The sequence below is a fragment of the Schistocerca nitens genome, chromosome 2, assembly GCF_023898315.1.
Source record: "Schistocerca nitens isolate TAMUIC-IGC-003100 chromosome 2, iqSchNite1.1, whole genome shotgun sequence".
NCBI classification, from domain to species: Eukaryota; Metazoa; Arthropoda; class Insecta; order Orthoptera; family Acrididae; genus Schistocerca; species Schistocerca nitens.
Window position 1 is genome coordinate 1,144,723,486 of NC_064615.1, and position 144,179 is coordinate 1,144,867,664.

Here is a 144,179-nt window from a genome sequence, read left to right on the forward strand (position 1 = left end):
CCATATAAACTCCAATTGTTCCGTAGAAACGTATCTCGATTTAGGAGGACAATGCAGGGAATCCAGGGTATTTCAGATGGACGCAAATTGTGTGCTAATTCGGCAATGTGAGGGAGCGACGGATGCAGTAAAGAAGGAATAACGCATCGGAAAAGAGATACTCGGAACCCCAAAGAAAATCCTATTGTTTCCGTAGAAACATACCTCGATTTAGAAGGACAATGCAGGGAATCCAGAGTATTTCATATGGACGCAAATTGTTTGTTAATTCGTCAATGTGAGGGAGCGAGGGATGCAGTAAAGGAGGAATCATGCATCGGAAAAGAGATACTCGGAAACCCAATGAAAATCCTATCGTTTCCGTAGAAACGTATCTCGATTTAGAAGGACAATGCAGGGAATCCAGAGTATTTCATATGGACTAATATTGTGTGTTAATTCGTCAATGTGAGGGTGCGAGGGATGCAGTAAAGGAGGAATAATGCATCGGAAAAGAGATACTCGGAACACCAAAGAAAATCCTATCGTTTCCATAGAAACGTATCTCGATTTAGAGGGACAATGCAGGGAATCCTGAGTATTTCATATGGACGCAAATTGTGTGTTAATTCGTCAATGTGAGGGAGCGAGGTATGCAGTAAAGGAGGAATAATGCATCGGAAAAGAGATACTCGGAACCCCAAAGAAAATCCTATCGTTTCCATAGAAACGTATCTCGATTTAGAAGGACGATGCAGGGAATCCAGAGTATTTCATATGGACGCAAATTGTGTGTTAATTCGTCAATGTGAGGGAGCGAGGGATGCAGTAAAGGAGGAATAATGCATCGGAAAAGAGATACTCGGAACCCCAAAGAAAATCCTATCGTTTCTGTAGAAACGTATCTCGATTTAGAAGGACAATGCAGGGAATCCAGAGTATTTCGTATGGACGCAAATTGTGCGTTAATTCGTCAATTTGAGGGAGCGAGGGATGCAGTAAAGGAGGAATAATGCATCGGAAAAGATATACTCGGAACCCCAAAGAAAATCCTATCGTTTCCGTAGAAACGTGTCTCGATTTAGAAGAACAATGCAGGGAATCCAGAGTATTTCATATGGACGCAAATTGTGCGTTAATTCGTCAATGTGAGGGAGCGAGGGATGCAGTAAAGGAGGATTAATGCATCGGAAAAGAGATACTGGGAACCCCAAAGAAAATCCTATCGTTTCCGTAGAAACGTATCTCGATATAGAAGGACAATAAAGGGAACTCAGAGTATTTCATATGGACGCAAATTGTGTGTTAATTCGGCAATGTGAGGGAGCGAGGGATGCAGTAAAGGAGGAATAATGCATCGGAAAAATGATATTCGGAACCCCAAAGAAAATCCTATCGTTTCCGTAGAAACGTATCTCGATTTAGAAGGACAATTCAAGGAATCCAGAGTATTTCATATGGACGCAATTTGTGTGTTAATTCGTCAATGTGAGGGAGCGAGGAATGCAGTAAAGGAGGAATAATGCATCGGAAAAGAGATACTCGGAACCCCAAAGAAAATCCTATCGTTTCCGTAGAAACGTATCTCGAATTAGAAGGACAATGCAGGGAATCCAGGGTTTTTCATATGGACGCAAATTGTGTGTTAATTCGTCAATGTGAGGGAGCGAGGGATGCAGTAAAGGAGGAATAATGCATCGGAAAAGAGATACTCGGAACCCAAAAGAAAATCCTATCGTTTCCGTAGAAACGTATCTCGATTTAGAAGGACAATGCAGGGAATCCAGAGTATTTCATATGGACGCAAATTGTGTGTTAATTCGTCAATATGAGGGAGCGAGGTATGCAGTAAAGTAGGAATAATGCATCGGAATAGAGATACTCGGAACCCCAAAGAAAATCCTATCGTTTCCGTAGAAACGTATCTCGATTTAGAAGGACAATGCAGGGAATCCAGAGTATTTCATATGGACGCAAATTGTGTGTTAATTCGTCAATGTGAGGGAGCGAGGGATGCAGTAAAGGAGGAATAATGCATCGGAAAAGAGATACTCGGAACCCCAAAGAAAATCCTATCGTTTCTGTAGAAACGTACCTCGATTTAGAAGGACAATGCAGGGAATCCAGAGTATTTCATATGGACGCAAATTGTGTGTTAATTCGTCAATGTGAGGGAGCGAGGAATGCAGTAATGGAGGAATAATGCATCGGAAAAGAGATACTCGGAACCCCAAAGAAAATCCTATCGTTTCCGTAGAAACGTATCTCGATTTAGAAGGACGATGCAGGGAATCCAGAGTATTTCATATGGACGCAAATTGTGAGTTAATTCGTCAATATGAGGGAGCGAGGTATGCAGTAAAGGAGGAATAATGCATTGGAAAAGAGATACTCGGAACCCCAAAGAAAATCCTATTGTTTCCGTAGAAACGTATATCGATTTAGAAGGACAATGCAGGGAATCCAGAGTATTTCATATGTGTATTAATTCGTCAATTTGAGGGAGCGACGGATGTAGTAAAGGAGGAATAACGCATCGGAAAAGAGATACTCGGAACCCCAAAGAAAATCCTATCGTTTCCGTAGAAACGTATCTCGATTTAGAAAGACAATGAGGGAATCCAGAGTATTTCATATGGACGCAAATTGTGTGTTAATTCGTCAATGTGAGGGAGCGAGGGATGCAGTAAAGGAGGAATAATGCATCGGAAAAGAGATACTCGACTCCCAAAAGAAAATCCTATCGTTTCTGTAGAAACGTATCTAGATTTAGAAGGACAATGCAGGGAATCCAGAGTATTTCATATGGACGCAAATTGTGTGTTAATTCGTAAATGTGAGGGAGCGAGGGATGCAGTAATGGAGGAATAACGCATCGGAAACGAGATACTCGGTACCCCAAAGAAAATCCTATCGTTTCTGTAGAAACGTATCTCGATTTAGAAGGACAATGCAGGGAACTCAGAGTATTTCATATGGACGCAAATTGTGTGTTAATTCTCCAATGTTAGGGAGCGAGTGATGCAGTTATGGAAGAATAATGCATTGGAAAAGAGATACTCGGAACCCCAAAGAACATCCTATCGTTTCCGTATAAAACGTATCTCGATTTAGAAGGACAATGCAGGGAATCCAGAGTATTTCATATGGACGCAAATTACGTGTTAATTCGTCAATGTGAGGGAGCGACGGATGCAGTAAAAGAGGAAAAATGCATAGGAAGAGAGATACTCGGAACCCCATATAAACTCCAATTGTTCCGTAGAAACGTATCTCGATTTAGGAGGACAATGCAGGGAATCCAGGGTATATCAGATGGACGCAAATTGTGTGCTAATTCGGCAATGTGAGGGAGCGACGGATGCAGTAAAGAAGGAATAATGCATCGGAAAAGAGATACGCGGAACCCCAAAGAAAATCCTATTGTTTCCGTAGAAACATACCTCGATTTAGAAGGACAATGCAGGGAATCCAGAGTATTTCATATGGACGCAAATTGTGTGTTAATTCGTCAATGTGAGGGAGCGAGGGATGCAGTAAATGAGGAATAATGCATCGGAAAAGAGATACTCGGAAACCCAATGAAAATCCTATCGTTTCCGTAGAAACGTATCTCGATTTAGAAGGACAACGCAGGGAACTCAGAGTATTTCATATGGACGCAAATTGTGTGTTAATTCGTCAATGTGAGGGAGCGAGGGATGCAGTAAAGGAGGAATAATGCATCAGAAAAGAGATACTCGGAACCCCAAAGAAAATCCTATCGTTTCTGTAGAAACGTATCTCGATTTAGAAGGACAATGCAGGGAATCCAGAGTATTTCGTATGGACGCAAATTTTGCGTTAATTCGTCAATTTGAGGGAGCGAGGGATGCAGTAAAGGAGGAATAATGCATCGGAAAAGAGATACTCGGAACCCCAAAGAAAATCCTGTCGTTTCCGTTGAAACGTATCTCGATTTAGAATGACAATGCAAGGAATCCAGAGTATTTCATATGGACGCTAATTGTGTGTTAATTCGTCAGTGTGAGGTAGCGAGGGATGCAGTAAAGGAGGAATAATGCATCGGAAAAGAGATACTTGGAACCCCAAAGAAAATCCTATCGTTTCCATAGAAACGTATCTCGATTTAGAAGGACAAATCAGGGAATCCAGAGTATTTCATATGGACGCAAATTGTGTGTTAATTCGTCAATGTGAGGGAGCGAGGGATGCAGTAACGGAGGAGTAATGCATCGGAAAAGAGATACTCGGAACCCCAAAGAAAATCCTATCGTTTCCGTAGAAACGTGTCTCGATTTAGAAGAACAATGCAGGGAATCCAGAGTATTTCATATGGACGCAAATTGTGTGTTAATTCGTCAATGTGAGGGAGCGAGGGATGCAGTAAAGGAGGATTAATGCATCGGAAAAGAGATACTCGGAACCCCAAAGAAAATCCTATCGTTTCCGTAGAAACGTATCTCGATATAGAAGGACAATGCAGGGAACTCAGAGCATTTCATATGGACGCAAATTGTGTGTTAATTCGGCAATGTGAGGGAGCGAGGGATGCAGTAAAGGAGGAATAATGCATCGGAAAAATGATATTCGGAACCCCAAAGAAAATCCTATCGTTTCCGTAGAAACGTATCTCGATTTAGAAGGACAATTCAAGGAATCCAGAGTATTTCATATGGACGCAATTTGTGTGTTAATTCGTCAATGTGAGGGAGCGAGGGATGCAGTAAAGGAGGAATAATGCATCGGAAAAGAGATACTCGGAACCCCAAAGAAAATCCTATCGTTTCCGTAGAAACGTATCTCGAATTAGAAGGACAATGCAGGGAATCCAGAGTATTTCATATGGACGCAAATTGTGTGTTAATTCGTCAATGTGAGGGAGCGAGGGATGCAGTAAAGGAGGAATAATGCATCGGAAAAGAGATACTCGGAACCCCAAAGAAAATCCTATCGTTTCCGTAGAAACGTATCTCGATTTAGAAGGACAATGCAGGGAATCCAGAGTATTTCATATGGACGCAAATTGTGTGTTAATTCGTCAATATGAGGGAGCGAGGTATGCAGTAAAGTAGGAATAATGCATCGGAATAGAGATACTCGGAACCCCAAAGAAAATCCTATCGTTTACGTAGAAACGTATCTCGATTTAGAAGGACAATGCAGGGAATCCAGAGTATTTCATATGGACGCAAATTGTGTGTTAATTCGTCAATATGAGGGAGCGAGGGATGCAGTAAAGGGGGAATAATGCATCGGAAAAGAGATACTCGGAACCCCAAAGAAAATCCTCTCGTTTCCGTAGAAACGTACCTCGATTTAGAAGGACAATGCAGGGAATCCAGAGTATTTCATATGGATGCAAATTGTGTGTTAATTCGTCAATGTGAGGGAGCGAGGAATGCAGTAAAGGAGGAATAATGCATCGGAAAAGAGATACTCGGAACCCCAAAGAAAATCCTATCGTTTCCGTAGAAACGTATCTCGATTTAGAAGGACAATGCAGGGAATCCAGAGTATTTCATATGGACGCAAATTGTGAGTTAATTCGTCAATATGAGGGAGCGAGGTATGCAGTAAAGGAGGAATAATGCATTGGAAAAGAGATACTCGGAACCCCAAAGAAAATCCTATTGTTTCCGTAGAAACGTATATCGATTTAGAAGGACAATGCAGGGAATCCAGAGTATTTCATATGTGTGTTAATTCGTCAATTTGAGGGAGCGAGGGATGTAGTAAAGGAGGAATAACGCATCGGAAAAGAGATACTCGGAACCCCAAAGAAAATCCTATCGTTTCCGTAGAAACGTATCTCGATTTAGAAAGACAATGAGGGAATCCAGATTATTTCATATGGACGCAAATTGTGTGTTAAATCGTCAATGTGAGGGAGCGAGGGATGCAGTAAAGGAGGAATAATGCATCGGAAAAGAGATACTCGACTCCCAAAAGAAAATCCTATCGTTTCCGTAGAAACGTATCTTGATTTAGAAGGACAATGCAGGGAATCCAGAGTATTTCATATGGACGCAAATTGTGTGTTAATTCGTAAATGTGAGGGAGCGAGGGATGCAGTAAAGGAGGAATAACGCATCGGAAACGAGATACTCGGTACCCCAAAGGAAATCCTATCGTTTCCGTAGAAACGTATCTCGATTTAGAAGGACAATGCAGGGAACTCAGAGTATTTCATATGGACGCAAATTGTGTGTTAATTCTCCAATGTTAGGGAGCGAGTGATGCAGTTATGGAAGAATAATGCATTGGAAAAGAGATACTCGGAACCCCAAAGAACATCCTATCGTTTCCGTATAAAACGTATCTCGATTTAGAAGGACAATGCAGGGAATCCAGAGTATTTCATATGGACGCAAATTACGTGTTAATTCGTCAATGTGAGGGTGCGAGGGATGCAGTAAAGGAGGAATAATGCATCGGAAAAGAGATACTCGGAACCCCAAAGAAAATCCTATCGTTTCCATAGAAACGTATCTCGATTTAGAGGGACAATGCAGGGAATCCGGAGTATTTCATATGGACGCAAATTGTGTGTTAATTCGTCAATGTGAGGGAGTGAGGTATGCAGTAAAGGAGGAATAATGCATCGGAAAAGAGATACTCGGAACCCCAAAGAAAATCCTATCGTTTCCGTAGAAACATATCTCGATTTAGAAGGACAATGCAGGGAATCCAGAGAATTTCATATGGACGCAAATTACGTGTTAATTCGTCAATTGAGGGAGCGACTGATGCAGTAAAAGAGGAAAAATGCATCGGAAAAGAGATACTCGGAACCCCATATTAACTCCTATCGTTTCCGTAGAATCGTATCTCGATTTAGAAGGACAATGCAGGGAATCCAGAGTATTTCATATGGACGCAAATTGTGTGTTAATTCGGCAATGTGAGGGAGCGAGGGATGCAGTTATGGAGGAATAATGCATCGGAAAAGAGAAACGCGGAACCCCAAAGAAAATCCTATCGTTTCCGTATAAAACGTATCTCGATTTAGAAGGACAATGCAGGGAATCCAGAGTATTTCATATGGACGCAAATTACGTGTTAATACGTCAATGTGAGGGAGCGACGGATGCAGTAAAAGAGGAAAAATGCATCGGAAAAGAGATACTCGGAACCCCATATAAACTCCAATTGTTCCGTAGAAACGTATCTCGATTTAGGAGGACAATGCAGGGAATCCAGGGTATTTCCGATGGACGCAAATTGTGTGCTAATTCGGCAATGTGAGGGAGCGAGGGATGCAGTAAAGAAGGAATAATGCATCGGAAAAGAGATACTCGGAACCCCAAAGAAAATCCTATCGTTTCCGTAGAAACGTATCTCGATTTAGAAGGACAATGCAGGGAATCCAGAGTATTTCATATGGACGCAAATTGTGAGTTAATTCGTCAATATGAGGGAGCGAGGTATGCAGTAAAGGAGGAATAATGCATTGGAAAAGAGATACTCGGAACCCCAAAGAAAATCCTATTGTTTCCGTAGAAACGTATATCGATTTAGAAGGACAATGCAGGGAATCCAGAGTATTTCATATGTGTATTAATTCGTCAATTTGAGGGAGCGAGGGATGTAGTAAAGGAGGAATAACGCATCGGAAAAGAGATACTCGGAACCCCAAAGAAAATCCTATCGGTTCCGTAGAAACGTATCTCGATTTAGAAGGACAATGCAGGGAATCCAGAGTATTTCATATGGACGCAAATTGTGTGTTAATTCGTCAATGTGAGGGAGCGAGGGATGCAGTAAAGGAGGAATAATGCATCGGAAAAGAGATACTCGGAACCCCAAAGAAAATCCTATCGTTTCCGTAGAAACGTACCTCGATTTAGAAGGACAATGCAGGGAATCCAGAGTATTTCATATGGACGCAAATTGTGTGTTAATTCGTCAATGTGAGGGAGCGAGGAATGCAGTAAAGGAGGAATAATGCATCGGAAAAGAGATACTCGGAACCCCAAAGAAAATCCTATCGTTTCCGTAGAAACGTATCTCGATTTAGAAGGACAATGCAGGGAATCCAGAGTATTTCATATGGACGCAAATTGTGAGTTAATTCGTCAATATGAGGGAGCGAGGTATGCAGTAAAGGAGGAATAATGCATTGGAAAAGAGATACTCGGAACCCCAAAGAAAATCCTATTGTTTCCGTAGAAACGTATATCGATTTAGAAGGACAATGCAGGGAATCCAGAGTATTTCATATGTGTATTAATTCGTCAATTTGAGGGAGCGAGGGATGTAGTAAAGGAGGAATAACGCATCAGAAAAGAGATACTCGGAACCCCAAAGAAAATCCTATCGTTTCCGTAGAAACGTATCTCGATTTAGAAAGACAATGAGGGAATCCAGAGTATTTCATATGGACGCAAATTGTGTGTTAATTCGTCAATGTGAGGGAGCGAGGGATGCAGTAAAGGAGGAATAATGCATCGGAAAAGAGATACTCGACTCCCAAAAGAAAATCCTATCGTTTCCGTAGAAACGTATCTCGATTTAGAAGGACAATGCAGGGAATCCACAGTATTTCATATGGACGCAAATTGTGTGTTAATTCGTAAATGTGAGGGAGCGAGGGATGCAGTAAAGGAGGAATAACGCATCGGAAACGAGATACTCGGTACCCCAAAGAAAATCCTATCGTTTCCGTAGAAACGTATCTCGATTTAGAAGGACAATGCAGGGAACTCAGAGTATTTCATATGGACGCAAATTGTGTGTTAATTCTCCAATGTTAGGGAGCGAGTGTTGCAGTTATGGAAGAATAATGCATTGGAAAAGAGATACTCGGAACCCCAAAGAACATCCTATCGTTTCCGTATAAAACGTATCTCGATTTAGAAGGACAATGCAGGGAATCCAGAGTATTTCATATGGACGCAAATTACGTGTTAATTCGTCAATGTGAGGGAGCGACGGATGCAGTAAAAGAGGAAAAATGCATCGGAAGAGAGATACTCGGAACCCCATATAAACTCCAATTGTTCCGTAGAAACGTATCTCGATTTAGGAGGACAATGCAGGGAATCCAGGGTATTTCAGATGGACGCAAATTGTGTGCTAATTCGGCAATGTGAGGGAGCGACGGATGCAGTAAAGAAGGAATAATGCATCGGAAAAGAGATACGCGGAACCCCAAAGAAAATCCTATTGTTTCCGTAGAAACATACCTCGATTTAGAAGGACAATGCAGGGAATCCAGAGTATTTCATATGGACGCAAATTGTGTGTTAAATCGTCAATGTGAGGGAGCGAGGGATGCAGTAAAGGAGGAATAATGCATCGGAAAAGAGATACTCGGAAACCCAATGAAAATCCTATCGTTATCGTAGAAACGTATCTCGATTTAGAAGGACAACGCAGGGAACTCAGAGTATTTCATATGGACGCAAATTGTGTGTTAATTCGTCAATGTGAGGGAGCGAGGGATGCAGTAAAGGAGGAATAATGCATCAGAAAAGAGATACTCGGAACCCCAAAGAAAATCCTATCGTTTCTGTAGAAACGTATCTCGATTTAGAAGGACAATGCAGGGAATCCAGAGTATTTCGTATGGACCCAAATTTTGCGTTAATTCGTCAATTTGAGGGAGCGAGGGATGCAGAAAAGGAGGAATAATGCATCGGAAAAGAGATACTCGGAACCCCAAAGAAAATCCTGTCGTTTCCGTTGAAACGTATCTCGATTTAGAATGACAATGCAAGGAATCCAGAGTATTTCACATGGACGCAAATTGTGTGTTAATTCGTCAGTGTGAGGTAGCGAGGGATGCAGTAAAGGAGGAATAATGCATCGGAAAAGAGATACTTGGAACCCCAAAGAAAATCCTATCTACATCTACATCTATACTCCGCGAGCCACCTTACGGTATCTCGATTTAGAAGGACAAATCAGGGAATCCAGAGTATTTCATATGGACGCAAATTGTGTGTTAATTCGTCAATGTGAGGGAGCGAGGGATGCAGTAACGGAGGAGTAATGCATCGGAAAAGAGATACTCGGAACCCCAAAGAAAATCCTATCGTTTCCGTAGAAACGTGTCTCGATTTAGAACAACAATGCAGGGAATCCAGAGTATTTCATATGGACGCAAATTGTGTGTTAATTCGTCAATGTGAGGGAGCGAGGGATGCAGTAAAGGAGGATTAATGCATCGGAAAAGAGATACTCGGAACCCCAAAGAAAATCCTATCGTTTCCGTAGAAACGTATCTCGATATAGAAGGACAATGCAGGGAACTCAGAGCATTTCATATGGACGCAAATTGTGTGTTAATTCGGCAATGTGAGGGAGCGAGGGATGCAGTAAAGGAGGAATAATACATCGGAAAAATGATATTCGGAACCCCAAAGAAAATCCTATCGTTTCCGTAGAAACGTATCTCGATTTAGAAGGACAATTCAAGGAATCCAGAGTATTTCATATGGACGCAATTTGTGTGTTAATTCGTCAATGTGAGGGAGCGAGGGATGCAGTAAAGGAGGAATAATGCATCGGAAAAGAGATACTCGGAACCTCAAAGAAAATCCTATCGTTTCCGTAGAAACGTATCTCGAATTAGAAGGACAATGCAGGGAATCCAGAGTATTTCATATGGACGCAAATTGTGTGTTAATTCGTCAATGTGAGGGAGCGAGGGATGCAGTAAAGGAGGAATAATGCATCGGAAAAGAGATACTCGGAACCCCAAAGAAAATCCTATCGTTTCCGTAGAAACGTATCTCGATTTAGAAGGACAATGCAGGGAATCCAGAGTATTTCATATGGACGCAAATTGTGTGTTAATTCGTCAATATGAGGGAGCGAGGTATGCAGTAAAGTAGGAATAATGCATCGGAATAGAGATACTCGGAACCCCAAAGAAAATCCTATCGTTTCCATAGAAACGTATCTCGATTTAGAAGGACAATGCAGGGAATCCAGAGTATTTCATATGGACGCAAATTGTGTGTTAATTCGTCAATATGAGGGAGCGAGGGATGCAGTAAAGGAGGAATAATGCATCGGAAAAGAGATACTCGGCACCCCAAAGAAAATCCTATCGTTTCCGTAGAAACGTACCTCGATTTAGAAGGACAATGCAGGGAATCCAGAGTATTTCATATGGATGCAAATTGTGTGTTAATTCGTCAATGTGAGGGAGCGAGGAATGCAGTAAAGGAGGAATAATGCATCGGAAAAGAGATACTCGGAACCCCAAAGAAAATCCTATCGTTTCCGTAGAAACGTATCTCGATTTAGAAGGACAATGCAGGGAATCCAGAGTATTTCATATGGACGCAAATTGTGTGTTAATTCGTCAATATGAGGGAGCGTGGTATGCAGTAAAGGAGGAATAATGCATTGGAAAAGAGATACTCGGAACCCCAAAGAAAATCCTATTGTTTCCGTAGAAACGTATATCGATTTAGAAGGACAATGCAGGGAATCCAGAGTATTTCATATGTGTGTTAATTCGTCAATTTGAGGGAGCGAGGGATGTAGTAAAGGAGGAATAACGCATCGGAAAAGAGATACTCGGAACCCCAAAGAAAATCCTATCGTTTCCGTAGAAACGTATCTCGATTTAGAAAGACAATGAGGGAATCCAGATTATTTCATATGGACGCAAATTGTGTGTTAATTCGTCAATGTGAGGGAGCGAGGGATGCAGTAAAGGAGGAATAATGCATCGGAAAAGAGATACGCGGAACCCCAAAGAAAATCCTATCGTTTCCGTATAAAACGTATATCGATTTAGAAGGACAATGCAGGGAATCCAGAGTATTTCATATGGTGCAAATTACGTGTTAATACGTCAATGTGAGGGAGCGACGGATGCAGTAAAAGAGGAAAAATGCATCGGAAAAGAGATACTCGGAACCCCATATAAACTCCAATTGTTCCGTAGAAACGTATCTCGATTTAGGAGGACAATGCAGGGAATCCAGGGTATTTCAGATGGACGCAAATTGTGTGCTAATTCGGCAATGTGAGGGAGCGAGGGATGCAGTAAAGAAGGAATAATGCATCGGAAAAGAGATACTCGGAACCCCAAAGAAAATCCTATTGTTTCCGTAGAAACGTATCTCGATTTAGAAGGACAATGCAGGGAATCCAGAGTATTTCATATGGACGAATATTGTGTGTTAATTCGTCAATGTGAGGGTGCGAGGGATGCAGTAAAGGAGGAATAATGCATCGGAAAAGAGATACTCGGAACCCCAAAGAAAATCCAATCGTTTCCATAGAAACGTATCTCGATTTAGAGGGACAATGCAGGGAATCCTGAGTATTTCATATGGACGCAAATTGTGTGTTAATTCGTCAATGTGAGGGAGCGAGGGATGCAGTAAAGGAGGAATAATGCATCGGAAAATTTATACTCGGAACCCCAAAGAAAATCCTATCGTTTCCGTAGAAACGTATCTCGATTTAGAAGGACAATGCAGGGAATCCAGAGTAATTCATATGGACGCAAATTGTGTGTTAATTCGTCAATGTGAAGGAGCGAGCGATGCAGTAAAGGAGGAATAATGCATCGGAAAAGAGATACTCGGAACCCCAAAGAAAATCCAATCGTTACCGTAGAAACGTATCTCGATTTAGAAGGACAATGCAGGGAATCAAGAGTATTTCATATGGGCGCAAATTGTGTGTTATTTCGTCAATGTGAGGGAGCGAGGGATGCAGTAAAGGAGGAATAATGCATCGGAAAAGAGATACTCGGAACCCCAAAGAAAAACCTTTCGTTTCCGTAGAAACGTATCTCGATTTAGAAGGACAATGCAGGGATTCCAGAGTATTTCATATGGACGCATATTATGTGTTAATTCGTCAATGTGAGGGTGCGGGGAATGCAGTAAAGGAGGAATAATGCATCGGAAAAGAGATACTCGGAACCCCAAAGAAAATCCTATCGTTTCCGTGGAAACGTATCTAGATTTAGAAGGACAATGCAGGGAATCCAGAGTATTTCATATGTGTGTTAATTCGTCAATTTGAGGGAGCGAGGGATGCAGTAAAGGAGGAATAATGCATCGGAAAAGAGATACTCGACTCCCAAAAGAAAATCATATCGTTTCCGTAGAAATGTATTTCGTTTTAGAAAGATAATGCAGGGAACCCAGAGTATTTCATATGGACGCAAATTATGTGTTAATTCGTCAATGTGAGGGAGCGACGGATGCAGTAAAAGAGGAATAATGCATCGGAAAAGTGATACTCGGAACCCCAAATAAACTCCTATCGATTCCGTAGAAATGTACCTCGATTTAGAAGGACAATGCAGGGAAACCAGAGTATTTCATATAGACGAAAATTGTGTGTTAATTCGTCAATGCGAGGGAGTGAGGGATGCAGTAAAGGAGGAATAATGCATCGGAAAAGAGATACTCGGAACCCCAAAGTAAATCCTATCGATTCCATAGAAACGTATCTCGATTTAGAAGGACAATGCAGGGAATCCAGAGTATTTCATATGGACGCAAATTGTGTGTTAATTCGTCAATGTGAGGGAGCTAGGTATGCAGTAAAGGAAGAATAATGCATCGGAAAAGAGATACTCGGAACCCCAAAGAAAATCCTATTGTTTCCGTAGAAACGTATATCGATTTAGTAGGACAATGCAGGGAATCCAGAGTATTTCATATGTGTGTTAATTCGTCAATTTGAGGGAGCGAGGGATGTAGTAAAGGAGGAATAACGCATCAGAAAAGAGCTACTCGGTACCCCAAAGAAAATCCTATTGTTTCCGTAGAAACGTATCTCGATTTAGAAGGACAATGCAGGGAATCCAGAGTATTTCATATGGACGCAAATTGTGTGTTAATTCGTAAATGTGAGGGAGCGAGGGATGCAGTAAAGGAGGAATAACGCATCGGAAACGAGATACTCGGTACCCCAAAGAAAATCCTATCGTTTCCGTAGAAACGTATCTCAATTTAGAAGGACAATGCAGGGAATCCAGAGTATTTCATATGGACGCAAATCGTGTGTTAATTCTCCAATATAAGGGAGCGAGTGATGCAGTTATGGAAGAATAATGCATTGGAAAAGAGATACTCGGAACCCCAAAGAACATCCTATCGTTTCCGTATAAAACGTATCTCGATTTAGAAGGACAATGCAGGGAATCCAGAGTATTTCATATGGACGCAAATTACGTGTTAATTCGTCAATGTGAGGGAGCGACGGATGCAGTAAAAGAGGAAAAATGCATCGGAAAAGAGATACTCGGAACCCCATATAAACTCCAATTGTTCCGTAGAAACGTATCTCGATTTAGGAGGACAATGCAGGGAATCCAGGGTTTTTCAGATGGACGCAAATTGTGTGCTAATTCGGCAATGTGAGGGAGCGACGGATGCAGTAAAGAAGGAATAATGCATCGGAAAAGAGATACTCGGAACCCCAAAGAAAATCCTATTGTTTCCGTAGAAACATATCTCGATTTAGAAGGAGAATGCAGGGAATCCAGAGTATTTCATATGGACGCAAATTGTGTGTTAATTCGTCAATGTGAGGGAGCGAGGGATGCAGTAAAGGAGGAATAATGCATCGGAAAAGAGATACTCGGAACCCCAAAGAAAATCCTATCGTTTCCGTAGAAACGTATCTCGATTTAGAAGGACAATGCAGGGAATCCAGAGTATTTCATATGGACGCATATTGTGTGTTAATTCGTCAATGTGAGGGTGCAAGGGATGCAGTAAAGGAGGAATAATGCATCGGAAAAGAGATACTCGGAACCCCAAAGAAAATCCTATCGTTTCCATAGAAACGTATCTCGATTTAGAGGGACAATGCAGAGAATCCTGAGTATTTCATATGGACGCAAATTGTGTGTTAATTCGTCAATGTGAGGGAGCGAGGTATGCAGTAAAGGAGGAATAATGCATCGGAAAAGATATACTCGGAACCCCAAAGAAAATCCTATCGTTTCCGTAGAAACATATCTCGATTTAGAAGGACAATGCAGTGAATCCAGAGAATTTCATATGGACGCAAATTACGTGTTAATTCGTCAATGTGAGGGAGCGACTGATGCAGTAAAAGAGGAAAAATGCATCGGAAAAGAGATACTCGGAACCCCATATAAACTCCTATCGTTTCCGTATAAACGTATCTCGATTTAGAAGGACAATGCAGGGAATCCAGAGTATTTCATATGGACGCAAATTGTGTGTTAATTCGGCAATGTGAGGGAGCGAGGGATGCAGTTATGGAGGAATAATGCATCGGAAAAGAGATACGCGGAACCCCAAAGAAAATCCTATCGTTTCCGTATAAAACGTATCTCGATTTAGAAGGACAATGCAGGGAATCCAGAGTATTTCATATGGACGCAAATTACGTGTTAATTCGTCAATGTGAGGCAGCGACGGATGCAGTAAAAGAGGAAAAATGCATCGGAAGAGAGATACTCGGAACCCCATATAAACTCCAATTGTTCCGTAGAAACGTATCTCGATTTAGGAGGACAATGCAGGGAATCCAGGGTATTTCAGATGGACGCAAATTGTGTGCTAATTCGGCAATGTGAGGGAGCGACGGATGCAGTAAAGAAGGAATAATGCATCGGAAAAGAGATACGCGGAACCCCAAAGAAAATCCTATTGTTTCCGTAGAAACATACCTCGATTTAGAAGGACAATGCAGGGAATCCAGAGTATTTCATATGGACGCAAATTGTGTGTTAATTCGTCAATGTGAGGGAGCGAGGGATGCAGTAAAGGAGGAATAATGCATCGGAAAAGAGATACTCGGAAACCCAATGAAAATCCTATCGTTTCCGTAGAAACGTATATCGATTTAGAAGGACAACGCAGGGAACTCAGAGTATTTCATATGGACGCAAATTGTGTGTTAATTCGTCAATGTGAGGGAGCGAGGGATGCAGTAAAGGAGGAATAATGCATCAGAAAAGAGATACTCGGAACCCCAAAGAAAATCCTATCGTTTCTGTAGAAACGTATCTCGATTTAGAAGGACAATGCAGGGAATCCAGAGTATTTCGTATGGACGCAAATTTTGCGTTAATTCGTCAATTTGAGGGAGCGAGGGATGCAGTAAAGGAGGAATAATGCATCGGAAAAGAGATACTCGGAACCCCAAAGAAAATCCTGTCGTTTCCGTTGAAACGTATCTCGATTTAGAATGACAATGCAAGGAATCCAGAGTATTTCATATGGACGCAAATTGTGTGTTAATTCGTCAGTGTGAGGTGGCGAGGGATGCAGTAAAGGAGGAATAATGCATCGGAAAAGAGATACTTGGAACCCCAAAGAAAATCCTATCGTTTCCATAGAAACGTGTCTCGATTTAGAAGAACAATGCAGGGAATCCAGAGTATTTCATATGGACGCAAATTGTGTGTTAATTCGTCAATGTGAGGGAGCGAGGGATGCAGTAAAGGAGGAATAATGCATCGGAAAAGAGATACTCGACTCCCAAAAGAAAATCCTATCGTTTCCGTAGAAACGTATCTCGATTTAGAAGGACAATGCAGGGAATCCAGAGTATTTCATATGGACGCAAATTGTGTGTTAATTCGGCAATGTGAGGGAGCGAGGGATGCAGTTATGGAGGAATAATGCATCGGAAAACAGATACGCGGAACCCCAAAGAAAATCCTATCGTTTCCGTATAAAACGTATCTCGATTTAGAAGGACAAATCAGGGAATCCAGAGTATTTCATATGGACGCAAATTGTGTGTTAATTCGTCAACGTGAGGGAGCGAGGGATGCAGTAACGGAGGAGTAATGCATCGGAAAAGAGATACTCGGAACCCCAAAGAAAATCCTATCGTTTCCGTAGAAACGTGTCTCGATTTAGAAGAACAATGCAGGGAATCCAGAGTATTTCATATGGACGCAAATTGTGTGTTAATTCGTCAATGTGAGGGAGCGAGGGATGCAGTAAAGGAGGATTAATGCATCGGAAAAGAGATACTCGGAACCCCAAAGAAAATCCTATCGTTTCCGTAGAAACGTATCTCGATATAGAAGGACAATGCAGGGAACTCAGAGCATTTCATATGGACGCAAATTGTGTGTTAATTCGGCAATGTGAGGGAGCGAGGGATGCAGTAAAGGAGGAATAATGCATCGGAAAAATGATATTCGGAACCCCAAAGAAAATCCTATCGTTTCCGTAGAAACGTATCTCGATTTAGAAGGACAATTCAAGGAATCCAGAGTATTTCATATGGACGCAATTTGTGTGTTAATTCGTCAATGTGAGGGAGAGAGGGATGCAGTAAAGGAGGAATAATGCATCGGAAAAGAGATACTCGACTCCCAAAAGAAAATCCTATCGTTTCCGTAGAAACGTATCTCGATTTAGAAGGACAATGCAGGGAATCCAGAGTATTTCATATGGACGCAAATTGTGTGTTAATTCGGCAATGTGAGGGAGCGAGGGATGCAGTTATGGAGGAATAATGCATCGGAAAACAGATACGCGGAACCCCAAAGAAAATCCTATCGTTTCCGTATAAAACGTATCTCGACTTAGAAGGACAATGCAGGGAATCCAGAGTATTTCATATGGACGCAAATTACGTGTTAATTCGTCAATGTGAGGGAGCGACGGATGCAGTAAAAGAGGAAAAATGCATCGGAAGAGAGATACTCGGAACCCCATATAAACTCCAATTGTTCTGTAGAAACGTATCTCGATTTAGGAGGACAATGCAGGGAATCCAGGGTATTTCAGATGGACGCAATTTGTGTGTTAATTCGTCAATGTGAGGGAGCGACTGATGCAGTAAAAGAGGAAAAATGCATCGGAAAAGAGATACTCGGAACCCCATATAAACTCCTATCGTTTCCGTATAAACGTATCTCGATTTAGAAGAACAATGCAGGGAATCCAGAGTATTTCATATGGACGCAAATTGTGTGTTAATTCGGCAATGTGAGGGAGCGAGGGATGCAGTTATGGAGGAATAATGCATCGGAAAAGAGATACGCGGAACCCCAAAGAAAATCCTATCGTTTCCGTATAAAACGTATCTCGATTTAGAAGGACAATGCAGGGAATCCAGAGTATTTCATATGGACGCAAATTACGTGTTAATTCGTCAATGTGAGGGAGCGACGGATGCAGTAAAAGAGGAAAAATGCATGGGAAGAGAGATACTCGGAACCCCATATAAACTCCAATTGTTCCGTAGAAACGTATCTCGATTTAGGAGGACTATGCAGGGAATCCAGGGTATTTCAGATGGACGCAAATTGTGTGCTAATTCGGCAATGTGAGGGAGCGACGAATGCTGTAAAGAAGGAATAATGCATCGGAAAAGAGATACGCGGAACCCCAAAGAAAATCCTATCGTTTCCGTAGAAACGTATATCGATTTAGAAGGACAACGCAGGGAACTCAGAGTATTTCATATGGACGCAAATTGTGTGTTAATTCGTCAATGTGAGGGAGCGAGGGATGCAGTAAAGGAGGAATAATGCATCGGAAAAGAGATACTCGGAAACCCAATGAAAATCCTATCGTTTCCGTAGAAACGTATATCGATTTAGAAGGACAACGCAGGGAACTCAGAGTATTTCATATGGACGCAAATTGTGTGTTAATTCGTCAATGTGAGGGAGCGAGGGATGCAGTAAAGGAGGAATAATGCATCAGAAAAGAGATACTCGGAACCCCAAAGAAAATCCTATCGTTTCTGTAGAAACGTATCTCGATTTAGAAGGACAATGCAGGGAATCCAGAGTATTTCGTATGGACGCAAATTTTGCGTTAATTCGTCAATTTGAGGGAGCGAGGGATGCAGTAAAGGAGGAATAATGCATCGGAAAAGAGATACTCGGAACCCCAAAGAAAATCCTGTCGTTTCCGTTGAAACGTATCTCGATTTAGAATGACAATGCAAGGAATCCAGAGTATTTCATATGGACGCAAATTGTGTGTTAATTCGTCAGTGTGAGGTAGCGAGGGATGCAGTAAAGGAGGAATAATGCATCGGAAAAGAGATACTTGGAACCCCAAAGAAAATCCTATCGTTTCCATAGAAACGTATCTCGATTTAGAAGGACAAATCAGGGAATCCAGAGTATTTCATATGGACGCAAATTGTGTGTTAATTCGTCAACGTGAGGGAGCGAGGGATGCAGTAACGGAGGAGTAATGCATCGGAAAAGAGATACTCGGAACCCCAAAGAAAATCCTATCGTTTCCGTAGAAACGTGTCTCGATTTAGAAGAACAATGCAGGGAATCCAGAGTATTTCATATGGACGCAAATTGTGTGTTAATTCGTCAATGTGAGGGAGCGAGGGATGCAGTAAAGGAGGATTAATGCATCGGAAAAGAGATACTCGGAACCCCAAAGAAAATCCTGTCGTTTCCGTAGAAACGTATCTCGATATAGAAGGACAATGCAGGGAACTCAGAGCATTTCATATGGACGCAAATTGTGTGTTAATTCGGCAATGTGAGGGAGCGAGGGATGCAGTAAAGGAGGAATAATGCATCGGAAAAATGATATTCGGAACCCCAAAGAAAATCCTATCGTTTCCGTAGAAACGTATCTCGATTTAGAAGGACAATTCAAGGAATCCAGAGTATTTCATATGGACGCAATTTGTGTGTTAATTCGTCAATGTGAGGGAGCGAGGGATGCAGTAAAGGAGGAATAATGCATCGGAAAAGAGATACTCGACTCCCAAAAGAAAATCCTATCGTTTCCGTAGAAACGTATCTCGATTTAGAAGGACAATGCAGGGAATCCAGAGTATTTCATATGGACGCAAATTGTGTGTTAATTCGTAAATGTGAGGGAGCGAGGGATGCAGTAAAGGAGGAATAACGCATCGGAAACGAGATACTCGGTACCCCAAAGGAAATCCTATCGTTTCCGTAGAAACGTATCTCGATTTAGAAGGACAATGCAGGGAACTCAGAGTATTTCATATGGACGCAAATTGTGTGTTAATTCTCCAATGTTAGGGAGCGAGTGATGCAGTTATGGAAGAATAATGCATTGGAAAAGAGATACTCGGAACCCCAAAGAACATCCTATCGTTTCCGTATAAAACGTATCTCGATTTAGAAGGACAATGCAGGGAATCCAGATTATTTCATATGGACGCAAATTACGTGTTAATTCGTCAATGTGAGGGTGCGAGGGATGCAGTAAAGGAGGAATAATGCATCGGAAAAGAGATACTCGGAACCCCAAAGAAAATCCTATCGTTTCCATAGAAACGTATCTCGATTTAGAGGGACAATGCAGGGAATCTGGAGTATTTCATATGGACGCAAATTGTGTGTTAATTCGTCAATGTGAGGGAGCGAGGTATGCAGTAAAGGAGGAATAATGCATCGGAAAAGAGATACTCGGAACCCCAAAGAAAATCCTATCGTTTCCGTAGAAACATATCTCGATTTAGAAGGACAATGCAGGGAATCCAGAGAATTTCATATGGACGCAAATTACGTGCTAATTCGTCAATTGAGGGAGCGACTGATGCAGTAAAAGAGGAAAAATGCATCGGAAAAGAGATACTCGGAACCCCATATTAACTCCTATCGTTTCCGTAGAATCGTATCTCGATTTAGAAGGACAATGCAGGGAATCCAGAGTATTTCATATGGACGCAAATTGTGTGTTAATTCGGCAATGTGAGGGAGCGAGGGTTGCAGTTATGGAGGAATAATGCATCGGAAAAGAGATACGCGGAACCCCAAAGAAAATCCTATCGTTTCCGTATAAAACGTATCTCGATTTAGAAGGACAATGCAGGGAATCCAGAGTATTTCATATGGACGCAAATTACGTGTTAATACGTCAATGTGAGGGAGCGACGGATGCAGTAAAAGAGGAAAAATGCATCGGAAAAGAGATACTCGGTACCCCATATAAACTCCAATTGTTCCGTAGAAACGTATCTCGATTTAGGAGGACAATGCAGGGAATCCAGGGTATTTCAGATGGACGCAAATTGTGTGCTAATTCGGCAATGTGAGGGAGCGAGGAATGCAGTAAAGAAGGAATAATGCATCGGAAAAGAGATACTCGGAACCCCAAAGAAAATCCTATTGTTTTCGTAGAAACATACCTCGATTTAGAAGGACAATGCAGGGAATCCAGAGTATTTCATATGGACGCAAATTGTGTGTTAATTCGTCAATGTGAGGGAGCGAGGGATGCAGTAAAGGAGGAATAATGCATCGGAAAAGAGATACTCGGAAACCCAATGAAAATCCTATTGTTTCCGTAGAAACGTATCTCGATTTAGAAGGACAATGCAGGGAATCCAGAGTATTTCATATGGACGAATATTGTGTGTTAATTCGTCAATGTGAGGGTGCGAGGGATGCAGTAAAGGAGGAATAATGCATCGGAAAAGAGATACTCGGAACCCCAAAGAAAATCCTATCGTTTCCATAGAAACGTATCTCGATTTAGAGGGACAATGCAGGGAATCCTGAGTATTTCATATGGACGCAAATTGTGTGTTAATTCGTCAATGTGAGGGAGCGAGGTATGCAGTAAAGGAAGAATAATGCATCGGAAAAGAGATACTCGGAACCCCAAAGGAAATCCTATCGTTTCCATAGAAACGTATCTCGATTTAGAAGGACAATGCAGGGAATCCAGAGTATTTCATATGGACGCAAATTGTGTGTTACTTCGTCAATGTGAGGGAGCCAGGTATGCAGTAAAGGAGGAATAATGCATCGGAAAAGAGATACTCGGAACCCCAAAGAAAATCCATTCCTTTCCGTAGAAACATATCTCAATTTAGAAGGACAATGCAGGGAATCCAGAGTATTTCATATGGACGCAAATTGTGTGTTAATTCGTCAGTGTGAGGGAGCGAGGGATGCAGTAAAGGAGGAATAATGCATCGGAAAATTTATACTCGGAACCCCAAAGAAAATCCTATCGTTTCCGTAGAAACGTATCTCGATTTAGAAGGACAATGCAGGGAATCCAGAGTAATTCATATGGACGCAAATTGTGTGTTAATTCGTCAATGTGAAGGAGCGAGCGATGCAGTAAAGGAGGAATAATGCATCGGAAAAGAGATACTCGGAACCCCAAAGAAATTCCAATCGTTACCGTAGAAACGTATCTCGATTTAGAAGGACAATGCAGGGAATCAAGAGTATTTCATATGGGCGCAAATTGTGTGTTATTTCGTCAATGTGAGGGAGCGAGGGATGCAGTAAAGGAGGAATAATGCATCGGAAAAGAGATACTCGGAACCCCAAAGAAAAACCTTTCGTTTCCGTAGAAACGTATCTCGATTTAGAAGGACAATGCAGGGATTCCAGAGTATTTCATATGGACGCATATTATGTGTTAATTCGTCAATGTGAGGGTGTGGGGAATGCAGTAAAGGAGGAATAATGCATCGGAAAAGAGATACTCGGAACCCCAAACAAAATCCTATCGTTTCCGTCGAAACGTATCTAGATTTAGAAGGACAATGCAGGGAATCCAGAGTATTTCATATGTGTGTTAATTCGTCAATTTGAGGGAGCGAGGGATGCAGTAAAGGAGGAATAATGCATCGGAAAAGAGATACTCGACTCCCAAAAGAAAATCATATCGTTTCCGTAGAAATGTATTTCGTTTTAGAAAGATAATGCAGGGAACCCAGAGTATTTCATATGGACGCAAATTATGTGTTAATTCGTCAATGTGAGGGGATGACGGATGCAGTAAAAGAGGAATAATGCATCGGAAAAGTGATACTCGGAACCCCAAATAAACTCCTATCGATTCCATAGAAACGTATCTCGATTTAGAAGGACAATGCAGGGAATCCAGAGTATTTCATATGGACGCAAATTGTGTGTTAATTCGTCAATGTGAGGGAGCGAGGTATGCAGTAAAGGAAGAATAATGCATCGGAAAAGAGATACTCGGAACCCCAAAGAAAATCCTATTGTTTCCGTAGAAACGTATATCGATTTAGTAGGACAATGCAGGGAATCCAGAGTATTTCATATGTGTGTTAATTCGTCAATTTGAGGGAGCGAGGGATGTAGTAAAGGAGGAATAACGCATCGGAAAAGAGCTACTCGGTACCCCAAAGAAAATCCTATCGTTTCCGTAGAAACGTATCTCGATTTAGAAGGACAATGCAGGGAATCCAGAGTATTTCATATGGACGCAAATTACGTGTTAATTCGTCAATGTGAGGGAGCGACGGATGCAGTAAAAGAGGAAAAATGCATCGGAAAAGAGATACTCGGAACCCCATATAAACTCCAATTGTTCCGTAGAAACGTATCTCGATTTAGGAGGACAATGCAGGGAATCCAGGGTTTTTCAGATGGACGGAAATTGTGTGCTAATTCGGCAATGTGAGGGAGCGACGGATGCAGTAAAGAAGGAATAATGCATCGGAAAAGAGATACTCGGAACCCCAAAGAAAATCCTATTGTTTCCGTAGAAACATATCTCGATTTAGAAGGACAATGCAGGGAATCCAGAGTATTTCATATGGACGCAAATTGTGTGTTAATTCGTCAATGTGAGGGAGCGAGGGATGCAGTAAAGGAGGAATAATGCATCGGAAAAGAGATACTCGGAACCCCAAAGAAAATCCTATCGTTTCCGTAGAAACGTATCTCGATTTAGAAGGACAATGCAGGGAATCCAGAGTATTTCATATGGACGCATATTGTGTGTTAATTCGTCAATGTGAGGGTGCAAGGGATGCAGTAAAGGAGGAATAATGCATCGGAAAAGAGATACTCGGAACCCCAAAGAAAATCCTATCGTTTCCATAGAAACGTATCTCGATTTAGAGGGACACTGCAGAGAATCCTGAGTATTTCATATGGACGCAAATTGTGTGTTAATTCGTCAATGTGAGGGAGCGAGGTATGCTGTAAAGGAGGAATAATGCATCGGAAAAGAGATACTCGGAACCCCAAAGAAAGTCCTATCGTTTCCGTAGAAACATATCTCGATTTAGAAGGACAATGCAGTGAATCCAGAGAATTTCATATGGACGCAAATTACGTGTTAATTCGTCAATGTGAGGGAGCGACTGATGCAGTAAAAGAGGAAAAATGCATCGGAAAAGAGATACTCGGAACCCCATATAAACTCCTATCGTTTCCGTACAAACGTATCTCGATTTAGAAGGACAATGCAGGGAATCCAGAGTATTTCATATGGACGCAAATTGTGTGTTAATTCGGCAATGTGAGGGAGCGAGGGATGCAGTTATGGAGGAATAATGCATCGGAAAAGAGATACGCGGAACCCCAAAGAAAATCCTATCGTTTCCGTATAAAACGTATCTCGATTTAGAAGGACACTGCAGGGAATCTAGAGTATTTCATATGGACGCAAATTACGTGTTAATTCGTCAATGTGAGGGAGCGACGGATGCAGTAAAAGAGGAAAAATGCATCGGAAGAGAGATACTCGGAACCCCAAAGAAAATCCTGTCGTTTCCGTTGAAACGTATCTCGATTTAGAATGACAATGCAAGGAATCCAGAGTATTTCATATGGACGCAAATTGTGTGTTAATTCGTCAGTGTGAGGTAGCGAGGGATGCAGTAAAGGAGGAATAATGCATCGGAAAAGAGATACTTGGAACCCCAAAGAAAATCCTATCGTTTCCATAGAAACGTATCTCGATTTAGAAGGACAAATCAGGGAATCCAGAGTATTTCATATGGACGCAAATTGTGTGTTAATTCGTCAATGTGAGGGAGCGAGGGATGCAGTAAAGGAGGAATAATGCATCGGAAAAGAGATACTCGGAACCCCAAAGAAAATCCTATCGTTTCCGTAGAAACGTATCTCGATATAGAAGGACAATGCAGGGAACTCAGAGCATTTCATATGGACGCAAATTGTGTGTTAATTCGGCAATGTGAGGGAGCGAGGGATGCAGTAAAGGAGGAATAATGCATCGGAAAAATGATATTCGGAACCCCAAAGAAAATCCTATCGTTTCCGTAGAAACGTATCTCGATTTAGAAGGACAATTCAAGGAATCCAGAGTATTTCATATGGACGCAATTTGTGTGTTAATTCGTCAATGTGAGGGAGCGAGGGATGCAGTAAAGGAGGAATAATGCATCGGAAAAGAGATACTCGGAACCCCAAAGAAAATCCTATCGTTTCCGTAGAAACGTATCTCGAATTAGAAGGACAATGCAGGGAATCCAGAGTATTTCATATGGACGCAAATTGTGTGTTAATTCGTCAATGTGAGGGAGCGAGGGATGCAGTAAAGGAGGAATAATGCATCGGAAAAGAGATACTCGGAACCCCAAAGAAAATCCTATCGTTTCTGTAGAAACGTATCTCGATTTAGAAGGACAATGCAGGGAATCTAGAGTATTTCATATGGACGCAAATTGTGTGTTAATTCGTCAATATGAGGGAGCGAGGTATGCAGTAAAGTAGGAATAATGCATCGGAATAGAGATACTCGGAACCCCAAAGAAAATCCTATCGTTTCCGTAGAAACGTATCTCGATTTAGAAGGACAATGCAGGGAATCCAGAGTATTTCATATGGACGCAAATTGTGTGTTAATTCGTCAATATGAGGGAGCGAGGGATGCAGTAAAGGAGGAATAATGCATCGGAAAAGAGATACTCGGAACCCCAAAGAAAATCCTATCGTTTCCGTAGAAACGTACCTCGATTTAGAAGGACAATGCAGGGAATCCAGAGTATTTCATATGGACGCAAATTGTGTGTTAATTCGTCAATGTGAGGGAGCGAGGAATGCAGTAAAGGAGGAATAATGCATCGGAAAAGAGATACTCGGAACCCCAAAGAAAATCCTATCGTTTCCGTAGAAACGTATATCGATTTAGAAGGACAATGCAGGGAATCCAGAGTATTTCATATGTGTGTTAATTCGTCAATTTAAGGGAGCGAGGGATGTAGTAAAGGAGGAATAACGCATCGGAAAAGAGATACTCGGAACCCCAAAGAAAATCCTATCGTTTCCGTAGAAACGTATCTCGATTTAGAAAGACAATGAGGGAATCCAGATTATTTCATATGGACGCAAATTGTGTGTTAATTCGTCAATGTGAGGGAGCGAGGGATGCAGTAAAGGAGGAATAATGCTTCGGAAAAGAGATACTCGACTCCCAAAAGAAAATCCTATCGTTTCCGTAGAAACGTATCTCGATTTAGAAGGACAATGCAGGGAATCCAGAGTATTTCATATGGACGAAAATTGTGTGTTAATTCGTAAATGTGAGGGAGCGAGGGATGCAGTAAAGGAGGAATAACGCATCGGAAACGAGATACTCGGTACCCCAAAGGAAATCCTATCGTTTCCGTAGAAACGTATCTCGATTTAGAAGGACAATGCAGGGAACTCAGAGTATTTCATATGGACGCAAATTGTGTGTTAATTCTCCAATGTTAGGGAGCGAGTGATGCAGTTATGGAAGAATAATGCATTGGAAAAGAGATACTCGGAACCCCAAAGAACATCCTATCGTTTCCGTATAAAACGTATCTCGATTTAGAAGGACAATGCAGGGAATCCAGAGTATTTCATATGGACGCAAATTACGTGTTAATTCGTCAATGTGAGGGTGCGAGGGATGCAGTAAAGGAGGAATAATGCATCGGAAAAGAGATACTCGGAACCCCAAAGAAAATCCTATCGTTTCCATAGAAACGTATCTCGATTTAGAGGGACAATGCAGGGAATCCGGAGTATTTCATATGGGCGCAAATTGTGTGTTAATTCGTCAATGTGAGGGAGCGAGGTATGCAGTAAAGGAGGAATAATGCATCGGAAAAGAGATACTCGGAACCCCAAAGAAAATCCTATCGTTTCCGTAGAAACATATCTCGATTTAGAATGACAATGCAGGGAATCCAGAGAAATTCATATGGACGCAAATTACGTGTTAATTCGTCAATTGAGGGAGCGACTGATGCAGTAAAAGAGGAAAAATGCATCGGAAAAGAGATACTCGGAACCCCATATTAACTCCTATCGTTTCCGTAGAATCGTATCTCGATTTAGAAGGACAATGCAGGGAATCCAGAGTATTTCATATGGACGCAAATTGTGTGTTAATTCGGCAATGTGAGGGAGCGAGGGATGCAGTTATGGAGGAATAATGCATCGGAAAAGAGATACGCGGAACCCCAAAGAAAATCCTATCGTTTCCGTATAAAACGTATCTCGATTTAGAAGGACAATGCAGGGAATCCAGAGTATTTCATATGGACGCAAATTACGTGTTAATACGTCAATGTGAGGGAGCGACGGATGCAGTAATAGAGGAAAAATGCATCGGAAAAGAGATACTCGGAACCCCATATAAACTCCAATTGTTCCGTAGAAACGTATCTCGATTTAGGAGGACAATGCAGGGAATCCAGGGTATTTCAGATGGACGCAAATTGTGTGCTAATTCGGCAATGTGAGGGAGCGAGGGATGCAGTAAAGAAGGAATAATGCATCGGAAAAGAGATACTCGGAACCCCAAAGAAAATCCTATTGTTTCCGTAGAAACATACCTCGATTTAGAAGGAAAATGCAGGGAATCCAGAGTATTTCATATGGACGCAAATTGTGTGTTAATTCGTCAATGTGAGGGAGCGAGGGATGCAGTAAAGGAGGAATAATGCATCGGAAAAGAGATACTCGGAAACCCAATGAAAATCCTATTGTTTCCGTAGAAACGTATCTCGATTTAGAAGGACAATGCAGGGAATCCAGAGTATTTCATATGGACGAATATTGTGTGTTAATTCGTCAATGTGAGGGTGCGAGGGATGCAGTAAAGGAGGAATAATGCATCGGAAAAGAGATACTCGGAACCCCAAAGAAAATCCTATCGTTTCCATAGAAACGTATCTCGATTTAGAGGGACAATGCAGGGAATCCTGAGTATTTCATATGGACGCAAATTGTGTGTTAATTCGTCAATGTGAGGGAGCGAGGTATGCAGTAAAGGAGGAATAATGCATCGGAAAAGAGATACTCGGAACCCCAAAGAAAATCCTATCGTTTCCATAGAAACGTATCTCGATTTAGAAGGACAATGCAGGGAATCCAGAGTATTTCATATGGACGCAAATTGTGTGTTAATTCGTCAATGTGAGGGAGCCAGGTATGCAGTAAAGGAGGAATAATCCATCGGAAAAGAGATACTCGGAACCCCAAAGAAAATCCATTCCTTTCCGTAGAAACATATCTCAATTTAGAAGGACAATGCAGGGAATCCAGAGTATTTCATATGGACGCAAATTGTGTGTTAATTCGTCAGTGTGAGGGAGCGAGGGATGCAGTAAAGGAGGAATAATGCATCGGAAAATTTATACTCGGAACCCCAAAGAAAATCCTATCGTTTCCGTAGAAACGTATCTCGATTTAGAAGGACAATGCAGGGAATCCAGAGTAATTCATATGGACGCAAATTGTGTGTTAATTCGTCAATGTGAAGGAGCGAGCGATGCAGTAAAGGAGGAATAATGCATCGGAAAAGAGATACTCGGAACCCCAAAGAAAATCCAATCGTTACCGTAGAAACGTATCTCGATTTAGAAGGACAATGCAGGGAATCAAGAGTATTTCATATGGGCGCAAATTGTGTGTTATTTCGTCAATGTGAGGGAGCGAGGGATGCAGTAAAGGAGGAATAATGCATCGGAAAAGAGATACTCGGAACCCCAAAGAAAAACCTTTCGTTTCCGTAGAAACGTATCTCGATTTAGAAGGACAATGCAGGGATTCCTGAGTATTTCATATGGACGCATATTATGTGTTAATTCGTCAATGTGAGGGTGCGGGGAATGCAGTAAAGGAGGAATAATGCATCGGAAAAGAGATACTCGGAACCCCAAAGAAAATCCTATCGTTTCCGTGGAAACGTATCTAGATTTAGAAGGACAATGCAGGGAATCCAGAGTATTTCATATGTGTGTTAATTCGTCAATTTGAGGGAGCGAGGGATGCAGTAAAGGAGGAATAATGCATCGGAAAAGAGATACTCGACTCCCAAAAGAAAAACAAATCGTTTCCGTAGAAATGTATTTCGTTTTAGAAAGATAATGCAGGGAACCCAGAGTATTTCATATGGACGCAAATTATGTGTTAATTCGTCAATGTGAGGGAGCGACGGATGCAGTAAAAGAGGAATAATGCATCGGAAAAGTGATACTCGGAACCCCAAATAAACTCCTATCGATTCCGTAGAAATGTACCTCGATTTAGAAGGACAATGCAGGGAAACCAGAGTATTTCATATAGACGAAAATTGTGTGTTAATTCGTCAATGTGAGGGAGTGAGGGATGCAGTAAAGGAGGAATAATGCATCGGAAAAGAGATACTCGGAACCCCAAAGTAAATCCTATCGATTCCATAGAAACGTATCTCGATTTAGAAGGACAATGCAGGGAATCCAGAGTATTTCATATGGACGCAAATTGTGTGTTAATTCGTCAATGTGAGGGAGCGAGGTATGCAGTAAAGGAAGAATAATGCATCGGAAAAGAGATACACGGAACCCCAAAGAAAATCCTATTGTTTCCGTAGAAACGTATATCGATTTAGTAGGACAATGCAGGGAATCCAGAGTATTTCATATGTGTGTTAATTCGTCAATTTGAGGGAGCGAGGTATGTAGTAAAGGAGGAATAACGCATCGGAAAAGAGCTACTCGGTACCCCAAAGAAAATCCTATCGTTTCCGTAGAAACGTATCTCGATTTAGAAGGACAATGCAGGGAATCCAGAGTATTTCATATGGACGCAAATTGTGTGTTAATTCGTAAATGTGAGGGAGCGAGGGATGCAGTAAAGGAGGAATAACGCATCGGAAACGAGATACTCGGTACCCCAAAGAAAATCCTATCGTTTCCGTAGAAACGTATCTCAATTTAGAAGGACAATGCAGGGAATCCAGAGTATTTCATATGGACGCAAATTGTGTGTTAATTCTCCAATATAAGGGAGCGAGTGATGCAGTTATGGAAGAATAATGCATTGGAAAAGAGATACTCGGAACCCCAAAGAACATCCTATCGTTTCCGTATAAAACGTATCTCGATTTAGAAGGACAATGCAGGGAATCCAGAGTATTTCATATGGACGCAAATTACGTGTTAATTCGTCAATGTGAGGGAGCGACGGATGCAGTAAAAGAGGAAAAATGCATCGGAAAAGAGATACTCGGAACCCCATATAAACTCCAATTCTCCGTAGAAACGTATCTCGATTTAGGAGGACAATGCAGGGAATCCAGGGTCTTTCAGATGGACGCAAATTGTGTGCTAATTCGGCAATGTGAGGGAGCGACGGATGCAGTAAAGAAGGAATAATGCATCGGAAAAGAGATACTCGCAACCCCAAAGAAAATCCTATTGTTTCCGTAGAAACATATCTCGATTTAGAAGGACAATGCAGGGAATCCAGAGTATTTCATATGGACGCAAATTGTGTGTTAATTCGTCAATGTGAGGGAGCGAGGGATGCAGTAAAGGAGGAATAATGCATCGGAAAAGAGATACTCGGAACCCCAAAGAAAATCCTATCGTTTCCGTAGAAACGTATCTCGATTTAGAAGGACAATGCAGGGAATCCAGAGTATTTCATATGGACGCATATTGTGTGTTAATTCGTCAATGTGAGGGTGCAAGGGATGCAGTAAAGGAGGAATAATGCATCGGAAAAGAGATACTCGGAACCCCAAAGAAAATCCTATCGTTTCCATAGAAACGTATCTCGATTTAGAGGGACAATGCAGAGAATCCTGAGTATTTCATATGGACGCAAATTGTGTGTTAATTCGTCAATGTGAGGGAGCGAGGTATGCAGTAAAGGAGGAATAATGCATCGGAAAAGAGATACTCGGAACCCCAAAGAAAATCCTATCGTTTCCGTAGAAACATATCTCGATTTAGAAGGACAATGCAGTGAATCCAGAGAATTTCATATGGACGCAAATTACGTGTTAATTCGTCAATGTGAGGGAGCGACTGATGCAGTAAAAGAGGAAAAATGCATCGGAAAAGAGATACTCGGAACCCCATATAATCTCCTATCGTTTCCGTATAAACGTATCTCGATTTAGAAGGACAATGCAGGGAATCCAGAGTATTTCATATGGACGCAAATTGTGTGTTAATTCGGCAATGTGAGGGAGCGAGGGATGCAGTTATGGAGGAATAATGCATCGGAAAAGAGATACGCGGAACCCCAAAGAAAATCCTATCGTTTCCGTATAAAACGTATCTCGATTTAGAAGGACAATGCAGGGAATCCAGAGTATTTCATATGGACGCAAATTACGTGTTAATTCGTCAATGTGAGGGAGCGACGGATGCAGTAAAAGAGGAAAAATGCATCGGAAAAGAGATACTCGGAACCCCATATAAACTCCAATCGTTTCCATAGAAACGTATCTCGATTTAGAAGGACAATGCAGGGAATCCAGAGTATTTCATATGGACGCAAAATGTGTGTTAATTCGGCAATGTGAGGGAGCGAGGGATGCAGTAAAGGAGGAATAATGCATCGGAAAACAGTTACTCGGAACCCCAAAGAAAATCCTTTCGTTTCCGTAGAAACGTATCTCGATTTAGAAGGACAATGCAGGGAATCCAGAGTATTTCATATGGACGCATATTGTGTGTTAATTCGTCAATGTGAGGGAGCGAGGGATGCAGTAAAGGAGGAATAATGCATCGGAAAAGAGATACTCGGAACCCCAAAGAATATCCTATCATTTCCATAGAAACGTATCTCGATTTAGAAGGACAATGCAGGGAATCCAGAGTATTTCATATGGACGCAAATTGTGTGTTAATTCGTCAATGTGAGGGAGCGAGGTATGCAGTAAAGGAGGAATAATGCATCAAAAAGGAGATACTCGGAACCCCAAAGAAAATCCATTCGTTTCCGTAGAAACATATCTCGATTTAGAAGGACAATGCAGGGAATCCAGAGTATTTCATATGGACGCAAATTGTGTGTTAATTCGTCAGTGTGAGGGAGCGAGGGATGCAGTAAAGGAGGAATAATGCATCGGAAAATATATACTAGGAACCCCAAAGAAAATCTTATCGTTTCCGTAGAAACGTATCTCGATTTAGAAGGACAATGCAGGGAATCCAGAGTATTTCATATGGACGCAAATTGTGTGTTAACTCGTCAATGTGAGGGAGCGAGGGATGCAGTAAAGGAGGAATAATGCATCGGAAAAGAGATACTCGGATCCCCAAAGAAAATCCTATCGTTTCCGTAGAAACGTATCTCGATTTAGAAAGACAATGCAGGGAATCCAGAGTATTTCATATGGACGCAAATTGTGTGTTAATTCGTCAGTGTGAGGGAGCGAGGGATGCAGTAAAGGAGGAATAATGCATCGGAAAAGAGATACTCGGAACCCCAAAGAAAATCCTATCGTTTCCGTAGAAACGTATCTCGATTTAGAAGGACAATGCAGGGATTCCAGAGTATTTCATATGGACGCATATTATGTGATAATTCGTCAATGTGGGGGAGCGGGGAATGCAGTAAAGGAGGAATAATGCATCGGAAAAGAGATACTCGGAACCCCAAAGAAAATCCCATCGTTTCCGTGGAAACGTATCTAGATTTAGAAGGACAATGCAGGGAATCCAGAGTATTTCATATGTGTGTTAATTCGTCAATGTTAGGGAGCGAGGGATGCAGTAAAGGAGGAATAATGCATCGGAAAAGAGATACTCGACTCCCAAAAGAAAATCATATCGTTTCCGTAGAAATGTATTTCGTTTTAGAAAGATAATGCAGGGAACCCAGAGTATTTCATATGGACGCAAATTATGTGTTAATTCGTCAATGTGAGGGAGCGACGGATGCAGTAAAAGAGGAATAATGCATCGGAAAAGAGATACTCGGAACCCCAAATAAACTCCTATGGATTCCGTAGAAATGTACCTCGATTTAGAAGGACAATGCAAGGGAAAACAGAGTATTTCATATGGACGCAAATTGTGTGTTAATTCGTCAATGTGCGGGAGCGAGGGATGCAGTAAAGGAGGAATAATGCATCGGAAAAGAGATACTCGGAACCCCAAAGAAAATCCTATCGTTTCCGTATAAAACGTATCTCGATTTAGAAGGACAATGCAGGGAATCCAGAGTATTTCATATGGACGCAAATTACGTGTTAATTCGTCAATGTGAGGGAGCGACGGATGCAGTAAAAGAGGAAAAATGCATCGGAAAAGAGATACTCGGAACCCCATATAAACTCCAATTGTTCCGTAGAAACGTATCTCGATTTAGGAGGACAATGCAGGGAATCCAGGGTTTTTCAGATGGACGCAAATTGTGTGCTAATTCGGCAATGTGAGGGAGCGACGGATGCAGTAAAGAAGGAATAATGCATCGGAAAAGAGATACTCGGAACCCCAAAGATAATCCTATTGTTTCCGTAGAAACATATCTCGATTTAGAAGGACAATGCAGGGAATCCAGAGTATTTCATATGGACGCAAATTGTGTGTTAATTCGTCAATGTGAGGGAGCGAGGGATGCAGTAAAGGAGGAATAATGCATCGGAAAAGAGATACTCGGAACCCCAAAGAAAATCCTATCGTTTCCGTAGAAACGTATCTCGATTTAGAAGGACAATGCAGGGAATCCAGAGTATTTCATATGGACACATATTGTGTGTTAATTCGTCAATGTGAGCGTGCAAGGGATGCAGTAAAGGAGGAATAATGCATCGGAAAAGAGATACTCGGAACCCCAAAGAAAATCCTATCGTTTCCATAGAAACGTATCTCGATTTAGAGGGACAATGCAGAGAATCCTGAGTATTTCATATGGACGCAAATTGTGTGTTAATTCGTCAATGTGAGGGTTCGAGGTATGCAGTAAAGGAGGAATAATGCATCGGAAAAGAGATACTCGGAACCCCAAAGAAAATCCTATCGTTTCTGTAGAAACATATCTCGATTTAGAAGGACAATGCAGGGAATCCAGAGAATTTCATATGGACGCAAATTACGTGTTAATTCGTCAATGTGAGGGAGCGACTGATGCAGTAAAAGAGGAAAAATGCATCGGAAAAGAGATACTCGGAGCCCCATATAAACTCCTATCGTTTCCGTATAAACGTATCTCGATTTACAAGGACAATGCAGGGAATCCAGAGTATTTCATATGGACGCAAATTGTGTGTTAATTCGGCAATGTTAGGGAGCGAGGGATGCAGTTATGGAGGAATAATGCATCGGAAAAGAGATACGCGGAACCCCAAAGAAAATCCTATCATTTCCGTATAAAACGTACATCGATTTAGAAGGGCAATGCAGGGAATCCAGAGTATTTCATATGGACGCAAATTACGTGTTAATTCGTCAATGTGAGGGAGCGACGGATGCAGTAAAAGAGGAAAAATGCATCGGAAAAGAGATACTCGGAACCCCATATAAACTCCAATCGTTTCCATAGAAACGTATCTCGATTTAGAAGGACAATGCAGGGAATCCAGAGTATTTCATATGGACGCAAAATGTGTGTTAATTCGGCAATGTGAGGGAGCGAGGGATGCAGTAAAGGAGGAATAATGCATCGGAAAACAGTTACTAGGAACCCCAAAGAAAATCCTATCGTTTCCGTAGAAACGTATCTCGATTTAGAAGGACAATGCAGGGAATCCAGAGTATATCATATGGACGCAAATTACGTGTTAATTCGTCAATGTGAGGGAGCGACGGATGCAGTAAAAGAGGAAAAATGCATCGGAAAAGAGATACTCGGAACCCCATATAAACTCCAATCGTTTCCATAGAAACGTATCTCGATTTAGAAGGACAATGCAGGGAATCCAGAGTATTTCATATGGACGCAAAATGTGTGTTAATTCGTCAATGTGAGGGAGCGAGGGATGCAGTAAAGGAGGAATAACGCATCGGAAAACAGTTACTCGGAACCCCAAAGAAAATCCTTTCGTTTCCGTAGAAACGTATCTCGATTTAGAAGGACAATGCAGGGAATCCAGAGTATTTCATATGGACGCATATTGTGTGTTAATTCGTCAATGTGAGGGAGCGAGGGATGCAGTAAAGGAGGAATAATGCATCGGAAAAGAGATACTCGGAACCCCAAAGAAAATCCTATCATTTCCATAGAAACGTATCTCGATTTAGAAGGACAATGCAGGGAATCCAGAGTATTTCATATGGACGCAAATTGTGTGTTAATTCGTCAATGTGAGGGAGCGAGGTATGCAGTAAAGGAGGAATAATGCATCAAAAAGGAGATACTCGGAACCCCAAAGAAAATCCATTCGTTTCCGTAGGAACATATCTCGATTTAGAAGGACAATGCAGGGAATCCAGAGTATTTCATATGGACGCCAATTGTGTGTTAATTCGTCAGTGTGAGGGAGCGAGGGATGCAGTAAAGGAGGAATAATGCATCGGAAAATATATACTAGGAACCCCAAAGAAAATCCTATCGTTTCCGTAGAAACGTATCTCGATTTAGAAGGACAATGCAGGGAATCCAGAGTATTTCATATGGACGCAAATTGTGTGTTAACTCGTCAATGTGAGGGAGCGAGGGATGCAGTAAAGGAGGAATAATGCATCGGAAAAGAGATACTCGGATCCCCAAAGAAAATCCTATCGTTTCCGTAGAAACGTATCTCGATTTAGAAAGACAATGCAGGGAATCCAGAGTATTTCATATGGACGCAAATTGTGTGTTAATTCGTCAGTGTGAGGGAGCGAGGGATGCAGTAAAGGAGGAATAATGCATCGGAAAAGAGATACTCGGAACCCCAAAGAAAATCCTATCGTTTCCGTAGAAACGTATCTCGATTTAGAAGGACAATGTAGGGAATCCAGAGTAATTCATATGGACGCAAATTGTGTGTTAATTCGTCAATGTGAGGGAGCGAGCGATGCAGTAAAGGAGGAATAATGCATCGGAAAAGAGATACTCGGAACCCAAAAGAAAATCCAATCGTTACCGTAGAAACGTATCTCGATTTAGAAGGACAATGCAGGGAATCAAGAGTATTTCATATGGACGCAAATTGTGTGTTATTTCGTCAATGTGAGGGAGCGAGGGATGCAGTAAAGGAGGAATAATGCATCGGAAATGAGATACTCGGAACCCCAGAGAAAAACCTATCGTTTCCGTAGAAACGTATCTCGATTTAGAAGGACAATGCAGGGATTCCAGAGTATTTCATATGGACGCATATTATGTGATAATTCGTCAATGTGGGGGAGCGGGGAATGCAGTAAAGGAGGAATAATGCATCGGAAAAGAGATACTCGGAACCCCAAAGAAAATCCCATCGTTTCCCTGGAAACGTATCTATTTTTAGAAGGACAATGCAGGGAATCCAGAGTATTTCATATGTGTGTTAATTCGACAATTTGAGGGAGCGAGGGATGCAGTAAAGGAGGAATAATGCATCGGAAAAGAGATACTCGACTCCCAAAAGAAAATCATATCGTTTCCGTAGAAATGTATTTCGTTTTAGAAAGATAATGCAGGGAACCCAGAGTATTTCATATGGACGCAAATTATGTGTTAATTCGTCAATGTGAGGGAGCGACGGATGCAGTAAAAGAGGAATAATGCATCGGAAAAGAGATACTCGGAACCCCAAATAAACTCCTATGGATTCCGTAGAAATGTACCTCGATTTAGAAGGACAATGCAAGGGAAACCAGAGTATTTCATATGGACGAAAATTGTGTGTTAATTCGTCAATGTGCGGGAGCGAGGGATGCAGTAAAGGAGGAATAATGCATCGGAAAAGAGATACTCGGAACCCCAAAGAAAATCCTATCGTTTCCGTATAAAACGTATCTCGATTTAGAAGGACAATGCAGGGAATCCAGAGTATTTCATATGGACGCAAATTACGTGTTAATTCGTCAATGTGAGGGAGCGACGGATGCAGTAAAAGAGGAAAAATGCATCGGAAAAGAGATACTCGGAACCCCATATAAACTCCAATTGTTCCGTAGAAACGTATCTCGATTTAGGAGGACAATGCAGGGAATCCAGGGTTTTTCAGATGGACGCAAATTGTGTGCTAATTCGGCAATGTGAGGGAGCGATGGATGCAGTAAAGAAGGAATAATGCATCGGAAAAGAGATACTCGGAACCCCAAAGATAATCCTATTGTTTCCGTAGAAACATATCTCGATTTAAAAGGACAATGCAGGGAATCCAGAGTATTTCATATGGACGCAAATTGTGTGTTAATTCGTCAATGTGAGGGAGCGAGGGATGCAGTAAAGGAGGAATAATGCATCGGAAAAGAGATACTCGGAACCCCAAAGAAAATCCTATCGTTTCCGTAGAAACGTATCTCGATTTAGAAGGACAATGCAGGGAATCCACAGTATTTCATATGGACACATATTGTGTGTTAATTCGTCAATGTGAGGGTGCAAGGGATGCAGTAAAGGAGGAATAATGCATCGGAAAAGAGATACTCGGAACCCCAAAGAAAATCCTATCGTTTCCATAGAAACATATCTCGATTTAGAGGGACAATGCAGAGAATCCTGAGTATTTCATATGGACGCAAATTGTGTGTTAATTCGTCAATGTGAGGGAGCGAGGTATGCAGTAAAGGAGGAATAATGCATCGGAAAAGAGATACTCGGAACCCCAAAGAAAATCCTATCGTTTCCGTAGAAACATATCTCGATTTAGAAGGACAATGCAGGGAATCCAGAGAATTTCATATGGACGCAAATTACGTGTTAATTCGTCAATGTGAGGGAGCGACTGATGCAGTAAAAGAGGAAAAATGCATCGGAAAAGAGATACTCGGAGGCCCATATAAACTCCTATCGTTTCCGTATAAACGTATCTCGATTTAGAAGGACAATGCAGGGAATCCAGAGTATTTCATATGGACGCAAATTGTGTGTTAATTCGGCAATGTGAGGGAGCGAGGGATGCAGTTATGGAGGAATAATGCATCGGAAAAGAGATACGCGGAACCCCAAAGAAAATCCTATCATTTCCGTATAAAACGTACCTCGATTTAGAAGGACAATGCAGGGAATCCAGAGTATTCATATGGACGCAAATTACGTGTTAATTCGTCAATGTGAGGGAGCGACGGATGCAGTAAAAGAGGAAAAATGCATCGGAAAAGAGATACTCGGAACCCCATATAAACTCCAATCGTTTCCATAGAAACGTATCTCGATTTAGAAGGACAATGCAGGGAATCCAGAGTATTTCATATGGACGCAAAATGTGTGTTAATTCGGCAATGTGAGGGAGCGAGGGATGCAGTAAAGGAGGAATAATGCATCGGAAAACAGTTACTAGGAACCCCAAAGAAAATCCTATCGTTTCCGTAGAAACGTATCTCGATTTAGAAGGACAATGCAGGGAATCCAGAGTATTTCATATGGACGCATATTGTGTGTTAATTCGTCAATGTGAGGGAGCGAGGGATGCAGTAAAAGAGGAAAAATGCATCGGAAAAGAGATACTCGGAACCCCATATAAACTCCAATTGTTCCGTAGAAACGTATCTCGATTTAGGAGGACAATGCAGGGAATCCAGGGTTTTTCAGATGGACGCAAATTGTGTGCTAATTCGGCAATGTGAGGGAGCGATGGATGCAGTAAAGAAGGAATAATGCATCGGAAAAGAGATACTCGGAACCCCAAAGATAATCCTATTGTTTCCGTAGAAACATATCTCGATTTAGAAGGACAATGCAGGGAATCCAGAGTATTTCATATGGACGCAAATTGTGTGTTAATTCGTCAATGTGAGGGAGCGAGGGATGCAGTAAAGGAGGAATAATGCATCGGAAAAGAGATACTCGGAACCCAAAAGAAAATCCAATCGTTACCGTAGAAACGTATCTCGATTTAGAAGGACAATGCAGGGAATCAAGAGTATTTCATATGGACGCAAATTGTGTGTTATTTCGTCAATGTGAGGGAGCGAGGGATGCAGTAAAGGAGGAATAATGCATCGGAAATGAGATACTCGGAACCCCAGAGAAAAACCTATCGTTTCCGTAGAAACGTATCTCGATTTAGAAGGACAATGCAGGGATTCCAGAGTATTTCATATGGACGCATATTATGTGATAATTCGTCAATGTGGGGGAGCGGGGAATGCAGTAAAGGAGGAATAATGCATCGGAAAAGAGATACTCGGAACCCCAAAGAAAATCACATCGTTTCCGTGGAAACGTATCTAGATTTAGAAGGACAATGCAGGGAATCCAGAGTATTTCATATGTGTGTTAATTCGACAATTTGAGGGAGCGAGGGATGCAGTAATGGAGGAATAATGCATCGGAAAAGAGATACTCGACTCCCAAAAGAAAATCATATCGTTTCCGTAGAAATGTATTTCGTTTTAGAAAGATAATGCAGGGAACCCAGAGTATTTCATATGGACGCAAATTATGTGTTAATTCGTCAATGTGAGGGAGCGACGGATGCAGTAAAAGAGGAATAATGCATCGGAAAAGAGATACTCGGAACCCAAAATAAACTCCTATGGATTCCGTAGAAATGTACCTCGATTTAGAAGGACAATGCAAGGGAAACCAGAGTATTTCATATGGACGAAAATTGTGTGTTAATTCGTCAATGTGCGGGAGCGAGGGATGCAGTAAAGGAGGAATAATGCATCGGAAAAGAGATACTCGGAACCCCAAAGAAAATCCTATCGTTTCCATATAAAACGTATCTCGATTTAGAAGGACAATGCAGGGAATCCAGAGTATTTCATATGGACGCAAATTACGTGTTAATTCGTCAATGTGAGGGAGCGACGGATGCAGTAAAAGAGGAAAAATGCATCGGAAAAGAGATACTCGGAACCCCATATAAACTCCAATTGTTCCGTAGAAACGTATCTCGATTTAGGAGGACAATGCAGGGAATCCAGGGTTTTTCAGATGGACGCAAATTGTGTGCTAATTCGGCAATGTGAGGGAGCGATGGATGCAGTAAAGAAGGAATAATGCATCGGAAAAGAGATACTCGGAACCCCAAAGATAATCCTATTGTTTCCGTAGAAACATATCTCGATTTAGAAGGACAATGCAGGGAATCCAGAGTATTTCATATGGACGCAAATTGTGTGTTAATTCGTCAATGTGAGGGAGCGAGGGATGCAGTAAAGGAGGAATAATGCATCGGAAAAGAGATACTCGGAACCCGAAAGAAAATCCTATCGTTTCCGTAGAAACGTATCTCGATTTAGAAGGACAATGCAGGGAATCCACAGTATTTCATATGGACACATATTGTGTGTTAATTCGTCAATGTGAGGGTGCAAGGGATGCAGTAAAGGAGGAATAATGCATCGGAAAAGAGATACTCGGAACCCCAAAGAAAATCCTATCGTTTCCATAGAAACATATCTCGATTTAGAGGGACAATGCAGAGAATCCTGAGTATTTCATATGGACGCAAATTGTGTGTTAATTCGTCAATGTGAGGGAGCGAGGTATGCAGTAAAGGAGGAATAATGCATCGGAAAAGAGATACTCGGAACCCCAAAGAAAATCCTATCGTTTCCGTAGAAACATATCTCGATTTAGAAGGACAATGCAGGGAATCCAGAGAATTTCATATGGACGCAAATTACGTGTTAATTCGTCAATGTGAGGGAGCGACTGATGCAGTAAAAGAGGAAAAATGCATCGGAAAAGAGATACTCGGAGCCCCATATAAACTCCTATCGTTTCCGTATAAACGTATCTCGATTTAGAAGGACAATGCAGGGAATCCAGAGTATTTCATATGGACGCAAATTGTGTGTTAATTCGGCAATGTGAGGGAGCGAGGGATGCAGTTATGGAGGAATAATGCATCGGAAAAGAGATACGCGGAACCCCAAAGAAAATCCTATCATTTCCGTATAAAACGTACCTCGATTTAGAAGGACAATGCAGGGAATCCAGAGTATTCATATGGACGCAAATTACGTGTTAATTCGTCAATGTGAGGGAGCGACGGATGCAGTAAAAGAGGAAAAATGCATCGGGAAAGAGATACTCGGAACCCCATATAAACTCCAATCGTTTCCATAGAAACGTATCTCGATTTAGAAGGACAATGCAGGGAATCCAGAGTATTTCATATGGACGCAAAATGTGTGTTAATTCGGCAATGTGAGGGAGCGAGGGATGCAGTAAAGGAGGAATAATGCATCGGAAAACAGTTACTAGGAACCCCAAAGAAAATCCTATCGTTTCCGTAGAAACGTATCTCGATTTAGAAGGACAATGCAGGGAATCCAGAGTATTTCATATGGACGCATATTGTGTGTTAATTCGTCAATGTGAGGGAGCGAGGGATGCAGTAAAGGAGGAATAATGCATCGGAAAAGAGATACTCGGAACCCCAAAGAAAATCCTATCATTTCCATAGAAACGTATCTCGATTAAGTAGGACAATGCAGGGAATCCAGAGTATTTCATATGGACGCAAATTGTGTGTTAACTCGTCAATGTGAGGGAGCGAGGAATGCAGTAAAGGAGGAATAATGCATCGGAAAAGAGATACTCGGATCCCCAAAAAAAATCCTATCGTTTCCGTAGAAACGTATCTCGATTTAGAAAGACAATGCAGGGAATCCAGAGTATTTCATATGGACGCAAATTGTGTGTTAATTCATCAGTGTGAGGGAGCGAGGGATGCAGTAAAGGAGGAATAATGCATCGGAAAAGAGATACTCGGAACCCCAAAGAAAATCCTATCGTTTCCGTAGAAACGTATCTCGATTTAGAAGGACAATGTAGGGAATCCAGAGTAATTCATATGGACGCAAATTGTGTGTTAATTCGTCAATGTGAGGGAGCGAGCGATGCAGTAAAGGAGGAATAATGCATCGGAAAAGAGATACACGGAACCCCAAAGAAAATCCAATCGTTACCGTAGAAACGTATCTCGATTTAGAAGGACAATGCAGGGAATCAAGAGTATTTCATATGGACGCAAATTGTGTGTTAATTCGTCAATGTGGGGGAGCGGGGAATGCAGTAAAGCAGGAATAATGCATCGGAAAAGAGATACTCGGAACCCCAAAGAAAATCCTATCGTTTCCGTGGAAACGTATCTAGATTTAGAAGGACAATGCAGGGAATCCAGAGTATTTCATATGTGTGTTAATTCGTCAATTTGAGGGAGCGAGGGATGCAGTAAAGGAGGAATAATGCATCGGAAAAGAGATACTCGCCTCCCAAAAGAAAATCATATCGTTTCCATAGAAATGTATTTCGATTTAGAAAGATAATGCAGGGAACCCAGAGTATTTCATATGGACGCAAATTACGTGTTAATTCGGCAATGTGAGGGAGCGACGGATGCAGTAAAAGAGGAATAATGCATCGGAAAAGAGATACTCGGAACCCCAAATAAACTCCTATGGATTCCGTAGAAATGTACCTCGATTTAGAAGGACAATGCAAGGGAACCAGAGTATTACATATGGACGAAAATTGTGTGTTTATTCGTCAATGTGCGGGAGCGAGGGATGCAGTAAAGGAGGAATAATGCATCGGAAAAGAGATACTCGGAACCCCAAAGAAAATCCTATCGTTTCCATAGAAACGTATCTCGGTTTAGAAGGACAATGAAGGGAATCCAGAGTATATCATATGGACGCAAATTGTGTGTTAATTCGTCAATGTGAGGGAGCGAGGTATGCAGTAAAGGAAGAATAATGCATCGGAAAAGAGATACTCGGAACCCCAAAGAAAATCCTATCGTTTCCGTAGAAACATATCTCGATTTAGAAGGACAATGCAGGGAATCCAGAGTATTTCATATGGACGCAAATTGTGTGTTAATTCGTCAATGTGAGGGAGCGAGGGATGCAGTAAAGGAGGAATAATGCATCGGAAAAGAGATACTCGGAACCCCAAAGAAAATCCTATCGTTTCCGTAGAAACGTATCTCGATTTAGAAGGTCAATGCAGGGAATCCAGAGTTTTTCATATGGACGCAAATTGTGTGTTAATTCGTCAATGTGAGGGAGCGAGGGATGCGGTAAAGGAGGAATACTGCTTCGGAAAAGAGATACTCGGAACCCCAAAGAAAATCCTATCGTTTCCGTATAAACGTATCTCGATTTAGAAGGACAATGCAGGGAACCAGAGTATTTCATATGGACGCAAATTGTGTGTTAATTCGACAATGTGAGGGAGCGAGGGATGCAGTAAAGAAGGAATAATGCATCGGGAATGAGATACTCGGAACCCCAAAGAAAATCCTATTGTTTCCGTAGAAACGTATCTCGATTTAGAAGGACAATGAAGGGAATCCAGAGCATTTCATATGGACGCAAATTTTGTGTTAATTCGTCAATGTGAGGGAGCGAGGGATGCAGTAAAGGAGGAATAATGCATCGGAAAAGAGATACTTGGAACCCCAAAGAAAATCCTATCGTTTCCGTAGAAACGTACCTCCATTTAGAAGGACAATGCAGGGAAACAAGAGTATTTCATATAAACGAAAATTGTGTGTTAATTCGTCAATGTGAGGGAGCGAGGGATGCAGTAAAGGAGGAATAATGCATCGGAAAAGAGATACTCGGAACCCCAAGGAAAATCCTATCGTTTCCATAGAAACGTATCTCGATTTAGAAGGACAATGCAGGGAATCCAGAGTATTTCATATGGACGCAAAGTGTGTGTTAATTCGTCAATGTGAGGGAGCGAGGTATGCAGTAAAGGAAGAATAATGCATCGGAAAAGAGATACTCGGAACCCCAAAGAAAATCCTATCGTTTCCGTAGAAACATATCTCGATTTAGAAGGACATTGCAGGGAATCCAGAGTATTTCATATGGACGCAAATTGTGTGCTAATTCGTCAATGTGAGGGAGCGAGGGATGCAGTAAAGAAGGAATAATGCATCGGGAATGAGATACTCGGAACCCCAAAGTAAATCCTATTGTTTCCGTAGAAACGTATCTCGATTTAGAAGGACAATGCAGGGAATCCAGAGTATTTCATATGGACGCAAATTGTGTGTTAATTCGTCAATGTGCGGGAGCGAGGGATGCAGTAAAGGAGGAATAATTCATCGGAAAAGAGATACTCGGAACCCCAAAGAAAATCCTATCGTTTCAGTAGAAACGTATCTCGATTTAGAAGGTCAATGCAGGGAATCCAGAGTTTTTCATATGGACGCAAATTGTGTGTTAATTCGTCAATGTGAGGGAGCGAGGGATGCGGTAAAGGAGGAATAATGCTTCGGAAAAGAGATACTCGGAACCCCAAAGAAAATCCTATCGCTTCCGTAGAAACGTATATCGATTAAGAAGGACAATGCAGGGAATCCAGAGTATTTCATATGGACTCAAATTGTGTGTTAATTCGTCAATGTGAGGGAGCGAGGGATGCAGTAGATGAGGAATAATGCATCGGAAAAGAGATACTCGGAACCCCAAAGTAAATCCTATCGTTTCCGTAGAAACGTATCTCGATTTAGAAGGACAATGCAGGGAATCCAGAGTATTTCATATGGACGCAAATTGTGTGTTAATTCGGCAATGTGAGGGAGCGAGGGATGCAGTAAAGGAGGAATAATGCATCGGAAATGAGATACTCGGAACCCCAAAGAAAATCCAATCGTTTCTGTAGAAACGTATCTCGATTTAGAAGGACAATGTAGGGAATCCAGAGCATTTCATATGGACGCAAATTGTGTGTTAATTCGGCAATGTGAGGGAGCGAGGGATGCAGTAATGGAGGAATAATGCATCGGAAAACAGATACTCGGAACCCCAAAAGAAAATCCTATCGTTTCCGTAGAAACGTATCTCGATATAGAAGGACAATGCAGGGAACTCAGAGTATTTCATATGGACGCAAATTGTGTGTTAATTCGTCAATGTTAGGGAGCGAGGGATGCAGTAATGGAGGAATAATGCATCGGAAAAGAGATACTCGACTCCCAAAAGAAATTCCTATCGTTTCCGTAGAAACGTATCTCGATTTAGAAGGACAATGCAGGGAATCCAGAGTATTTCATATGGACGCAAATTGTGTGTTAATTCGTCAATATGAGGGAGCGAGGGATGCAGTAAAGGAGGAATAATGCATCGGAAAAGAGATACTCGGAACCCCAAAGAAATTCCTATCGGTTTCGTAGAACGTATCTCGATTTAGAAGGACAATGCAGGGAATCCAGAGTATTTCATATGGACGCAAATTGTGTGTTAATTCGTCAATGTGAGGGAGCGAGTGATGCAGCAAAGGAGGAATAATGCATCGGAAAAGAGATACTCAACTCCCTAAAGAAAATCCTATCGTTTCCGTAGAAACGTATCTCGTTTTAGAAAGATAATGCAGGGAACCCATCTTATTTCATATGGACACAAATTGTGTGTTAATTCTTCAATGTGAGGGAGCGAGGGATGCAGTAGATGAGGAATAATGCATCGGAAAAGAGATACTCGGAACCCCAAAGAAAATCCTATCGTTTCCGTAGAAACGTATCTCGATTTAGAAGGACAATGCAGGGAATCCAGAGTATTTCATATTGACGCAAATTGTGTGTTAATTCGTTAATGTGAGGGAGCGAGGGATGCAGTAAAGTAGGAATAGAACATCGGAAAAGAGATACTCGGAACCCCAAAGAGAATTCTCTCGTTTTCGTAGAAACGTATCTCGATTTAGAAGGACAATGCAGGGAATCCAGAGTATTTCATATGGACGCAAACTGTGTGTTAATTCGTCAATGTGAGGGAGCGAGGGATGCAGTAAAGGAGGAATAATGCATCGGAAAAGAGATACTCGGAACCCCAAAGAAAATCCTATCGTTTCCGTAGAAACGTATCTCGATTTAGAAGGACAATGCAGGGAATCCAGAGTATTTCATATGGACGCAAATTGTGTGTTAATTCGGCAATGTGAGGGAGCGAGGGATGCAGTAAAGGAGGAATAATGCATCGGAAATGAGATACTCGGAACCCCAAAGAAAATCCTATCGTTTCTGTAGAAACGTATCTCGATTTAGAAGGACAATGCAGGGAATCCAGAGTATTTCATATGGACGCAAATTGTGTGTTAATTCGGCAATGTGAGGGAGCGAGGGATGCAGTAAAGGAGGAATAATGCATCGGAAAACAGATACTCGGAACCCCAAAGAAAATACTATCGTTTCCGTAGAAACGTATCTCGATATAGAGGACAATGCAGGGAACTCAGAGTATTTCATATGGACGCAAATTGTGTGTTAATTCGTCAATGTTAGGGAGCGAGGGATGCAGTAATAGAGGAATAATGCATCGGAAAAGAGATACTCGACTCCCAAAAGAAATTCCTATCGTTTCCGTAGAAACGTATCTCGATTTAGAAGGACAATGCAGGGATCCCAGAGTATTTCATATGGACGCAAATTGTGTGTTAATTCGTCAATGTGAGGGAGCGAGGGATGCAGTAAAGGAGGAATAATGCATCGGAAAAGAGATACCCGGAACCCCAAAGAAAATCCAATCGTTACCGTAGAAACGTATCTCGATTTAGAAGGACAATGCAGGGAATCAAGAGTATTTCATATGGACGCATATTATGTGTTAATTCGTCAATGTGAGGGAGCGGGGAATGCAGTAAAGGAGGAATAAAGCATCGGAAAAGAGATACACGGAACCCCAAAGAAAATCCTATCGTTTCCGTGGAAACGTATCTCGATTTAGAAGGACAATGCAGGGAATCCAGAGTATTTCATATGTGTGTTAATTCGTCAATTTGAGGGAGCGAGGGATGTAGTAAAGGAGGAATAATGCATCGGAAAAGAGATACTCGACTCCCAAAAGAAAATCATATCGTTTCCGTAGAAATGTATTTCGTTTTAGAAAGATAATGCAGGGAACCCAGAGTATTTCATATGGACGCAAATTGTGTGTTAATTCGTCAATGTGAGGGAGCGAGGGATGCAGTAAAGGAGAAATAATGCATCGGAAAAGAGATACTCGGAACCCCAAAGAAAATACTCTCGGTTTCGTAGAAACGTATCTCGATTTAGAAGGAGAAAGCAGGGAATCCAGAGTATTTCATATGGACGCTAATTGTGTGTTAATTCGTCAATGTGAGGGAGCGAGGGATGCAGTAAAGGAGGAATAATGCATCGGAAATGAGATACTCGGAACCCCAAATAAAATCCTTTCGTTTCTGTAGAAACGTATCTCGATTTAGAATGACAATGCAGGGAATTCAGAGTATTTCATATGGACGCAAATTGTGTGTTAATTCGGCAATGTGAGGGTGCGAGGGATGCAGTAATGGAGGAACAATGCATCGGAAAAGAGATACTCGGAACCCCAAAGAAAATCCTATCGTTTCCGTAGAAACGTATCTCGATATAGAAGGACAATGCAGGGAACTCAGAGTATTTCATATGGACGCAAATTGTGTGTTAATTCGTCAATGTTAGGGAGCGAGGGATGCAGTTATGGTGGAATAATGCATCGGAAAAGAGATACTCGGAACCCCAAAGAAAATCCTATCGTTTCCGTAGAAACGTATCTCGATTTAGAAGGACAATGCAGGGAATCCAGAGTATTTCATATGGACGCAAATTGTGTGTTAATTCGTCAATGTGAGGGAGCGAGGGATGCAGTAAAGAAGGAATAATGCATCGGGAATGAGATACTCGGAACCCCAAAGAAAATCTTATTGTTTCCGTAGAAACGTATCTCGTTTTAGAAGGACAATGCAGGGAATCCAGAGTATTTCATATGGACGCAAATTTTGTGTTAATTCGTCAATGTGAGGGAGCGAGGGATGCAGTAAAGGAGGAATAATGCATCGGAAAAGAGATAGTCGGAACCCCAAGGAAAATCCTATCGTTTCCATAGAAACGTATCTCGATTTCGTAGGACATTGCAGGGAATTCAGAGTATTTCATATGGACGCAAATTGTGTGTTAATTCGTCAATGTGATGGAGCGAGGTATGCAGTAAAGGAAGAATAATGCATCGGAAAAGAGATACTCGGAACCCCAAAGAAAATCCTATCGTTTCCGTAGAAACGTACCTCGATTTAGAAGGACAATGCAGGGAAACCAGAGTATTTCATATGGACGAAAATTGTGTGTTAATTCGTCAATGTGAGGGAGCGAGGGATGCAGTAAAGGAGGAATAATGCATCGGAAAAGAGATACTCGGAACCCCAAGGAAAATACTATCGTTTCCATAGAAACGTATCTCGATTTAGTAGGACAATGCAGGGAATCCAGAGTATTTCATATGGACGCCAAGTGTGTGTTAATTCGTCAATGTGAGGGAGCGAGGTATGCAGTAAAGGAAGAATAATGCATCGGAAAAGAGATACTCGGAACCCCAAAGAAAATCCTATCGTTTCCGTAGAAACATATCTCGATTTGGAAGGACATTGCAGGGAATCCAGAGTATTTCATATGGACGCAAATTGTGTGTTAATTCGTCAATGTGAGGGAGCGAGGGATGCAGTAAAGGAGGAATAATGCATCGGAGAAAAGATACTCGGAACCCCAAAGTAAATCCTACTGTTTCCGTAGAAACGTATCTCGATGTAGAAGGACAATGCAGGGAATCAAGAGTATTTCATATGGACGCAAATTGTGTGTTAATTCGTCAATGTGCGGGAGCGAGGGATGCAGTAAAGGAGGAATAATTCATCGGAAAAGAGATACTCGGAACCCCAAAGAACATCCTATCGTTTCCGTAGAAACGTATCTCGATTTAGAAGGTCAATGCAGGGAATCCAGAGTTTTTCATATGGACGCAAATTGTGTGTTAATTCGTCAATGTGAGGGAGCGAGGGATGCGGTAAAGAAGGAATAATGCTTCGGAAAAGAGATACTCGGAACCCAAAGAAAATCCTATCGCTTCCGTAGAAACGTATATCGATTGAGAAGGACAATGCAGGGAATCCAGAGTATTTCATATGGACGCAAATTGTGTGTTAATTCGTCAATGTGAGGGAGCGAGGGATGCAGTAAAGGAGGAATAATGCATCGGAAAAGAGATACTCGGAACCCCAAAGAAAATCCTATCGTTTCCGTAGAAACGTATCTCGATTTAGAAGGACAATGCAGGGAATCCAGAGTATTTCATATGGACGCAAATTGTGTGTTAATTCGGCAATGTGAGGGAGCGAGGGATGCAGTAAAGGAGGAATAATGCATCGGAAATGAGATACTCGACCCCAAAGAAAATCCAATCGTTTCTGTAGAAACGTATCTCGATTTAGAAGGACAATGCAGGGAATCCAGAGTATTTCATATGGACGCAAATTGTGTGTTAATTCGGCAATGTGAGGGAGCGAGGGATGCAGTAAAGGAGGATTAATGCATCGGAAAACAGATACTCGGAACCCCAATGAAAATCCTATCGTTTCCGTAGAAACGTATCTCGATATAGAAGGACATTGCAGGGAACGCAGAATATTTCATATGGACGCAAATTGTGTGTTAATTCGTCAATGTGAGGGAGCGAGGGATGCAGTAATGGAGGAATAATGCATCGGAAAAGAGATACTCGACTCCCAAAAGAAATTCCTATCGTTGCCGTAGAAACGTATCTCGATTTAGAAGGACAATGCAGGGATCCCAGAGTATTTCATATGGACGCAAATTGTGTGTTAATTCGTCAATGTGGGGGAGCTAGGGATGCAGTAAAGGAGGAATAATGCATCGGAAAAGAGATACTCGAAACCCCCAAAGAAAATCCTATTGTTTTCGTAGAAACGTATCTCGATTTAGAAGGACAATGCAGGAAATCCAGAGTATTTCATATGGACGCAAATTGTGTGTTAATTCGTCAATGTGAGGGAGCGAGGGATGCAGTAAAGAAGGAATAATGCATCGGAAAAGAAATACTCGGAACCCCAAAGAAAATCCTATCGGTTTCGTAGAACGTATCTCGATTTAGAAGGACAATGCAGGGAATCCAGAGTATTTCATATGGACGCAAATTGTGTGTTAATTCGTCAATGTGAGGGAGCGAGGGATGCAGCAAAGGAGGAATAATGCATCGGAAAAGAGATACTCAACTCCCTAAAGAAAATCCTATCGTTTCCGTAGAAACGTATCTCGTTTTAGAAAGATAATGCAGGGAACCCAGATTATTTCATATGGACACAAATTGTGTGTTAATTCTTCAATGTGAGGGAGCGAGGGATGCAGTAGATGAGGAGTAATGCATCGGAAAAGAGATACTCGGAACAACAAAGAAAATCCTATCGTTTCCGTAGAAACGTATCTCGATTTAGAAGGACAATGCAGGGAATCCAGAGTATTTCATATGGACGCAAATTGTGTGTTAATTCGTCAATGTGATGGAGCGAGGTATGCAGTAAAGGAAGAATAATGCATCGGAAAAGAGATACTCGGAACCCCAAAGAAAATCCTATCGTTTCCGTAGAAACGTACCTCGATTTAGAAGGACAATGCAGGGAAACCAGAGTATTTCATATGGACGAAAATTGTGTGTTAATTCGTCAATGTGAGGTAGCAAGGGATGCAGTAAAGGAGGAATAATGCATCGGAAAAGAGATACTCGGAACCCCAAGGAAAATACTATCGTTTCCATAGAAACGTATCTCGATTTAGTAGGACAATGCAGGGAATCCAGAGTATTCCATATGGACGCAAATTGTGTGTTAATTCGTCAATGTGAGGGAGCGAGGGATGCAGTAAAGGAGGAATAATGCATCGGAGAAAAGATACTCGGAACCCCAAAGTAAATCCTACTGTTTCCGTAGAAACGTATCTCGATGTAGAAGGACAATGCAGGGAATCAAGAGTATTTCATATGGACGCAAATTGTGTGTTAATTCGTCAATGTGCGGGAGCGAGGGATGCAGTAAAGGAGGAATAATTCATCGGAAAAGAGATACTCGGAACCCCAAAGAACATCCTATCGTTTCCGTAGAAACGTATCTCGATTTAGAAGGTCAATGCAGGGAATCCAGAGTTTTTCATATGGACGCAAATTGTGTGTTAATTCGTCAATGTGAGGGAGCGAGGGATGCGGTAAAGAAGGAATAATGCTTCGGAAAAGAGATACTCGGAACCCAAAGAAAATCCTATCGCTTCCGTAGAAACGTATATCGATTGAGAAGGACAATGCAGGGAATCCAGAGTATTTCATATGGACGCAAATTGTGTGTTAATTCGTCAATGTGAGGGAGCGAGGGATGCAGTAAAGGAGGAATAATGCATCGGAAAAGAGATACTCGGAACCCCAAAGAAAATCCTATCGTTTCCGTAGAAACGTATCTCGATTTAGAAGGACAATGCAGGGAATCCAGAGTATTTCATATGGACGCAAATTGTGTGTTAATTCGGCAATGTGAGGGAGCGAGGGATGCAGTAAAGGAGGAATAATGCATCGGAAATGAGATACTCGACCCCAAAGAAAATCCAATCGTTTCTGTAGAAACGTATCTCGATTTAGAAGGACAATGCAGGGAATCCAGAGTATTTCATATGGACGCAAATTGTGTGTTAATTCGGCAATGTGAGGGAGCGAGGGATGCAGTAAAGGAGGAATAATGCATCGGAAAACAGATACTCGGAACCCCAATGAAAATCCTATCGTTTCCGTAGAAACGTATCTCGATATAGAAGGACATTGCAGGGAACGCAGAATATTTCATATGGACGCAAATTGTGTGTTAATTCGTCAATGTGAGGGAGCGAGGGATGCAGTAATGGAGGAATAATGCATCGGAAAAGAGATACTCGACTCCCAAAAGAAATTCCTCTCGTTGTCGTAGAAACGTATCTCGATTTAGAAGGACAATGCAGGGATCCCAGAGTATTTCATATGGACGCAAATTGTGTGTTAATTCGTCAATGTGGGGGAGCTAGGGATGCAGTAAAGGAGGAATAATGCATCGGAAAAGAGATACTCGAAACCCCCAAAGAAAATCCTATTGTTTTCGTAGAAACGTATCTCGATTTAGAAGGACAATGCAGGAAATCCAGAGTATTTCATATGGACGCAAATTGTGTGTTAATTCGTCAATGTGAGGGAGCGAGGGATGCAGTAAAGAAGGAATAATGCATCGAAAAAGAGATACTCGGAACCCCAAAGAAAATCCTATCGGTTTCGTAGAACGTATCTCGATTTAGAAGGACAATGCAGGGAATCCAGAGTATTTCATATGGACGCAAATTGTGTGTTAATTCGTCAATGTGAGGGAGCGAGGGATGCAGCAAAGGAGGAATAATGCATCGGAAAAGAGATACTCAACTCCCTAAAGAAAATCCTATCGTTTCCGTAGAAACGTATCTCGTTTTAGAAAGATAATGCAGGGAACCCAGATTATTTCATATGGACACAAATTGTGTGTTAATTCTTCAATGTGAGGGAGCGAGGGATGCAGTAGATGAGGAGTAATGCATCGGAAAAGAGATACTCGGAACAACAAAGAAAATCCTATCGTTTCCGTAGAAACGTATCTCGATTTAGAAGGACAATGCAGGGAATCCAGAGTATTTCATATTGACGCAAATTGTGTGTTAATTCGTTAATGTGAGGGAGCGAGGGATGCTGTAAAGTAGGAATAGAACATCGGAAAAGAGATACTCGGAACCCCAAAGAGAATTCTCTCGTTTTCGTAGAAACGTATCTCGATTTAGAAGGACAATGCAGGGAATCCAGAGTATTTCATATGGACGCAAACTGTGTGTTAATTCGTCAATGTGAGGGAGCGAGGGATGCAGTAAAGGAGGAATAATGCATCGGAAAAGAGATACTCGGAACCCCAAAGAAAATCCTATCGTTTCCGTAGAAACGTATCTCGATTTAGAAGGACAATGCAGGGATCCCAGAGTATTTCATATGGACGCAAATTGTGTGTTAATTCGTCAATGTGAGGGAGCGAGGGATGCGGTAAAGGAGGAATAATGCATCGGAAAAGAGATACCCGGAACCCCAAAGAAAATCCAATCGTTACCGTAGAAACGTATCTCGATTTAGAAGGACAATGCAGGGAATCAAGAGTATTTCATATGGACGCATATTATGTGTTAATTCGTCAATGTGAGGGAGCGGGGAATGCAGTAAAGGAGGAATAAAGCATCGGAAAAGACATACACGGAACCCCAAAGAAAATCCTATCGTTTCCGTGGAAACGTATCTCGATTTAGAAGGACAATGCAGGGAATCCAGAGTATTTCATATGTGTGTTAATTCGTTAATTTGAGGGACCGAGGGATGTAGTAAAGGAGGAATAATGCATCGGAAAAGAGATACTCGACTCCCAAAAGAAAATCATATCGTTTCCGTAGAAATGTATTTCGTTTTAGAAAGATAATGCAGGGAACCCAGAGTATTTCATATGGACGCAAATTGTGTGTTAATTCGTCAATGTGAGGGAGCGAGGGATGCGGTAAAGGAGAAATAATACATCGGAAAAGAGATACTCGGAACCCCAAAGAAAATCCAATCGTTTCTGTAGATACGTATCTCGATTTAGAAGGACAATGCAGGGAATCCAGAGTATTTCATATGGACGCAAATTGTGTGTTAATTCGTCAATGTGAGGGAGCGAGGGATGCAGCAAAGGAGGAATAATGCATCGGAAAAGAGATACTCAACTCCCTAAAGAAAATCCTATCGTTTCCGTAGAAACGTATCTCGTTTTAGAAAGATAATGCAGGGAACCCAGATTATTTCATATGGACACAAATTGTGTGTTAATTCTTCAATGTGAGGGAGCGAGGGATGCAGTAGTTGAGGAATAATGCATCGGAAAAGAGATACTCGGAACCCCAAAGAAAATCCTATCGTTTCCGTAGAAACGTATCTCGATTTAGAAGGACAATGCAGGGAATCCAGAGTATTTCATATTGACGCAAATTGTGTGTTAATTCGTTACTGTGAGGGAGCGAGGGATGCTGTAAAGTAGGAATAGAACATCGGAAAAGAGATACTCGGAACCCCAAAGAGAATTCTCTCGTTTTCGTAGAAACGTATCTCGATTTAGAAGGACAATGCAGGGAATCCAGAGTATTTCATATGGACGCAAATTATGTGTTAATTCGTCAATGTGAGGGAGCGACGGATGCAGTAAAAGAGGAATAATGCATCGGAAAAGAGATACTCGGAACCCCCAATAAACTCCTATCGATTCCGTAGAAATGTATCTCGATTTAGAAGGACAATGCAGGGAAAAAAGAGTATTTCATATGGACGCAAATTGTGTGTTAATTCGTCAATGTGAGGGAGTGAGGGATGCAGTAAAGAAGGAATAATGCATCGGGAATTGAGATACTCGGAACCCCAAAGAAAATCCTATTGATTCCGTAGAAACGTATCTCGATTTAGAAGGACAATGCAGGGAATCCAGAGTATTTCGTATGGACGCAAATTGTGTGTTTATACGTCAATGTGAGGGAGCGAGGGATGCAGTAAAGGAGGAATAATGCATCGGAAAAGATATACTCGGAACCCCAAAGAAAATCCTACCGTTTCCGTAGAAACGTACCTCGATTTAGAAGGACAATGCAGGGAAACCAGAGTATTTCATATGGACGCAAATTATGTGTTAATTCGTCAATGTGAGGGAGCGAGGGATGCAGTAAAGGAGTAATAATGCATCGGAAAAGAGATACTCGGAACCCCAAAGAAAATCCTATCGTTTCCGTAGAAACGTATCTCGATTTAGAAGGTCAATGCAGGGAATCCAGAGTTTTTCATATGGACGCAAATTGTGTGTTAATTCGTCAATGTGAGGGAGCGAGGGATGCGGTAGAGGAGGAATAATGCTTCGGAAAAGAGATACTCGGAACCCCAAAGAAAATCCTATCGTTTCCATAGAAACGTATCTCGATTTAGAAGGACAATGCAGGGAATCCAGAGTATTTCATATGGACGCAAATGGTGTGTTAATTCGTCAATGTGAGGGAGCGAGGTATGCAGTAAAGGAAGAATAATGCATCGGAAAACAGATACTCGGAACCCCAAAGAAAATCCTATCGTTTCCGTAGAAACTTATCTCGATTTAGAAGGACAATGCAGGGAATCCAGAGTATTTCATATGGACGCAAATTGTGTGTTAATTCGTCAATGTGAGGGAGCGAGGGATGCAGTAAAGGAGGAATAATGCATCGGAAAAGAGATACTCGGAACCCCAAAGAAAATCCTATCGTTTCCGTAGAAACGTATCTCGATTTAGAAGGTCAATGCAGGGAATCCAGAGTATTTCATATGGACGCAAATTGTGTGTTAATTCGTCAATGTGAGGGAGCGAGGGATGCGGTAAAGGAGGAATAATGCTTCGGAAAAGAGATACTCGGAACCCCAAAGTAAATCCTATCGTTTCCATAGAAACGTATCTCGATTTAGAAGGACAATGCAGGGAATCCAGAGTATTTCATATGGACGCAAACTGAGTGTTAATTCGTCAATGTGAGGGAGCGAGGGATGCAGTAAAGAAGGAATAATGCATCGGGAATGAGATACACGGAACCCCAAAGAAAATCCTATTGTTTCCGTAGAAACGTATTTCGATTTTGAAGGACAATGCAGGGAATCCAGAGTATTTCATATGGACGCAAATTGTGTGTTAATTCGTCAATGTGAGGGAGCGAGGGATGCAGTAAAGAAGGAATAATGCATCGGGAATGAGATACTCGGAACCCCAAAGAAAATCCCATTGTTTCCGTAGAAACGTATCTCGATTTAGAAGGACCATGCAGGGAATCCAGAGTATTTCATATGGACGCAATTGTGTGTTAATTCGTCAATGTGAGGGAGCGAGGGATGCAGTAAAGGAGGAATAATGCATCGGAAAAGAGATACTCGGAACCTCAAAGAAAATCCTATCGTTTCCATAGAAACGTATCTCGATTTAGAAGGACAATGCAGGGAATCCAGAGTATTTCATATGGACGCAAAGTGTGTGTTAATTCGTCAATGTGAGGGAGCGAGGTATGCAGTAAAGGAAGAATAATGCATCGGAAAAGAGATACTCGGAACCCCAAAGAAAATCCTATCGTTTCTGTAGAAACGTATCTCGATTTAGAAGGACAATGCAGGGAACTCAGAGTATTTCATATGGACGCAAATTGTGTGTTAATTCTTCAATGTTAGGGAGTGAGGGATGCAGTAATGGAGGAATAATTCATCGGAAAAGAGATACTCGACTCCCAAAAGAAATTCCTATCGTTTCCGTAGAAACGTATCTCGATTTGGAAGGACAATGCTGGGATCCCAGAGTATTTCATATGGACGCAAATTGTGTGTTAATTCGTCAATGTGAGGGAGCGAGGGATGAAGTAAAGGAGGAATAATGCATCGGAAAAGAGATACTCGAAACCCCCAAAGAAAATCCTATTGTTTTCGTAGAAACGTATCTCGTTTTAGAAAGATAATGCAGGGAACCCAGATTATTTCATATGGACGCAAATTGTGTGTTAATTCTTCAATGTGAGGGAGCGAGGGATGCAGTAGATGAGGAATAATGCATTGGAAAAGACATACTCGGAACCCCAAAGAAAATCCTATCGTTTCCGTAGAAACGTATCTCGATTTAGAAGGACAATGCAGGGAATCCAGAGTATTTCATATGGACGCAAATTGTGTGTTAATTCGTTAATGTGAGGGAGCGAGGGATGCAGTAAAGTAGGAATAATACATCGGAAAAGAGATACTCGGAACCCCAAAGAGAATTCTCTCGTTTTCGTAGAAACGTATCTCGATTTAGAAGGACAATGCAGGGAATCCAGAGTATTTCATATGGACGCAAACTGTGTGTTAATTCGTCAATGTGAGGGAGCGAGGGATGCAGTAAAGGAGGAATAATGCATCGGAAAAGAGATACTCGGAACCCCAAAGAAAATCCTATCGTTTCCGTAGAAACGTATCTCGATTTAGAAGGACAATGCAGGGAATCCAGAGTATTTCATATGGACGCAAATTGTGTGTTAATTCGCCAATGTGAGGGAGCGAGGGATGCAGTAAAGGAGGAATAATGCATCGGAAATGAGATACTCGGAACCCAAAAGAAAATCCTATCGTTTCTGTACAAACGTATCTCGATTTAGAAGGACAATGCAGGGAATCCAGAGTATTTCATATGGACGCAAATTGTGTGTTAATTCGGCAATGTGAGGGAGCGAGGGATGCAGTAAAGGAGGAATAATGCATCGGAAAACAGATACTCGGAACCCCAAAGAAAATCCTATCGTTTCCGTAGAAACGTATCTCGTTATAGAAGGACAATGCAGGGAACTCAGAGTATTTCATATGGACGCAAATTGTGTGTTAATTCGTCAATGTTAGGGAGCGAGGGATGCAGTAATGGAGGAATAATGCATCGGAAAAGAGATACTCGACTCCCAAAAGAAATTCCTATCGTTTCCGTAGAAACGTATCTCGATTTAGAAGGACAATGCAGGGATCCCAGAGTATTTCATATGGACGCAAATTGTGTGTTAATTCGTCAATGTGAGGGAGCGAGGGATGCAGTAAAGGAGGAATAATGCATCGGAAAAGAGATACTCGAAACCCCAAAGAAAATCCTATTGTTTTCGTAGAAACGTATCCTGATTTAGAAGGACAATGCAGGGAATCCAGAGTATTTCATATGTACGCAAACTGTGTGTTAATTCGTCATTGTGAGGGAGCGAGGGATGCAGTAAAGGAGGAATAATGCATCGGAAAAGAGATACTCGGAACCCCAAAGAAATTCCTATCGTTTCCGTAGAAACGTATCTCGATTTAGAAGGACAATGCAGGGAAACCAGAGTATTTCATATGGACGCAAATTGTGTGTTAATTCGGCAATGTGAGGGAGCGAGGGATGCAGTAAAGGAGGAATAATGCATCGGAAAAAAGATACTTGGAACCCCAAAGAAAATCCTATCGTTTCCGTAGAAACGTATCTCGATATAGAAGGACAATGCAGGGAACTCAGAGTATTTCATATGGACGCAAATTGTGTGTTAATTCGTCAATGTTAGGGAGCGAGGGATGCAGTAAAGGAGGAATAATGCATCGGAAAAGAGATACTCGGAACCCCAAAGAAAATCCTATCGTTTCCGTAGAAACGTATCTCGATTTAGAAGGACAATGCAGGGAATCCAGAGTATTTCATATGAACGCAAATTGTGTGTTAATTCGGCAATGTGAGGGAGCGAGGGATGCAGTAAAGGAGGAATAATGCATCGGAAATGAGATACTCGGAACCCCAAAGAAAATCCTATCGTTTCTGTAGAAACGTATCTCGATTTAGAAGGACAATGCAGGGAACTCAGAGTATTACATATGGACGCAAATTGTGTGTTAATTCGTCAATGTTAGGGAGTGAGGGATGCAGTAATGGAGGAATAATGCATCGGAAAAGAGATACTCGACTCCCAAAAGAAATTCCTATCGTTTCCGTAGAAACGTATCTCGATTTGGAAGGACAATGCAGGGATCCCAGAGTATTTCATATGGACGCAAATTGTGTGTTAATTCGTCAATGTGAGGGAGCGAGGGATGCAGTAAAGGAGGAATAATGCATCGGAAAAGAGATACTCGAAACCCCCAAAGAAAATCCTATTGTTTTCGTAGAAACGTATCTCGATGTAGAAGGACAATGCAGGGAATCCAGAGTATTTCATATGGACGCAAATTGTGTGTCAATTCGTCAATGTGAGGGAGCGAGGGATGCAGTAAAGGAGGAATAATGCATCGGAAAAGAGATACTCGGGATCCCCAAAGAAAATCCTATCGGTTTTGTAGAAACGTATCTTGATTTAGAAGGACAATGCAGGGAATCTAGAGTATTTCATATGGACGCAAATTGTGTGTTAATTCGTCAATGTGAGGGAGCGAGGGATGCAGCAAAGGAGGAATAATGCATCGGAAAAGAGATACTCAACTCCCTAAAGAAAATCCTATCGTCCCCGTAGAAACGTATCTCGTTTTAGAAAGATAATGCAGGGAACCCAGATTATTTCATATGGACGCAAATTGTGTGTTAATTCTTCAATGTGAGGGAGCGAGGGATGCAGTAGATGAGGAATAATGCATCGGAAAAGAGATACTCGGAACCCCAAAGAAAATCCTATCGTTTCCGTAGAAACGTATCTCGATTTAGAAGGACAATGCAGGGAATCCAGAGTATTTCATATGGACGCAAATTGTGTGTTAATTCGTTAATGTGAGGGAGCGAGGGATGCAGTAAAGTAGGAATAATACATCGGAAAAGAGATACTCGGAACCCCAAAGAGAATTCTCTCGTTTTCGTAGAAACGTATCTCGATTTAGAAGGACATTGCAGGGAATCCAGAGTATTTCATATGGACGCAAACTGTGTGTTAATTCGTCAATGTGAGGGAGCGAGGGATGCAGTAAAGGAGGAATAATGCATCGGAAAAGAGATACTCGGAACCCCAAAGAAAATCCTATCGTTTCCGTAGAAACGTATCTCGATTTAGAAGGACAATGCAGGGAATCCAGAGTATTTCATATGGACGCAAATTGTGTGTTAATTCGCTAATGTGAGGGAGCGACGGATGCAGTAAAGGAGGAATAATGCATCGGAAATGAGATACTCGGAACCCCAAAGAAAATCCTATCGATTCTGTAGAAACGTATCTCGATTTAGAAGGACAATGCAGGGAATCCAGAGTATTTCATATGGACGCAAAATGTGTGTTATTTCGTCAATGTGAGGGAGCGTGGGATGCAGTAAAGGAGGAATAATGCATCGGAAAACAGATACTCGGAACCCCAAAGAAAATCCTATCGTTTCCGTAGAAACGTATCTCGTTATAGAAGGACAATGCAGGGAACTCAGAGTATTTCATATGGACGCAAATTGTGTGTTAATTCGGCAATGTGAGGGAGCGAGGGATGCAGTAAAGGAGGAATAATGAATCGGAAAACAGATACTCGGAACCCCAAAGAAAATCCTATCGTTTCCGTAGAAACGTATCTCGATATAGAAGGACAATGCAGGGAACTCAGAGTATTTCATATGGACGCAAATTGTGTGTTAATTCGTCAATGTTAGGGAGCGAGGGATGCAGTAATGGAGGAATAATGCATCGGAAAAGAGATACTCGACTCCCAAAAGAAATTCCTATCGTTTTACGTAGAAACGTATCTCGATTTAGAAGGACAATGCAGGGATCCCAGAGTATTTCATATGGACGCAAATTGTGTGTTAATTCGTCAATGTGAGGGAGCGAGGGATGCAGTAAAGGAGGAATAATGCATCGGAAAAGAGATACTCGGAACCCCAAAGAAAATCCTATCGGTTTCGTAGAAGCGTATCTCGATTTAGAAGGACAATGCAGGGAATCCAGAGTATTTCATATGGACGCAAATTGTGTGTTAATTCGTCAATGTGAGGGAGCGAGGGATGCAGCAAAGGAGGAATAATGCATCGGAAAAGAGATACTCAACTCCCTAAAGAAAATCCTATCGTTTCCGTAGAAACGTATCTCGTTTTAGAAAGATAAAGCAGGGAACCCAGATTATTTCATATGGACGCAAATTGTGTGTTAATTCTTCAATGTGAGGGAGCGAGGGATGCAGTAGATGAGGAATAATGCATCGAAAAAGAGATACTCGGAACCCCAAAGAAACTCCTATCGTTTCCGTAGGAACGTATCTCGATTTAGAAGGGCAATGCAGGGAATCCAGAGTATTTCATATGGACGCAAATTGTGTGTTAATTCGTTAATGTGAGGGAGCGAGGGATGCAGTAAAGTAGGAATAATACATCGGAAAAGAGATACTCGGAACCCCAAAGAGAATTCTCTCGTTTTCGTCGAAACGTATCTCGATTTAGAAGGACAATGCAGGGAATCCAGAGTATTTCATATGGACGCAAACTGTGTGTTAATTCGTCAATGTGAGGGAGCGAGGGATGCAGTAAAGGAGGAATAATGCATCGGAAAAAAGATACTCGGAACCCCAATGAATATCCTATCGTTTCCGTAGAAACGTATCTCGATTTAGAAGGACAATGCAGGGAATCCATAGCATTTCATATGGACGCAAACTGTGTGTTATTTCGACAATGTGAGGGAGCGAGGGATGCAGTAAAGGAGGAATAATGCATCGGAAAAGAGATACTCGGAACCCCAATGAATATCCTATCGTTTCCGTAGAAACGTATCTCGATTTAGAAGGACAATGCAGGGAATCCAGAGTATTTCATATGGACGCAAATTGTGTATTAATTCGGCAATGTGAGGGAGCGAGGGATGCAGTAAAGGAGGAATAATGCATCGGAAAACAGATACTCGGAACCCCAAAGAAAATCCTATCGTTTCCGTGGAAACGTATCTCGATATAGAAGGACAATGCAGGGAACTCAGAGTATTTCATATGGACGCTAATTGTGTGTTAATTCGTCAATGTTAGGGAGCGAGGGATGCAGTAATGGAGGAATAATGCATCGGAAAAGAGATACTCGACTCCCAAAAGAAATTCCTCTCGTTTCCGTAGAAACGTATCTCGATTTAGAAGGACAATGCAGGGATCCCAGAGTATTTCATAGGGACGCAAATTGTGTGTTAATTCGTCAATGTGAGGGAGCGAGGGATGCAGTAAAGGAGGAATAATGCATCGGAAAAGAGATACTCGGGATCCTCAAAGAAAATCCTATTGTTTTCGTAGAAAAGTATCTTGATTTAGAAGGACAATGCAGGGAATCCAGAGTATTTCATATGGACGCAAATTGTGTGTTAATTCGGCAATGTGAGGGAGCGAGGGATGCAGTAAAGGAGGAATAATGCATCGGAAATGTGATACTCGGAACCCCAAATAAAATCCTATCGTTTCTGTAGAAACGTATCTCGATTCAGAAGGACAATGCAGGGAATTCAGAGTATTTCATATGGACGCAAATTGTGTGTTAATTCGGCAATGTGAGGGAGCGAGGGATGCAGTAAAGGAGGAATAATGCATCAGCAAAGAGATACTCGACTCCCAAAAAAAAATCCTATCGTTTCCGTAGGTACGTATATCGATTTAGAAGGACAATGCAGGGAATCCAGAGTATTTCATATGGACGCAAACTGTGTGTTAATTCGTCAATGTGAGGGAGCGAGGTATGCAGTAAAGGAGGAATGATGCATCGGAAAAGAGATACTCGGAACCCCAATGATAACCTATCGTTTCCGTAGAAACGTATCTCGATTTAGAAGGACAATGCAGGGAATCCAGAGTATTTCATATGGACGCAAATTGTGTGTTAATTCGTCAATGTGAGGGAGCGAGGGATGCAGTAAAGGAGGAATAATGCATCGGAAAAGAGATACTCGGAACCCCAAAGAAAATCCTATCGTTTCCGTAGAAACGTATCTCGATTTAGAAGGACAATGCAGGGAATCCAGAGTATTTCATATGGACGCAAACTGTGTGTTAATTCGTCAATGTGAGGGAGCGAGGGATGCAGTAAAGGAGGAATAATGCATCGGAAAAGAGATACTCGGAACCCCAATGAATATCCTATCGTTTCCGTCGAAACGTATCTCGATTTAGAAGGACAATGCAGGGAATCCAGAGTATTTCATATGGACGCAAATTGTGTGTTAATTCGTCAATGTGAGGGAGCGAGGGATGCAGTAAAGGAGGAATAATGCATCGGAAAAGAGATACTCGGAACCCCAAAGAAAATCCTTTCGTTTCCGTACAAACGTATCTCGATTTAGAAGGACAATGCAGGGAATCCAGAGTATTTCATATGGACGCAAATTGTGTGTTAATTCGTCAATGTGAGGGAGCGAGGGATGCAGTAAAGGAGGAATAATGCATCGGAAAAGAAATACTCGGAACCCCAAAGAAAATCCTATCGTTTCCGTAGAAACGTATCTCTATTTAGAAGGACAATGCAGGGGATCCAGAGTATTTCATATGGACGCAAATGGTGCGTTAATTCGTCAATGTGAGGGAGCGAGGGATGCAGTAAAGTAGGAATAATGCATCGGAAAAGAGATACTCGGAACGCCAAAGAAAATCCTATCGTTTCCGTAGAAACGTATCTCGATTTAGAATGACAGTGCAGGGAATCCCGAGTATTTCATATGGACGCAAATTGTGTGTTAATTCGTCAATGTGAGGGAGCGAGGGATGCAGTAAAGGAGGAATAATGCATCGGAAATGAGTTTCTCGGAACCCCAAAGAAAATCCTATCGTTTCCGTAGAAACGTATCTCGATTTAGAAGGACAATGCAGGGAATCCAGAGTGTTTCATATGGACGCCAATTGTGTGTTAATTCGTCAATGTGAGGGAGCGAGGGATTTAGTAAAGGAGGAATAATGCATCGGAAAAGAGATACTCGGAACCCCAAAGAAAATCCTATCGTTTCCCTACATACGTATCTCGATTTAGAATGACAATGCAGGGAATCCAGAGTATTTCATATGGACGCAAATTGTGTGTTAATTCGTCAATGTGAGGGAGCGAGGGATGCAGTAAAGGAGGAATAATGCATCGGAAAAGAGATACTCGGAACCCCAAAGAAAATCCCATCGTTTCCCTAGAAACGTATCTCGATTTAGAAGGACAATGCAGGGAATCCAGAGTATTTCATATGGACGCAAATGGTGTGTTAATTCGTCAATGCGAGGGAGCGAGGGATGCAGTAAAGGAGGAATAATGCATCGGAAAAGAGATACTCGGAACCCCAAAGAAAATCCTATCGTTTCCGTAGAAACGTATCTCGATTTAGAAGGACAATGCAGGGAATCCCGAGTATTTCATATGGACGCAAATTTTGTGTTAATTCGTCAATGTGAGGGAGCGAGGGATGCAGTAAAGGAGGAATAATGCATCGGAAAAGAGATACTCGGAACCCCAAAGAAAATCCTATCGTTTCCGTAGAAACGTATCTCGATTTAGAAGGACAATGCAGGGAATCCAGAGTATTTCATACGGACGCAAATTGTGTGTTAATTCGTCAATGTGAGGGAGCGAGGGATGCAGTAAAGGAGGAATAATGCATCGGAAAAGAGATACTCGGAACCCCAAAGAAAATCCTATCGTTTCCGTACATACGTATCTCGATTTAGAAGGACAATGCAGGGAACCCAGAGTATTTAATATGGACGCAAATTGTGTGTTAATTCGTCAATGTGAGGGAGCGAGGGATGCAGTAAAGGAGGAATAATGCATCGGAAAAGAGATATTCGGAACCCCAAAGAAAATCCTATCGTTTCCGTAGAAACGTATATCGATTTAGAAGGACAATGCAGGGAATCCAGAGTATTTCATATGGACGTCAATTGTGTGTTAATTCGTCAATGTGAGGGAGCGAGGGATGCAGTAAAGGAGGAATAATGCATCGGAAAAGAGATACTCGGAACCCCAAAGAAAATCCCATCGTTTCCCTAGAAACGTATCTCGATTTAGAAGGACAATGCAGGGAATCCAGAGTATTTCATATGGACGCAAATTGTGTGTTAATTCGTCAATGTGAGGGAGCGAGGGATGCAGTAAAGGAGGAATAATGCATAGGAAAAGAGATACTCGGAACCCCAAAGAAAATCCTATCGTTTCCGTAGAAACGTATCTCGATTTAGAAGGACAATGCAGGGAATCCAGAGTATTTCATATGGACGCAAATTGTGTGTTAATTCGTCAATGTGAGGCAGCGAGGGATGCAGTAAAGGAGGAATAATGCATCGGAAAAGAGACACTCGGAACCCCAAAAGAAAATCCTATCGTTTCCGTAGAAACATATCCCGATTTAGAAGGACAATGCAGGGAATCCAGAGTATTTCATATGGACGCAAATTGTGTGTTATCTCGTCAATGTGAGGGAGCGAGGGATGAAGTAAAGGAGGAATAATGCATCGGAAAAGAGATACTCAGAACCCCAAAGGAAATCCGATCGTTTCCATAGAAACGTATCTCGATTTAGAAGGACAATGCACTGAATCCAGAGTATTTCATATGGACGCAAATGGTGTGTTAATTCGTCAATGTGAGGGAGCGAGGGATGCAGTAAAGGAGGAATAATGCATCGGAAAAGAGATACTCGGAACCCCAAAGAAAATCCTTTCGTTTCCGTACAAACGTATCTCGATTTAGAAGGACAATGTAGGGAATCCAGAGTATTTCATACGGACGCAAATTGTGTGTTAATTCGTCAATGTGAGGGAGCGAGGGATGCAGTAAAGGAGGAATAATACATCGGAAAAGAGATACTCGGAACCACAAAGAAAATCCTATCGTTTCCGTAGAAACGTATATCGATTTACAAGGACAATGGAGGGAATCCAGAGTATTTCATATGGACGCAAATTGTGTGTTAATTCGTCAATGTGAGGGAGCGAGGGATGCAGTAAAGGAGGAATAATGCATCGGAAAAGAGATACTCGGAACCCCAAAGAAAATCCTATCGTTTCCGTACATACGTATCTCGATTTAGAAGGACAATGCAGGGAATCCAGAGTATTTCATATGGACGCAAATTGTGTGTTAATTCGTCAATGTGAGGGAGCGAGGGATGCAGTAAAGGAGGAATAATGCATCGGAAAAGATATACTCGGAACCCCAAAGAATATCGTATCGTTTCCGTAGAAACGTATCTTGATTTAGAAGGACAATGCAGGGAATCCAGAGTATTTCATATGGACGCAAATGGTGTGTTAATTCGTCAATGTGAGGGAGCGAGGTATGCAGTAAAGGAGGAATAATGCATCGGAAAAGAGATACTCGGAACCACAAAGAAAATCCTATCGTTTCCGTAGAAACGTATCTCGATTTAGAAGGACAATGCAGGGAATCCCGAGTATTTCATATGGACGCAAATTGTGTGTTAATTCGTCAATGTGAGGGAGCGAGGGATGCAGTAAAGGAGGAATAATGCATCGGAAAAGAGATACTCGGAACCCCCTAAGAAAATCCTATCGTTTCCGTAGAAACGTATCTCGATTTAGAAGGACAATGCAGGGAATCCAGAGTATTTCATATGGACGCTAATTGTGTGTTAATTCGTCAATGTGAGGGAGCGAGGGATGCAGTAAAGGAGGAATAATGCATCGGAAAAGAGATACTCGGAACCCCAAAGAAAATCCTATCGTTTCCGTACATACGTATCTCGATTTAGAAGGACAATGCAGGGAATCCAGAGTATTTCATATGGACGCAAATTGTGTGTTAATTCGTCAATGTGAGGGAGCGAGGGATGCAGTAAAGGAGGAATAATGCATCGGAAAAGAGATACTCGGAACCCCAAAGAAAATCCTATCGTTTCCGTAGAAACGTATATCGATTTAGAAGGACAATGCAGGGAATCCAGAGTATTTCATATGGACGTCAATTGTGTGTTAATTCGTCAATGTGAGGGAGTGAGGGATGCAGTAAAGGAGAAATAATGCATCGGAAAAGAGATACCGGGAACCCCAAAGAAATTCCCATCGTTTCCCTAGAAACGTATCTCGATTTAGAAGGACAATGCAGGGAAACCAGAGTATTTCATATGGACGCAAATTGTGTGTTAATTCGTCAATGTGAGGGAGCGAGGGATGCAGTAAAGGAGGAATAATGCATAGGAAAAGAGATACTCGGAACCCCAAGAAAATCCTATCGTTTCCGTCGAAACGTATCTCGATTTAGAAGGACAATGCAGGGAATCCAGAGTATTTCATATGGACGCAAATTGTGTGTTAATTCGTCAATGTGAGGGAGCGAGGGATGCAGTAAAGGAGGAATAATGTATCGGAAAAGAGATACTCGGAACCCCAAAAGAAAATCCTATCGTTTCCGTAGAAACATATCTCGATTTAGAAGGACAATGCAGGGAATCCAGAGTATTTCATATGGACGCAAATTGTGTGTTAATTCGTCAATGTGAGGGAGCGAGGGATGCAGTAAAGGAGGAATAATGCATCGGAAAAGAGATACTCGGAACCCCAAAGAAAATCCTATCGTTTCCATAGAAACGTATCTGGATTTAGAAGGACAATGCACTGAATCCCGAGTATTTCATATGGACGCAAATGGTGTGTTAATTCGTCAATGTGAGGGAGCGAATGATGCAGTAAAGGAGGAATAATGCATCGGAAAAGAGATACTCGGAACCCCAAAGAAAATCCTTTCGTTTCCGTACATACGTATCTCGATTTAGAAGGACAATGCAGGGAATCCAGAGTATTTCATATGGACGCAAATTGTGTGTTAATTCGTCAATGTGAGGGAGCGAGGGATGCAGTAAAGGAGGAATAATGCATCGGAAAAGAGATACTCGGAACCCCAAAGAAAATCCTATCGTTTCCGTACATACGTATCTCGATTTAGAAGGACAATGCAGGGAATCCAGAGTATTTCATATGGACGCGAATTGTGTGTTAATTCGTCAATGTGAGGAAGCGAGGGATGCAGTAAAGGAGGAATTATGCATCGGAAAAGAGATACTCGGAACCCCAAAGAAAATCCTATCGTTTCCGTAGAAACGTATATCGATTTAGAAGGACAATGCAGGGAATCCAGAGTATTTCATATGGACGCAAATTGTGTGTTAATTCGTCAATGTGAGGGAGCGAGGGATGCAGTAAAGGAGGAATAATGTATCGGAAAAGAGATACTCGGAACCCCAAAAGAAAATCCTATCGTTTCCGTAGAAACATATCTCGATTTAGAAGGACAATGCAGGGAATCCAGAGTATTTCATATGGACGCAAATTGTGTGTTAATTCGTCAATGTGAGGGAGCGAGGGATGCAGTAAAGGAGGAATAATGCATCGGAAAAGAGATACTCGGAACCCCAAAGAAAATCCTATCGTTTCCATAGAAACGTATCTGGATTTAGAAGGACAATGCACTGAATCCCGAGTATTTCATATGGACGCAAATGGTGTGTTAATTCGTCAATGTGAGGGAGCGAATGATGCAGTAAAGGAGGAATAATGCATCGGAAAAGAGATACTCGGAACCCCAAAGAAAATCCTTTCGTTTCCGTACATACGTATCTCGATTTAGAAGGACAATGCAGGGAATCCAGAGTATTTCATATGGACGCAAATTGTGTGTTAATTCGTCAATGTGAGGGAGCGAGGGATGCAGTAAAGGAGGAATAATGCATCGGAAAAGAGATACTCGGAACCCCAAAGAAAATCCTATCGTTTCCGTACATACGTATCTCGATTTAGAAGGACAATGCAGGGAATCCAGAGTATTTCATATGGACGCGAATTGTGTGTTAATTCGTCAATGTGAGGAAGCGAGGGATGCAGTAAAGGAGGAATTATGCATCGGAAAAGAGATACTCGGAACCCCAAAGAAAATCCTATCGTTTCCGTAGAAACGTATATCGATTTAGAAGGACAATGCAGGGAATCCGGAGTATTTCATATGGACGTCAATTGTGTGTTCATTCGTCAATGTGAGGGAGCGAGGGATGCAGTAAAGGAGGAATAATGCATCGGAAAAGAGATACTCGGAACCCCAAAGAAAATCCCATCGGTCCCCTAGAAACGTATCTCGATTTAGAAGGACAATGGAGGGAATCCAGAGTATTTCATACGGACGCAAATGGTGTGTTAATTTGTCTATGTGAGGGAGCGAGGGATGCAGCAAAGGAGGAATAATGCATCGGAAAAGAGATACTCCGAACCCCAAAGAAAATCCTATCGTTTCCGTAGAAACGTATCTCGATTTAGAAGGACAATGCAGGGAATCCAGAGTATTTCATATGGACGCAAATTGTGTGTTAATTCGTCAATGTGAGGGAGCGAGGGATGCAGTAAAGGAGGAATAATGCATCGGAAAAGAGATACTCGGAACCCCAAAGAAAATCCTATCGTTTCCGTAGAAATGTATCTCGATTTAGAAGGACAATGCAGGGAATCCAGAGTATTTAATATGGACGCAAATTGTGTGTTAATTCGTCAATGTGAGGGAGCGAGGGATGCAGTAAAGGAGGAATAATGCATCGGAAAAGAGATACTCGGAACCCCAAAGAAAATCCTATCGTTTTCGTAGAAACGTATATCGATTTAGAAGGACAATGCAGGGAATCCAGAGTATTTCATATGGACGTCAATTGTGTGTTAATCCATCAATGTGAGGGAGCGAGGGATGCAGTAAAGGAGGAATAATGCATCGGAAAAGAGATACTCGGAACCCCAAAGAAAATCCCATCGTTTCCCTAGAAACGTATCTCGATTTAGAAGGACAATGCAGGGAATCCAGAGTATTTCATATGGACGCAAATTGTGTGTTAATTCGTCAATGTGAGGGAGCGAGGGATGCAGTAAAGGAGGAATAATGCATAGGAAAAGAGATACTCGGAACCCCAAAGAAAATCCTATCGTTTCCGTAGAAACGTATCTCGATTTAGAAGGACAATGCAGGGAATCCAGAGTATTTCATATGGACGCAAATTGTGTGTTAATTCGTCAATGTGAGGCAGCGAGGGATGCAGTAAAGGAGGAATAATGCATCGGAAAAGAGGTACTCGGAACCCCAAAGAAAATCCTATCGTTTCCGTAGAAACGTATATCGATTTAGAAGGACAATGCAGGGAATCCAGAGTATTTCATATGGACGTCAATTGTGTGTTAATCCGTCAATGTGAGGGAGCGAGGGATGCAGTAAAGGAGGAATAATGCATCGGAAAAGAGATACTCGGAACCCCAAAGAAAATTCCATCGTTTCCCTAGAAACGTATCTCGATTTAGAAGGACAATGCAGGGAATCCAGAGTATTTCATATGGACGCAAATTGAGTGTTAATTCGTCAATGTGAGGGAGCGAGGGATGCAGTAAAGGAGGAATAATGCATAGGAAAAGAGATACTCGGAACCCCAAAGAAAGTCCTATCGTTTCCGTAGAAACGTATCTCGATTTAGAAGGACAATGCAGGGAATCCAGAGTATTTCATATGGACGCAAATTGTGTGTTAATTCGTCAATGTGAGGCAGCGAGGGATGCAGTAAAGGAGGAATAATGCATCGGAAAAGAGACACTCGGAACCCCAAAAGAAAATCCTATCGTTTCCGTAGAAACGTATCCCGATTTAGAAGGACAATGCAGGGAATCCAGAGTATTTCATATGGACGCAAATTGTGTGTTATCTCGTCAATGTGAGGGTGCGAGGGATGCAGTAAAGGAGGAATAATGCATCGGAAAAGAGATACTCAGAACCCCAAAGAAAATCCGATCGTTTCCATAGAAACGTATCTCGATTTAGAAGGACAATGCACTGAATCCAGAGTATTTCATATGGACGCAAATGGTGTGTTAATTCGTCAATGTGAGGGAGCGAGGGATGCAGTAAAGGAGGAATAATGCATCGGAAAAGAGATACTCGGAACCCCAAAGAAAATCCTTTCGTTTCCGTACAAACGTATCGCGATTTAGAAGGACAATGCAGGGAATCCAGAGTATTTCATATGGACGCAAATTGTGTGTTAATTCGTCAATGTGAGGGAGCGAGGGATGCAGTAAAGGAGGAATAATACATCGGAAAAGAGATACTCGGAACCCCAAAGAAAATCCTATCGTTTCCGTAGAAACGTATATCGATTTACAAGGACAATGGAGGGAACCCAGAGTATTTCATATGGACGCAAATTGTGTGTTAATTCGTCAATGTGAGGGAGCGAGGGATGCAGTAAAGGAGGAATAATGCATCGGAAAAGAGATACTCGGAACCCCAAAGAAAATCCTATCGTTTCCGTAGAAACGTATCTCGATTTAGAAGGACAATGCAGGGAATCCAGAGTATTTCATATGGACGCAAATTGTGTGTTAATTCGTCAATGTGAGGGAGGGAGGGATGCAGTAAAGGAGGAATAATGCATCGGAAAAGATATACTCGGAACCCCAAAGAAAATCGTATCGTTTCCGTAGAAACGTATCTCGATTTAGAAGGACAATGCAGGGAATCCAGAGTATTTCATATGGACGCAAATGGTGTGTTAATTCGTCAATGTGAGGGAGCGAGGTATGCAGTAAAGGAGGAATAATGCATCGGAAAAGAGATACTCGGAACCCCAAAGAAAATCCTATCGTTTCCGTAGAAACGTATCTCGATTTAGAAGGACAATGCAGGGAAACCAGAGTATTTCATATGGACGCAAATTGTGTGTTAATTCGTCAATGTGAGGGAGCGAGGGATGCAGTAAAGGAGGAATAATGCATAGGAAAAGAGATACTCGGAACCCCAAGAAAATCCTATCGTTTCCGTAGAAACGTATCTCGATTTAGAAGTACAATGGAGGGAATCCAGAGTATTTCATATGGACGCAAATTGTGTGTTAATTCGTCAATGTGAGGGAGCGAGGGATGCAGTAAAGGAGGAATAATGCATCGGAAAAGAGATACTCGGAACCCCAAAAGAAAATCCTATCGTTTCCGTAGAAACATATCTCGATTTAGAAGGACAATGCAGGGAATCCAGAGTATTTCATATGGACGCAAATTGTGTGTTAATTCGTCAATGTGAGGGAGCGAGGGATGCAGTAAAGGAGGAATAATGCATCGGAAAACAGATACTCGGAACCCCAAAGAAAATCCTATCGTTTCCATAGAAACGTATCTGGATTTAGAAGGGCAATGCACTGAATCCAGAGTATTTCATATGGACGCAAATGGTGTGTTAATTCGTCAATGTGAGGGAGCGAATGATGCAGTAAAGGAGGAATAATGCATCGGAAAAGAGATACTCGGAACCCCAAAGAAAATCCTTTCGTTTCCGTACATACGTATCTCGATTTAGAAGGACAATGCAGGGAATCCAGAGTATTTCATATGGACGCGAATTGTGTGTTAATTCGTCAATGTGAGGAAGCGAGGGATGCAGTAAAGGAGGAATAATGCATCGGAAAAGAGATACTCGGAACCCCAAAGAAAATCCTATCGTTTCCGTAGAAACGTATATCGATTTAGAAGGACAATGCAGGGAATCCAGAGTATTTCATATGGACGTCAATTGTGTGTTAATTCGTCAATGTGAGGGAGTGAGGGATGCAGTAAAGGGGAAATAATGCATCGGAAAAGAGATACCGGGAACCCCAAAGAAAATCCCATCGTTTCCCTAGAAACGTATCTCGATTTAGAAGGACAATGCAGGGAAACCAGAGTATTTCATATGGACGCAAATTGTGTGTTAATTCGTCAATGTGAGGGAGCGAGGGATGCAGTAAAGGAGGAATAATGCATAGGAAAAGAGATACTCGGAACCCCAAGAAAATCCTATCGTTTCCGTAGAAACGTATCTCGATTTAGAAGGACAATGCAGGGAATCCAGAGTATTTCATATGGACGCAAATTGTGTGTTAATTCGTCAATGTGAGGGAGCGAGGGATGCAGTAAAGGAGGAATAATGTATCGGAAAAGAGATACTCGGAACCCCAAAAGAAAATCCTATCGTTTCCGTAGAAACATATCTCGATTTAGAAGGACAATGCAGGGAATCCAGAGTATTTCATATGGACGCAAATTGTGTGTTAATTCGTCAATGTGAGGGAGCGAGGGATGCAGTAAAGGAGGAATAATGCATCGGAAAAGAGATACTCGGAACCCCAAAGAAAATCCTATCGTTTCCATAGAAACGTATCTGGATTTAGAAGGACAATGCACTGAATCCCGAGTATTTCATATGGACGCAAATGGTGTGTTAATTCGTCAATGTGAGGGAGCGAATGATGCAGTAAAGGAGGAATAATGCATCGGAAAAGAGATACTCGGAACCCCAAAGAAAATCCTTTCGTTTCCGTACATACGTATCTCGATTTAGAAGGACAATGCAGGGAATCCAGAGTATTTCATATGGACGCAAATTGTGTGTTAATTCGTCAATGTGAGGGAGCGAGGGATGCAGTAAAGGAGGAATAATGCATCGGAAAAGAGATACTCGGAACCCCAAAGAAAATCCTATCGTTTCCGTACATACGTATCTCGATTTACAAGGACAATGCAGGGAATCCAGAGTATTTCATATGGACGCGAATTGTGTGTTAATTCGTCAATGTGAGGAAGCGAGGGATGCAGTAAAGGAGGAATTATGCATCGGAAAAGAGATACTCGGAACCCCAAAGAAAATCCTATCGTTTCCGTAGAAACGTATATCGATTTAGAAGGACAATGCAGGGAATCCAGAGTATTTCATATGGACGCAAATTGTGTGTTAATTCGTCAATGTGAGGGAGCGAGGGATGCAGTAAAGGAGGAATAATGTATCGGAAAAGAGATACTCGGAACCCCAAAAGAAAATCCTATCGTTTCCGTAGAAACATATCTCGATTTAGAAGGACAATGCAGGGAATCCAGAGTATTTCATATGGACGCAAATTGTGTGTTAATTCGTCAATGTGAGGGAGCGAGGGATGCAGTAAAGGAGGAATAATGCATCGGAAAAGAGATACTCGGAACCCCAAAGAAAATCCTATCGTTTCCATAGAAACGTATCTGGATTTAGAAGGACAATGCACTGAATCCCGAGTATTTCATATGGACGCAAATGGTGTGTTAATTCGTCAATGTGAGGGAGCGAATGATGCAGTAATGGAGGAATAATGCATCGGAAAAGAGATACTCGGAACCCCAAAGAAAATCCTTTCGTTTCCGTACATACGTATCTCGATTTAGAAGGACAATGCAGGGAATCCAGAGTATTTCATATGGACGCAAATTGTGTGTTAATTCGTCAATGTGAGGGAGCGAGGGATGCAGTAAAGGAGGAATAATGCATCGGAAAAGAGATACTCGGAACCCCAAAGAAAATCCTATCGTTTCCGTACATACGTATCTCGATTTAGAAGGACAATGCAGGGAATCCAGAGTATTTCATATGGACGCGAATTGTGTGTTAATTCGTCAATGTGAGGAAGCGAGGGATGCAGTAAAGGAGGAATTATGCATCGGAAAAGAGATACTCGGAACCCCAAAGAAAATCCTATCGTTTCCGTAGAAACGTATATCGATTTAGAAGGACAATGCAGGGAATCCGGAGTATTTCATATGGACGTCAATTGTGTGTTCATTCGTCAATGTGAGGGAGCGAGGGATGCAGTAAAGGAGGAATAATGCATCGGAAAAGAGATACTCGGAACCCCAAAGAAAATCCCATCGGTCCCCTAGAAACGTATCTCGATTTAGAAGGACAATGGAGGGAATCCAGAGTATTTCATACGGACGCAAATGGTGTGTTAATTTGTCTATGTGAGGGAGCGAGGGATGCAGCAAAGGAGGAATAATGCATCGGAAAAGAGATACTCCGAACCCCAAAGAAAATCCTATCGTTTCCGTAGAAACGTATCTCGATTTAGAAGGACAATGCAGGGAATCCAGAGTATTTCATATGGACGCAAATTGTGTGTTAATTCGTCAATGTGAGGGAGCGAGGGATGCAGTAAAGGAGGAATAATGCATCGGAAAAGAGATACTCGGAACCCCAAAGAAAATCCTATCGTTTCCGTAGAAATGTATCTCGATTTAGAAGGACAATGCAGGGAATCCAGAGTATTTAATATGGACGCAAATTGTGTGTTAATTCGTCAATGTGAGGGAGCGAGGGATGCAGTAAAGGAGGAATAATGCATCGGAAAAGAGATACTCGGAACCCCAAAGAAAATCCTATCGTTTTCGTAGAAACGTATATCGATTTAGAAGGACAATGCAGGGAATCCAGAGTATTTCATATGGACGTCAATTGTGTGTTAATCCATCAATGTGAGGGAGCGAGGGATGCAGTAAAGGAGGAATAATGCATCGGAAAAGAGATACTCGGAACCCCAAAGAAAATCCCATCGTTTCCCTAGAAACGTATCTCGATTTAGAAGGACAATGCAGGGAATCCAGAGTATTTCATATGGACGCAAATTGTGTGTTAATTCGTCAATGTGAGGGAGCGAGGGATGCAGTAAAGGAGGAATAATGCATAGGAAAAGAGATACTCGGAACCCCAAAGAAAATCCTATCGTTTCCGTAGAAACGTATCTCGATTTAGAAGGACAATGCAGGGAATCCAGAGTATTTCATATGGACGCAAATTGTGTGTTAATTCGTCAATGTGAGGCAGCGAGGGATGCAGTAAAGGAGGAATAATGCATCGGAAAAGAGGTACTCGGAACCCCAAAGAAAATCCTATCGTTTCCGTAGAAACGTATATCGATTTAGAAGGACAATGCAGGGAATCCAGAGTATTTCATATGGACGTCAATTGTGTGTTAATCCGTCAATGTGAGGGAGCGAGGGATGCAGTAAAGGAGGAATAATGCATCGGAAAAGAGATACTCGGAACCCCAAAGAAAATTCCATCGTTTCCCTAGAAACGTATCTCGATTTAGAAGGACAATGCAGGGAATCCAGAGTATTTCATATGGACGCAAATTGAGTGTTAATTCGTCAATGTGAGGGAGCGAGGGATGCAGTAAAGGAGGAATAATGCATAGGAAAAGAGATACTCGGAACCCCAAAGAAAGTCCTATCGTTTCCGTAGAAACGTATCTCGATTTAGAAGGACAATGCAGGGAATCCAGAGTATTTCATATGGACGCAAATTGTGTGTTAATTCGTCAATGTGAGGCAGCGAGGGATGCAGTAAAGGAGGAATAATGCATCGGAAAAGAGACACTCGGAACCCCAAAAGAAAATCCTATCGTTTCCGTAGAAACGTATCCCGATTTAGAAGGACAATGCAGGGAATCCAGAGTATTTCATATGGACGCAAATTGTGTGTTATCTCGTCAATGTGAGGGAGCGAGGGATGCAGTAAAGGAGGAATAATGCATCGGAAAAGAGATACTCAGAACCCCAAAGAAAATCCGATCGTTTCCATAGAAACGTATCTCGATTTAGAAGGACAATGCACTGAATCCAGAGTATTTCATATGGACGCAAATGGTGTGTTAATTCGTCAATGTGAGGGAGCGAGGGATGCAGTAAAGGAGGAATAATGCATCGGAAAAGAGATACTCGGAACCCCAAAGAAAATCCTTTCGTTTCCGTACAAACGTATCGCGATTTAGAAGGACAATGCAGGGAATCCAGAGTATTTCATATGGACGCAAATTGTGTGTTAATTCGTCAATGTGAGGGAGCGAGGGATGCAGTAAAGGAGGAATAATACATCGGAAAAGAGATACTCGGAACCCCAAAGAAAATCCTATCGTTTCCGTAGAAACGTATATCGATTTACAAGGACAATGGAGGGAACCCAGAGTATTTCATATGGACGCAAATTGTGTGTTAATTCGTCAATGTGAGGGAGCGAGGGATGCAGTAAAGGAGGAATAATGCATCGGAAAAGAGATACTCGGAACCCCAAAGAAAATCCTATCGTTTCCGTAGAAACGTATCTCGATTTAGAAGGACAATGCAGGGAATCCAGAGTATTTCATATGGACGCAAATTGTGTGTTAATTCGTCAATGTGAGGGAGGGAGGGATGCAGTAAAGGAGGAATAATGCATCGGAAAAGATATACTCGGAACCCCAAAGAAAATCGTATCGTTTCCGTAGAAACGTATCTCGATTTAGAAGGACAATGCAGGGAATCCAGAGTATTTCATATGGACGCAAATGGTGTGTTAATTCGTCAATGTGAGGGAGCGAGGTATGCAGTAAAGGAGGAATAATGCATCGGAAAAGAGATACTCGGAACCCCAAAGAAAATCCTATCGTTTCCGTAGAAACGTATCTCGATTTAGAAGGACAATGCAGGGAAACCAGAGTATTTCATATGGACGCAAATTGTGTGTTAATTCGTCAATGTGAGGGAGCGAGGGATGCAGTAAAGGAGGAATAATGCATAGGAAAAGAGATACTCGGAACCCCAAGAAAATCCTATCGTTTCCGTAGAAACGTATCTCGATTTAGAAGTACAATGGAGGGAATCCAGAGTATTTCATATGGACGCAAATTGTGTGTTAATTCGTCAATGTGAGGGAGCGAGGGATGCAGTAAAGGAGGAATAATGCATCGGAAAAGAGATACTCGGAACCCCAAAAGAAAATCCTATCGTTTCCGTAGAAACATATCTCGATTTAGAAGGACAATGCAGGGAATCCAGAGTATTTCATATGGACGCAAATTGTGTGTTAATTCGTCAATGTGAGGGAGCGAGGGATGCAGTAAAGGAGGAATAATGCATCGGAAAACAGATACTCGGAACCCCAAAGAAAATCCTATCGTTTCCATAGAAACGTATCTGGATTTAGAAGGGCAATGCACTGAATCCAGAGTATTTCATATGGACGCAAATGGTGTGTTAATTCGTCAATGTGAGGGAGCGAATGATGCAGTAAAGGAGGAATAATGCATCGGAAAAGAGATACTCGGAACCCCAAAGAAAATCCTTTCGTTTCCGTACATACGTATCTCGATTTAGAAGGACAATGCAGGGAATCCAGAGTATTTCATATGGACGCAAATTGTGTGTTAATTCGTCAATGTGAGGGAGCGAGGGATGCAGTAAAGGAGGAATAATGCATCGGAAAAGAGATACTCGGAACCCCAAAGAAAATCCTATCGTTTCCGTACATACGTATCTCGATTTAGAAGGACAATGCAGGGAATCCAGAGTATTTCATATGGACGCGAATTGTGTGTTAATTCGTCAATGTGAGGAAGCGAGGGATGCAGTAAAGGAGGAATAATGCATCGGAAAAGAGATACTCGGAACCCCAAAGAAAATCCTATCGTTTCCGTAGAAACGTATATCGATTTAGAAGGACAATGCAGGGAATCCAGAGTATTTCATATGGACGTCAATTGTGTGTTAATTCGTCAATGTGAGGGAGCGATGGATGCAGTAAAGGAGGAATAATGCATCGGAAAAGAGATACTCGGAACCCCAAAGAAAATCCCATCGTTTCCCTAGAAACGTATCTCGATTTAGAAGGACAATGGAGGGAATCCAGAGTATTTCATATGGACGCAAATGGTGTGTTAATTCGTCAATGTGAGGGAGCGAGGGATGCAGTAAAGGAGGAATAATACATCGGAAAAGAGATACTCGGAACCCCAAAGAAAATCCTATCGTTTCCGTAGAAACGTATCTCGATTTAGAAGGACAATGCAGGGAATCCAGAGTATTTCATATGGACGCAAATTGTGTGTTAATTCGTCAATGTGAGGGAGCGAGGGATGCAGTAAAGGAGGAATAATGCATCGGAAAAGAGATACTCGGAACCCCAAAGAAAATCGTATCGTTTCCGTAGAAACGTATCTCGATTTAGAAGGACAATGCAGGGAATCCAGAGTATTTCATATGGACGCAAATGGTGTGTTAATTCGTCAATGTGAGGGAGCGAGGGATGCAGTAAAGGAGGAATAATGCATCGGAAAAGAGATACTCGGAACCCCAAAGAAAATCCTATCGTTTCCGTAGAAACGTATCTCGATTTAGAAGGACAATGCAGGGAATCCCGAGTATTTCGTATGGACGCAAATTGTGTGTTAATTCGTCAATGTGAGGGAGTGAGGGATGCAGTAAAGGAGGAATAATGCATCGGAAAAGAGATACTCGGAACCCCAAAGAAAATCCTATCGTTTCCGTAGAAACGTATCTCGATTTAGAAGGACAATGCAGGGAATCCAGAGTATTTCATATGGACGCAAATTGTGTGTTAATTCGTCAATGTGAGGGAGCGAGGGATGCAGTAAAGGAGGAATAATGCATCGGAAAAGAGATACTCGGAACCGCAAAGAAAATCCAATTGTTTCCGTAGAAACGTATCTCGATTTAGAAGGACAATGCAGGGAATCCAGAGTATTTCATATGGACGCAAATTGTGTGTTAATTCATCAATGTGAGGGAGCGAGGGATGCAGTAAAGGAGGAATAATGCATCGGAAAAGAGATACTCGGAACCCCAAAGAAAATCCTATCGTTTCCGTAGAAACGTATATCGATTTAGAAGGACAATGCAGGGAATCCAGAGTATTTCATATGGACGTCAATTGTGTGTTAATTCGTCAATGTGAGGGAGTGAGGGATGCAGTAAAGGAGAAATAATGCATCGGAAAAGAGATACTCGGAACCCCAAAGAAAATCCCATCGTTTCCCTAGAAACGTATCTCGATTTAGAAGGACAATGCAGGGAATCCAGAGTATTTCATATGGACGCAAATTGTGTGTTAATTCGTCAATGTGAGGGAGCGAGGGATGCAGTAAAGGAGGAATAATGCATCGGAAAAGAGATACTCGGAACCCCAATGAGTATCCTATCGTTTCCGTAGAAACGTATCTCGATTTAGAAGGACAATACAGGGAATCCAGAGTATTTCATATGGACTCAAATTGTGTGTTAATTCGTCAATGTGAGGGAGCGAGGGATGCAGTAAAGGAGGAATAATGCTTCGGAAAAGAGATACTCGGATCCCCAAAAGAAAATCCTATCGTTTCCGTAGAAACGTATCTCGATTTAGAAGGACATTGCAGGGAATCCAGAGTATTTCAAATGGACGCAAATTGTGTGTTAATTCGTCAATGTGAGGGAGCGAGGGATGCAGTAAAGGAGGAATAATGCATCGGAAAAGAGATACTCGGAACCCCAAAGAAAATCCTATCGTTTCCATAGAAACGTATCTCGATTCAGAAGGACAATGCACTGAATCCGGAGTATTTCATATGGACGCAAATGGTGTGTTAATTCGTCAATGTGAGGGAGCGAATGATGCAGTAAAGGAGGAATAATGCATCGGAAAAGAGATACTCGGAACCCCAAAGAAAATCCTTTCGTTTCCGTACAAACGTATCTCGATTTAGAAGGACAATGCAGGGAATCCACAGTATTTCATATGGACGAAAATTGTGTGTTAATTCGTCAATGCGAGGGAGCGAGGGATGCAGTAAAGGAGGAATAATGCATCGGAAAAGAGATACTCGGAACCCCAAAGAAAATCCTATCGTTTCCGTACATACGTATCTCGATTTAGAAGGACAATGCAGGGAATCCAGAGTATTTCATATGGACGCGAATTGTGTGTTAATTCGTCAATGTGAGGAAGCGAGGGATGCAGTAAAGGAGGAATAATGCATCGGAAAAGAGGTACTCGGAACCCCAAAGAAAATCCTATCGTTTCCGTAGAAACGTATATCGATTTAGAAGGACAATGCAGGGAATCCAGAGTATTTCATATGGACGCAAATTGTGTGTTAATTCGTCAATGTGAGGGAGCGAGGGATGCAGTAAAGGAGGAATAATGCATAGGAAAAGAGATACTCGGAACCCCAAAGAAAATCCTATCGTTTCCATAGAAACGTATCTTGATTTAAAAGGACAATGCAGGGAATCCAGAGTATTTCATATGGACGCAAATTGTGTGTTAATTCGTCAATGTGAGGGAGCGAGGGATGCAGTAAAGGAGGAATAATGCATCGGAAAAGAGATACTCGGAACCCCAAAAGAAAAACTTATCGTTTCCGTAGAAACGTATCTCGATTTAGAAGGACAATGCAGGGAATCCAGAGTATTTCATATGGACGCAAATTGTGTGTTAATTCGTCAATGTGAGGGAGCGAGGGATGCAGTAAAGGAGGAATAATGCATCGGAAAAGAGATACTCGGAACCCCAAAGAAAATCCTATCGTTTCCATAGAAACATATCTCGATTTAGAAGGACAATGCACTGAATCCAGAGTATTTCATATGGACGCAAATGGTGTGTTAATTCGTCAATTTGAGGGAGCGAGGGATGCAGAAAAGGAGGAATAATGCATCGGAAAAGAGATACTCGGAACACCAAAGAAAATCCTTTCGTTTCCGTAAAAACGTATCTCGATTTAGGACAATGCAGGGAATCCAGAGTATTTCATATGGACGCAAATTGAGTGTTAATTCGTCAATGTGAGGGAGCGAGGGATGCAGTAAAGGAGGAATTATGCATCGGAAAAGAGATACTCGGAACCGCAAAGAAAATCCAATTGTTTCCGTAGAAACGTATCTCGATTTAGAAGGACAATGCAGGGAATCCAGAGTATTTCATATGGACGCAAATTGTGTGTTAATTCATCAATGTGAGGCAGCGAGGGATGCAGTAAAGGAGGAATAATGCATCGGAAATGGATACTCGGAACCCCAAAGAAAATCCTATCGTTTCCGTAGAAACGTATATCGATTTAGAAGGACAATGCAGGGAATCCAGAGTATTTCATATGGACGTCAATTGTGTGTTAATTCGTCAATGTGAGGGAGTGAGGGATGCAGTAAAGGAGAAATAATGCATCGGAAAAGAGATACTCGGAACCCCAAAGAAAATCCCATCGTTTCCCTAGAAACGTATCTCGATTTAGAAGGACAATGCAGGGAATCCAGAGTATTTCATATGGACGCAAATTGTGTGTTAATTCGTCAATGTGAGGGTGCGAGGGATGCAGTAAAGGAGGAATAATGCATCGGAAAAGAGATACTCGGAACCCCAATGAATATCCTATCGTTTCCGTAGAAACGTATCTCGATTTAGAAGGACAATACAGGGAATCCAGAGTATTTCATATGGACTCAAATTGTGTGTTAATTCGTCAATGTGAGGGAGCGAGGGATGCAGTAAAGGAGGAATAATGCTTCGGAAAAGAGATACTCGGATCCCCAAAAGAAAATCCTATCGTTTCCGTAGAAACGTATCTCGATTTAGAAGGACAATGCAGGGAATCCAGAGTATTTCAAATGGACGCAAATTGTGTGTTAATTCGTCAATGTAAGGGAGCGAGGGATTCAGTAAAGGAGGAATAATGCATCGGAAAAGAGATACTCGGAACCCCAAAGAAAATCCTATCGTTTCCATAGAAACGTATCTCGATTCAGAAGGACAATGCACTGAATCCGGAGTATTTCATATGGACGCAAATGGTGTGTTAATTCGTCAATGTGAGGGAGCGAATGATGCAGTAAAGGAGGAATAATGCATCGGAAAAGAGATACTCGGAACCCCAAAGAAAATCCTTTCGTTTCCGTACATACGTATCTCGATTTAGAAGGACAATGCAGGGAATCCACAGTATTTCATATGGACGCAAATTGTGTGTTAATTCGTCAATGCGATTGAGCGAGGGATGCAGTAAAGGAGGAATAATGCATCGGAAAAGAGATACTCGGAACCCCAAAGAAAATCCTATCGTTTCCGTACATACGTATCTCGATTTAGAAGGACAATGCAGGGAATCCAGAGTATTTCATATGGACGCGAATTGTGTGTTAATTCGTCAATGTGAGGAAGCGAGGGATGCAGTAAAGGAGGAATAATGCATCGGAAAAGAGGTACTCGGAACCCCAAAGAAAATCCTATCGTTTCCGTAGAAACGTATATCGATTTAGAAGGACAATGCAGGGAATCCAGAGTATTTCATATGGACGCAAATGGTGTGTTAATTCGTCAATGTGAGGGAGCGAGGGATGCAGTAAAGGAGGAATAATGCATAGGAAAAGAGATACTCGGAACCCCAAAGAAAATCCTATCGTTTCCGTAGAAACGTATCTTGATTTAAAAGGACAATGCAGGGAATCCAGAGTATTTCATATGGACGCAAATTGTGTGTTAATTCGTCAATGTGAGGGAGCGAGGGATGCAGTAAAGGAGGAATAATGCATCGGAAAAGAGATACTCGGAACCCCAAAAGAAAATCCTATCGTTTCCGTAGAAACGTATCTCGATTTAGAAGGACAATGCAGGGAATCCAGAGTATTTCATATGGACGCAAATTGTGTGTTAATTCGTCAATGTGAGGGAGCGAGGGATGCAGTAAAGGAGGAATAATGCATTGGAAAAGAGATACTCGGAACCCCAAAGAAAATCCTATCGTTTCCATAGAAACATATCTCGATTTTGAAGGACAATGCACTGAATCCAGAGTATTTCATATGGACGCAAATGGTGTGTTAATTCGACAATTTGAGGGAGCGAGGGATGCAGAAAAGGAGGAATAATGCATCGGAAAAGAGATACTCGGAACACCAAAGAAAATCCTTTCGTTTCCGTAAAAACGTATCTCGATTTAGGACAATGCAGGGAATCCAGAGTATTTCATATGGACGCAAATTGAGTGTTAATTCGTCAATGTGAGGGAGCGAGGGATGCAGTAAAGTAGGAATAATGCATCGGAAAAGAGATACTCGGAACCCCAAAGAGAATCCTCTCGTTTCCGTAGAAACGTATCTCGATTTAGAAAGACAATGCAGGGAATCCAGAGTATTTCATATGGACGCAAATTGAGTGTTAATTCGTCAATGTGAGGGAGCGAGGGATGCAGTAAAGGAGGAATAATACATCGGAAAAGAGATACTCGGAACCCCAAAGAAAATCCTATCGTTTCCGTAGAAACGTATCTCGATTTAGAAGGACAATGCAGGGAATCCAGAGCATTTCATATGGACGCAAACTGTGTGTTAATTCGTCAATGTGAGGGAGCGAGGGATGCAGTAAAGGAGGAATAATGCATCGGAAAAGAGATACTCGGAACCCCAATGATAACCTATCGTTTCCGTAGAAACGTATCTCGATTTAGAAGGACAATGCAGGGAATCCAGAGTATTTCATATGGACGCAATTTGTGTGTTAATTCGTCAATGTGAGGGAGCGAGGGATGCAGTAAAGGAGTAATAATGCATCGGAAAAGAGATACTCGGAACCCCAAAGAAAATCCTATCGTTTCCGTAGAAACGTATATCGATTTAGAAGGACAATGGAGGGAATCCAGAGTATTTCATATGGACGCAAATTGTGTGTTAATTCGTCAATGTGAGGGAGCGAGGGATGCAGTAAAGAAGGAATAATGCATCGGAAAAGAGATACTCGGAACCCCAAAGAAAATCCTATCGTTTCCGTAGAAACGTATCTTGATTTAGAAGGACAATGCAGGGAATCCAGAGTATTTCATATGGACGCAAATTGTGTGTTAATTCGTCAATGTGAGGGAACGAGGGATGCGGTAAAGGAGGAATAATGCATCGGAAAAGAGATACTCGGAACCCCAAAGAAAATCCTATCATTTCCGTAGAAACGTATCTCGATTTAGAAGGACAATGCAGGAATCCAGAGTATTTCATATGGACGCAAATTGTGTGTTAATTCGTAAATGTGAGGGAGCTAGGGATGCAGTAAAGGAGGAATAATGCATCGGAAAAGAGATACTCGGAACCCCAAAGAAAATCCTATCGTTTCCGTAGAAACGTATCTCGATTTAGAAGGACAATGCAGGGAATCCCGAGTATTTCATATGGACGCAAATTGTGTGTCAATTCGTCAATGTGAGGGAGCGAGGGATGCAGTAAAGGAGGAATAATGCATCGGAGAAGAAATACTCGGAACCCCAAAGAAAATCCTATTGTTTCCGTAGAAACGTATCTCGATTTAGAAGGACAATGCAGGGGATCCAGAGTATTTCATATGGACGCAAATGGTGTGTTAATTCGTCAATGTGAGGGAGCGAGGGATGCAGTAAAGGAGGAATAATGCATCGGAAAAGAGATACTCGGAACCCCAAAGAAAATCCTATCGTTTCCGTAGAAACGTATCTCGATTTAGAAGGACAAAGCAGGGAATCCAGAGTATTTCATATGGACGCAAATTGTGTGTTAATTCGTCAATGTGAGGGAGCGAGGGATGCAGTAAAGGAGTAATAATGCATCGGAAATGAGATACTCGGAACCCCAAAGAAAATCCTATCGTTTCCGTAGAAACGTATCTCGATTTAGAAGGACAATGCAGGGAATCCAGAGTATTTCATATGGACGCAAATTGTGTGTTAATTCGTCAATGTGAGGGAGCGAGGGATGCAGTAAAGGAGGAATAATGCATCGGAAAAGAGATACTCGGAACCCCAAAGAAAATCCTATCGTTTCCGTAGAAAAGTATCTCGATTTGGAAGGACAATGCAGGGAATCCAGAGTATTTAATATGGACGCAAATTGTGTGTTAATTCGTTAATGTGAGGGAGCGAGGGATGCAGTAAAGGAGGAATAATGCATCGGAAAAGAGATACTCGGAACCCCAAAGAAGATCCTACCGTTTCCGTAGAAACGTATCTCGATTTAGAAGGACAATGCAGGGAATCCAGAGTATTTCATATGGACGCAAATTGTGTGTTAATTCGTAAATGTGAGGGAGCGAGGGATGCAGTAAAGGAGAAATAATGCATCGGAAAAGAGATACTCGGAACCCCAAAGAAAATCCTATCCTTTCCGTAGAAACGTATCTCGATATAGAAGGACAATGCAGGGAACTCAGAGTATTTCATATGGACGCAAATTGTGTGTTAATTCGGCAATGAGAGGGAGCGACGGATGCAGTAAAAGGAGGAATAATGCATCGGAAAAGAGATACTCGGCACCCCAAATAACTTCCTATCGTTTCCGTAGAAACGTATCTCGATTTAGACGGACAATGCAGGGAATCCAGAGTATTTCATATGGACGCAAATTGTGTGTTAATTCGTCAATGTGACGGAGCGAGGGATGCAGTAAAGAAGGAATAATGCATGGGAAAAGAGATACTCGGAACCCCAAAGAAAATCCTATTGTTTCCATAGAAACGTATCTCGATTTAGAAGGACAATGCAGGGAATCCAGAGTATTTCGTATGGACGCAAATTGTGTGTTAATTCGTCAGTGTGAGGGAGCGAGGGATGCAGTAAAGGAGGAATAATGCATCGGAAAAGAGATACTCGGAACCCCAAAGAAAATCCTATCGTTTCCATAGAAACGTATCTCGATTTAGAAGGACAATCCAGGGAATCCAGAGTATTTCATATGGACGCAAATTGTGTGTTAATTCGTCAATGTGAGGGAGAGAGGTATGCAGTAAAGGAGGAATAATTCATCGGAAAAGAGATACTCGGAACCCCAAAGAAAATGCTATCGTTTCCGTAGAAACGTATCTCGATTTAGAAGGACAATGCAGGGAATCCAGAGTATTTCATATGGACGCAAATTGTGTGTTAATTCGTCAATATGAGGGAGCGAGGGATGCAGTAAAGGAGAAATAATGCATCGGAAAAGAGATACTCGGAACCCCAAAGAAAATCCTATCGTTTCCGTAGAAACGTATCTCGACTTAGAAGGACAATGCAGGGAATCCAGAGTATTTCATATGGACGCAAATTGTGTGTTAATTCGCCAATGTGAGGGAGCGAGGGATGCAGTAAAGGAGAATAATGCATCGGAAAAGAGATACTCGGAACCCCAAAGACAATCCTGTCGTTTCCGTAGAAACGTATCTCGATTTAGAAGGACAATGCAGGGAATCCAGAGTAATTCATATGGACGCAAATTGTGTGTTAATTCGTCAATGTGAGGGAGCGAGGGATGCAGTAAAGGAGGAATAATGCATCGGAAAAGAGATACTCGGAACCCCAAAGAAAATCCTATCGTTTCCGTAGAAACGTATCTCGATTTAGAAGGACAATGCAGGGAATCCAGAGTATTTCATATGGACGCAAATTGTGTGTTAAATCGTTAATGTGAGGGAGCGAGGGATGCAGTAAAGGAGGAATAATTCATCGGAAAATAGATACTCGGAACCCCAAAGAAAATCCAATCGTTTCCGTATAAAACGTATCTCGATTTAGAAGGACAATGAAGGGAATCCAGAGTATTTCATATGGACGCTAATTGTGTGTTAATTCGTCAATGTGAGGGAGCGAGGGATGCAGTAGAGGAGGAATAATGCATCGGAAAAGAGATACTCGGAACCCCAAAGAAAATCCTATCCTTTCCGTAGAAACGTATCTCGATATAGAAGGACAATGCAGGGAACTCAGAGTATTTCATATGGACGCAAATTGTGTGTTAATTCGGCAATGAGAGGGAGCGACGGATGCAGTAAAAGGAGGAATAATGCATCGGAAAAGAGATACTCGGCACCCCAAATAACTTCCTATCGTTTCCGTAGAAACGTATCTCGATTTAGAAGGACAATGCAGGGAATCCAGAGTATTTCATATGGACGCAAATTGTGTGTTAATTCGTCAATGTGAGGGAGCGAGGGATGCAGTAAAGAAGGAATAATGCATCGGAAAAGAGATACTCGGAACCCCAAAGAAAATCCTATTGTTTCCATAGAATCGTATCTCGATTTAGAAGGACAATGCAGGGAATCCAGAGTATTTCGTATGGACGCAAATTGTGTGTTAATTCGTCAGTGTGAGGGAGCGAGGGATGCAGTAAAGGAGGAATAATGCATCGGAAAAGAGATACTCGGAACCCCAAAGAAAATCCTATCGTTTCCATAGAAACGTATCTCGATTTAGAAGGACAATCCAGGGAATCCAGAGTATTTCATATGAACGCAAATTGTGTGTTAATTCGTCAATGTGAGGGAGAGAGGTATGCAGTAAAGGAGGAATAATGCATCGGAAAAGAGATACTCGGAACCCCAAAGATAATCCTATCGTTTCCGTAGAAACGAATCTCGATTTAGAAGGACAATGCAGGGAATCCAGAGTATTTCATATGGACGCAAATTGTGTGTTAATTCGTCAATGTGAGGGAGCGAGGGATGCAGGAAAGGAGGAATAATGCATCGGAAAAGAGATAATCGGAACCTCTAAGAAAATCCTATCGTTTCCGTAGAAACGTATCTCGATTTAGAAGGACAATGCAGGGAATCCAGAGTATTTCGTATGGACGCAAATTGTGTGTTAATTCGTCAGTGTGAGGGAGCGAGGGATGCAGTAAAGAAGGAATAATGCATCGGAAAAGAGATACTCGGAACCCCAAAGAAAATCCTATCGTTTCCATAGAAACGTATCTCGATTTAGAAGGACAATCCAGGGAATCCAAAGTATTTCATATGGACGCAAATTGTGTGTTAATTCGTCAATGTGAGGGGGAGAGGTATGCAGTAAAGGAGGAATAATTCATCGGAAAAGAGATACTCGGAACCCCAAAGAAAATCCTATCCTTTCCGTAGAAACGTATCTCGATATAGAAGGACAATGCAGGGAACTCAGAGTATTTCATATGGACGCAAATTGTGTGTTAATTCGGCAATGAGAGGGAGCGACGGATGCAGTAAAAGGAGGAATAATGCATCGGAAAAGAGATACTCGGCACCCCAAATAACTTCCTATCAATTCCGTAGAAACGTATCTCGATTTAGAAGGACAATGCAGGGAATCCAGAGTATTTCATATGGACGCAAATTGTGTGTTAATTCGTCAATGTGAGGGAGCGAGGGATGCAGTAAAGAAGGAATAATGCATCGGAAAAGAGATACTCGGAACCCCAAAGAAAATCCTATTGTTTCCATAGAATCGTATCTCGATTTAGAAGGACAATGCAGGGAATCCAGAGTATTTCGTATGGACGCAAATTGTGTGTTAATTCGTCAGTGTGAGGGAGCGAGGGATGCAGTAAAGGAGGAATAATGCATCGGAAAAGAGATACTCAGAACCCCAAAGAAAATCCTATCGTTTCCGTAGAAACGTATCTCGATTTAGAAGGACAAGCAGGGAATCCAGAGTATTTCATATGGACGCAAATTGTGTGTTAATTCGTCAATGTGAGGGAGCGAGGGATGCAGTAAAGGAGGAATAATGCATCGGAAAAGAGATACTCGGGACCCCAAAGAAAATCCTATCATTTCCGTAGAATCGTATCTCGATTTAGAAGGACAATGCAGGGAATCCAGAGTATTTCATATGGACGCAAATTGTGTGTTAATTCGTCAATGTGAGGGAGCGAGGGATGCAGTAAAGGAGGAATAATGCATCGGAAAAGAGATACTCGGAACCCCAAAGAAAATCCTATCGTTTCCGTAGAAACGTATCTCGATATAGAAGAACAATGCAGGGAACTCAGAGTATTTCATATGGACGCAAATTATGTGTTAATTCGGCAATGTGAGGGAGCCAGGGATGCAGTAAAGGAGGAATAATGAATCGGAAAAGAGATACTCGGAACCTCAAAGAAAATCCTATCGTTTCCGTAGAAACGTATCTCGATTTAGAAGGACAATGCAGGGAATCTAGAGTATTTCATATGGACGCAAATTGTGTGTTAATTCGTCAATGTGAGGGAGCGAGGGATGAAGTAAAGGAGGAATAATGCATCGGAAAAGAGATACTCTGAACACCAAAGAAAACCCTATCGTTTCCGTAGAAACGTATCTCGATTTAGAAGGACAATGCAGTTAATCCAGAGTAATTCATATGGACGCAAATTGTGTGTTAATTAGTCAGTGTGAGGGAGCGAGGGATGCAGTAAAGGAGGAATAATGCATCGGAAAAGAGATACTCGGAACCCCAAAGAAAATCCTATCGTTTCCGTAGAAACGTATCTCGATTTAGAAGGACATTGCAGGGAATCCAGAGTATTTCATATGGACGCAAATTGTGTGTTAATTCGTCAATGTGAGGGAGCGTGGTATGCAAAAAGGAGGAATAATGCATCGGAAAAGAGATACTCGGAACCCCAAAGAAAATCCTATCGTTTCCGTAGAAACGTATCTCGATTTAGAAGGACAATGCAGGGAATCCAGAGTATTTCATATGGACGCAAATTGGGTGTTAATTCGTCAATGTGAGGGAGCGAGGGATGCAGTAAAGGAGGAATAATGCATCGGAAAAGAGATTCTCGGGACCCCAAAGAAAATCCTATCGTTTCCGTAGAAACGTATCTCGATTTAGAAGGACAATGCAGGGAATCCAGAGTATTTCATGTGGACGCAAATTGTGTGTTAATTCGTCAATGTGAGGGAGCGAGGGATGCAGTAAAGGAGGAATAATGCATCGGAAAAGGGATATTCGGAACCCCACAGAAAATCCTATCGTTTCCGTAGAAACGTATCTCGATATAGAAGGACAATGCAGGGAACTCAGAGTATTTCATATGGACGCAAATTATGTGTTAATTCGGCAATGTGAGGGAGCGAGGGATGAAGTAAAGGAGGAATAATGCATCGGAAAAGAGATACTCTGAACCCCAAAGAAAACCCTGTCGTTTCCGTAGAAACGTATCTCGATTTAGAAAGACAATGCAGGGAATCCAGAGTATTTCATATGGACGCAAATTCTGTGTTAATTCGTCAATGTGAGGGAGCGAGGGATGCAGTAAAGTAGGAATAATGCATCGGAAAAGAGATACTCGGAACCCCAAAGAATATACTATCGTTTCCGTAGAAACGTATCTCGATTTAGAAGGACAATGCAGGGAATCCAGAGTATTTCATATGGACGCAAATTGTGTGTTAATTCGTCAATGTGAGGGAGCGAGGTATGCAGTAAAGGAGGAATAATGCATCGGAAAAGAGATACTCGGAACCCCAAAGAAAATCCTAACGCTTCCGTGGAAACGTACCTCGATTTAGAAGGACAATGCAGGGAATCCAGAGTATTTCATATGGACGCAAAATGTGTGTTAATTCGTCAATGTGAGGGAGCGAGGGATGCAGTAAAGGAGGAATAATGCATCGGAAAAGAGATACTCGGAACCCCAAAGAAAATCCTATCGTTTCCGTAGAAACGTATCTCGACTTAGAAGGACAATGCAGGGAATCCAGAGTATTTCATATGGACGCAAATTGTGTGTTAATTCGTCAATGTGAGGGAGCGAGGGATGCATTAAAGGAGGAATAATGCATCGGAAAAGAGTTACTCGGAACCCCAAAGAAAATCCTATCGTTTCCGTAGCAACGTCTCTAGACTTAGTAGGACAATGCAGGGAATCCAGAGTATTTCATATGGACGCAAATTGTGTGTTAATTCGTCAATGTGAGGGAGCGAGGAATGCAGTAAAGGAGGAATAATGCATCGGAAAAGAGATACTCGGAACCCCAAAGAAAATCCTATCGTTTCCGTAGAAACGTATTTCGATTTAGAAGGACAATGCAGGGAATCCAGAGTATTTCATATGTGTGTTAATTCGTCAATGTCAGGGAGCGAGGGATGCAGCAAAGGAATAATAATGCATCGGAAAAGAGATACTCGACTCCCAAAAGAAAATCATATCGTTTCCGTAGAAATGTATCTCGTTTTAGAAAGATAATGCAAAGAACCCAGAGTATTTCATATGGACGCAAATTGTGTGTTAATTCGTCAATGTGAGGGAGCGAGGGATGCAGTAAAGGAGGAATAATGCATCGGAAAAGAGATACTCGGAACCCCAAAGAAAATCCTATCGTTTCCGTAGAAACGTATCTCGATTTAGAAGGACAATGCAGGGAATCCTGAGTATTTCATGTGGACGCAAATTGTGTGTTAATTCGTCAATGTGAGGGAGCGAGGGATGCAGTAAAGGAGGAATAATGCATCGGAAAAGGGATATTCGGAACCCCACAGAAAATCCTATCGTTTCCGTAGAAACGTATCTCGATATAGAAGGACAATGCAGGGAACTCAGAGTATTTCATATGGACGCAAATTATGTGTTAATTCGGCAATGTGAGGGAGCGAGGGATGAAGTAAAGGAGGAATAATGCATCGGAAAAGAGATACTCTGAACCCCAAAGAAAACCCTGTCGTTTCCGTAGAAACGTATCTCGATTTAGAAGGACAATGCAGGGAATCCAGAGTATTTCATATGGACGCAAATTCTGTGTTAATTCGTCAATGTGAGGGAGCGAGGGATGCAGTAAAGTAGGAATAATGCATCGGAAAAGAGATACTCGGAACCCCAAAGAATATCCTATCGTTTCCGTAGAAACGTATCTCGATTTAGAAGGACAATGCAGGGAATCCAGAGTATTTCATATGGACGCAAATTGTGTGTTAATTCGTCAATGTGAGGGAGCGAGGTATGCAGTAAAGGAGGAATAATGCATCGGAAAAGAGATACTCGGAACCCCAAAGAAAATCCTAACGCTTCCGTGGAAACGTACCTCGATTTAGAAGGACAATGCAGGGAATCCAGAGTATTTCATATGGACGCAAAATGTGTGTTAATTCGTCAATGTGAGGGAGCGAGGGATGCAGTAAAGGAGGAATAATGCATCGGAAAAGAGATACTCGGAACCCCAAAGAAAATCCTATCGTTTCCGTAGAAACGTATCTCGACTTAGAAGGACAATGCAGGGAATCCAGAGTATTTCATATGGACGCAAATTGTGTGTTAATTCGTCAGTGTGAGGGAGCGAGGGATGCATTAAAGGAGGAATAATGCATCGGAAAAGAGTTACTCGGAACCCCAAAGAAAATCCTATCGTTTCCGTAGCAACGTCTCTAGACTTAGTAGGACAATGCAGGGAATCCAGAGTATTTCATATGGACGCAAATTGTGTGTTAATTCGTCAATGTGAGGGAGCGAGGAATGCAGTAAAGGAGGAATAATGCATCGGAAAAGAGATACTCGGAACCCCAAAGAAAATCCTATCGTTTCCGTGGAAACGTATTTCGATTTAGAAGGACAATGCAGGGAATCCAGAGTATTTCATATGTGTGTTAATTCGTCAATGTCAGGGAGCGAGGGATGCAGCAAAGGAATAATAATGCATCGGAAAAGAGATACTCGACTCCCAAAAGAAAATCATATCGTTTCCGTAGAAATGTATCTCGTTTTAGAAAGATAATGCAAAGAACCCAGAGTATTTCATATGGACGCAAATTGTGTGTTAATTCGTCAATGTGTGGGAGCGAGGGATGCAGTAAAGGAGGAATAATGCATCGGAAAAGAGATACTCGGAACCCCAAAGAAAATCCTATCGTTTCCGTAGAAACGTATCTCGATTTAGAAGGACAATGCAGGGAATCCAGAGTATTTCATGTGGACGCAAATTGTGTGTTAATTCGTCAATGTGAGGGAGCGAGGGATGCAGTAAAGGAGGAATAATGCATCGGAAAAGGGATATTCGGAACCCCACAGAAAATCCTATCGTTTCCGTAGAAACGTATCTCGATATAGAAGGACAATGCAGGGAACTCAGAGTATTTCATATGGACGCAAATTATGTGTTAATTCGGCAATGTGAGGGAGCGAGGGATGAAGTAAAGGTGGAATAATGCATCGGAAAAGAGATACTCGGAACCCCAAAGAAAACCCTGTCGTTTCCGTAGAAACGTATCTCGATTTAGAAGGACAATGCAGGGAATCCAGAGTATTTCATATAGACGCAAATTCTGTGTTAATTCGTCAATGTGAGGGAGCGAGGGATGCAGTAAAGTAGGAATAATGCATCGGAAAAGAGATACTCGGAACCCCAAAGAATATCATATCGTTTCCGTAGAAACGTATCTCGATTTATAAGGACAATGCAGGGAATCCAGAGTATTTCATATGGACGCAAATTGTGTGTTAATTCGTCAATGTGAGGGAGCGAGGTATGCAGTAAAGGAGGAATAATGCATCGGAAAAGAGATACTCGGAACCCCAAAGAAAATCCTAACGCTTCCGTGGAAACGTACCTCGATTTAGAAGGACAATGCAGGGAATCCAGAGTATTTCATATGGACGCAAAATGTGTGTTAATTCGTCAATGTGAGGGAGCGAGGGATGCAGTAAAGGAGGAATAATGCATCGGAAAAGAGATACTCGGAACCCCAAAGAAAATCCTATCGTTTCCGTAGAAACGTATCTCGACTTAGAAGGACAATGCAGGGAATCCAGAGTATTTCATATGGACGCAAATTGTGTGTTAATTCGTCAATGTGAGGGAGCGAGGGATGCATTAAAGGAGGAATAATGCATCGGAAAAGAGATACTCGGAACCCCAAAGAAAATCCTATCGTTTCCGTAGAAACGTAACTCGATTTAGGAGGACAATGCAGGAATCCAGAGTATTTCATATGGACGCAAATTGTGTGTTAATTCGTCAATGTGAGGGAGCGAGGGATGCAGTAAAGGAGGAATAATGCATCGGAAAAGAGATACTCGGAACCCCAAAGAAAATCCTATCGTTTCCGTAGAAACGTATTTCGATTTAGAAGGACAATGCAGGGAATCCAGAGTATTTCATATGTGTGTTAATTCGTCAATGTCAGGGAGCGAGGGATGCAGTAAAGGAGGAAGAATGCATCGGAAAAGAGATACTCGGAACCCCAAAGAAAATCCTATCGTTTCCGTAGAAACGTATCTCGATATAGAAGGACAATGCAGGGAACTCAGAGTATTTCATATGGACGCAAATTGTGTGTAAATTCGTCAATGTTAGGGAGCGAGGGATGCAGTAATGGACGAATAATGCATCGGAAAAGAGATACTCGGAACCCCAAAGAAAATCTTATCGTTTCCGTATAAAACGTATCTCGATTTAGAAGGACAATGCAGGGAATCCAGAGTATTTCATATGGACGCAAATTGTGTGTTAATTCGTCAATGTGAGGGAGCGAGGGATGCAGTAAAGGAGGAATAATGCATCGGAAAAGATATACTCGGAACCTCAAAGAAAATCCTATGGTTTCTGTAGAAATGTATCTCGATTTAGAAGGACAAGCCGGGAATCCAGAGTATTTCATATTGACGCAAATTGTGTGTTAAATCGTCAATGTGAGGGAGCGAGGGATGCAGTAAAGGAGGAATAATGCATCGGAAAAGAGATACTCGGGACCCCAAACACAAACCTATCGTTTCCGTAGAAACGTATCTCGATTTAGAAGGACAATGCAGGGAATCCAGAGTATTTCATATGGACGCAAATTGTGTGTTAATTCGTCAATGTGAGGGAGCGAGGGATGCAGTAAAGGAGGAATAATGCATCGGAAAAGAGATACTCGGAACCCCAAAGAAAATCCTATCGTTTCCGTAGAAACGAATCTCGATATAGAAGGACAATGCAGGGAACTCAGAGTATTTCATATGGACGCAAATTATGTGTTAATTCGGCAATGTGTGGGAGCGAGGGATGCAGTAAAGGAGGATAAATGCATCGGAAAAGAGATCCTCGGAACCCCAAAGAAAATCCTATCGTTTCCGTAGAAACATATCTCGGTTTAGAAGGACAATGCAGGGAATCCTGAGTATTTCATATGGACGCAAATTGTGTGTTAATTCGTCAATGTGAGGGAGCGAGGGATGCAGTAAAGGAGGAATAATGCATCGGAAAAGAGATACTCGGAACCCCAAAGAAAATCCTATCGTTTCCGTAGAAACGTATCTCGAATTAGAAGGACAATGCAGGGAATCCAGAGTATTTCATATGGACGCAAATTGTGTGTTAATTCGTCAATGTGAGGGAGCGAGGGATGCAGTAAAGGAGGAATAATGCATCGGAAAAGAGATACTCGGAACCCCAAAGAAAATCCTATCGTTCCCGTAGAAACGTATCTCGATTTAGAAGGACAATGCAGTGAATCCAGAGTATTTCATATGTGTGTTAATTCGTCAATGTCAGGGAGCGAGGGATGCAGTAAAGGAATAATAATGCATCGGAAAAGAGATACTCGACTCCCAAAAGAAAATCATATCGTTTCCGTATAAAACGTATCTCGATTTAGAAGGACAATGCAGGGAATCCAGAGTATTTGATATGGACGCTAATTGTGTGTTAATTCGTCAATGTGAGGGAGCGAGGGATGCAGTAAAGGAGGAATAATGCATCGGAAAAGAGATACTCGGAACCCCAAAGAAAATCCTATCGTTTCCGTAGAAACGTATCTCGATATAGAAGGTCAATGCAGGGAACTCAGAGTATTTCATATGGACGCAAATTGTGTGTTAATTCGGCAATGAGAGGGAGCGACGGATGCAGTAAAAGGAGGAATAATGCATCGGAATAGAGATACTCGGCACCCCAAATAACTTCCTATCGTTTCCGTAGAAACGTATCTCGATTTAGAAGGACAATGCAGGGAATCCAGAGTATTTCATATGGACGCAAATTGTGTGTTAATTAGTCAGTGTGAGGGAGCGAGGGATGCAGTAAAGGAGGAATAATGCATCGGAAAAGAGATACTCGGAACCCCAAAGAATATCCTATCGTTTCCGTAGAAACGTATCTCGATTTAGAAGGACAATGCAGGGAATCCAGAGTATTTCATATGGACGCAAATTGTGTGTTAATTCGTCAATGTGAGGGAGCGAGGGATGAAGTAAAGGAGGAATAATGCATCGGAACAGAGATACTCTAAACCCCAAAGAAAACCCTATCGTTTCCGTAGAAACGTATCTCGATTTAGAAGGACAATGCAGTTAATCCAGAGTATTTCATATGGACGCAAATTGTGTGTTAATTAGTCAGTGTGAGGGAGCGAGGGATGCAGTAAAGGAGGAATAATGCATCGGAAAAGAGATACTCGGAACCCCAAAGAATATCCTATCGTTTCCGTAGAAACGTATCTCGATTTAGAAGGACAATGCAGGGAATCCAGAGTATTTCATATGGACGCAAATTGTGTGTTAATTCGTCATGTGAGGGAGCGTGGTATGCAAAAAGGAGGAATAATGCATCGGAAAAGAGATACTCGGAACCCCAAAGAAAATCCTATCGTTTCCATAGAAACGTATCTCGATTTAGAAGGACAATGCAGGGAATCCAGAGTATTTCATGTGGACGCAAATTGTGTGTTAATTCGTCAATGTGAGGGAGCGAGGGATGCAGTAAAGGAGGAATAATGCATCGGAAAAGGGATATTCGGAACCCCACAGAAAATCCTATCGTTTCCGTAGAAACGTATCTCAATATAGAAGGACAATGCAGGGAACTCAGAGTATTTCATATGGACGCAAATTATGTGTTAATTCGGCAATGTGAGGGAGCGAGGGATGAAGTAAAGGAGGAATAATGCATCGGAAAAGAGATACTCTGAACCCCAAAGAAAACCCTGTCGTTTCCGTAGAAACGTATCTCGATTTAGAAGGACAATGCAGGGAATCCAGAGTATTTCATATGGACGCAAATTCTGTGTTAATTCGTCAATGTGAGGGAGCGAGGGATGCAGTAAAGTAGGAATAATGCATCGGAAAAGAGATACTCGGAACCCCAAAGAATATCCTATCGTTTCCGTAGAAACGTATCTCGATTTAGAAGGACAATGCAGGGAATCCAGAGTATTTCATATGGACGCAAATTGTGTGTTAATTCGTCAATGTGAGGGAGCGAGGTATGCAGTAAAGGAGGAATAATGCATCGGAAAAGAGATACTCGGAACCCCAAAGAAAATCCTAACGCTTCCGTGGAAACGTACCTCGATTTAGAAGGACAATGCAGGGAATCCAGAGTATTTCATATGGACGCAAAATGTGTGTTAATTCGTCAATGTGAGGGAGCGAGGGATGCAGTAAAGGAGGAATAATGCATCGGAAAAGAGATACTCGGAACCCCAAAGAAAATCCTATCGTTTCCGTAGAAACGTATCTCGACTTAGAAGGACAATGCAGGGAATCCAGAGTATTTCATATGGACGCAAATTGTGTGTTAATTCGTCAATGTGAGGGAGCGAGGGATGCATTAAAGGAGGAATAATGCATCGGAAAAGAGATACTCGGAACCCCAAAGAAAATCCTATCGTTTCCGTAGCAATGTCTCTAGACTTAGTAGGACAATGCAGGGAATCCAGAGTATTTCATATGGACGCAAATTGTGTGTTAATTCGTCAATGTGAGGGAGCGAGGAATGCAGTAAAGGAGGAATAATGCATCGGAAAAGAGATACTCGGAACCCCAAAGAAAATCCTAACGCTTCCGTGGAAACGTACCTCGATTTAGAAGGACAATGCAGGGAATCCAGAGTATTTCATATGGACGCAAAATGTGTGTTAATTCGTCAATGTGAGGGAGCGAGGGATGCAGTAAAGGAGGAATAATGCATCGGAAAAGAGATACTCGGAACCCCAAAGAAAATCCTATCGTTTCCGTAGAAACGTATCTCGATATAGAAGGACAATGCAGGGAACTCAGAGTATTTCATATGGACGCAAATTGTGTGTAAATTCGTCAATGTTAGGGAGCGAGGGATGCAGTAATGGACGAATAATGCATCGGAAAAGAGATACTCGGAACCCCAAAGAAAATCCTATCGTTTCCGTATAAAACGTATCTCGATTTAGAAGGACAATGCAGGGAATCCAGAGTATTTCGTATGGACGCTAATTGTGTGTTAATTCGTCAATGTGAGGGAGCGAGGGATGCGGTAAAGGAGGAATAATGCATCGGAAAAGAGATACTCGGTACCCCAAAGAAAATCCTATCGTTTCCGTAGAAACGTATCTCGATATAGAAGGACAATGCAGGGAACTCAGAGTGTTTCATATGGACGCAAATTGTGTGTTAATTCGGCAATGAGAGGGAGCGACGGACGCAGTAAAAGGAGGAATAATGCATCGGAAAAGAGATACTCGGCACCCCAAATAACTTCCTATCGTTTCCGTAGAAACGTATCTCGATTTAGAAGGACAATGCAGGGAATCCAGAGTATTTCATATGGACGCAAATTGTGTGTTAATTCGTCAATGTGAGGGAGGGAGGGATGCAGTAAAGAAGGAATAATGCATCGGAAAAGAGATACTCGGAACCGCAAATAACTTCCTATCGTTTCCGTAGCAACGTATCTCAATTTAGAAGGACAATGCAGGGAATCCAGAGTATTTCGTATGGACGCAAATTGTGTGTTAATTCGTCAGTGTGAGGGAGCGAGGGATGTAGTAAAGGAGGAATAATGCATCGGAAAAGAGATACTCGGAACCCCAAAGAAAATCCTATCGTTTCCGTAGAAACGTATCTCGATATAGAAGGACAATGCAGGGAATCCAGAGTATTTCATATGGACGCAAATTGTGTGTTAATTCGTCAATGTGAGGGAGCGAGGGATGCAGTAAAGGAGGAATAATGCATCGGAAAAGAGATACTCGGAACCTCAAAGAAAATCCTATCGTTTCTGTAGAAATGTATCTCGATTTAGAAGGACAAGCCGGGAATCCAGAGTATTTCATATTGACGCAAATTGTGTGTTAAATCGTCAATGTGAGGGAGCGAGGGATGCAGTAAAGGAGGAATAATGCATCGGAAAAGAGATACTCGGGACCCCAAACACAATCCTATCGTTTCCGTAGAAACGTATCTCGATTTAGAAGGACAATGCAGGGAATCCAGAGTATTTCATATGGACGCAAATTGTGTGTTAATTCGTCAATGTGAGGGAGCGAGGGATGCAGTAAAGGAGGAATAATGCATCGGAAAAGAGATACTCGGAACCCCAAAGAAAATCCTATCGTTTCCGTAGAAACGAATCTCGATATAGAAGGACAATGCAGGGAACTCAGAGTATTTCATATGGACGCAAATTATGTGTTAATTCGGCAATGTGTGGGAGCGAGGGATGCAGTAAAGGAGGATAAATGCATCGGAAAAGAGATACTCGGAACCCCAAAGAAAATCCTATCGTTTCCGTAGAAACATATCTCGGTTTAGAAGGACAATGCAGGGAATCCTGAGTATTTCATATGGACGCAAATTGTGTGTTAATTCGTCAATGTGAGGGAGCGAGGGATGCAGTAAGGGAGGAATAATGCATCGGAAAAGAGATACTCGGAACCCCAAAGAAAATCCTATCGTTTCCGTAGAAACGTATCTCGAATTAGAAGGACAATGCAGGGAATCCAGAGTATTTCATATGGACGCAAATTGTGTGTTAATTCGTCAATGTGAGGGAGCGAGGGATGCAGTAAAGGAGGAATAATGCATCGGAAAAGAGATACTCGGAACCCCAAAGAAAATCCTATCGTTTCCGTAGAAACGTATCTCGATTTAGAAGGACAATGCAGTGAATCCAGAGTATTTCATATGTGTGTTAATTCGTCAATGTCAGGGAGCGAGGGATGCAGTAAAGGAATAATAATGCATCGGAAAAGAGATACTCGACTCCCAAAAGAAAATCATATCGTTTCCGTATAAAACGTATTTCGATTTAGAAGGACAATGCAGGGAATCCAGAGTATTTCATATGGACGCTAATTGTGTGTTAATTCGTCAATGTGAGGGAGCGAGGGATGCGGTAAAGGAGGAATAATGCATCGGAAAAGAGATACTCGGTACCCCAAAGAAAATCCTATCGTTTCCGTAGAAACGTATCTCGATATAGAAGGACAATGCAGGGAACTCAGAGTGTTTCATATGGACGCAAATTGTGTGTTAATTCGGCAATGAGAGGGAGCGACGGATGCAGTAAAAGGAGGAATAATGCATCGGAAAAGAGATACTCGGCACCCCAAATAACTTCCTATCGTTTCTGTAGAAACGTATCTCGATTTAGAAGGACAATGCAGGGAATCCAGAGTATTTCATATGGACGCAAATTGTGTGTTAATTCGTCAATGTGAGGGAGGGAGGGATGCAGTAAAGAAGGAATAATGCATCGGAAAAGAGATACTCGGAACCCCAAATAACTTCCTATCGTTTCTGTAGAAACGTATCTCGATTTAGAAGGACAATGCAGGGAATCCAGAGTATTTCGTATGGACGCAAATTGTGTGTTAATTCGTCAGTGTGAGGGAGCGAGGGATGTAGTAAAGGAGGAATAATGCATCGGAAAAGAGATACTCGGAACCCCAAAGAAAATCCTATCGTTTCCGTAGAAACGTATCTCGATTTAGAAGGACAATGCAGGGAATCCAGAGTATTTCATATGGACGCAAATTGTGTGTTAATTCGTCAATGTGAGGGAGCGAGGGATGCAGTAAAGGAGGAATAATGCATCGGAAAAGAGATACTCGGAACCTCAAAGAAAATCCTATCGTTTCTGTAGAAATGTATCTCGATTTAGAAGGACAAGCCGGGAATCCAGAGTATTTCATATTGACGCAAATTGTGTGTTAAATCGTCAATGTGAGGGAGCGAGGGATGCAGTAAAGGAGGAATAATGCATCGGAAAAGAGATACTCGGGACCCCAAACACAATCCTATCGTTTCCGTAGAAACGTATCTCGATTTAGAAGGACAATGCAGGGAATCCAGAGTATTTCATATGGACGCAAATTGTGTGTTAATTCGTCAATGTGAGGGAGCGAGGGATGCAGTAAAGGAGGAATAATGCATCGGAAAAGAGATACTCGGAACCCCAATGAAAATCCTATCGTTTCCGTAGAAACGAATCTCGATATAGAAGGACAATGCAGGGAACTCAGAGTATTTCATATGGACGCAAATTATGTGTTAATTCGGCAATGTGTGGGAGCGAGGGATGCAGTAAAGGAGGATAAATGCATCGGAAAAGAGATACTCGGAACCCCAAAGAAAATCCTATCGTTTCCGTAGAAACATATCTTGGTTTAGAAGGACAATGCAGGGAATCCTGAGTATTTCATATGGACGCAAATTGTGTGTTAATTCGTCAATGTGAGGGAGCGAGGGATGCAGTAAAGGAGGAATAATGCATCGGAAAAGAGATACTCGGAACCCCAAAGAAAATCCTATCGTTTCCGTAGAAACGTATCTCGAATTAGAAGGACAATGCAGGGAATCCAGAGTATTTCATATGGACGCAAATTGTGTGTTAATTCGTCAATGTGAGGGAGCGAGGGATGCAGTAAAGGAGGAATAATGCATCGGAAAAGAGATACTCGGAACCCCAAAGAAAATCCTATCGTTTCCGTAGAAACGTATCTCGATTTAGAAGGACAATGCAGTGAATCCAGAGTATTTCATATGTGTGTTAATTCGTCAATGTCAGGGAGCGAGGGATGCAGTAAAGGAATAATAATGCAAAGGAAAAGAGATACTCGACTCCCAAAAGAAAATCATATAGTTTCCGTATAAAACGTATCTCGATTTAGAAGGACAATGCAGGGAATCCAGAGTATTTCATATGGACGCTAATTGTGTGTTAATTCGTCAATGTGAGGGAGCGAGGGATGCAGTAAAGGAGGAATAATGCATCGGAAAAGAGATACTCGGAACCCCAAAGAAAATCCTATCGTTTCCGTAGAAACGTATCTCGATATAGAAGGACAATGCAGGGAACTCAGAGTATTTCATATGGACGCAAATTGTGTGTTAATTCGGCAATGAGAGGGAGCGACGGATGCAGTAAAAGGAGGAATAATGCATCGGAAAAGAGATACTCGGCACCCCAAATAACTTCCTATCGTTTCCGTAGAAACGTATCTCGATTTAGAAGGACAATGCAGGGAATCCAGAGTATTTCATATGGACGCAAATTGTGTGTTAATTAGTCAGTGTGAGGGAGCGAGGGATGCAGTAAAGGAGGAATAATGCATCGGAAAAGAGATACTCGGAACCCCAAAGAATATCCTATCGTTTCCGTAGAAACGTATCTCGATTTAGAAGGACAATGCAGGGAATCCAGAGTATTTCATATGGACGCAAATTGTGTGTTAATTCGTCAATGTGAGGGAGCGAGGGATGAAGTAAAGGAGGAATAATGCATCGGAAAAGAGATACTCTGAACCCCAAAGAAAACCCTATCGTTTCCGTAGAAACGTATCTCGATTTAGAAGGACAATGCAGTTAATCCAGAGTATTTCATATGGACGCAAATTGTGTGTTAATTAGTCAGTGTGAGGGAGCGAGGGATGCAGTAAAGGAGGAATAATGCATCGGAAAAGAGATACTCGGAACCCCAAAGAATATCCTATCGTTTCCGTAGAAACGTATCTCGATTTAGAAGGACAATGCAGGGAATCCAGAGTATTTCATATGGACGCAAATTGTGTGTTAATTCGTCAATGTGAGGGAGCGTGGTATGCAAAAAGGAGGAATAATGCATCGGAAAAGAGATACTCGGAACCCCAAAGAAAATCCTATCGTTTCCGTAGAAACGTATCTCGATTTAGAAGGACAATGCAGGGAATCCAGAGTATTTCATGTGGACGCAAATTGTGTGTTAATTCGTCAATGTGAGGGAGCGAGGGATGCAGTAAAGGAGGAATAATGCATCGGAAAAGGGATATTCGGAACCCCACAGAAAATCCTATCGTTTCCGTACAAACGTATCTCGATATAGAAGGACAATGCAGGGAACTCAGAGTATTTCATATGGACGCAAATTATGTGTTAATTCGGCAATGTGAGGGAGCGAGGGATGAAGTAAAGGAGGAATAATGCATCGGAAAAGAGATACTCTGAACCCCAAAGAAAACCCTGTCGTTTCCGTAGAAACGTATCTCGATTTAGAAGGACAATGCAGAGAATCCAGAGTATTTCATATGGACGCAAATTCTGTGTTAATTCGTCAATGTGAGGGAGCGAGGGATGCAGTAAAGTAGGAATAATGCATCGGAAAAGAGATACTCGGAACCCCAAAGAATATCCTATCGTTTCCGTAGAAACGTATCTCGATTTAGAAGGACAATGCAGGGAATCCAGAGTATTTCATATGGACGCAAATTGTGTGTTAAATCGTCAATGTGAGGGAGCGAGGTATGCAGTAAAGGAGGAATAATGCATCGGAAATGAGATACTCGGAACCCCAAAGAAAATCCTAACGCTTCCGTGGAAACGTACCTCGATTTAGAAGGACAATGCAGGGAATCCAGAGTATTTCATATGGACGCAAAATGTGTGTTAATTCGTCAATGTGAGGGAGCGAGGGATGCAGTAAAGGAGGAATAATGCATCGGAAAAGAGATACTCGGAACCCCAAAGAAAATCCTATCGTTTCCGTAGAAACGTATCTCGACTTAGAAGGACAATGCAGGGAATCCAGAGTATTTCATATGGACGCAAATTGTGTGTTAATTCGTCAATGTGAGGGAGCGAGGGATGCATTAAAGGAGGAATAATGCATCGGAAAAGAGATACTTGGAACCCCAAAGAAAATCCTATCGTTTCCGTAGCAACGTCTCTAGACTTAGTAGGACAATGCAGGGAATCCAGAGTATTTCATATGGACGCAAATTGTGTGTTAATTCGTCAATGTGAGGGAGCGAGGAATGCAGTAAAGGAGGAATAATGCATCGGAAAAGAGATACTCGGAACCCCAAAGAAAATCCTATCGTTTCCGTAGAAACGTATTTCGATTTAGAAGGACAATGCATGGAATCCAGAGTATTTCATATGTGTGTTAATTCGTCAATGTCAGGGAGCGAGGGATGCAGTAAAGGAATAATAATGCATCGGAAAAGTGATACTCGACTCCCAAAAGAAAATCATATCGTTTCCGTAGAAATGTATCTCGTTTTAGAAAGATAATGCAAAGAACCCAGAGTATTTCATATGGACGCAAATTGTGTGTTAATTCGTCAATGTGAGGGAGCGAGGGATGCAGTAAAGGAGGAAGAATGCATCGGAAAAGAGATACTCGGAACCCCAAAGAAAATCCTATCGTTTCCGTAGAAACGTATCTCGATATAGAGGGACAATGCAGGGAACTCAGAGTATTTCATATGGACGCAAATTGTGTGTAAATTCGTCAATGTTAGGGAGCGAGGGATGCAGTAATGGACGAATAATGCATCGGAAAAGAGATACTCGGAACCCCAAAGAAAATCCTATCGTTTCCGTATAAAACGTATCTCGATTTAGAAGGACAATGCAGGGAATCCAGAGAATTTCATATGGACGCTAATTGTGTGTTAATTCGTCAATGTGAGGGAGCGAGGGATGCGGTAAAGTAGGAATAATGCATCGGAAAAGAGATACTCGGTACCCCAAAGAAAATCCTATCGTTTCCGTAGAAACGTATCTCGATATAGAAGGACAATGCAGGGAACTCAGAGTGTTTCATATGGACGCAAATTGTGTGTTAATTCGGCAATGAGAGGGAGCGACGGATGCAGTAAAAGGAGGAATAATGCATCGGAAAAGAGATACTCGGCACCCCAAATAACTTCCTATCGTTTCCGTAGAAACGTATCTCGATTTAGAAGGACAATGCAGGGAATCCAGAGTATTTCATATGGACGCAAATTGTGTGTTAATTCGTCAATGTGAGGGAGGGAGGGATGCAGTAAAGAAGGAATAATGCATCGGAAAAGAGATACTCGGAACCCCAAATAACTTCCTATCGTTTCCGTAGAAACGTATCTCGATTTAGAAGGACAATGCAGGGAATCCAGAGTATTTCGTATGGACGCAAATTGTGTGTTAATTCGTCAGTGTGAGGGAGCGAGGGATGTAGTAAAGGAGGAATAATGCATCGGAAAAGAGATACTCGGAACCCCGAAGAAAATCCTATCGTTTCCGTAGAAACGTATCTCGATTTAGAAGGACAATGCAGGGAATCCAGAGTATTTCATATGGACGCAAATTGTGTGTTAATTCGTCAATGTGAGGGAGCGAGGGATGCAGTAAAGGAGGAATAATGCATCGGAAAAGAGATACTCGGAACCTCAAAGAAAATCCTATCGTTTCTGTAGGAATGTATCTCGATTTAGAAGGACAAGCCGGGAATCCAGAGTATTTCATATTGACGCAAATTGTGTGTTAAATCGTCAATGTGAGGGAGCGAGGGATGCATTAAAGGAGGAATAATGCATCGGAAAAGAGATACTCGGAACCCCAAAGAAAATCCTATCGTTTCCGTAGAAACGTATCTCGATTTAGAAGGACAATGCAGTGAATCCAGAGTATTTCATATGTGTGTTAATTCGTCAATGTCAGGGAGCGAGGGATGCAGTAAAGGAATAATAATGCATCGGAAAAGAGATACTCGACTTCCAAAATAAAATCATATCGTTTCCGTAGAAATGTATCTCGTTTTAGAAAGATAATGCAAAGAACCCAGAGTATTTCATATGGACGCAAATTGTGTGTTAATTCGTCAATGTGAGGGAGCGAGCGATGCAGTAAAGGAGGAATAATGCATCGGAAAAGAGATACTCGGAACCCCAAAGAAAATCCTATCGTTTCCGTAGAAACGTATCTCGATATAGAAGGACAATGCAGGGAACTCAGAGTATTTCATATGGACGCAAATTGGGTGTTAATTCGTCAATGTTAGGGAGCGAGGGATGCAGTAATGGACGAATAATGCATCGGAAAAGAGATACTCGGAACCCCAAAGAAAATCATATCGTCTCCGTATAAAACGTACCTCGATTTAGAAGGACAATGCAGGGAATCCAGAGTATTTCATATGGACGCTAATTGTGTGTTAATTCGTCAATGTGAGGGAGCGAGGGATGCAGTAAAGGAGGAATAATGCATCGGAAAAGAGATACTCGGAACCCCAAAGAAAATCCTATCGTTTCCGTAGAAACGTATCTCGATATAGAAGGACAATGCAGGGAACTCAGAGTATTTCATATGGACGCAAATTGTGTGTTAATTCGGCAATGAGAGGGAGCGACGGATGCAGTAAAAGGAGGAATAATGCATCGGAAAAGAGATACTCGGCACCCCAAATTACTTCCTATCGTTTCCGTAGAAACGTATCTCGATTTAGAAGGACAATGCAGGGAATCCAGAGTATTTCATATGGACGCAAATTGTGTGTTAATTCGTCAATGTGAGGGAGCGAGGGATGCAGTAAAGGAGGAATAATGCATCGGAAAAGAGATACTCGGAACCCCAAAGAAAATCCTATTGTTTCCATAGAAACGTATCTCGATTTAGAAGGACAATGCAGGGAATCCAGAGTATTTCGTATGGACGCAAATTGTGTGTTAATTCGTCAGTGTGAGGGAGCGAGGGATGCAGTAAAGGAGGAATAATGCATCGGAAAAGGGATACTCGGTACCCCAAAGAAAATCCTATAATTTCCATAGAAACGTATCTCGATTTAGAAGGACAATCCAGGGAATCCAGAGTATTTCATATGGACGCTAATTGTGTGTTAATTCGTCAATGTGGGGGAGAGAGGTATGCAGTAAAGGAGGAATAATGCATCGGAAAAGAGATACTCGGAACCCCAAAGAAAATCCTATCGTCTCCATAGAAACGTATCTCGATTTAGAAGGCCAATGCAGGGAATCCAGAGTATTTCATATGGACGCAAATTGTGTGTTAATTCGTCAATGAGAGGGAGCGAGGGATGCAGTAAAGGAGGAATAATGCATCGGAAAAGAGATACTCTGAACCCCAAAGAAAACCCTATCGTTTCCGTAGAAACGTATCTCGATTTAGAAGGACAATGCAGGGAATCCAGAGTATTTCATATGGACGCAAATTGTGTGTTAATTCGTCAATGTGAGGGAGCGAGGGATGCACTAAAGGAGGAATAATGCATCGGAAAGAGATACTCGGAACCCCAAATAATATCCTATCGTTTCCGTACAAACGTATCTCGATTTAGGAGGACAATGCAGGGAATCCGGAGTATTTCATATGGACGCAAATTGTGTGTTAATTCGTCAATGTGAGGGAGCGAGGTATGCAGTAAAGGAGGAATAATGCATCGGAAAAGAGATACTCGGAACCCCAAAGAAAATCCTATCGTTTCCGTAGAAACGTATCTCGATTTAGAAGGACAATGCAGGGAATCCAGAGTATTTCATATGGACGCAAATTGTGTGTTAATTCGTGAATGTGAGGGAGCGAGGTATGCAGTAAAGGAGGAATAATGCATCGGAAAAGAGATACTCGGAACCCCAAAGAAAATCCTATCGTTTCCGTAGACATGTATCTCGACTTAGTAGGACAATGCAGGGAATCCAGAGTATTTCATATGGACGCAAATTGTGTGTTAATTCGTCAATGTGAGGGAGCGAGGGATGCATTAAAGGAGGAATAATGCATCGGAAAAGAGATACTCGGAACCCCAAAGAAAATCCTATCGTTTCCGTAGCAACGTATCTCGATTTAGAAGGACAATGCAGGGAATCCAGAGCATTTCATATGGACGCAAATTGTGTGTTAATTCGTCAATGTGAGGGAGCGAGGAATGCAGTAAAGGAGGATTAATGCATCGGAAAAGAGATACTCGGAACCCCAAAGAAAATCCTATCGTTTCCGTAGAAACGTATTTCGATTTAGAAGGACAATGCAGGGAATCCAGAGTATTTCATATGTGTGTTAATTCGTCAATGTCAGGGAGCGAGGGATGCAGTAAAGGAATAATAATGCATCGGAAAAGAGATACTCGACTCCCAAAAGAAAATCATATCGTTTCCGTAGAAATGTATCTCGTTTTAGAAAGATAATGCAAAGAACCCAGAGTATTTCATATGGAGGCAAATTGTGTGTTAATTCGTCAATGTGAGGGAGCGAGGGATGCAGTAAAGGAGGAATAATGCATCGGAAAAGAGATACTCGGAACCCCAAAGAAAATCCTATCGTTTCCATAGAAACGTATCTCGATATAGAAGGACAATGCAGGGAACTCAGAGTATTTCATATGGACGCAAATTGTGTGTAAATTCGTCAATGTTAGGGAGCGAGGGATGCAGTAATGGACGAATAATGCATCGGAAAAGAGATACTCGGAACCCCAAAGGAAATCCTATCGTTTCCGTATAAAACGTATCTCGATTTAGAAGGACAATGCAGGGAATCCAGAGTATTTCATATGGACGCTAATTGTGTGTTAATTCGTCAATGTGAGGGAGCGAGGGATGCAGTAAAGGAGGAATAATGCATCGGAAAAGAGATACTCGGAACCCCAAAGAAAATCCTATCGTTTCCGTAGAAACGTATCTCGATATAGAAGGACTATGCAGGGAACTCAGAGTATTTCATATGGACGCAAATTGTGTGTTAATTCGGCAATGAGATGGAGCGACGGATGCAGTAAAAGGAGGAATAATGCATCGGAAAAGAGATACTCGGCACCCCAAATAACTTCCTATCGTTTCCGTAGAAACGTATCTCGATTTAGAAGGACAATGCTGGGAATCCAGAGTATTTCATATGGACGGAAATTGTGTGTTAATTCGTCAATGTGAGGGAGGGAGGGATGCAGTAAAGAAGGAATAATGCATCGGAAAAGAGATACTCGGAACCCCAAAGAAAATCCTATTGTTTCCATAGAGCCGTATCTCGATTTAGAAGGACAATGCAGGGAATCCAGAGTATTTCGTATGGACGCAAATTGTGTGTTAATTCGTCAGTGTGAGGGAGCGAGGGATGCAGTGAAGGAGGAATAATGCATCGGAAAAGAGATACTCGGAACCCCAAAGAAAATCCTATCGTTTCCGTAGAAACGTATCTCGATTTAGAAGGACAATGCAGGGAATCCAGAGTATTTCATATGGACGCAAATTCTGTGTAAATTCGTCAATGTGAGGGAGCGAGGGATGCAGTAAAGGAGGAATAATGCATCGGAAAAGAGATACTCGGAACCTCAAAGAAAATCCTATCGTTTCCGTAGAAATGTATCTCGATTTAGAAGGACAAGCCGGGAATCCAGAGTATTTCATATTGACGCAAATTGTGTGTTAAATCGTCAATGTGAGGGAGCGAGGGATGCAGTAAAGGAGGATTAATGCATCGGAAAAGAGATACTCGGGACCCCAAACACAATAGTATCGTTTCCGTAGAAACGTATCTCGATTTAGAAGGACAATGCAGGGAATCCAGAGTATTTCATATGTGTGTTAATTCGGCAATGTCAGGGAGCGAGGGATGCAGTAAAGGAATAATAATGCATCGGAAAAGAGATACTCGACTCCCAAAAGAAAATCATATCGTTTCCGTAGAAATGTATCTCGTTTTAGAAAGATAATGCAAAGAACCCAGGGTATTTCATATGGACGCAAATTGTGTGTTAATTCGTCAATGTGAGGGAGCGAGGGATGCAGTAAAGGAGGAATAATGCATCGGAAAAGAGATACTCGGAACCCCAAAGAAAATCCTATCGTTTCCGTAGAAACGTATCTCGATATAGAAGGACAATGCAGGGAACTCAGAGTATTTCATATGGACGCAAATTGTGTGTAAATTCGTCAATGTTAGGGAGCGAGGGATGCAGTAATGGACGAATAATGCATCGGAAAAGAGATACTCGGAACCCCAAAGAAAATCCTATCGTTTCCGTATAAAACGTATCTCGATTTAGAAGGACAATGCAGGGAATCCAGAGTATTTCATATGGACGCTAATTGTGTGTTAATTCGTCAATGTGAGGGAGCGAGGGATGCAGTAAAGGAGGAATAATGCATCGGAAAAGAGATACTCGGAACCCCAAAGAAAATCCTATCGTTTCAGTAGAAACGTATCTCGATATAGAAGGACTATGCAGGGAACTCAGAGTATTTCATATGGACGCAAATTGTGTGTTAATTCGGCAATGAGATGGAGCGACGGATGCAGTAAAAGGAGGAATAATGCATCGGAAAAGAGATACTCGGCACCCCAAATAACTTCCTATCGTTTCCGTAGAAACGTATCTCGATTTAGAAAGACAATGCAGGGAATCCAGAGTATTTCTTATGGACGGAAATTGTGTGTTAATTCGTCAATATGAGGGAGGGAGGGATGCAGTAAAGAAGGAATAATGCATCGGAAAAGAGATACTCGGAACCCCAAAGAAAATCCTATTGTTTCCATAGAAACGTATCTCGATTTAGAAGGACAATGCAGGGAATCCAGAGTATTTCGTATGGACGCAAATTGTGTGTTAATTCGTCAGTGTGAGGGAGCGAGGGATGCAGTAAAGGAGGATTAATGCATCGGAAAAGAGATACTCGGAACCCCAAAGAAAATCCTATCGTTTCCGTAGAAACGTATCTCGATTTAGAAGGACAATGCAGGGAATCCAGAGTATTTCATATGGACGCAAATTCTGTGTAAATTCGTCAATGTGAGGGAGCGAGGGATGCAGTAAAGGAGGAATAATGCATCGGAAAAGAGATACTCGGAACCTCAAAGAAAATCCTATCGTTTCCGTAGAAATGTATCTCGATTTAGAAGGACAAGCCGGGAATCCAGAGTATTTCATATTGACGCAAATTGTGTGTTAAATCGTCAATGTGAGGAAGCGAGGGATGCTGTAAAGGAGGAATAATGCATCGGAAAAGAGATACTCGGGACCCCAAACACAATAGTATCGTTTCCGTAGAAACGTATCTCGATTTAGAAGGACAATCCAGGGAATCCAGAGTATTTCATATGGACGCAAATTGTGTGTTAATTCGTCAATGTGAGGGAGCGAGGGATGCAGTAAAGGAGGAATAATGCATCGGAAAAGAGATACTCGGAACCCCAAAGAAAATCCTATCGTTTCCGTAGAAACGTATCTCGGTTTAGAAGGACAATGCAGGGAATCCTGAGTATTTCATATGGACGCAAATTGTGTGTTAATTCGTCAATTTGAGGGAGCGAGGGATGCAGTAAAGGAGGAATAATGCATCGGAAAAGAGATACTCTGAACCCCAAAGAAAACCCTATCGTTTCCGTAGAAACGTATCTCGATTTAGAAGGACAATGCAGGGAATCCAGAGTATTTCATATGGACGCAAATTGTGTGTTAATTCGTCAATGTGAGGGAGCGAGGGATGCAGTAAAGGAGGAATAATGCATCGGAAAACAGATACTCGGAACCCCAAAGAATATCCTATCGTTTCCGTAGAAACGTATCTCGATTTAGAAGGACAATGCAGGGAATCCAGAGTATTTCATATGGACGCCAATTCTGTGTTAATTCGTCAATGTGAGGGAGCGAGGTATGCAGTAAAGGAGGAATAATGCATCGGAAAAGAGATACTCGGAACCCCAAAGAAAATCCTATCGTTTCCGTAGAAACGTATCTCGATTTAGAAGGACAATGCAGGGAATCCAGAGTATTTCATATGGACGCAAATTGTGTGTTAATTCGTCAATGTGAGGGAGCGAGGTATGCAGTAAAGGAGGAATAATGCATCGGAAAAGAGATACTCGGAACCCCAAAGAAAATCCTATCGTTTCCGTAGAAACGTATCTCGACTTAGAAGGACAATGCAGGGAATCCAGAGTATTTCATATGGACGCAAATTGTGTGTTAATTCGTCAATGTGAGGGAGCGAGGGATGCAGTAAAGGAGGAATAATGCATCGGAAAGGAGATACTCGGAACCCCAAAGAAAATCCTATCGTTTCCGTAGAAACGTATCTCGATTTAGAAGGACAATGCAGAGAATCCAGAGTATTTCATATGGACGCAAAATGTGTGTTAATTCGTCAATGTGAGGGAGCGAGGAATGCAGTAAAGGAGGAATAATGCATCGGAAAAGAGATACTCGGAACCCCAAAGAACATCCTATCGTTTCCGTAGAAACGTATTTCGATTTAGAAGGACAATGCAGGGAATCCAGAGTATTTCATATGTGTGTTAATTCGTCAATGTCAGGGAGCGAGGGATGCAGTAAAGGAATAATAATGCATCGGAAAAGAGATACTCGACTCCCAAAAGAAAATCATATCGTTTCCGTAGAAATGTATCTCGTTTTAGAAAGATAATGCAAAGAACCCAGAGTATTTCATATGGACGCAAATTGTGTGTTAATTCGTCAATGTGAGGGAATGAGGGATGCAGTAAAGGAGGAATAATGCATCGGAAAAGAGATACTCGGAACCCCAAAGAAAATCCTATCGTTTCCGTAGAAACGTATCTCGATATAGAAGGACAATGCAGGGAATCCAGAGTATTTCATATGGACGCTAATTGTGTGTTAATTCGTCAATGTGAGGGAGCGAGGGATGCAGTAAAGGAGGAATAATGCATCGGAAAAGAGATACTCGGAACCCCAAAGAAAATCCTATCGTCTCCGTAGAAACGTATCTCGATTTAGAAGGCCGATGCAGGGAATCCAGAGTATTTCATATGGACGCAAATTGTGTGTTAATTCGTCAATGTGAGGGAGCGAGGGATGCAGTAAAGGAGGAATAATGCATCGGAAAAGAGATACTCTGAACCCCAAAGAAAAACCTATCGTTTCCGTGGAAACGTATCTCGATTTAGAAGGACAATGCAGGGAATCCAGAGTATTTCATATGGACGCAAATTGTGTGTTAATTCGTCAATGTGAGGGAGCGAGGGATGCAGTAAAGGAGGAATAATGCATCGGAAAAGAGATACTTGGAACCCCAAATAATATCCTATTTTTCCGTAGAAACGTATCTCGATTTAGGAGGACAATGCAGGGAATCCAGAGTATTTCATATGGACGCAAATAGTGTGTTAATTCGTCAATGTGAGGGAGCGAGGTATGCAGTAAAGGAGGAATAATGCTTCGGAAAAGAGATACTCGGAACCCCAAAGAAAATCCTATCGTTTCCGTAGAAACGTATCTCGATTTAGAAGGACAATGCAGGGAATCCAGAGTATTTCATATGGACGCAAATTGTGTGTTAATTCGTCAATGTGAGGGAGCGAGGTATGCAGTAAAGGAGGAATAATGCATCGGAAAAGAGATACTCGGAACCCCAAAGAAAATCCTATCGTTTCCGTAGAAACGTATCTCGACTTAGAAGGACAATGCAGGGAATCCAGAGTATTTCATATGGACGCAAATTGTGTGTTAATTCGTCAATGTGAGGGAGCGAGGGATGCAGTAAAGGAGGAATAATGCAACGGAAAAGAGATACTCGGAACCCCAAAGAAAATCCTATCGTTTCCGTAGAAATGTATCTCGATTTAGAAGGACAAGCCGGGAATCCAGAGTATTTCATATTGACGCAAATTGTGTGTTAAATCGTTAATGTGAGGGAGCGAGGGATGCAGTAAAGGAGGAATAATGCATCGGAAAAGAGATACTCGGGACCCCAAACACAATAGTATCGTTTCCGTAGAAAAGTATCTCGATTTAGAAGGACAATGCAGGGAATCCAGAGTATTTCATATGGACGCAAATTGTGTGTTAATTCGGCAATGTGAGGGAGCGAGGGATGCAGTAAAGGAGGAATAATGCATCGGAAAACAGATACTCGGAACCCCAAAGAAAATCCTATCATTTCCGTAGAAACGTATCTCGATATAGAAGGACAATGCAGGGAACTCAGAGTATGTCATATGGACGCTAATTATGTGTTAATTCGGCAATGTGAGGGAGCGAGGGATGCAGTAAAGGAGGAATAATGCATCGGAAAAGAGATACTCGGAACCCCAAAGAAAATCCTATCGTTTCCGTACAAACGTATCTCGGTTTAGAAGGACAATGCAGGGAATCCTGAGTATTTCATATGGACGCAAATTGTGTGTTAATTCGTCAATGTGAGGGAGCGAGGGATGCAGTAATGGAGGAATAATGCATCGGAAAAGAGATACTCTGAACCCCAAAGAAAACCCTATCGTTTCCATAGAAACGTATCTCGATTTAGAAGGACAATGCAGGGAATCCAGAGTATTTCATATGGACGCAAATTGTGTTTTAATTCGTCAATGTGAGGGAGCGAGGGATGCAGTAAAGGAGGAATAATGCATCGGAAAACAGATACTCGGAACCCCAAAGAATATCCTATCGTTTCCGTAGAAACGTATCTCGATTTAGAAGGACAATGCAGGGAATCCAGAGTATTTCATATGGACGCAAATTGTGTGTTAATTCGTCAATGTGAGGGAGCGAGGGATGCAGTAAAGGAGGAATAATGCATCGGAAAAGAGATACTCGGAACCCCAAAGAAAATCCTATCGTTTCCGTAGAAACGTATCTCGATTTAGAAGGACAATGCAGTGAATCCAGAGTATTTCATATGGACGCAAAATGTGTGTTAATTCGTCAATGTGAGGGACCGAGGAATGCAGTAAAGGAGGAATAATGCATCGGAAAAGAGATACTCGGAACCCCAAAGAACATCCTATCGTTTCCGTAGAAACGTATTTCGATTTAGAAGGACAATGCAGGGAATCCAGAGTATTTCATATGTGTGTTAATTCGTCAATCACAGGGAGCGAGGGATGCAGTAAAGGAATAATAATGCATCGGAAAAGAGATACTCTGAACCCCAAAGAAAACCCTATCGTTTCCGTGGAAACGTATCTCGATTTAGAAGGACAATCCAGGGAATCCAGAGTATTTCATATGGACGCAAATTGTGTGTTAATTCGTCAATGTGGGGGAGAGAGATATGCAGTAAAGGAGGAATAATGCATCGGAAAAAGAGATACTCGGAACCCCAAAGAAAATCCTATCGTCTCCGTAGAAACGTATCTCGATTTAGAAGGCCAATGCAGGGAATCCAGAGTATTTCATATGGACGCAAATTGTGTGTTAATTCGTCAATGTGAGGGAGCGAGGGATGCAGTAAAGGAGGAATAATGCATCGGAAAAGAGATACTCTGAACCCCAAAGAAAACCCTATCGTTTCCGTGGAAACGTATCTCGATTTAGAAGGACAATGCAGGGAATCCAGAGTATTTCATATGGACGCAAATTGTGTGTTAATTCGTCAATGTGAGGGAGCGAGGGATGCAGTAAAGGAGGAATAATGCATCGGAAAAGAGATACTCGGAACCCCAAATAATATCCTATCGTTTCCGTAGAAACGTATCTCGATTTAGGAGGACAATGCAGGGAATCCAGAGTATTTCATATGGACGCAAATAGTGTGTTAATTCGTCAATTTGAGGGAGCGAGGTATGCAGTAAAGGAGGAATAATGCTTCGGAAAAGAGATACTCGGAACCCCAAAGAAAATCCTATCGTTTCCGTAGAAACGTATCTCGATTTAGAAGGACAATGCAGGGAATCCAGAGTATTTCATATGGACGCAAATTGTGTGTTAATTCGTCAATGTTAGGGAGCGAGGGATGCAGTAATGGACGAATAATGCATCGGAAAAGAGATACTCGGAACCCCAAAGATAATCCTATCGTTTCCGTATAAAACGTATCTCGATTTAGAAGGACAATGCAGGGAATCCAGAGTATTTCATATGGACGCTAATTGTGTGTTAATTCGTCAATGTGAGGGAGCGAGGGATGCAGTAAAGGAGGAATAATGCATCGGAAAAGAGATACTCGGAACCCCAAAGAAAATCCTATTGTTTCCATAGAAACGTATCTCGATTTAGAAGGACAATGCAGGGAATCCAGAGTATTTCGTATGGACGCAAATTCTGTGTTAATTCGTCAGTGTGAGGGAGCGAGGGATGCAGTAAAGGAGGAATAATGCATCGGAAAAGGGATACTCGGTACCCCAAAGGAAATCCTATCATTTCCATAGAAACGTATCTCGATTTAGAAGGACAATCCAGGGAATCCAGAGTATTTCATATGGACGCAAATTGTGTGTTAATTCGTCAATGTGGGGGAGAGAGGTATGCAGTAAAGGAGGAATAATGCATCGGAAAAAGAGATACTCGGAACCCCAAAGAAAATCCTATCGTCTCCGTAGAAACGTATCTCGATTTAGAAGGCCAATGCAGGGAATCCAGAGTATTTCATATGGACGCAAATTGTGTGTTAATTCGTCAATGTGAGGGAGCGAGGGATGCAGTAAAGGAGGAATAATGCATCGGAAAAGAGATACTCTGAACCCCAAAGAAAACCCTATCGTTTCCGTGGAAACGTATCTCGATTTAGAAGGACAATGCAGGGAACCCAGAGTATTTCATATGGACGCAAATTGTGTGTTAATTCGTCAATGTGAGGGAGCGAGGGATGCAGTAAAGGAGGAATAATGCATCGGAAAAGAGATACTCGGAACCCCAAATAATATCCTATCGTTTCCGTAGAAACGTATCTCGATTTAGGAGGACAATGCAGGGAATCCAGAGTATTTCATATGGACGCAAATAGTGTGTTAATTCGTCAATGTGAGGGAGCGAGGTATGCAGTAAAGGAGGAATAATGCTTCGGAAAAGAGATACTCGGAACCCCAAAGAAAATCCTATCGTTTCCGTAGAAACGTATCTCGATTTAGAAGGACAATGCAGGGAATCCAGAGTATTTCATATGGACGCAAATTGTGTGTTAATTCGTCAATGTGAGGGAGCGAGGTATGCAGTAAAGGAGGAATAATGCATCGGAAAAGAGATCCTCGCAACCCCAAAGAAAATCCTATCGTTTCCGTAGAAACGTATCTCGACTTAGAAGGACAATGCAGGGAATCCAGAGTATTTCATATGGACGCAAATTGTGTGTTAATTCGTCAATGTGAGGGAGCGAGGGATGCAGTAAAGGAGGAATAATGCAACGGAAAAGAGATACTCGGAACCCCAAAGAAAATCCTATCGTTTCCGTAGAAATGTATCTCGATTTAGAAGGACAAGCCGGGAATCCAGAGTATTTCATATTGACGCAAATTGTGTGTTAAATCGTCAATGTGAGGGAGCGAGGGATGCAGTAAAGGAGGAATAATGCATCGGAAAAGAGATACTCGGGACCCCAAACACAATAGTATCGTTTCCGTAGAAACGTATCTCGATTTAGAAGGACAATGCAGGGAATCCAGAGTATTTCATATGGACGCAAATTGTGTGTTAATTCGGCAATGTGAGGGAGCGAGGGATGCAGTAAAGGAGGAATAATGCATCGGAAAACAGATACTCGGAACCCCAAAGAAAATCCTATCGTTTCCGTAGAAACGTATCTCGATATAGAAGGACAATGCAGGGAACTCAGAGTATGTCATATGGACGCTAATTATGTGTTAATTCGGCAATGTGAGGGAGCGAGGGATGCAGTAAAGGAGGAATAATGCATCGGAAAAGAGATACTCGGAACCCCAAAGAAAATCCTATCGTTTCCGTAGAAACGTATCTCGGTTTAGAAGGACAATGCAGGGAATCCTGAGTATTTCATATGGACGCAAATTGTGTGTTAATTCGTCAATGTGAGGGAGCGAGGGATGCAGTAATGGAGGAATAATGCATCGGAAAAGAGATACTCTGAACCCCAAAGAAAACCCTATCGTTTCCATAGAAACGTATCTCGATTTAGAAGGACAATGCAGGGAATCCAGAGTATTTCATATGGACGCAAATTGTGTTTTAATTCGTCAATGTGAGGGAGCGAGGGATGCAGTAAAGGAGGAATAATGCATCGGAAAACAGATACTCGGAACCCCAAAGAATATCCTATCGTTTCCGTAGAAACGTATCTCGATTTAGAAGGACAATGCAGGGAATCCAGAGTATTTCATATGGACGCAAATTGTGTGTTAATTCGTCAATGTGAGGGAGCGAGGGATGCAGTAAAGGAGGAATAATGCATCGGAAAAGAGATACTCGGAACCCCAAAGAAAATCCTATCGTTTCCGTAGAAACGTATCTCGATTTAGAAGGACAATGCAGTGAATCCAGAGTATTTCATATGGACGCAAAATGTGTGTTAATTCGTCAATGTGAGGGACCGAGGAATGCAGTAAAGGAGGAATAATGCATCGGAAAAGAGATACTCGGAACCCCAAAGAACATCCTATCGTTTCCGTAGAAACGTATTTCGATTTAGAAGGACAATGCAGGGAATCCAGAGTATTTCATATGTGTGTTAATTCGTCAATCACAGGGAGCGAGGGATGCAGTAAAGGAATAATAATGCATCGGAAAAGAGATACTCTGAACCCCAAAGAAAACCCTATCGTTTCCGTGGAAACGTATCTCGATTTAGAAGGACAATCCAGGGAATCCAGAGTATTTCATATGGACGCAAATTGTGTGTTAATTCGTCAATGTGGGGGAGAGAGATATGCAGTAAAGGAGGAATAATGCATCGGAAAAAGAGATACTCGGAACCCCAAAGAAAATCCTATCGTCTCCGTAGAAACGTATCTCGATTTAGAAGGCCAATGCAGGGAATCCAGAGTATTTCATATGGACGCAAATTGTGTGTTAATTCGTCAATGTGAGGGAGCGAGGGATGCAGTAAAGGAGGAATAATGCATCGGAAAAGAGATACTCTGAACCCCAAAGAAAACCCTATCGTTTCCGTGGAAACGTATCTCGATTTAGAAGGACAATGCAGGGAATCCAGAGTATTTCATATGGACGCAAATTGTGTGTTAATTCGTCAATGTGAGGGAGCGAGGGATGCAGTAAAGGAGGAATAATGCATCGGAAAAGAGATACTCGGAACCCCAAATAATATCCTATCGTTTCCGTAGAAACGTATCTCGATTTAGGAGGACAATGCAGGGAATCCAGAGTATTTCATATGGACGCAAATAGTGTGTTAATTCGTCAATTTGAGGGAGCGAGGTATGCAGTAAAGGAGGAATAATGCTTCGGAAAAGAGATACTCGGAACCCCAAAGAAAATCCTATCGTTTCCGTAGAAACGTATCTCGATTTAGAAGGACAATGCAGGGAATCCAGAGTATTTCATATGGACGCAAATTGTGTGTTAATTCGTCAATGTTAGGGAGCGAGGGATGCAGTAATGGACGAATAATGCATCGGAAAAGAGATACTCGGAACCCCAAAGATAATCCTATCGTTTCCGTATAAAACGTATCTCGATTTAGAAGGACAATGCAGGGAATCCAGAGTATTTCATATGGACGCTAATTGTGTGTTAATTCGTCAATGTGAGGGAGCGAGGGATGCAGTAAAGGAGGAATAATGCATCGGAAAAGAGATACTCGGAACCCCAAAGAAAATCCTATTGTTTCCATAGAAACGTATCTCGATTTAGAAGGACAATGCAGGGAATCCAGAGTATTTCGTATGGACGCAAATTCTGTGTTAATTCGTCAGTGTGAGGGAGCGAGGGATGCAGTAAAGGAGGAATAATGCATCGGAAAAGGGATACTCGGTACCCCAAAGAAAATCCTATCATTTCCATAGAAACGTATCTCGATTTAGAAGGACAATCCAGGGAATCCAGAGTATTTCATATGGACGCAAATTGTGTGTTAATTCGTCAATGTGGGGGAGAGAGGTATGCAGTAAAGGAGGAATAATGCATCGGAAAAAGAGATACTCGGAACCCCAAAGAAAATCCTATCGTCTCCGTAGAAACGTATCTCGATTTAGAAGGCCAATGCAGGGAATCCAGAGTATTTCATATGGACGCAAATTGTGTGTTAATTCGTCAATGTGAGGGAGCGAGGGATGCAGTAAAGGAGGAATAATGCATCGGAAAAGAGATACTCTGAACCCCAAAGAAAACCCTATCGTTTCCGTGGAAACGTATCTCGATTTAGAAGGACAATGCAGGGAACCCAGAGTATTTCATATGGACGCAAATTGTGTGTTAATTCGTCAATGTGAGGGAGCGAGGGATGCAGTAAAGGAGGAATAATGCATCGGAAAAGAGATACTCGGAACCCCAAATAATATCCTATCGTTTCCGTAGAAACGTATCTCGATTTAGGAGGACAATGCAGGGAATCCAGAGTATTTCATATGGACGCAAATAGTGTGTTAATTCGTCAATGTGAGGGAGCGAGGTATGCAGTAAAGGAGGAATAATGCTTCGGAAAAGAGATACTCGGAACCCCAAAGAAAATCCTATCGTTTCCGTAGAAACGTATCTCGATTTAGAAGGACAATGCAGGGAATCCAGAGTATTTCATATGGACGCAAATTGTGTGTTAATTCGTCAATGTGAGGGAGCGAGGTATGCAGTAAAGGAGGAATAATGCATCGGAAAAGAGATCCTCGCAACCCCAAAGAAAATCCTATCGTTTCCGTAGAAACGTATCTCGACTTAGAAGGACAATGCAGGGAATCCAGAGTATTTCATATGGACGCAAATTGTGTGTTAATTCGTCAATGTGAGGGAGCGAGGGATGCAGTAAAGGAGGAATAATGCATCGGAAAAGAGATACTCGGAACCCCAAAGAAAATCCTATCGTTTCCGTAGAAATGTATCTCGATTTAGAAGGACAAGCCGGGAATCCAGAGTATTTCATATTGACGCAAATTGTGTGTTAAATCGTCAATGTGAGGGAGCGAGGGATGCAGTAAAGGAGGAATAATGCATCGGAAAAGAGATACTCGGGGCCCCAAACACAATAGTATCGTTTCCGTAGAAACGTATCTCGATTTAGAAGGACAATGCAGGGAATCCAGAGTATTTCATATGGACGCAAATTGTGTGTTAATTCGGCAATGTGAGGGAGCGAGGGATGCAGTAAAGGAGGAATAATGCATCGGAAAACAGATACTCGGAACCCCAAAGAAAATCCTATCGTTTCCGTAGAAACGTATCTCGATATAGAAGGACAATGCAGGGAACTCAGAGTATTTCATATGGACGCTAATTATGAGTTAATTTGGCAATGTGAGGGAGCGAGGGATGCAGTAAAGGAGGAATAATGCATCGGAAAAGAGATACTCGGAACCCCAAAGAAAATCCTATCGTTTCCGTAGAAACGTATCTCGGTTTAGAAGGACAATGCAGGGAATCCTGAGTATTTCATATGGACGCAAATTGTGTGTTAATTCGTCAATGTGAGGGAGCGAGGGATGCAGTAAAGGAGGAATAATGCATCGGAAAAGAGATACTCTGAACCCCAAAGAAAACCCTATCGTTTCCATAGAAACGTATCTCGATTTAGAAGGACAATGCAGGGAATCCAGAGTATTTCATATGGACCCAAATTGTGTTTTAATTCGTCAATGTGAGGGAGCGAGGGATGCAGTAAAGGAGGAATAATGCATCGGAAAACAGATACTCGGAACCCCAAAGAATATCCTATCGTTTCCGTAGAAACGTATCTCGATTTAGAAGGACAATGCAGGGAATCCAGAGTATTTCATATGGACGCAAATTGTGTGTTAATTCGTCAATGTGAGGGAGCGAGGGATGCAGTAAAGGAGGAATAATGCATCGGAAAAGAGATACTCGGAACCCCAAAGAAAATCCTATCGTTTCCGTAGAAACGTATCTCGACTTAGAAGGACAATGCAGGGAATCCAGAGTATTTCATATGGACGTAAATTGTGTGTTAATTCGTCAATGTGAGGGAGCGAGGGATGCAGTAAAGGAGGAATAATGCATCGGAAAAGAGATACTCGGAACCCCAAAGAAAATCCTATCGTTTCCGTAGGAACGTATCTCGATTTAGAAGGACAATGCAGTGAATCCAGAGTATTTCATATGGACGCAAAATGTGTGTTAATTCGTCAATGTGAGGGAGCGAGGAATGCAGTAAAGGAGGAATAATGCATCGGAAAAGAGATACTCGGAACCCCAAAGAACATCCTATCGTTTCCGTAGAAACGTATTTCGATTTAGAAGGACAATGCAGGGAATCCAGAGTATTTCATATGTGTGTTAATTCGGCAATGTCAGGGAGCGAGGGATGCAGTAAAGGAATAATAATGCATCGGAAAAGAGATACTCGACTCCCAAAAGAAAATCATATCGTTTCCGTAGAAATGTATCTCGTTTTAGAAAGATAATGCAAAGAACCCAGAGTATTTCATATGGACGCAAATTGTGTGTTAATTCGTCAATGTGAGGGAGCGAGGGATGCAGTAAAGGAGGAATAATGCATCGGAAAAGAGATACTCGGAACCCCAAAGAAAATCCTATCGTTTCCGTAGAAACGTATCTCGATATAGAAGGACAATGCATGGAACTCAGAGTATTTCATATGGACGCAAATTGTGTGTTAATTCGTCAATGTTAGGGAGGGAGGGATGCAGTAATATACGAATAATGCATCGGAAAAGAGATACTCGGAACCCCAAAGAAAATCCTATCGTTTCCGTATAAAACGTATCTCGATTTAGAAGGACAATGCAGGGAATCCAGAGTATTTCATATGGATGCTAATTGTGTGTTAATTCGTCAATGTGAGGGAGCGAGGGATGCAGTAAAGGAGGAATAATGCATCGGAAAAGAGATACTCGGAACCCCAAAAAAATCCTATTGTTTCCATAGAAACGTATCTCGATTTAGAAGGACAATGCAGGGAATCCAGAGTATTTCGTATGGACGCAAATTGTGTGTTAATTCGTCAGTGTGAGGGAGCGAGGGATGCAGTAAAGGAGGAATAATGCATCGGAAAAGGGATACTCGGTACCCCAAAGAAAATCCTATCATTTCCATAGAAACGTATCTCGATTTAGAAGGACAATCCAGGGAATCCAGAGTATTTCATATGGACGCAAATTGTGTGTTAATTCGTCAATGTGGGGGAGAGAGGTATGCAGTAAAGGAGGAATAATGCATCGGAAAAGAGATACTCGGAACCCCAAAGAAAACCCTATCGTCTCCGTAGAAACGTATCTCGATTTAGAAGGCCAATGCAGGGAATCCAGAGTATTTCATATGGACGCAAATTGTGTGTTAATTCGTCAATGTGAGGGAGCGAGGGATGCAGTAAAGGAGGAATAATGCATCGGAAAAGAGATACTCTGAACCCCAAAGAAAACCCTATCGTTTCCGTGGAAACGTATCTCGATTTAGAAGGACAATGCAGGGAATCCAGAGTATTTCATATGGACGCAAATTGTGTGTTAATTCGTCAATGTGAGGGAGCGAGGGATGCAGTAAAGGAGGAATAATGCATCGGAAAAGAGATACTCGGAACCCCTAATAATATCCTATCGTTTCCGTAGAAACGTATCTCGATTTAGGAGGACAATGCAGGGAATCCAGAGTATTTCATATGGACGCAAATAGTGTGTTAATTCGTCAATGTGAGGGAGCGAGGTATGCAGTAAAGGAGGAATAATGCTTCGGAAAAGAGATACTCGGAACCCCAAAGAAAATCCTATCGTTTCCGTAGAAACGTATCTCGATTTAGAAGGACAATGCAGGCAATCCAGAGTATTTCATATTGACGCAAATTGTGTGTTAAATCGTCAATGTGAGGGAGCGAGGGATGCAGTAAAGGAGGAATAATGCATTGGAAAAGAGATACTCGGGACCCCAAACACAATAGTATCGTTTCCGTAGAAACGTATCTCGATTTAGAAGGACAATGCAGGGAATCCAGAGTATTTCATATGGACGCAAATTGTGTGTTAATTCGGCAATGTGAGGGAGCGAGGGATGCAGTAAAGGAGGAATAATGCATCGGAAAACAGATACTCGGAACCCCAAAGAAAATCCTATCGTTTCCGTAGAAACGTATCTCGATATAGAAGGACAATGCAGGGAACTCAGAGTATTTCATATGGACGCTAATTATGTGTTAATTCGGCAATGTGAGGGTGCGAGGGATGCAGTAAAGGAGGAATAATGCATCGGAAAAGAGATACTCGGAACCCCAAAGAAAATCCTATCGTTTCCGTAGAAACGTATCTCGGTTTAGAAGGACAATGCAGGGAATCCTGAGTATTTCATATGGACGCAAATTGTGTGTTAATTCGTCAATGTGAGGGAGCGAGGGATGCAGTAAAGGAGGAATAATGCATCAGATAAGAGATACTCTGAACCCCAAAGAAAACCCTATCGTTTCCATAGAAACGTATCTCGATTTAGAAGGACAATGCAGGGAATCCAGAGTATTTCATATGGACGCAAATTGTGTTTTAATTCGTCAATGTGAGGGAGCGAGGGATGCAGTAAAGGAGGAATAATGCATCGGAAAACAGATACTCGGAACCCCAAAGAATATCCTATCGTTTCCGTAGAAACGTATATCGATTTAGAAGGACAATGCAGGGAATCCAGAGTATTTCATATGGACGCAAATTGTGTGTTAATTCGTCAATGTGAGGGAGCGAGGGATGCAGTAAAGGGGGAATAATGCATCGGAAAAGAGATACTCGGAACCCCAAAGAAAATCCTATCGTTTCCGTAGAAACGTATCTCGACTTAGAAGGACAATGCAGGGAATCCAGAGTATTTCATATGGACGCAAATTGTGTGTTAATTCGTCAATGTGAGGGAGCGAGGGATGCAGTAAAGGAGGAATAATGCATCGGAAAAGAGATACTCGGAACCCCAAAGAAAATCCTATCGTTTCCGTAGAAACGTATCTCGATTTAGAAGGACAATGCAGTGAATCCAGAGTATTTCATATGGACGCAAAATGTGTGTTAATTCGTCAATGTGAGGGAGCGAGGGATGCAGTAAAGGAGGAATAATGCATCGGAAAAGAGATACTCTGAACCCCAAAGAAAACCCTATCGTTTCCATAGAAACGTATCTCGATTTAGAAGGACAATGCAGGGAATCCAGAGTATTTCATATGGACGCAAATTGTGTTTTAATTCGTCAATGTGAGGGAGCGAGGGATGCAGTAAAGGAGGAATAATGCATCGGAAAACAGATACTCGGAACCCCAAAGAATATCCTATCGTTTCCGTAGAAACGTATCTCGATTTAGAAGGACAATGCAGGGAATCCAGAGTATTTCATATGGACGCAAATTGTGTGTTAATTCGTCAATGTGAGGGAGCGGGGGATGCAGTAAAGGAGGAATAATGCATCGGAAAAGAGATACTCGGAACCCCAAAGAAAATCCTATCGTTTCCGTAGAAACGTATCTCGACTTAGAAGGACAATGCAGGAAATCCAGAGTATTTCATATGGACGCAAATTGTGTGTTAATTCGTCAATGTGAGGGAGCGAGGGATGCAGTAAAGGAGGAATAATGCATCGGAAAAGAGATACTCGACTCAGAAAAGAAAATCATATCGTTTCCGTAGAAATGTATCTCGTTTTAGAAAGATAATGCAAAGAACCCAGAGTATTTCATATGGACGCAAATTGTGTGCTAATTCGTCAATGTGAGGGAGCGAGGGATGCAGTAAAGGAGGAATAATGCATCGGAAAAGAGATACTCGGAACCCCAAAGAAAATCCTATCGTTTCCGTAGAAACGTATCTCGATATAGAAGGACAATGCAGGGAATCCAGAGTATTTCATATGGACGCAAATTGTGTGTTAATTCGTCAATGTTAGGGAGCGAGGGATGCAGTAATGGACGAATAATGCATCGGAAAAGAGATACTCGGAACCCCAAAGAAAATCCTATCGTTTCCGTAAAAAACGTATCTCGATTTAGAAGGACAATGCAGGGAATCCAGAGTATTTCATATGGACGCTAATTGTGTGTTAATTCGTCAATGTGAGGGAGCGAGGGATGCAGTAAAGGAGGAATAATGCATCGGAAAAGAGATACTCGGAACCCCAAAGAACATCCTATTGTTTCCATAGAAACGTATCTCGATTTAGAAGGACAATGCAGGGAATCCAGAGTATTTCGTATGGACGCAAATTGTGTGTCAATTCGTCAGTGTGAGGGAGCGAGGGATGCAGTAAAAGAGGAATAATGCATCGGAAAAGGGATACTCGGTACCCCAAAGAAAATCCTATCATTTCCATAGAAACGTATCTCGATTTAGAAGGACAATCCAGGGAATTCAGAGTATTTCATATGGACGCAAATTGTGTGTTAATTCGTCAATGTGGGGGAGAGAGGTATGCAGTAAAGGAGGAATAATGCATCGGAAAAGAGATACTCGGAACCCCAAAGAAAATCCTATCGTCTACGTAGAAACGTATCTCGATTTAGAAGGCCAATGCAGGGAATCCAGAGTATTTCATATGGACGCAAATTGTGTGTTAATTCGTCAATGTGAGGGAGCGAGGGATGCAGTAAAGGAGGAATAATTCATCGGAAAAGAGATACTCTGAACCCCAAAGAAGACCCTATCGTTTCCATAGAAACGTATCTCGATTTAGAAGGACAATGCAGGGAATCCAGAGTATTTCATATGGACGCAAATTGTGTGTTAATTCGTCAATGTGAGGGAGCGAGGGATGCAGTAAAGGAGGAATAATGCATCGGAAAAGAGATACTCGGAACCCCAAAGAAAATCCTATCATTTCCGTAGAAACGTATCTCGACTTAGAAGGACAATGCAGGGAATCCAGAGTATTTCATATGGACGCAAATTGAGTGTTAATTCGTCAATGTGAGGGAGCGAGGGATGCAGTAAAGGAGGAATAATGCATCGGAAAAGAGATACTCGGAACCCCAAAGAAAATCCTATCGTTTCCGTAGAAAAGTATATCGATTTAGAAGGACAATGCAGGGAATCCAGAGTATTTCATATGGACGCAAATTGTGTGTTAATTCGTCAATGTGAGGTAGCGAGGAATGCAGTAAAGGAGGAATAATGCATCGGAAAAGAGATACTCGGAACCCCAAAGAAAATCCTATTGTTTCCGTAGAAACGTATCTCGATTTATTAGGACAATGCAGGGAATCCAGAGTATTTCATATGTGTGTTAATTCGTCAATGTCAGGGAGCGAGGGATGCAGTAAAGGAATAATAATGCATCGGAAAAGAGATACTCGACTTCCAAAAGAAAATCATATCGTTTCCGTAGAAATGTATCTCGTTTTAGAAAGATAATGCAAAGAACCCAGAGTATTTCATATAGACGAAAATTGTGTGTTAATTCGGCAATGTGAGGGAGCGAGGAATGCAGTAAAGTAGGAATAATGCATCGGAAAAAAGATACTCGGAACCCCAAAGAAAATCCTATCGTTTCCGTAGAAACGTATCTCGATTTAGAAGGACAATGCAGGGAATCCAGAGTATTTCATATGTGTGTTAATTCGTCAATGTCAGGGAGCGAGGGATGCAGTAAAGGAATAATAATGCATCGGAAAAGAGAAACTCGACTCCCAAAAGAAAATCATATCGTTTCCGTAGAAATGTATCTCGTTTTAGAAATATAATGCAAAGAACCCAGAGTATTTCATATGGACGCAAATTGTGTGTTAATTCGTTAATGTGAGGGAGCGAGGGATGCAGTAAAGGAGGAATAATGCATCGGAAAAGAGATACTCGGAACCCCAAAGAAAATCCTATCGTTTCCGTAGAAACGTATCTCGATATAGAAGGACAATGCAGGGAACTCAGAGTATTTCATATGGATGCAAATTGTGTGTTAATTCGGCAATGAGAGGGAGCGACGGATGCAGTAAAAGGAGGAATAATGCATCGGAAAAGAGATACTCGGCACCCCAAATAACTTCCTATCGTTTCCGTAGAAACGTATCTCGATTTAGAAGGACAATGCAGGGAATCCAGAGTATTTCATATGGACGCAAATTGTGTGTTAATTCGTCAATGTGAGGGAGCGAGGGATGCAGTAAAGAAGGAATAATGCATCGGAAAACAGATACTCGGAACCCCAAAGAAAATCCTATTGTTTCCATAGGAACGTATCTCGATTTAGAAGGACAATGCAGGGAATCCAGAGTATTTCATATGGACGCAAATTGTGTGTTAATTCGTCAATGTGAGGGAGCGAGGGATGCAGTAAAGGGGGAATAATGCTTCGGAAAAGAGATACTCGGAACCCCAAAGAAAATCCTACCGTTTCCGTACATACGTATCTCGATTTAGAAGGACAATCCAGGGAAAGCAGAGTATTTCATATGGACGCAAATTGTGTGTTAATTCGTCAATGTGGGGGAGGGAGGTATGCAGTAAAGGAGGAATAATGCATCGGAAAAGAGATACTCGGAACCCCAAAGAAAATCCTATCGTTTCCGTAGAAACGTATCTCGATTTAGAAGGACAATGCAGGGAATCCAGAGTATTTCATATGGACGCAAATTGTGTGTTAATTCGTCAATGTGAGGGAGCGAGGGATGCAGTAAAGGAGGAATAATGCATCGGAAAAGAGATAATCGGAACCTCAAAGGAAATCCTATCGTTTCCGTAGAAACGTATCTCGATTTAGAAGGACAAGCAGGGAATCCAGAGTATTTCATATGGACGCAAATTATGTGTTAATTCGTCAATGTGAGGGAGCGAGGGATGCAGTAAAGGAGGAATAATGCATCGGAAAAGAGATACTCGGGACCCCAAACAAAATCCTATCGTTTCCGTAGAAACGTATCTCGATTTAGAAGGACAATGCAGGGAATCCAGAGTATTTCATATGGACGCAAATTGTGTGTTAATTCGTCAATGTGAGGGAGCAAGGGATGCAGTAAAGGAGGAATAATGCATCGGAAAAGAGATACTCGGAACCCCAAAGAAAATCCTATTGTTTCCATAGAAACGTATCTCGATTTAGAAGGACAATGCAGGGAATCCAGAGTATTTCGTATGGACGCCAATTGTGTGTTAATTCGTCAGTGTGAGGGAGCGAGGGATGCAGTAAAGGAGGAATAATGCATCGGAAAAGGGATACTCGGAACCCCAAAGAAAATCCTATCGTTTCCGTAGAAACGTATCTCGATATAGAAGGACAATGCAGGGAACTCAGAGTATTTCATATGGACGCAAATTGTGTGTTAATTCGGCAATGAGAGGGAGCGACGGATGCAGTAAAAGGAGGAATAATGCATCGGAAAAGAGATACTCGGCACCCCAAATAACTTCCTATCTTTTCCGTAGAAACGTATCTCGATTTAGAAGGACAATGCAGGGAATCCAGAGTATTTCATATGGACGCAAATTGTGTGTTAATTCGTCAATGTGAGGGAGCGAGGGATGCAGTAAAGAAGGAATAATGCATCGGAAAACAGATACTCGGAACCCCAAAGAAAATCCTATTGTTTCCATAGAAACGTATCTCGATTTAGAAGGACAATGCAGGGAATCCAGAGTATTTCATATGGACGCAAATTGTGTGTTAATTCGTCAATGTGAGGGAGCGAGGGATGCAGTAAAGGGGGAATAATGCATCGGAAAAGAGATACTCGGAACCCCAAAGAAAATCCTATCGTTTCCGTAGAAACGTATCTCGATTTAGAAGGACAATCCAGGGAATGCAGAGTATTTCATATGGACGCAAATTGTGTGTTAATTCGTCAATGTGGGGGAGGGAGGTATGCAGTAAAGGAGGAATAATGCATCGGAAAAGAGATACTCGGAACCCCAAAGAAAATCCTATCGTTTCCGTAGAAACGTATCTCGATTTAGAAGGACAATGCAGGGAATCCAGAGTATTTCATATGGACACAACTTGTGTGTTAATTCGTCAATGTGAGGGAGCGAGGGATGCAGTAAAGGAGGAATAATGCATCGGAAAAGAGATAATCGGAACCTCAAAGGAAATCCTATCGTTTCCGTAGAAACGTATCTCGATTTAGAAGGACAAGCAGGGAATCCAGGGTATTTCATATGGACGCAAATTATGTGTTAATTCGTCAATGTGAGGGAGCGAGGGATGCAGTAAAGGAGGAATAATGCATCGGAAAAGAGATACTCGGGACCCCAAACAAAATCCTATCGTTTCCGTAGAAATGTATCTCGATTTAGAAGGACAATGCAGGGAATCCAGAGTATTTCATATGGACGCAAATTGTGTGTTAATTCGTCAATGTGAGGGAGCGAGGGATGCAGTAAAGGAGGAATAATGCATCGGAAAAGAGATACTCGGAACCCCAAAGAAAATCCTATTGTTTCCGTAGAAACGTATCTCGATTTAGAAGGACAATGCAGGGAATCCAGAGTATTTCGTATGGACGCAAATTGTGTGTTAATTCGTCAGTGTGAGGGAGCGAGGGATGCAGTAAAGGAGGAATAATGCATCGGAAAAGGGATACTCGGTACCCCAAAGAAAATCCTATCATTTCCATAGAAACGTATCTCGATTTAGAAGGACAATCCAGGGAATCCAGAGTATTTCATATGGACGCAAATTGTGTGTTAATTCGTCAATGTGGGGGAGAGAGGTATGCAGTAAAGGAGGAATAATGCATCGGAAAAGAGATACTCGGAACCCCAAAGAAAATCCTATCGTCTCCGTAGAAACGTATCTCGATTTAGAAGGCCAATGCAGGGAATCCAGAGTATTTCATATGGACGCAAATTGTGTGTTAATTCGTCAATGTGAGGGAGCGAGGGATGCAGTAAAGGAGGAATAATGCATCGGAAAAGAGATACTCGGAACCCCAAAGAAAATCCTATCGTTTCCGTAGAAACGTATCTCGATTCAGAAGGACAATGCAGGGAATCCAGAGTATTTCATATGGACGCAAATTGTGTGTTAATTCGTCAATGTGATGTAGCGAGGAATGCAGTAAAGGAGGAATAATGCATCGGAAAAGAGATACTCGGAACCCCAAAGAAAATCCTATTGTTTCCGTAGAAACGTATCTCGATTTGGAAGGACAATGCAGGGAATCCAGAGTATTTCATATGTGTGTTAATTCGTCAATGTCAGGGAGCGAGGGATGCAGTAAAGGAATAATAATGCATCGGAAAAGAGATACTCGACTCCCAAAAGAAAATCATATCGTTTCCGGAGAAATGTATCTCGTTTTAGAAAGATAATGCAAAGAACCCAGAGTATTTCATATGGACGCAAATTGTGTGTTAATTCGGCAATGTGAGGGAGCGAGGAATGCAGTAAAGGAGGAATAATGCATCGGAAAAAAGATACTCGGAACCCCAAAGAAAATCCTATCGTTTCCGTAGAAACGTATCTCGATTTAGAAGGACAATGCAGGGAATCCAGAGTATTTCATATGTGTTAATTCGTCAATGTCAGGGAGCGAGGGATGCAGTAAAGGAATAATAATGCATCAGAAAAGAGAAACTCGACTCCCAAAAGAAAATCCTATCGTTTCCGTAGAAATGTATCTCGTTTTAGAAAGATATTGCAAAGAACCCAGAGTATTTCGTATGGACGCAAATTGTGTGTTAATTCGTTAATGTGAGGGAGCGAGGGATGCAGTAAAGGAGGAATAATGCATCGGAAGAGAGATACTCGGAACCCCAAAGAAAATCCTATCGTTTCCGTAGAAACGTATCTCGATATAGAAGGACAAAGCAGGGAACTCGGAGTATTTCATATGGACGCAAATTGTGTGTTAATTCGTCAATGTTAGGGAGCGAGGGATGCAGTAATGGACGAATAATGCATCGGAAATGAGATACTCGGAACCCCAAAGTCAATTCCTATCGTTTCCGTATAAAACGTATCTCGATTTAGAAGGACAATGCAGGGAATCCAGAGTATTTCATATGGACGCTAATTGTGTGTTAATTCGTCAATGTGAGGGAGCGAGGGATGCAGTAAAGGAGGAATAATGCATCGGAAAAGAGATACTCGGAACCCCAAAGAAAATCCTATCGTTTCCGTAGAAATGTATCTCGATATAGAAGGACAATGCAGGGAACTCAGAGTATTTCATATGGACGCAAATTGTGTGTTAATTCGGCAATGAGAGGGAGCGACGGATGCAGTAAAAGGAGGAATAATGCATCGGAAAAGAGATACTCGGAACCCCAAATAACTTCCTATCGTTTCCGTAGAAACGTATCTCGATTTAGAAGGACAATGCAGGGAATCCAGCGTATTTCATATGGACGCAAATTGTGTGTTAATTCGTCAATGTGAGGGAGCGAGGGATGCAGTAAAGGAGGAATAATGCATCGGAAAAGAGATACTCGGAGCCCCAAAGAAAATCCTATCGTTTCTGTAGAAACGTATCTCGATTTAGAAGGTCAATGCAGGGAATCCAGAGTATTTCATATGGACGCAAATTGTGTGTTAATTCGTCAATGTGAGGGAGCGAGGGATGCAGTAAAGGAGGAATAATGCATCGGAAAAGAGATAATCGGAACCTCAAAGGAAATCCTATCGTTTCCGTAGAAACGTATCTCGATTTAGAAGGACAAGCAGGGAATCCAGAGTATTTCATATGGACGCAAATTATGTGTTAATTCGTCAATGTGAGGGAGCGAGGGATGCAGTAAAGGAGGAATAATGCATCGGAAAAGAGATACTCGGGACCCCAAACAAAATCCTATCGTTTCCGTAGAAACGTATCTCGATTTAGAAGGACAATGCAGGGAATCCAGAGTATTTCATATGGACGCAAATTGTGTGTTAATTCGTCAATGTGAGGGAGCAAGGGATGCAGTAAAGGAGGAATAATGCATCGGAAAAGAGATACTCGGAACCCCAAAGAAAATCCTATTGTTTCCATAGAAACGTATCTCGATTTAGAAGGACAATGCAGGGAATCCAGAGTATTTCGTATGGACGCAAATTGTGTGTTAATTCGTCAGTGTGAGGGAGCGAGGGATGCAGTAAAGGAGGAATAATGCATCGGAAAAGGGATACTCGGAACCCCAAAGAAAATCCTATCGTTTCCGTAGAAACGTATCTCGATATAGAAGGACAATGCAGGGAACTCAGAGTATTTCATATGGACGCAAATTGTGTGTTAATTCGGCAATGAGAGGGAGCGACGGATGCAGTAAAAGGAGGAATAATGCATCGGAAAAGAGATACTCGGCACCCCAAATAACTTCCTATCGTTTCCGTAGAAACGTATCTCGATTTAGAAGGACAATGCAGGGAATCCAGAGTATTTCATATGGACGCAAATTGTGTGTTAATTCGTCAATGTGAGGGAGCGAGGGATGCAGTAAAGGAGGAATAATGCATCGGAAAACAGATACTCGGAACCCCAAAGAAAATCCTATTGTTTCCATAGAAACGTATCTCGATTTAGAAGGACAATGCAGGGAATCCAGAGTATTTCATATGGACGCAAATTGTGTGTTAATTCGTCAATGTGAGGGAGCGAGGGATGCAGTAAAGGGGGAATAATGCATCGGAAAAGAGATACTCGGAACCCCAAAGAAAATCCTATCGTTTCCGTAGAAACGTATCTCGATTTAGAAGGACAATCCAGGGAAAGCAGAGTATTTCATATGGACGCAAATTGTGTGTTAATTCGTCAATGTGGGGGAGGGAGGTATGCAGTAAAGGAGGAATAATGCATCGGAAAAGAGATACTCGGAACCCCAAAGAAAATCCTATCGTTTCCGTAGAAACGTATCTCGATTTAGAAGGACAATGCAGGGAATCCAGAGTATTTCATATGGACACAAATTGTGTGTTAATTCGTCAATGTGAGGGAGCGAGGGATGCAGTAAAGGAGGAATAATGCATCGGAAAAGAGATAATCGGAACCTCAAAGGAAATCCTATCGTTTCCGTAGAAACGTATCTCGATTTAGAAGGACAAGCAGGGAATCCAGGGTATTTCATATGGACGCAAATTATGTGTTAATTCGTCAATGTGAGGGAGCGAGGGATGCAGTAAAGGAGGAATAATGCATCGGAAAAGAGATACTCGGGACCCCAAACAAAATCCTATCGTTTCCGTAGAAATGTATCTCGATTTAGAAGGACAATGCAGGGAATCCAGAGTATTTCATATGGACGCAAATTGTGTGTTAATTCGTCAATGTGAGGGAGCGAGGGATGCAGTAAAGGAGGAATAATGCATCGGAAAAGAGATACTCGGAACCCCAAAGAAAATCCTATTGTTTCCATAGAAACGTATCTCGATTTAGAAGGACAATGCAGGGAATCCAGAGTATTTCGTATGGACGCAAATTGTGTGTTAATTCGTCAGTGTGAGGGAGCGAGGGATGCAGTAAAGGAGGAATAATGCATCGGAAAAGGGATACTCGGAACCCCAAAGAAAATCCTATCATTTCCATAGAAACGTATCTCGATTTAGAAGGACAATCCAGGGAATCCAGAGTATTTCATATGGACGCAAATTGTGTGTTAATTCGTCAATGTGGGGGAGAGAGGTATGCAGTAAAGGAGGAATAATGCATCGGAAAAGAGATACTCGGAACCCCAAAGAAAATCCTATCGTCTCCGTAGAAACGTATCTCGATTTAGAAGGCCAATGCAGGGAATCCAGAGTATTTCATATGGACGCAAATTGTGTGTTAATTCGTCAATGTGAGGGAGCGAGGTATGCAGTAAAGGAGGAATAATGCATCGGAAAACAGATACTCGGAACCCCAAAGAAAATCCTATCGTTTACGTAGAAACGTATCTCGATTTAGAAGGACAATGCAGGGAATCCAGAGTATTTCATATGGACCCAAATTGTGTGTTAATTCGTCAATGTGAGGGAGCGAGGTATGCAGTAAAGGAGGAATAATGCATCGGAAAAGAGATACTCGGAACCCCAAAGAAAATCCTATCGTTTCCGTAGAAACGTATCTCGACTTAGAAGGACAATGCAGGGAATCCAGAGTATTTCATATGGACGCAAATTGTGTGTTAATTCGTCAATGTGAGGGAGCGAGGGATGCAGTAAAGGAGGAATAATGCATCGGAAAAGAGATACTCGGAACCCCAAAGAAAATCCTATCGTTTCCGTAGAAACGTATCTCGATTTAGAAGGACAATGCAGGGAATCCAGAGTATTTCATATGGACGCAAATTGTGTGTTAATTCGTCAATGTGATGTAGCGAGGAATGCAGTAAAGGAGGAATAATGCATCGGAAAAGAGATACTCGGAACCCCAAAGAAAATCCTATTGTTTCCGTAGAAACGTATCTCGATTTGGAAGGACAATGTAGGGAATCCAGAGTATTTCATATGTGTGTTAATTCGTCAATGTCAGGGAGCGAGGGATGCAGTAAAGGAATAATAATGCATCGGAAAAGAGATACTCGACTCCCAAAAGAAAATCATATCGTTTCCGTAGAAATGTATCTCGTTTTAGAAAGATAATGCAAAGAACCCAGAGTATTTCATATGGACGCAAATTGTGTGTTAATTCGGCAATGTGAGGGAGCGAGGAATGCAGTAAAGGAGGAATAATGCATCGGAAAAAAGATACTCGGAACCCCAAAGAAAATCCTATCGTTTCCGTAGAAACGTATCTCGATTTAGAAGGACAATGCAGGGAATCCAGAGTATTTCATATGTGTTAATTCGTCAATGTCAGGGAGCGAGGGATGCAGTAAAGGAATAATAATGCATCAGAAAAGAGAAACTCGACCCCCAAAAGAAAATCCTATCGTTTCCGTAGAAATGTATCTCGTTTTAGAAAGATATTGCAAAGAACCCAGAGTATTTCGTATGGACGCAAATTGTGTGTTAATTCGTTAATGTGAGGGAGCGAGGGATGCAGTAAAGGAGGAATAATGCATCGGAAGAGAGATACTCGGAACCCCAAAGAAAATCCTATCGTTTCCGTAGAAACGTATCTCGATATAGAAGGACAAAGCAGGGAACTCGGAGTATTTCATATGGACACAAATTGTGTGTTAATTCGTCAATGTTAGGGAGCGAGGGATGCAGTAATGGACGAATAATGCATCGGAAATGAGATACTCGGAACCCCAAAGTCAATTCCTATCGTTTCCGTATAAAACGTATCTCGATTTAGAAGGACAATGCAGGGAATCCAGAGTATTTCATATGGACGCTAATTGTGTGTTAATTCGTCAATGTGAGGGAGCGAGGGATGCAGTAAAGGAGGAATAATGCATCGGAAAAGAGATACTCGGAACCCCAAAGAAAATCCTATCGTTTCCGTAGAAATGTATCTCGATATAGAAGGACAATGCAGGGAACTCAGAGTATTTCATATGGACGCAAATTGTGTGTTAATTCGGCAATGAGAGGGAGCGACGGATGCAGTAAAAGGAGGAATAATGCATCGGAAAAGAGATACTCGGAACCCCAAATAACTTCCTATCGTTTCCGTATAAACGTATCTCGATTTAGAAGGACAATGCAGGGAATCCAGCGTATTTCATATGGACGCAAATTGTGTGTTAATTCGTCAATGTGAGGGAGCGAGGGATGCAGTAAAGATGGAATAATGCATCGGAAAAGAGATACTCGGTACCCCAAAGAAAATCCTATCGTTTCCGTAGAAACGTATCTCGATTTAGAAGGACAATCCAGGGAAAGCAGAGTATTTCATATGGACGCAAATTGTGTGTTAATTCGTCAATGTGGGGGAGAGAGGTATGCAGTAAAGGAGGAATAATGCATCGGAAAAGAGATACTCGGAACCCCAAAGAAAATCCTATCGTTTCCGTAGAAACGTATCTCGATTTAGAAGGACAATGCAGGGAATCCAGAGTATTTCATATGGACGCAAATTGTGTGTTAATTCGTCAATGTGAGGGAGCGAGGGATGCAGTAAAGGAGGAATAATGCATCGGAAAAGAGATAATCGGAACCTCAAAGGAAATCCTATCGTTTCCGTAGAAACGTATCTCGATTTAGAAGGACAAGCAGAGAATCCAGAGTATATCATATGGACGCAAATTATGTGTTAATTCGTCAATGTGAGGGAGCGAGGGATGCAGTAAGGGAGGAATAATGCATCGGAAAAGAGATACTCGGGACCCCAAACAAAATCCTATCGTTTCCGTAGAAACGTACCTCGATTTAGAAGGACAATGCAGGGAACGCAGAGTATTTCATATGAACGCAAATTGTGTGTTAATTCGTCAATGTTAGGAAGCGAGAGATGCAGTTATGGAGGAATAATGCATCGGAAAAGAGATACTTGGAACCCCAAAGAAAATCCTATCGTTTCCGTATAAAACGTATCTCGATTTAGAAGGACAATGCAGGGAATCCAGAGTATTTCATATGGACGCAAATTACGTGTTAATTCGTCAATGTGAGGGAGCGACGGATGCAGTAAAGGGGGAATAATGCATCGGAAAAGAGATACTCGGAACCCCAAAGAAAATCCTATCGTTTCCGTAGAAACGTATCTCGATTTAGAAGGACAATCCAGGGAAAGCAGAGTATTTCATATGGACGCAAATTGTGTGTTAATTCGTTAATGTGGGGGAGGGAGGTATGCAGTAAAGGAGGAATAATGCATCGGAAAAGAGATACTCGGAACCCCAAAGAAAATCCTATCGTTTCCGTATAAAACGTATCTCGATTTAGAAGGACAATGCAGGGAATCCAGAGTATTTCATATGGACGCAAATTACGTGTTAATTCGTCAATGTGAGGGAGCGACGGATGCAGTAAAGGGGGAATAATGCATCGGAAAAGAGATACTCGGAACCCCAAAGAAAATCCTATCGTTTCCGTAGAAACGTATCTCGATTTAGAAGGACAATCCAGGGAAAGCAGAGTATTTCATATGGACGCAAATTGGGTGTTAATTCGTTAATGTGGGGGAGGGAGGTATGCAGTAAAGGAGGAATAATGCATCGGAAAAGAGATACTCGGAACCCCAAAGAAAATCCTATCGTTTCCGTAGAAACGTATCTCGATTTAGAAGGACAATGCAGGGAATCCAGAGTATTTCATATGGACGCAAATTGTGTGTTAATTCGTCAATGTGAGGGAGCGAGGGATGCAGTAGAGGAGGAATAATGCATCGGAAAAGAGATAATCGGAACCTCAAAGGAAATCCTATCGTTTCCGTAGAAACGTATCTCGATTTAGAAGGACAATGCAGGGAATCCAGAGTATTTCATATGGACGCAAATTGTGTGTTAATTTGTCAATGTGAGGGAGCGAGGGATGCAGTAAAGGAGGAATAATGCATCGGAAAAGAGATACTCGGAACCCCAAAGAAAATCCTATCGTTTCCGTAGAAACGTATCTCGACTTAGAAGGACAATGCAGGGAATCCCGAGTATTTCATATGGACGCAAATTGTGTGTTAATTCGTCAATGTGAGGGAGCGAGGGATGCAGTAAAGGAGGAATAATGCATCGGAAAAGAGATACTCGGAACCCCAAAGAAAATCCTATCGTTTCCGTAGAAACGTATCTCGATTTAGAAGGACAATGCAGTGAATCCAGAGTATTTCATATGGACGCAAAATGTGTGTTAATTCGTCAATGTGAGGGAGCGAGGGATGCAGTAAAGGAGGAATAATGCATCGGAAAAGAGATACTCTGAACCCCAAAGAAAACCCTATCGTTTCCATAGAAACGTATCTCGATTTAGAAGGACAATGCAGGGAATCCAGAGTATTTCATATGGACGCAAATTGTGTTTTAATTCGTCAATGTGAGGGAGCGAGGGATGCAGTAAAGGAGGAATAATGCATCGGAAAACAGATACTCGGAACCCCAAAGAATATCCTATCGTTTCCGTAGAAACGTATCTCGATTTAGAAGGACAATGCAGGGAATCCAGAGTATTTCATATGGACGCAAATTGTGTGTTAATTCGTCAATGTGAGGGAGCGAGGGATGCAGTAAAGGAGGAATAATGCATCGGAAAAGAGATACTCGGAACCCCAAAGAAAATCCTATCGTTTCCGTAGAAACGTATCTCGACTTAGAAGGACAATGCAGGGAATCCAGAGTATTTCATATGGACGCAAATTGTGTGTTAATTCGTCAATGTGAGGGAGCGAGGGATGCAGTAAAGGAGGAATAATGCATCGGAAAAGAGATACTCGACTCCCAAAAGAAAATCATATCGTTTCCGTAGAAATGTATCTCGTTTTAGAAAGATAATGCAAAGAACCCAGAGTATTTCATATGGACGCAAATTGTGTGCTAATTCGTCAATGTGAGGGAGCGAGGGATGCAGTAAAGGAGGAATAATGCATCGGAAAAGAGATACTCGGAACCCCAAAGAAAATCCTATCGTTTCCGTAGAAACGTATCTCGATATAGAAGGACAATGCAGGGAATCCAGAGTATTTCATATGGACGCAAATTGTGTGTTAATTCGTCAATGTTAGGGAGCGAGGGATGCAGTAATGGACGAATAATGCATCGGAAAAGAGATACTCGGAACCCCAAAGAAAATCCTATCGTTTCCGTAAAAAACGTATCTCGATTTAGAAGGACAATGCAGGGAATCCAGAGTATTTCATATGGACGCTAATTGTGTGTTAATTCGTCAATGTGAGGGAGCGAGGGATGCAGTAAAGGAGGAATAATGCATCGGAAAAGAGATACTCGGAACCCCAAAGAACATCCTATTGTTTCCATAGAAACGTATCTCGATTTAGAAGGACAATGCAGGGAATCCAGAGTATTTCGTATGGACGCAAATTGTGTGTCAATTCGTCAGTGTGAGGGAGCGAGGGATGCAGTAAAAGAGGAATAATGCATCGGAAAAGGGATACTCGGTACCCCAAAGAAAATCCTATCATTTCCATAGAAACGTATCTCGATTTAGAAGGACAATCCAGGGAATTCAGAGTATTTCATATGGACGCAAATTGTGTGTTAATTCGTCAATGTGGGGGAGAGAGGTATGCAGTAAAGGAGGAATAATGCATCGGAAAAGAGATACTCGGAACCCCAAAGAAAATCCTATCGTCTACGTAGAAACGTATCTCGATTTAGAAGGCCAATGCAGGGAATCCAGAGTATTTCATATGGACGCAAATTGTGTGTTAATTCGTCAATGTGAGGGAGCGAGGGATGCAGTAAAGGAGGAATAATTCATCGGAAAAGAGATACTCTGAACCCCAAAGAAGACCCTATCGTTTCCATAGAAACGTATCTCGATTTAGAAGGACAATGCAGGGAATCCAGGGTATTTCATATGGACGCAAATTGTGTGTTAATTCGTCAATGTGAGGGAGCGAGGGATGCAGTAAAGGAGGAATAATGCATCGGAAAAGAGATACTCGGAACCCCAAAGAAAATCCTATTGTTTCCGTAGAAACGTATCTCGACTTAGAAGGACAATGCAGGGAATCCAGAGTATTTCATATGGACGCAAATTGAGTGTTAATTCGTCAATGTGAGGGAGCGAGGGATGCAGTAAAGGAGGAATAATGCATCGGAAAAGAGATACTCGGAACCCCAAAGAAAATCCTATCGTTTCCGTAGAAACGTATATCGATTTAGAAGGACAATGCAGGGAATCCAGAGTATTTCATATGGACGCAAATTGTGTGTTAATTCGTCAATGTGAGGTAGCGAGGAATGCAGTAAAGGAGGAATAATGCATCGGAAAAGAGATACTCGGAACCCCAAAGAAAATCCTATTGTTTCCGTAGAAACGTATCTCGATTTATTAGGACAATGCAGGGAATCCAGAGTATTTCATATGTGTGTTAATTCGTCAATGTCAGGGAGCGAGGGATGCAGTAAAGGAATAATAATGCATCGGAAAAGAGATACTCGACTTCCAAAAGAAAATCATATCGTTTCCGTAGAAATGTATCTCGTTTTAGAAAGATAATGCAAAGAACCCAGAGTATTTCATATAGACGAAAATTGTGTGTTAATTCGGCAATGTGAGGGAGCGAGGAATGCAGTAAAGTAGGAATAATGCATCGGAAAAAAGATACTCGGAACCCCAAAGAAAATCCTATCGTTTCCGTAGAAACGTATCTCGATTTAGAAGGACAATGCAGGGAATCCAGAGTATTTCATATGTGTGTTAATTCGTCAATGTCAGGGAGCGAGGGATGCAGTAAAGGAATAATAATGCATCGGAAAAGAGAAACTCGACTCCCAAAAGAAAATCATATCGTTTCCGTAGAAATGTATCTCGTTTTAGAAATATAATGCAAAGAACCCAGAGTATTTCATATGGACGCAAATTGTGTGTTAATTCGTTAATGTGAGGGAGCGAGGGATGCAGTAAAGGAGGAATAATGCATCGGAAAAGAGATACTCGGAACCCCAAAGAAAATCCTATCGTTTCCGTAGAAACGTATCTCGATATAGAAGGACAATGCAGGGAACTCAGAGTATTTCATATGGACGCAAATTGTGTGTTAATTCGGCAATGAGAGGGAGCGACGGATGCAGTAAAAGGAGGAATAATGCATCGGAAAAGAGATACTCGGCACCCCAAATAACTTCCTATCGTTTCCGTAGAAACGTATCTCGATTTAGAAGGACAATGCAGGGAATCCAGAGTATTTCATATGGACGCAAATTGTGTGTTAATTCGTCAATGTGAGGGAGCGAGGGATGCAGTAAAGAAGGAATAATGCATCGGAAAACAGATACTCGGAACCCCAAAGAAAATCCTATTGTTTCCATAGGAACGTATCTCGATTTAGAAGGACAATGCAGGGAATCCAGAGTATTTCATATGGACGCAAATTGTGTGTTAATTCGTCAATGTGAGGGAGCGAGGGATGCAGTAAAGGGGGAATAATGCATCGGAAAAGAGATACTCGGAACCCCAAAGAAAATCCTATCGTTTCCGTACATACGTATCTCGATTTAGAAGGACAATCCAGGGAAAGCAGAGTATTTCATATGGACGCAAATTGTGTGTTAATTCGTCAATGTGGGGGAGGGAGGTATGCAGTAAAGGAGGAATAATGCATCGGAAAAGAGATACTCGGAACCCCAAAGAAAATCCTATCGTTTCCGTAGAAACGTATCTCGATTTAGAAGGACAATGCAGGGAATCCAGAGTATTTCATATGGACGCAAATTGTGTGTTAATTCGTCAATGTGAGGGAGCGAGGGATGCAGTAAAGGAGGAATAATGCATCGGAAAAGAGATAATCGGAACCTCAAAGGAAATCCTATCGTTTCCGTAGAAACGTATCTCGATTTAGAAGGACAATCAGGGAATCCAGAGTATTTCATATGGACGCAAATTATGTGTTAATTCGTCAATGTGAGGGAGCGAGGGATGCAGTAAAGGAGGAATAATGCATCGGAAAAGAGATACTCGGGACCCCAAACAAAATCCTATCGTTTCCGTAGAAACGTATCTCGATTTAGAAGGACAATGCAGGGAATCCAGAGTATTTCATATGGACGCAAATTGTGTGTTAATTCGTCAATGTGAGGGAGCAAGGGATGCAGTAAAGGAGGAATAATGCATCGGAAAAGAGATACTCGGAACCCCAAAGAAAATCCTATTGTTTCCATAGAAACGTATCTCGATTTAGAAGGACAATGCAGGGAATCCAGAGTATTTCGTATGGACGCAAATTGTGTGTTAATTCGTCAGTGTGAGGGAGCGAGGGATGCAGTAAAGGAGGAATAATGCATCGGAAAAGGGATACTCGGAACCCCAAAGAAAATCCTATCGTTTCCGTAGAAACGTATCTCGATATAGAAGGACAATGCAGGGAACTCAGAGTATTTCATATGGACGCAAATTGTGTGTTAATTCGGCAATGAGAGGGAGCGACGGATGCAGTAAAAGGAGGAATAATGCATCGGAAAAGAGATACTCGGCACCCCAAATAACTTCCTATCGTTTCCGTAGAAACGTATCTCGATTTAGAAGGACAATGCAGGGAATCCAGAGTATTTCATATGGACGCAAATTGTGTGTTAATTCGTCAATGTGAGGGAGCGAGGGATGCAGTAAAGAAGGAATAATGCATCGGAAAACAGATACTCGGAACCCCAAAGAAAATCCTATTGTTTCCATAGAAACGTATCTCGATTTAGAAGGACAATGCAGGGAATCCACAGTATTTCATATGGACGCAAATTGTGTGTTAATTCGTCAATGTGAGGGAGCGAGGGATGCAGTAAAGGGGGAATAATGCATCGGAAAAGAGATACTCGGAACCCCAAAGAAAATCCTATCGTTTCCGTAGAAACGTATCTCGATTTAGAAGGACAATCCAGGGAAAGCAGAGTATTTCATATGGACGCAAATTGTGTGTTAATTCGTCAATGTGGGGGAGGGAGGTATGCAGTAAAGGAGGAATAATGCATCGGAAAAGAGATACTCGGAACCCCAAAGAAAATCCTATCGTTTCCGTAGAAACGTATCTCGATTTAGAAGGACAATGCAGGGAATCCAGAGTATTTCATATGGACACAAATTGTGTGTTAATTCGTCAATGTGAGGGAGCGAGGGATGCAGTAAAGGAGGAATAATGCATCGGAAAAGAGATAATCGGAACCTCAAAGGAAATCCTATCGTTTCCGTAGAAACGTATCTCGATTTAGAAGGACAAGCAGGGAATCCAGGGTATTTCATATGGACGCAAATTATGTGTTAATTCGTCAATGTGAGGGAGCGAGGGATGCAGTAAAGGAGGAATAATGCATCGGAAAAGAGATACTCGGGACCCCAAACAAAATCCTATCGTTTCCGTAGAAATGTATCTCGATTTAGAAGGACAATGCAGGGAATCCAGAGTATTTCATATGGACGCAAATTGTGTGTTAATTCGTCAATGTGAGGGAGCGAGGGATGCAGTAAAGGAGGAATAATGCATCGGAAAAGAGATACTCGGAACCCCAAAGAAAATCCTATTGTTTCCGTAGAAACGTATCTCGATTTAGAAGGACAATGCAGGGAATCCAGAGTATTTCGTATGGACGCAAATTGTGTGTTAATTCGTCAGTGTGAGGGAGCGAGGGATGCAGTAAAGGAGGAATAATGCATCGGAAAAGGGATACTCGGTACCCCAAAGAAAATCCTATCATTTCCATAGAAACGTATCTCGATTTAGAAGGACAATCCAGGGAATCCAGAGTATTTCATATGGACGCAAATTGTGTGTTAATTCGTCAATGTGGGGGAGAGAGGTATGCAGTAAAGGAGGAATAATGCATCGGAAAAGAGATACTCGGAACCCCAAAGAAAATCCTATCGTCTCCGTAGAAACGTATCTCGATTTAGAAGGCCAATGCAGGGAATCCAGAGTATTTCATATGGACGCAAATTGTGTGTTAATTCGTCAATGTGAGGGAGCGAGGTATGCAGTAAAGGAGGAATAATGCATCGGAAAAGAGATACTCGGAACCCCAAAGAAAATCCTATCGTTTCCGTAGAAACGTATCTCGTTTTAGAAGGACAATGCAGGGAATCCAGAGTATTTCATATGGACCCAAATTGTGTGTTAATTCGTCAATGTGAGGGAGCGAGGTATGCAGTAAAGGAGGAATAATGCATCGGAAAAGAGATACTCGGAACCCCAAAGAAAATCCTATCGTTTCCGTAGAAACGTATCTCGACTTAGAAGGACAATGCAGGGAATCCAGAGTATTTCATATGGACGCAAATTGTGTGTTAATTCGTCAATGTGAGGGAGCGAGGGATGCAGTAAAGGAGGAATAATGCATCGGAAAAGAGATACTCGGAACCCCAAAGAAAATCCTATCGTTTCCGTAGAAACGTATCTCGATTTAGAAGGACAATGCAGGGAATCCAGAGTATTTCATATGGACGCAAATTG